The following is a 144,179-nucleotide window of genomic DNA, read 5'->3' as shown; positions in this document are numbered from 1 at the left end:
AAGAGTTCACTCTAATCACCTCCCTACCTTTTGTCCTTTTCCTCTTTCTCCATCTATCCTCTACTCTCAACTTACCTTCCACCAAAAAATGATCTGATATTTACCCACTCTCTCCCCTTAGCAACAAGGAGGATGGTAGGAAATAGAGGGAAGGGTAGTGAGTGGTGGGATGAGGAAGCAAAGAAGGTTGTAGAAGAGAAGAAACGAGCATTCACAGATTGGTTACAAAATATGACGAGAGAATCATATGAGAAGTACAAAGCAAAGAAAAGAGAAGTAAAGCATAAGATAAATGAGGCAAAGAGGAGGGCAGATGTTAAATGGGGTAAGAATATGACAAGACTTTGAAAGTAATAAAACGATTATTTGGAAGGAAAATGAGAAAGAGGAGGCAAATCAAGTAGAGAAGAAAAGGTAAAAGGTGCAGATAGAGAGATGATAATGGAAGAGAAGGCGGTAAGAGGAAGATGGACAGAGTATTCTGGGGAGTTGCAAAGGAGTATAGGGAGGGAAAGGTAGTTGCATTGGGAAGCGCTAAGAAAATGACAGTGATGAATGAGGAAAATGGAGGAGAAATAAGGAAGGATGAGGTGAAAGCAGTTATTAAAATGATGAGAGCAGGTAAGGCTCCTGGATTGGATGGGTGTCATGTGGAGTGTCTAAAAAAGGGAGGTACAGTGATGGTGGACTGGCTAGTGATGTTGTTTAATGTTTATGTAAAAGAGGATAGAGTGTCTTTACAAGGGAAAAGGGGACAAGTGTGACTTCAGTAGTTTCAGAGGGACCAGTTTGTTGAGTGTAGTTGGGAAGGCTTATTGGAGGGTTTTGATTGAGAGGATTAGGAGAGGAACAGAGAGAGTAATTGATGAGGAACAGTGTGGGTTTAGGAAAGGTAGGGGTTGTGTGGATCAGATTTTTGTGGTAAGGCAGATATGTGAGAAGACTTTAGGAAAAGGTAAGGATGTTTTTTGGGCCTTTATGCATTTGGAAAAGGCTTATGACATGGTAGACAGGAAATCACTGAGGGAGGTATAGCAGATATATGGGATAAGAGGAAAGCTTTTAAAAGCAATCAAGATTTTTTTACGAGAGTAGTAGAGCCTGTGTTAGAATTAGAAATGGAAAGGGATGTTATGTCGCCCTGGGTGTTCAATATATACATGGATGGGGAGGTGCGAAAGGTAAACGCAAGGGAAATGAGACGGGAATTGAAGATTGTCACTTATGATTATGTTAATTCCCTTCAGAATCTTAAAGGCGTGTATCAAGTCACCTCTGAGTCTACGCTTTTTAAGGGAAAGCAGATTCATATGATTTAGCCTGTTTTCATATAATTCATTTTTTTATAATTGGAATCAGTTTTGTGGCTCGCCGTTGTACTTTTTCCAGTCTGTCAATGTCTTTAATGAGATTTGGTGACCATGCGGAAACAGCATATTCACAATGTGGACGAACTAACGATTTGTATAGCTTGTTAATGAGAGATGGACTTTTGAAGTCAAAAGATCGCACAATCAGTCCTAGAATTTTATTTGCTTTCTCAGAGGATGAAATACACTGCTTAGATTATTTGAGATCGTTACTGATAATTACGCCGAGATCCTTTTCACTATCCACTTTTGTTAAGAAATGTCCATATAACTTGTAATTGTATTTACTGTTATTTTTACCTATGTGCATAACCTTGCGTTTACTTGTGTTAAATTTCAATAGTCACTTTTCAGACCATTGCTGTAGAGTATCTGAATATTCTTGAATATCTCATTTGGTTTTAGTTATCATTTGCCATTCCGCACAGTTTTGTATCATCAGTAATTTTGGAGACACTAGATTTCAGTCCGTGATCTATATTATTCATATATACTACGAATGGTAGTGACCAAAGAACGGAACCCTGAGGAACTCCACTCGTAACATTTTTCCATCTAGAAATTTTGCCATTGGAACAACTGTTTTCGATCGTTTAGCTAATTACTAGTCCAATTTAATAGGCTACCACTTATTCCGTGTGAAGTTAATTTATCAAGTAGTCTTTTGTGGGGGTTATCAAAAGCTCTTGCAAGGTCTAGATATATTAAATTTATATTGTTTAATTTATTCATTTATGTCTGATTTATCTATTTATTTATTTATTTGTTTATTTATGTATTTATCTGTTTATTTGTTTATTTATTTATTTATCTGTTTACCCATTTATCTATATAGTTATCTATCGATTTATCGATTTGCTGAGACATTCTGACAGGTTGACGGAAGCGGAGTAGGAAACACAGGAGTCTTAGTCTTGAGTTTATTACTGACTAGTTTCGCAGGTATGCTTTTTCCACGTCATTTGTCGATTTATTTATTCATTTAATTTATTTATTTATTCTCGTTTTTAATGAGTAGATAGTTATGTTGGGTGGGTATTTAAAAGTGGTTAAAAGTTTTTCTATAAAAACAGTTATTACAGTTTGTAATCTTCGGAGATCGTTTATCCTGTACAGTCTTCTGCTGGTTGTCTCATATCACGGTGATCGGTGTAGTGGGTGAAAAAAAAATCCTCCATTGTAACGATGATTTTTTTTTTTTTTCTAGTGACTCCAGTGTGAGTATTATGAAGTGATACACAATTCCCTGTCTGATATTTGTGTTTATACAATACGCTAATATTACCTTGCTCTCTGTGGTTAGTTTTGTTGTACCTTTGTCAGGAAAAATACCATGTGAGGACAAGTCCATATTAGAACAACGTTTCGCTCGTTAGAGTTTTATCAATACTTCGTCTCTTTCGTGTTGTGCTCCATAATGAGGGACGTAGTTTTACTTAAGTCTTGCAAAAACAAACTGGATTGATCTTAACAATGAGTGTGGGAGTTACTCCCTTATTGACTATTCTACAAATAGCCTTGTCCTCATCTGTGTCGTCCTTTTATAGAACATCTTATAAGAGATGTCTATAATTCAATGTTGTCACTATTTATCAACGTTCCTTCACATGTAATGAATATTTCCTTTGTCCCACGAATACCGCGTTCGTTGAGTGCATCAGGGAAACTATTGTTGGCTAAAAGTGGTCTAATGCGACCAAGCTCATAATGGATATCTTGCCCACAGCAGCACCACCATTTTTTTTTTTTTTTTTTTTTTTCAAAGAACCAAACAACAAATCAGAAAGTCAGACAAAAAGAACAACCTAAAATTTCCTTAATGAAATTCCCGATCTTAAAAAACAACAAGTAACCTTCAAATATGATAAAAAAAATACAGTTCCCCAACAATTCAAGTGTGGTATAAAAGGCTACTTGTAAAACCTGTGACATGTTCTGCATCAACTAGTCAGGTAAAGAAATTAAAACCAAGATATCTCAACACAAATACAACGTAAAAGTAGCTCAGTTAAGCAATGGTATTTTTCAGTACAAAGCCAATCACGACCATCACACTGACTGGGAGGATTCCAAGATTGGCAAAAACTATGAATTTTTTAAAAAGAAATTTTATTGAATAATGCCTAATTTCTGGTACATATAACAAAAATATGAATTTGAGCTACGGACATATTAAATGAGACTAACTGTTACCAGGTCTAATCATGAGACTATTCTTCCCAGATTGGTTGTCCGAGAAAGCGGGACACTAATCGGAGAGGGTGATGTTGTTGGCTTTCCTGGTCATAACTTCCCACGTCCCTTCTTTTCTCTTGGTATAGTGTGTAAATATATATATGTGTGTGTGTGTGTGTGTGTGTGTGTGTGTGTGTGTGTGTGTGTGTGTGTGTGTGTGTGTGTGTGTGTGTGTGTGTGTGTGTGTGTGTGTGTGTGTGTGTGTGTGTGTGTGTGTGTGTGTGTGTGTGTGTGTGTGTGTGTGTGTGGGCGCGTTGTCTTTATATCTCCTCTGTGACCTTGATCACAGTTTATCCTTTTTCTTCTTTTTTTCACATCATTCATCTTCTTCCCCCAAAATAATGATTCTCATTAAAATTCTCAGATACCTCCTATCTCATTGTCTCACCACATTTCGCTTGTTTGCGAAAACGTCGTCATAACTCAAAAAAATGAATTTTTGAGTTATCTATACAGACATATTCATCTTCAAACACGGATTTTTTTGGTAACAGTGTCATATCTGTAGCTCAAAAATTGACCGCTAGGGAGTGCTAAATGTCCCAAGGACATAACCTTACATGTTCCAACTTGTTCCAACAAATATTTTAGACTTAGTAAAGATTATGATTGTTTCAACTTCTATAAACTTTAGAGGCGTATTTGATGCTCCAAAAAATGTTCCACCTATGGTGTTTGAGGGCTTTTTATAATATTGAGAGCGTTTTGAAACTTTAAAATGCCTCTCCTGAAAAATTCGATATTTTGAGTTATGACGACGTTTTCGCAAACAAGCGATTTGCGCTGTCACTGAGCCACTTGTTTAATTGCATCCCTCCATCTGACAAATCCCTCTCTACTCTCTCCTGTTTTACTCTTCGACCATTTATATTTCCTTATTTCAGCCTTCTACATTCTTTCCAGTTCTTCAGCCAAGCCACACTCATTTCCTTTCCTCCTTCGTTCAACACTCATTTTCTTCCCTCCCTCGTTCAACACTCATTTCCTTTCCTCCCTCGTTCAACCACTAATACCGAATAAGTCACTTCTTTCATTGCCATTCTCACTTTCTCCCACTCTCCTTCTAATTTTCTGTAACTTTCAACCCTGAAATTAAAAGATTTCAAATTCAACTTAGAACAAATTAACTAGATTGAAATGTGTGAATGTTAATTTCAACCAGTTGAACTTGCATGTGAAATACTTGAATGGCAGATAGGTCTGAAGACCAAATTAAAACAACTGACCTATGTGAATGTCTACTTGGGACAATTGAACTTACATTTGAATCAATCGAATATAAATTTAGAATACATTAGATTAATATTAGATTGACATACATTTAATTCAAAATTTCACTGACGAATAACAATATCTTTGTTTTAAAATTGAGGGTATTTTGAAAATTCGGGATTTCTAGAATGCAAAACCTCTATGATATGAACCTTCTAGAATTCTGAATATTTAACATTTGTAATTTCTAACATTTGAAATTTCTAAATTTTGAAGTTATGAATTTTCTCCCCCAGGCCTCAGGGATAATGGCTGTCACCTCATAGGTTCATAGGTATTTTAAGATATTCACTGTATTTGAACAACTTGTGTGTATTTTGCGTGTATGAGTGTATATATGAGTGTGTGTGTGTGTGTGTATGGGGTCAGGACTCGAACCTACAATGGTGCTGTGCACGGTTCAAACCCTAGCCCACTGCGCCACAGAGCAGTGTGTGTTTGTGTGTGAGTTTGTTTGTATGTGTCTGTTTGTTTGCTTGTTTACTAGCAATGTTCCTCCTTTGTAGTTACTGCAGTTATTCTATTTCCTCTGCAGAAGTTCCGAAATCTAATATATTATAATCTTAGACATTTCAATTTTTCAGTGCTTCTACTCATTTTATCCTAAAAAGAAGCCATATTACTCTGTCAGTGAAGCTTTAAATTTCTTATATTCTAAGTTGGTATTTATCTATTTCAAAAATAATTTCAACTATTTTAAATCTATATTCACATTTTCAATTTGTCACTTTATAATTTGGACTTTGGACTTTTCAGTTTCATATTGAATTATATTAAATGTATGTTAAACTTTTTTTAATTAATATTCACATATTATTTGTTATAGTTTAGTTGTTTTCATCTTATTTCTATTCATATGTTTTTTTCTTTCAGATGTAGTTTCTGCATCATTCCATTCATTCACATTCCCCTCATTTGTCTTTCTTTTTCTCTTACATCCTCATTTTTCCCTTTTCCTTGTTCGTTCTTGAAGTTGTATGAACCTATTTCTCTAAAACTACTTTCACTTTCGTTTATGGAAGGTAGGTCTCAAGAAAGAAGCACCAAGAGGACCAGACGACGCACCTTCGATGACCTTACCGAGAGTCTCCGTAGTAAGCTCAAATTGTTATCATTTTCGTTTAGTTTTCATTTAGCTCCCTGTTTGTTTGTTTGTTTGTTTGTTTTCCGAACAGGTAGAGTAGCATACCGGACGACATCCCATATCCTTTTACGGCAAAGCCAATGAAACAGAAACAAACCCAGTTACCTACACATGCCAAAAATACTCCAGACTGATTACACTACTACACACACTAAGGCACTACAACTGTCACTCATGCGTTACAGTCTATATAGCCGAAGCCACACGAGGCGACTTTACTCACCGCTACTGCAGTAGCAGTGACTGGTAGCCGTCTAGTCGCCAAGTGTGACCACCTAGTCGTCACTAGCAGATCCAACTGGCGAGTAAAAATAGTCGCAGCTACTAAAGTTACACATATTCAACTTTACTGGCCAGTAGCGCGCGGTTACATGATCACATGACCTAGTCGCGGCTACTATTAGGTCCATAGTTGTTTCATGTGACGCAGTCGTGTAGCGACCATCGCCAAGTCGGTTTTTGAGTTTGTTTTTCCACGTGTGAAATATGACAGACACACAAGTTTTGAATTGGTCATGGGATGAAATCATTAGATTTTTAGAGATTTATAGGAAACATGAAAGCTTGTGAGATACAATGAAACTACATGTAGAGAAATGCGAGGGAACACAGTTTTTAATTTTTTATTAACGAACTGATTAAGGCTGGCGTTGAGATTCCTGATGAAAAGACTGCGCAAGAAAATGAAGAATTTGAAGGATGGATATAGGAATGAAGTGAACAAAGTGAAGATATCTATGAAAGTGGAGCCAGAATGACTATGTTCATAAACCAGAGCTTGTTTGGTTTGAGAAAGCAGGCGCCTTCTGGAGAAACGTTTCATCTGGAAGGTAATCATCCTCAAATTAGATTTTATAATAATTTGTGGTACTCAAAATCAAAGGGGCTTTTGGCATTATCTTATTTGCATTCTTTCGGACTCGTTTTATCCCCTCCTCCTCGGTTCATACTTATTTTCTTTAAGACTCAAGTTCGTCCAACAGTTCTTGTCCCACTTCACCGCTCTGCGCAAGAGACACGAGACTACTAGACTGCTAAATGGGCGGGTATTCGAGACGACACTACAAGTAGCGGCGAGTAAAGTCGTTTCGTGTGACTGGCTATGTGGCGGGTAGTCGCCGCCACTTCTAGTGACGAGTAGTGTCGCCTCGTGTGACTGCGGCTTAGCTGTCTGAATTCTGAATTCTGAATTCCTAGGAAAGACCACCCGCTTGGGCGGGATCGGTTTCTGTGGGAGGGGAAGAATGTCTGTAAGAAAATGAAAAGATAGTAGCGTATAAAAGAGGGCTATTGCCACCAGGCGAATTAGGGAGCGATTTGGGGCAGTTGGTGGTCGTGGCTCGGGAGAAATGGACTAGGAGCTTGGACGGGGGCGCCGATGCCGGGAGTAGGATTAGGATCACCAACGAAAGTTTAGAAAATGGTAGGAGGCGTAGTAGTAGAGAAAGGTGGAAAACGGAAAAATCTTTAGTGGGAGGTAAACTGAAATGAGAAGATGTAGTAGAAGAGAAAGTTAGAAAGAAAGCGAATTTTAGTCGAAGAAAAAGTAAGTAAGCTTAGCTGTTGTTCGCGCTCGCTCAAACTCACAGAGGAAAAACACTTCCCAACTCAACACCCCTCCCACGTTCAAAAATAACAGATTTTCTACCCACAGTATCTTCTCTCTATACCGTCCCCATTCAGAAATACCTTACCCTTACAAAGAATTAAATCCCTTTGGGGAGGCACTTTCATAGTTCCATGAAGTAACCTCCTTACCTCTTATCTCCTATATTTTCTGAACACCGACCGATCCACAACGTTTTACCTTCAGATTCTCATCCATTAACCCATAGATTACACACATACTGTACATTTATCCAATGCAAGACACTCAACTTGTAGGTCCATCTTGCGTATACTCACACACCCACACACACTAGGTGGCACGGTTGGTAAAGTCCCCGACTGTCACTACGGCGGTCCGGGTTCGAATCCTACCCAGGGCTGAAATAATTTTAGTATTGCTGCGCTTCGAGTCGTTACTCGAAGAAATGCCAACTAGGATATACCTGGACAAAAAAAAAAACACCTAAAAGGGCCACCGTCTATCACGGTGGCCTCTACAGGCGCAACGGGCCTCTACATCAACGACAAGACCTCTAAACGTTATTTCCTTGTCGACACTGGCGCTTGCAGGTCCATATTTTCTGCATCTGCTGCAGAACACCGGGTCCCCAAGGACGTTGGCCGTTAGGCTCGTCGCCGCTAATGGCACCACCCAAGATCTATATATACCAGCTCTAACCACTTCCGACATAATTTCGAGGGTGTTGGCGCAGCGGGCCCGTGAACGTCACCTGGCTGTTCAAAGTGGGGTTCGCGCGTCCTATCGCTGTCAGTTGTAACTGGTGCGTCGCTCGGGTATGTTGCTGCCTCCGCTCGCACCGCTCCACGCAATTAGTTTTATTCTGACAATGAAGATCTATATATACCGTTATATATAGATCTTGACAATATGGCTTATTGTGACATTAAGGGTTGTGGCTCAAACCAAAGAGGAAGTAAGCCAAATGTTAATTTTCATAATTTCCTTGCAAACACACACACACAAATGTGAACGTATACACATATAAGCACACACGACGATATCTCCCCTTCCCGTAAAATACAAGTATATAAACACACATACACACACACACACATACACGTGAACGTGTACACATACTGTATAAGCACACACGACAATATCTCCCCTTCTCGTAAAATACAAGTATATAAATACACACACACGCACATATATACAGTATAAGTGACTCGGTGGTACGGTTGGTAGGGATTCAGATTTCTGGGACAATAATAACAGCATTACCTAGTTCGTATCCCGCCCAAATATGAAAATTGTCATTGTTTCCCTGCAAATAAACACACACACACAAGTGTACACATACTGTATAAGTACACACACACACACACGTGTACACATACTGTATAAGCACACACGACGATATTTCCCCTTCCCGTAAAATACAAGTATATAAATACACACACACGGTCAATTGAGTAAGAGACTCGGTGGAGCGGTTGGTAGAGACTCAGACGGCAAAGACGCAATTATCGGTGATACCTGGTTCGAATCCTGCTTAAGCTTGATTTTTTTTAAAGTATTGCTGCGCTTCGAATCGTTACTCCAACTCTCGTGGGCGGGGAGTTTGGGATGTGTGTGCGTGTAAGTTTATAGATCGGACATACGAGCTCTGAGCTCTCTTTTGGGAGGGAAATAGCTGTCGATCACGAGTCCAACACGTGATCCAAAAGACCAAGGTGAATCACACACACACACACACATGTGAACGTGTACACATATAAGCACACACGACGATATCTCCCCTTCCCGTAAAATACAAGTATATAAATACACACATACACACACACACACACAAACACACACACACACACATACACACACATATGTGAACGTATACACATATAAGCACACACGACGATATCTCCCCTTCCCGTAAAATACAAGTATATAAATACACACACACGCACACACACGCACACACACATACACACACACATGTGAACGTGTACACATATAAGTACACACGACGATATCTCCCCTTCCCGTAAAATACAAGTATATAAATACACACACACATACATACGCACACACACACATGTGAACGTGTACACATATAAGCACACACGACGATATGTCCCCTTCCTGTAAAATACAAGTATATGAATACACACACACACACATACACACACACATACACACACACGCACACACACACACACACACACACACACACACACACACACACACACACACTGATAATAGCAATGAGCTAGAGAGAGAGATAACGGGGGGGAAATATAATAGTTCCAGTCTTCCTTGGCGTTTCACAGTTTTCTTCAGTGTTTCACAAAGAGAAAACGGAACCATCCAGATGACGTCAGAAGCTGCGCAGAACGGCTCAAACGGTTAGACCTGGTGTATATAGATCTTGGATCTTGGCACTGCCATTGCCACCTACGAGTGGAAACGCCTGCAGCTCACCTTCGGGAGTCGCCACTACTCCTGGAACTTCATCCTGGCAGTCGTCAAGACGCCCCTCCTTGATGCTAATTTTCTCGCTCATTACAGGTTGGTCGACGTCGCCAATAGCCGCCTAGTCTGAGTAACCGCATCCGCCTCGACGCCCTTGCAAATCGCGCCACAGCCAACCACAGTCGCCGCCATCGACGCGAGAATGTCCTGCGCCCACCTGCTCACAGAATTCCCCGACGTCTTCAAGCCTGAGCTGCGACAGGCACCACAGACGCTAGCTAAACACGGCGTGTACCACTACATCAAGACGTCTGGGCCCCCGGTATTTGCCAAATACCGCCGCCTACCGCTCGAGAATCTCGCCGTCGCCAAGAAAACCTTCCAAGAGATGGAGAGACTAGGCCTCTGCCAAAAGGCCTCCAGCCCTTGGTCCTCCCCTCTCTACCTCGTCAAAAAGAACGATGATTCCTGTGCTCCTTTGGAGACTACCGGCGGCTGTACATGCTACAACTGTCAACGGATATCAGCAATGTCGACATAGGGGGTGTGCTCGAACAAATCCTCCGTGGCAGATCTACACCCCTCGGTTTCTTCAGTAGGAAACTCTCCAAGGCCGAGCTCAAGTACAGCACCTTCGATAAAGAACTCCTCGCCATCCACCACGCCGCCCGCCACTTTCGCCATTTCCTTGAAGACGCCTCTTTTATCATCAACACCGACCATCAACTTCTGATGCACGCCTTCATGAAACAACAGGACGCTTGGTCTGCCAGACAGCACCGCCACCTCTCCGCCATCGCCGAGTTCAATTGCACCATCAGGCACGTCCCCGGTACAAAGAACCCCGTCGGAGACGCCCTCTCCCAAATAACCATCGACGCAGTTCAACTCGGCCTCGACAACGCAGCTATCGCCAGAGAGCAACGGAGGAATCCTGAAACACTTGCCTACAGGACATCCATCACATCCCAGTGGTAAGATATTTTTTTCCACGACAACCACACCATCCTCTGCGACATCAGTACCGGCCGCCCACGACCCCTCATCCTAGCCGCCTTCTGATGTCAAGTGTTCAGTTTAATACACGGCCTGTCTCACCCTTCATGGCGCGTCACTGCGAAGCTCCTGAAGCAGAAATTCATCTGGCACAACATCTCCAAGGACGCAAAGGAGTGGGCCAGATCCTGCATCGCCTGCCAGCAAAGCAAAATTCATTGCCACACTAAATCAGGCATCGGATCATTCCATCAGCCCCGACGACAATTCGCACATATTCATGTCGACGTCGTCGGCCCACTCCCCCCGTCGGAAGCCCATAGTTACCTCTTCATTATCTCTAATATCAATGTTTTCCCAGATAATATGCTGTTAGTGTCACTTTGTCTGATGACATATTAGATATGGTTAGTAGCTGCCAGAGAGATCTATGTATCGCATATCTCAGAATCCTGGGGGACTGACTTTAAACCCAGCTAAGTGTATGGCCGTAAGAGTTTCCAAAAATAGATTCAGCTCCGGATTTGTGTGTTCTTGTAGATATCAAATTGAAGTTTCGTCAGCATGTGTCTACTGAAAATAGGGATGCATCTTTCACACTCACCTTTTTTATTACATGTGTTTGACCTATTTTAGGGTATTACTTTTTTGTTTGGAATTTAGGATATGTGGGGGACCTTATGCAGCAAGAATCACTGCAGATGTGGACTTGGGAAATTAATAGCCTGACAGATATGGATTACTCTCAAAAGCTGAGGATCAAATATTATTTATTACTGGAAGATTATTGCATGGCTACTTGTTCGACCATTCGACCAACGGTGTCACATAGGGTCATGGCTATAACATTGCTCTCAGGCAATTTGACTTTGATGTCGGGCGCCGATTTTTTGGCATGAGATAGAACTTATGGAATTCTTTGCTAGCCGGTGTGGTATCTTGTGTATTGATTCTTTCGGGCATGTTCTTTAACATCAGTTGGGGGAATTAGTGTTTACCGTTTACCGTTGATGAAGTTCCAGGCCCCGCTCCACTGGCTACGACGTGATCCGCTGGGCCGTCATAGATATCAACATCGATAATTATCCTTAATGCACATATCAATAACGTCATATGCTTTCGTGAATAAGTGGGTCTTCAGTGTTTTCTTAAAAGTTATCAGGGTATCACAGTTCTTGACATTTCCAGGTAGCTCATTATATAATCGTGGAGCAATCTTTTCAAATGCTCTAAAACCCATTTCCAAGTTAACTCGGGGCTCAAAGAGCCTGTGCTACTCAACAGTGCGTCTAAGAGCCATAGCGGTATCAAGATGCAAGTCCAACAGAAAATTTCTTATATATCTAGGTTTACGAAATCACACTACTTGATGAGTCAGGACACAAATTTTGTAGATCACGCGTGCTTTGATTGGCAGCCAATGCAAGTCAATGAGTACTGGTGCTATTCTTTATGAGTCTAGCAGCTCTGTTCATATCTAGTTGTAGCTTCTTCAATAGATAATTAGGAAGTCCATAATAAAGCGAATTACAATAGTCCAATTTGCTAATTACATGATTGTGAACAAGCATTTTCATTGTATTTCCATCCAAATATTTCTTGAGAAATTAAATATTCCGTAGATGATATCCTGTTGTTTTTACCACTTGATTGATTTGATCCTTGAAAGATAGACTACAGTCTATGATCACACCTAAGTCTTTGACTGCTTTTTCTACAGTCATTAAGGTTCCATTAATCTGAAAAGTAATGTCTAACTTTCTAAGATTATTACTCTTTCCAACAATTAGACATTTTGTTTTATCTTCGTTTAACTTCAATTGCTTGGAGTTCATCCATTTCCCCACATCTTTCATTATCATACCTATTCACTACTTTATCCAGTGTCAAATAAAACTGTGTATCATCGGCATATAGTTTAAAGTCAACTCCATGTTTACTAAGTATACGTGAGAGTTCACTTGTGTACACACAGAAGAGAATGGGGCCCAGTACACTCCCCTGAGGGACTCCTCTTTGTAAATGTCTAGTGTCAGAAAATGATGTTCCTATTTGTACACAATAAGATCTGTTTTCAAGATAACTCCTCAAATACTTAAGTGTATCACCTTCAATTCCGATGTTCTTACAGTCTTGAAGTAATACGTTGTACACCACAGTATCAAATGCAGCATTCAGGTCTAGTAAAATCAGAACACTACACTTGCCTTCATCCATGTGTACAAGCAGATTGTTTACAACAGAACAAAGAGTAGTCTCTGTTGAATAAAGACGTCTATAGGCCGACTGATTATCAGGTAATACATTCACTAACTGTAGATGTTTCATTAACTTTCTCACCTTTCTCACCATACACCAGGTAGGGCGATGCCCTGTCAGCGATGATGCCTCACGAAGTCCCTCCACAAGTCCCTATCAGCATACAGCTGCACACTCTCCACCTCTTCCATAGTTGTTTCATTAACTAATCAAGAATTACTTTTTCAAGAATCTTTGACAGAAACATCAAATCAGGTACTGGTTTACGTGTACGGGAAATTCACCGCCATCAATTCACCTCGGGAAATTTCACCGCCATCAGTTCACCGTATGGAAATTCCCCCATGGTGAAAATTGACCGTCAGGAAAGTTCACCGTGAGGAAAGTTCAACGCAAAGCGTTTTGTAAAAAAGGATATGGTAATACAAGAAAAACTAATTGACGAAATATAATAAGTATTTTCAAAACAATAATGGCAACCTTTCATTCATTCAGTGCTTATTCCTATGTTATATATATATCTGTATATATATATATACAGATAGATATATATATATTTATACATATATTTATATATATATATATATATAGATATATATATATATATATATCACACAGGAAACCCACAGTCGGAGAAAATAAACTTCGAATAATGTGTGTTATTTACAAATGTGCTACTACATTTCTGTTATATATATATATATATATATATATATATATATATATATTTATATATATATATATGTAAGGTAGACCACGAAGAAAAAACTATTAAAGCAGAGCGCTTTCGTGTATTCACATCTTCAGTGCAAATAATACATAGTGACAGATACAAAGGTGCAGAATATATAGGTGGGAAACAAAGGGAACGTGGAGACATCCTGGTGAGAGAGGAGAGGTAGTACCCATGGACTAACTGTCCGTCCTTGTTTATAGTGGGTGTGGAAATGTCCCACATGTTTACAATTTATACATTTTTTATCAATTTTTCTTATATAAAGTTGTTAAGTTTATATTATTATAATTTTTCTTACGAATAACAAATAGTGGAAGGTGCACAGGTACAGACAATATAGTGTGGTCCAACTGTCCGTCTATGCTTACAATGGGTATAAAATGTCTTATATGGTTATAACATACATCTTAGAAATTTCTTAACAAATTAAGTTATCCTACATGGTTACAATTTATTCACTTTATAATTTCCTTTTACAAATTGGTGAATACACGAAAGCGCTCTGCTTTAATAGTTTTTTCTTCGTGGTCTACCTTGTATTTTCAAGAACACACGCTCCCAGTGTTTTTCCTGCATATATATATATATATATATATATATATATATATATATATATATACTGTATATATATATATATATTTATGCATAACTATATGTATATATATATATATATATTCTGTTGAAAACGACAGCAAATTCATTAGATATTAATTTCTTTCTTAAGCTTTCTAGCTTTCGGATGCGGATCAAAAGGAACTTCTCGAACTGGGACTGAATTGTCATGTCCTATCTAAGCCTAAACCTCACCAAAAGAGGGTAGAGATAGAAGTCCTTATTGACAGCATACTCAAACTTGCTGATGAAGGTAAAATTGAAATGAGCCAACGCCTACAGCCAGAACTTATTGCTGAAGCAGGTAAGCAACGTGGCACATTTACCAGCTCTGTGTTACAGAAAAAACACATTAAAGCAGCTCAACGTTTAAGAAATAATCTGGATGTGACGGTAAGACGTGCCGATAAAGCCTCGGTATTCGTCCTTATCCCCACCTCAGAATATCTTGAAAAGATTGATAATATTCTAGAGGATAGATCCAAATTCCAACCCATCCAGAAAAATCCTATCCCTGAAATAGTCACTAGAGTCAATAAGATTATTGACGCTATCAACGCTGTCAATGGAGGTACTAAGCTGTGTAAATTGTTTGGTGAATACAAACCAGGATACTGTGATGGCAATGTAAAAATCCATAATCCTAATAACCCGCTCCGACCCATAATTAGTCAAACACCTACACCTTCGTATAAGTTAACCAAAAAATTAAATAATCTCTTAACACCATTTATCCCAAACAGATTCAGCTTGTCATCGTCTCACGAATTCCTGGACCTGGTAAAAGATGCTCCCAGCCGAGGAATAATAGCATCGCTGGATGCCACTTCGTTATTCACTAACATTTCCGTGGATAGAACTATAAACTTTATCTGTGACAAAATATACAGAAGTGGACCTGCCCCCGGACTAGACATACCTGAAAAACATCTACGCTCCCTACTCGAGACTTGTACTAAAATGTCTCCTTTCCGCTGCCCAAGCGGGAAGCTTTACCAACAAACGGATGGAGTTGCTATGGGTTCCCCTTTAGGGGTTCTCTTTGCCAATTTTTTCATGGGCTCGGTAGAGGAAATAGTCTTCAGTGAAATTAGCAAACCCAATATTTACTGTAGATATATTGATGATATTTTTATCCAAATTGATTCACACCAAGACCTTGAAATCTTGAGGAGGAAACTCATGGAGGTGTCGGGGATTGATTTCACTGTCGAACATAGTGAAAATGGTTCCCTCCCCTTCCTGGACGTCCTCCTTAAACAGACTAACAGTTCCTTTTCTTCCAGCGTGTATGTTAAGGACACCAACCCCGGACTATGTATGAGCGGAGAAAGTGAGTGCCCCAAAAAGTACAGAGACTCCACTATCAGCACCCTTTTTAGAAGAGCCCTTAGCCATTGTTCTTCTTGGTCAGACACCCAGAAGGAGATAGACAGAGTCCACCAACTTCTAATTAATAATGGTTACTCCAACAACGAAGTACAATCTACACTCAGAAGAGTTATTGACACCTGGTACCAAGAACCTCATCGCACTACCACAGAACATGAAGGAACTACACACCGCATATTCTACAAGTCCCAGATGTCCAATAAATATAAAGAGGATGAGAAAATATTAAAAGACATTATTAAAAGAAATGTGACCCCCACGAAAGAACGTGACAAAATATCACTCACCATTTACTACAGGAACAAGAAAACATCTTCCCTGATCTTAAGAAATCACACCACCCCAAAACCTCATGGTATACGTCAATCCCACGTAGTATATAAATTCACCTGCCCAGAGGAGGACTGTACGCCCCTATCTACCTACGTGGGAAGGACAACTACCACCCTGTCCAGAAGAATCACCCTTCACCTACAACAAGGAGGACCGAAACAACACCTTTGGACCCACCACAGACGCCATCTAGACAGGGAAACCATGGTACACAACACAGAAATCGTCGCAGAGGAGAAGGACCTCCAACGTTTGACCATTTTGGAGGCTGTAATCATAAAAGATTTACAACCTATTATTAATGTACAAACAAATGATTTCTCCCTCCTCCCCAGCATGAAACCTACACGCAGGAGACATTTGCTCACCAAAATACAACCACCAGATCAGAGAACACCCATAAAGGTCCAAAATATCCCCGCAGAGGATAAAATGTCATGCCTTAGGCGATCGGCTAGGCTTAGGAACCAACCAAATAGCGCCAGCCAAACAGAGGAGAGTCATTAAGTGACCTCTCTAAGTTTTTTCCTTTATACATATTTATACTCGTCTTGGTCACACTTCCCTTCACTCCAACTGAAGATGCAGAACGATCTGCGAAACGTCTTGGGTTTATTATACTGTGTTTTGTTTATTTTCATTTATTTTGTATATAACATAGACTTCTGTGTTAATATAAATTACCAATGTCAATTGGAAATTTGCTTCTTCCCCTCTCATTCCCCCAGAAATCTACTTTCCGAAAGCTAGAAAGCTTAAGAAAGAAATTAATTTCTAATGAATTTGCTGTCGTTTTCAACAGAATATGCTTAAAAGAGAATCTCCTGCCACGCTTCACGAATATATATATATATATATATATATATATATATATATATATATATATATATATATATATGTATATATGTACTGTATATTTCAAACCCATGAATGTATATATACGCAGTATCATTATAAAAACTATTATTTAGTCATACGTTTTAAAACCATGAAAAATAAGAGAAATAAAGAAATTTCCTAAGAATGTATCTAATAATACATAATAAAAAAGTGCAAATTATAAGACCGACAATGTTAGCATTTAAATTTTGTGCTAACTAGTTTCATCTAAAGTTTAAATACTAAAATTATGAACTAGTCTTCTCAAGTACTCAATGATGCAATCATCTTCGTTGTAATTTAAACAAGTTTTCGAATTCACTCAGTACAAGTAATATAAGCTTACGAATGTTGGGTGCATTGACATTTGAGCCGGTGTAAAGAGTAGTCGACGCATTCAAAGCTGTGTTTCAACGAATTTTTCCTATCAGAATTTCAAGATTACTTGAAGATACATGGATAGGGGCACCAGACAGAAGTGATCATCCCTGCCTCCCTAAACTCCCTCGTGAAATGTGGAATATCTACAATTCTGCCTTGAATAACACACCAAAAACTAATACTAATGTAGAAGGAAGGCATAGTGCCTTTGAGGAGAAAAAGGTGTCTTTTCATCCCAATATTTGGACATTTTTGGAATGTATAAAGAATTAGCAGTGGTTAACAGAGGTCAAGATTGAGCAGTATGTCACTGGACATGCACCTAAAAAGGGAAGGAAAGATTATATTACTTGATCATAGTTAATACAAATTTAAATGCTTACATTGTAGGTATTATACTTCGCATTTTTATATCATGTGTTATTAGTTAAATCATTATGAAATTTCCTTATATCTCTTATTTTTCATAGTTTTAAAATGCATGACTAGAATAGTTTCTGTATAATGATTCTACATACACACACACACACACACACACACATATATATATATATATATATATATATATATATATATATATATATATACATATATATATATATATATATATATATATATATATATATATATATATATAAAACAAGAATAATCACGAAGAATATTTATATTTCGTTGTTGTTGTTGTTGTTGTTTTTCTTGTAATACCATATATTTCTTTGCAAAACGCTTTGCGTTGAACTTTTCTCACGATGAACTTTCCTGACGGTCAATTTCCACCACGGGGGGGAGGGCGGGGGAACTTTCCATACGGTGAACAGATGGAGGTGAATTTTCCCCGAGGTGAACTGATGGCGGTGAACCTTTCTGTAATAATTGGTCTAAAAAAAATTACTGTAAACACCGAAAATCTATTTTTCACTAAACAATAGGTTTCACAATTGCCCTTTTTTCGCTCTCAGGAAAAATATTTTTATCAGTGCTTTATTAACCATATCAGTCAGTCTTTGATAAATCACAAAAATTCCCACTTCTCTTGATATCACTCATCGGTAATGGGTCATTAGCACAGTATGTGAATTTCATTCTTTGTGTGATAGGTTTTACTACATTCACATCTAAAACGTGATAACTTGATCACAGGAACTGTATACTTCACTTCAGGTTTCTGACCCTCAGTATTAGAATTCCTAATAACGCCTTCAGTTTTCTTTTCAAATAAATCAAGAAACATATTTGCCAATGCAGCATCAGCAAATCCATCAGGCAACCTCATGACCTTTTTATTTCCAGTTAGACTATCCACCACGGTATACAATTTGTTAACGTTTAACAAATGATTACAAAGGCGGAGCATGCCGACAGGAGACCTTTTGCTCCATATCTAGGTCGGATGCGAAAAAAAATCATAATAATGAATTAATAAATAAAAACTATAATAATGTAAATAACAAATAAGATACATAAGCAAATGCAGAGGTATAGTTAGATAATAAACAAACAGGTAAATAGTAGATAATAATGAATTGACATATAACTAATAATAAATGAAAATCAAAACAAACAAATGATAACAAAACAAAAACAAATAATATCAAATAAATTGTAATCATTACAGCATCTTGCTTAGGTGTTTATCTAAATGATTTCTAAAGCTTCGAACTGAACTACATTGCACTACCTGTGCAGGAAGTTTATTCCATTCATTAACTACACGGTTGGCGAAGTCGTTTCTACCTACTTCCAAATTGAATCTATTTCCGGACAGTTTGAGACCATTGTTTCTTGTCTGATTCTCATTCTCATTCCTGTCTCCAACACCGTATTTCTATTGTATTCCCTTTTTCTCTTCATCACCATACTGTTTCTGTTCTTTGCTACTTGACATGCTCTCCTCGCCTCCTCATTTTTATATCAACGCCATAGTTTCTTTTTCCCCTTTTTTCTTTCTTTGCCCTGAGTATTTCAGCATTAAGCCAAGGTGCATGATCCTTTACCACTATTTCCTTCTCAGCTAAAGGGCACATAGTATATCGATCTTCTCTTGTAATATTGTTATATAACATAAAATAACATAAGAGGTTATAACATATAATCATAACATTGTCCAAATTCCACTAACCCGTGGTCACATATTTTACTTTTTTCTTCAGAAATTCTCCTGTGACAGAATTCACTAATAGTTCTGGTTGAAAATTCCTCTTAAGTCGAAACGTCATCCCTTTTTTTTTTTTTTAGATACTGGTTCTTTCAACTATGTAATTTCAAAAGCTATAAGTTTATGCACAGGGGATATACAACATATTTTTTCAACACACATCTTCTGAACAAGATCATAATTACAGTCACTAAAAACAAGATTTAATAAATGACCGCCTTCAGAAGTCACCTCATTCACTTTGTTGTTAAGGTTAAATGAGTACACCTTCTCCGTAAAAGCTGACTGAAGAATCTTTAACATATTCAAATCATATATCAAAGTCTCCACGGATAAACACATTACCACTTATCATATCAACAGACCCAAGATATAAGCGAAACTCCTTTAATAAACTTTAGAATGCGGAGGACGATATACAACAATAAAAACACTTTTCCTCCCAGCAATTTCTCAGTAAATCTCTATTAACTCAAAAGTTTTCCATTTTGCTGGCTTTTTCTTCATAATTTTCTTGAATGATTTAGATAGAAAAATTCCAACTCCACCGCCTCTTTTATTCTCTCTACCCACGTGTAAGAATGTACGAGTCTGGTGTCATTACGTGAATCTTTGCTCTATCATAATCATTCAGCCATGTTTCAGTTAATGCTAAGACGTCAAGATCACTTTCTCTTATGAGATCATGAATATCGAAAATATCATTTCCCACAGATTGAGCATTTAAAAGACCACACTTAACATATGAATGGTTAGTGTTAGTACCCATGATGAGTCATATTACGGACCCTTTCAAGTTTAGACTCTCATAGGTGACACAACAGCTATAGTTTGCTGGGTGATCAGAATCAGGCTTTTTATACCTCATGCAATTGATACACTTTTTCTCATTCCTAGTGCACTCGTTGGATTTGTGATTTCCTGCACATTCATAGCAGTGAGGTTCCTCTCCATTTCTGTTGTCAATACAATTCGCATCAAGATGGCCATATCTCTCACATAACACTAGGCAACAAATTTCAACTTTTTTTCTGTTATAGACACGTGATCTACTGAGTCCTGCTAAATTGATGATGCTGATTTCAAATCCGATGTCTAAATTTCTCTATCACGTTCTGATTTCTGTAACTGACAACCCCTATTTTTCATTTTTCCCACTCGCTTAGTAGTCTAAGCTACTTTTCCATGTGAAGTTTTATTTAGGCATACTTAAATAATTATGTTAACATGGGTGTCTTTCCTCCTTTTTTCTGGCTTAAGACAGACAGTGGATTTCCACTGGCGGAGTTACCACCCCTGCACCCAATCATCCACCCACAGCGCATTGGGATTTAGTTGTTATGGCAAAAGGACATTCCTGTTCTTAAGTGAAACTGCTGTTTTCTCTTCATTCGTCGTTTATAGGATGACGAGCTCTCCTTCTGCAGGAACCAACATTAATCTCCCATCATATCTGGATTAAAATTACCTTGGTGCCTGGCTGGAGAAGATTCCATTCTTGAAGTCTGGAACCAAGCAACTCTGCTTTTTCTTTTGGTAATTCCAATCACTCACCAAGTCATTTAGTTCCTCTTGACTTAACAGATATGGGGAACTATCTGCATCTGGAATAGATATGTCATCTCTCTTTGTTGCTATATCACTAGTATTATAGTAGAATCTTCAGAAAAACTGTTGTCTGTCATCGTTGCTGGTGGAAGTGGTGGTAGGTTTGCTTCATCATGTGGAACTGGTTTCATTTTTGATTCACATTTTGGGTACGTGATCTTTGATTCATTTTTCTTTGAGAAACCAGCAGTCTTTGTCTAATAGAAACAATAATCATTGACGTGATTTTTGGCTCACGCCGAACCATGGGAACTGAGAACGGCATTTTTTTTTTTTTTTTTTTTTTTTCTTTCTACCCAAGCTACTAACATTGCACTGCACGGTGCACAGCAAATATGTGGTGTCCAGTCCTTGTCTTGGTTTCCTAATTTACAATCAAAATAGTACTTATAGGCAAATTTAAGCTTTGTTGTTATATTTCTACGTTGTTGCCTAGGTGTATATCATCCACAGACATAGCAGAAGTTGTTCGGGTGATTTACACAAGCACGTCTATTTAATGCCATTTGAAGTACCATACAATATCTGAAAAATAAAGCAATTGTTTGAATGCAAAATAGGATAGAAATACACTTTGGTACAAAATAAATGCTATAAGAATACAACAACTATCCCAGCCTGATTACTTGCTTAACAGCAGAGAGTTTCAACAAACGCCCTACTTGCCTGTCAGATAGCGACAAGCTAGCGAATGACCAGTGGTCCGTTAGTACATAAGAACATAAGAATGAAGGAGACTGCAAGAGACCATAAGGCCTACACTAGGCAGCTCCGTATCCACCACCACCTATCATCCCCATCCATAAAGATCTCTAATCGTTTCTTAAAACAACTGATAGTTTCAGCGCTTACTACATGGTTACTAAGTCTATATTCGTCGACCACCCTATTAGTAAACCAATTTCTGCCTATTCCCTTCTTAAATCTGAATTTGTTCAGTTTAAAACCATTATTGCGAGTCCTGCCATGTTTTAATATGATGACCTTGTTTGTATTACCCTTGTTAAAGCCTTTAATCCACTTGAACACCTCTATTAGATCACCACGCACTCTGTGTCTTTCCAGAGAGTGTAAGTTAAGGTGCCTAAGCCTCTCTTCGTAAGGCAAATTTCTGAGTTCATGTATCATTTTGGTTATTCTTCTCTGTACTGATTCTAGTGAATTGATGTCCATTCTGTAGGACGGAGACCAAAACTGTACCGCATAGTCAAGAATGGGTCTAACTATCGCTAGTTTGATAATTACCTCTGCACTTATATTCGTTACCGTCCTAGCAATGAAACCTGATGCTCTGTTTGGTTTATTCCTGGCGCTAATGCACCGTTTCCTGGTTTTAAGGTCCGGACTCACTAGAATTCCCAAGTCTCTCTCGCACTCAGTTTTCTCTAAAAGCGTGTTATCTAAGCTATATCTATTTTCGGGATTGGGTAGCCTTATGTTTAACACGCTACATTTAGAGATATTGAAGTTCATTTACCATTTCACCGACCATGTGAACAATTTGTTAAGATCATCCTGCAGAATCTCTGCGTCGTCTCCTGATCTTATTTGGCATCCTATTTTAGTGTCATCCGCAAACTTACTAACATCACTATTTATCCCATCGTCTAAATAGTTTATGTACATAATGAACAACAACGGATCCAAAACCGAGCCCTGGGGGACCCCACTAGTAACATTGCCCCACCTAGATTTTACTCCATTTAATGTGATCCCGCTGTTTTCTGTTACCAATCTAAGCTCTAATCCATCCTAACACTTTTCCTCCTATGCCATGCGCTTTGATTTTATTTAGTAGCCTCTAGTGTGGCACCTTGTCGAACGCTTTGCTAAAGTCAAGGTAAATAACATCGTAATTATCATTGTTATCTTACGCCTTATATACTTTAGTGTAAAAGGATAGAATATTAGTCACACATGACTTAACCTTGGAGAAACCATGCTGTGAATCGCGAATCAAATTATGTCTTTCGATGTGTTCTCTGAGTCTATTTACTATTACTGATTCAAGCATTTTCCTATAACTGATGTCAAACTGATTGGCCTGTAGTTACATATAGACGATCTATCTCATTCTTAAAAACAAGAACAACGTTTGCCTGCCTCCAAGCAATAGGCACAAAACCAGTGTCTACCGATTTATATTTCAGTTAACTGGTCGCAGATTTCAAATTTACACTCCTTAAGCATTCTCGGAAAAAAAATTCGCCTGGTCCAAGGGATTTTGTAGCTTTAAGTCTTTCAATTTGCTTGACTACTTATTCTTTATTAATGCTGATATTAGATAGACTACTTTCTTCATCCCCTCTGAAAATCGGATCGCAGTCAGGTACTTTGTGTAACCTCTCATTAGTAAACACCGAAAGAAAATAATTGTTAAACTCCTCACTCATTTTTCCTCCGATTCTATCATGACATTTTCATCGTTTTTAATTGGTTCTATTCTTTCTTTATTCTTTGTTCTATAGAGATGAAAGAAACCCTTTGGGTTGGATCTTGCTTGACTGACGACCTTAATTTCATAATTACGTTTCCCTGTACGTGTATTTTTTAACCAGCTTTGCCATTTCGTTAGATCTTGATATAAGGTGTGTTTCCTCTGTTCTTGACTCAATGTTGCCAACTAGGAGTAAATCTAATTTTTCAAATTCGTTAGATCTGGATGGGGAAATGTTTTTTTACATAAAATCTAGATATAATTTGCATATTACACAAAATCTAGACGTGATAGAGCAAATTCAATTATAGATATGAATTTACCATACCAAAATCACCTAGAAACACTTATTTCCTCTTCTGTAACAAAATCTTTGTTGCCTCGTGTAATAAACACCCCATTCCAATTTTATTTTATTTTGGGTTTTTATGAATAAATTCTCCAATAGATGGTTCACACTTCAGTACATAATATATTGTACCACCAGCAGTAGGCTTGGTGAAGAGTAATTCAATCTTAGTCTCAACATCCTCAATAGCCTGCAAATAGTCATTCCTGTCAATCATAGTTTTAATAATGTTTTCCTTGTTCTCTTCTTTATGGACATTGCATTAGCTTCTTCACACTCTTTGTGGTGAAATTTTCAACTCTTCCTAATTCTTGAGCTGCTTCTTCCCTTGTATTCTCGTTCTCGAAATTCATGACAACATTACCTCCATTTGTGAACCCTGAGTCAGTAATTTGAATACCTTTCAGTGCTTGACACACCTCTTTCTTCATATCAACAATATTCTTGTCTTGCTCAGAAGCCTGCACAACAATTAAGGAGATTTTTCTTTTTCTTCCTTCCCTTCTTCACAACTTCAGACCAGCCAACACTAGCATCATCATCTTGCTCAGCTCTTCAGGAAACAGCTACAGCAGCAAGTTCCCTCTGCACCTCCCCAGTGCAAACCTTCACCCCATCTTTCACTAACTTAACTTCATTCTTCAATTCATTCACTTTTTCCTGCAGTGTATTAATTTTTTTCATCATTTCCTCTTTCAAACCATCCACCTTAAAACTTTCATTGCAATCTTAGGGTGCTGTAGTCATGGCATGCAGATCCAATTAATAATTTGAACATTATCAGACTTGATACCACTGGGAGAAGCACATTTAATATGACTCCATCTATCACATAAACTGCAGCCTATCCACCTTGAAGGATCACCAGTACTCTCGTCATATGTGACAATGGTTCATTGTGCATTCCCCACAAGTACATTATACTACTTCCGATCACAATACAGCATTAACACACTTTTACGTTTGTCTTTTTTTCTTCGAAGTGTTTGGGTACCCAGTTATTACTTGAATATAATAACTGGGTATACTTTGTTGATTGTTCATTAACGTATACAAATATTGATCTTTCTTAGAAACGAATATCTAGTACATAGTCAGTGGCGATTCTAGGACTATGAAAATGGAGGGGCCAGTTCAGGGCCAACATAGATGTGAGGGGGCATAGAAGGTTAATTGCAAGCAAAATGAACCTTCACGGGTGGGGGAGTTCAGGAATATATAAATTATATATATATATATATATACATATATATATATATTATATATATATATATATTTCTAGAAGCTCCGCCATGGGATACGAACCCTGACCCGTGCGTCGAAAATCACGAGGCCAAGACGTTAGCAACCATGCTACGGTGATGGTTCAAAAGGACTGTACTAGTCCCCGACCACGATTCACGTAACAATGGAAGAACTAAACTCAATTTCATCAAAACCCGTATTATTCAAGCCCTCCGACCAGATTTGAATGTTTCTTAAGACAGATTGAACATTTCTAGAAGCTCCGCCATGGGATACGAACCCTAACCCGTGCGTCGAAAATCACGAGGCCAAGACGTTAGCAACCATGTTACGGTGATGGTTCAAAAGGACTGTACTAGTCCCCGACCACGCTTCTCGTAACAGTGGAATTACAACTCGAAATATCATCTAATCACGTATTAGGCGAGCCTTCCGACAAGTTGTGTATGTTTCTTAAGACAGATTGAACATTTCTAGAAGCTCCGCCATGGGATACGAACCCTGACCCGTGCGTCGAAAATCACGAGGCCAAGACGTTAGCAACCATGCTACGGTGATGGTTCAAAAGGACTGTACAAAAGGACTGTACAAAAGGACTAGTACAGTCCTTTTGAACCATCACCGTAGCATAGTTGCTAACGTCATGGCCTCGTGATTTTAGACCCACGGGTCAGGGTTCGTATCCCATGGCGGAGCTTCTAAAAATGTTCAATCTGTCTTAAGAAACATACACAACTTGTCGGAAGGCTCGCCTAATACGGGATTAGATGAAATTGAGATTAGTTCTTCCAATGTTACGTGAAGCGTGGTCGGGGACTAGTACAGTCCTTTTGAACCATCACCGTAGCATGGTTGCTAACGTCTTGGCCTCGTGATTTTCGACGCACGGGTCAGGGTTCGTATCCCATGGCGGAGCTTCTAAAAATGTTCAATCTGTCTTAAGAAACATACACAACTTGTCGGAAGGCTCGCCTAATACGGGATTAGATGAAATTGAGATTAGTTCTTCCAATGTTACGTGAAGCGTGGTCGGGGACTAGTACAGTCCTTTTGAACCATCACCGTAGCATGGTTGCTAACGTCTTGGCCTCGTGATTTTCGACGCACGGGTCAGGGTTCGTATCCCATGGCGGAGCTTCTAAAAAGGTTCAAACTGTCTTAAGAAACATACACAACATGTCGTAATGATCGCCTAATACGGGATTAGATGAAATTGAGTTTAGTTCTTCCTATGTTACGTGAAGCGTGGTCGGGGACTAGTACAGTCCTTTTGAACCATCACCGTAGCATGGTTGCTAACGTCTTGGCCTCGTGATTTTCGACGCACGGGTCAGGGTTCGTATCCCATGGCGGAGCTTCTAGAAATGTTCAAACTGTCTTATGAAACATACACATATATATATATATGTATGTATATATATATATATATATATATATATATATATATATATATATATGCATGTATGTATACACACACACACGTCGGTCGAAGTGACAACGAAGTTTGGAACTCCAGAGAAGACTGCAAATTTTGAGAATCACAACAAGGAAGTACCTGTGTTGTATTAATAGGGAAGGGGAAAGCTCGTGGTGTAGTGGGAAGGTGAAGAAAAAGGAGAAGGGGAGGGATTACTGAGGAAAATGGAAGGAAATGAGGAAGGGGACGAATGGGCCCAGGATCTTAGGAGAGGCGTAAACAAACGGGGGGCAGAATATACAGACGAACAACAAGGAAGCAGAGGTGTGAAGAGCAGAAATATAGATAATAGCAGCACAATGGAAAGAGATGATAACTGCTTTTATGGATTTAAAGAGGGAGGAGGGGACAACCTCCCCCGACTAGTAAATCTAGAGGAGAAACTAAAAAAAATGAACGAAGAATGGAAGGTTAGGTTTGACCAATTAACTCTAGTTGCCGAGAAAGTTGATAAACTGGAACAAATAAGAAAAGAGAATCAAAATCTAACTAAAGAAGTAGAAGAATGAAAAAGACAGTTAAGAGAAGTAAAGGAAAATAATGAGGAATTAAAGAGGAATAATAAAGAAAATAAAGAGTCCACAACAAAAGAAGTAAGTGGTTGGAAAAAGGTTCAGGAGAATAACAAAATTGAATTTAGAGATATAGTGAAACAACAGATGAAGGAACAAACTGAAGGCACAGTTATTAAAGTGATGAGAGAGAAGGATAATATAGTAAGAGACTTAGTAGATAAAAAGAAATGCATAATTATATTAGGGATGGAAGAGAAGTATAATCTAAATAGGACTACAAGAATAAAGGAGGAAAAGGAAAAAGTAAATAGTATATTAGAAGTAGTTCAAGAAGATGAACCAGAAATAGGGAAACAAATAGAAGAAATGTATAGGATCGGGAAATAGAATACTGATAAGACCAGACCAATTAAGGTTAAATTCAGGTCACAAACGACAGCAGAGAATATCTTAGCAAAGCCAGGAAAACAAGCAGATAGTGAGCAATTTAAACAGGTATGGATAAAAAGAGAAATGAATAAAGAGGAAAGAGAAGATGAGAAAGCAAAAAGACTTGAAGCTAAGGAAAAAAACTAGAAAAGAACAGAGACAGAAAAAAAGAAATTCTATTGCAGAGTAGTGAATATGAAAGTGAGGAAATGGTTCATAACAGAGAAAAACGGAAAGGAAACAGAAAACACGATGGAAGTAACAGAAAATTAAAAGTGTCTTACACAAATATAGATGGATTGATAACAGGCTTGAACGAACTGAATGATTACCTGAAGGAAAAAGAACCGGACATAATGGGAATTGTAGAGACAAAATTGAAAGGTCCACTACCACCCAACAGTGTAGGACATGGTGCATGTAATTGTTGGATTAGAAACAGAGAGGTAAAACAAGGGGGTGGAGTTATGTTCCTAACTAAGAAGGATATAAATGTGAGGAATGCCACATATGGAAAGAATAGTGTAGAGATGATTACGATGGAAGTGGAGGACAAGGATGAGAAGAGCAGAAAGTTTGTAGTAAATTATGTGCTTCCTAAAACTGCTTTATGGGAAGAGAAAGAACACAAAAATATGTTAGAAGACACCAGGATATCACTAAGTAAGATAATGGAAGATGGAGGACGAATAATTATAATGGGTGACTTTAATTGTAAAGAAATCTGCTGGGAAGAGATGACAGTGAAGGGTGGAGATGACCTATGGGGAAATGTATTACTTGATATGATTATTGAACATACAATGACGCAATGGATACAAGAGAATACTAGGTATAGAAATGAGGAAGAACCATCGAGACTGGACCTAATAATCACATCAGAACCCGAAATAGTGGACAAGATCGAATATAAAACACCAATAAGTAAAAGTGACCACATATTGGTTGAACTGGAACTAAACGAGGAAAAATACATGAAAAAAACGAACAATATAGAAAGGGAAGATTGATGTATGAAAAAACAAACTTTGACAAAATGAAAGAATTCTTTCAAAAAGCTGACTGGGAAAGAATACACAAGGAGGAAACAACAGTAGAAGAGAAATGGAGTATTTTGACAAAAAATTATAAAGGAGTGGAAAAGTATGTGCCAAGACAAAAGCAAGAAAAAGGATATGTAAAGTGCTGGTACAACAAAAGATGTAGGGAGTTAAAAGACAAAAGGGATAAAGCTTGGATAAAATGGAAAAAATACAAAAAACCTGAAAAATGGAAAATATATACTAGTTATAGAAATGAATATGTACAAGTGCGCAGAGAAGAAAAGATAAAATACGAAAAAGATGTCATAGAAAAATGTAAAGATCAACCAAAATTATTTTACAGATTTGTAAACAACAAACTGAAAAACAAACAAGAATTAGAGAAACTACGACAAGGAGGAGTCGAATACACAGAGGAAATAGAAATGGCAGAAATTATGAATAAGCATTTTAAATCGGTGTTTACAAGGGAGAACATACAACCTAGAGATATCGAATGGGAGGAGAGAGTTCCCCCTATGAAAGAGATAGAAGTATCAAGAAATGAAATAATGAAACACTTGAGTAATCTTGATGTCAGAAAATCGCATGGACCGTATGAAATGGCAAACTGGATTTTGAAAGAATGCAGGAATGAACTAACAGGCAAAATACATAGCCTAATAAACAGTTCATTGAAAGAGGGAAAAGTTCCAGAAGATTGGAAAAGAGCAAATATAGTACCTATATATAAAGGGGGAAACAAGGAAGACCCTACTAACTATAGACTGGTCTCTCTTATAAGTACGATAGCTAAAATCTGTGAAAGAATTATCAAAACTAGATGGGTAAAGCATTTGGAAAAAACAACGTACTAAATCCAAGACAATGTGGATTTAGACAAGGACGATCATGCGTCACAAACTTAACGCGTTTCTATTCAAGGCATGTAATACAAGAAAGGGATGGATGGGCTGATTGTGCATTTCTAGACCTGAAAAAAAAGCTTTTGATAAGGTGCCACATAAGAAGTTGCTTAAGAAATTAGAAACTGCAGGAGGAATACAGGACAAACTACTGAAGTGGGTGGAAGACTTCTTGCATGAAAGAAAAATGAGAGTGGTGATAAGAGACAAACACATTAATTGGGATGAAGTGATAAGTGGTGTTCCACAAGGAACAGTTTTGGCCCCAATAATGTTTGCTATATACATATTAATTATATGGATAAAGGAATTGAAAGTTATATGAGCTTTTTTGCGGATGATGCAAAATTGTTGAAAAAGTGAACACTGAAGAAGATTGTGAGTCGCTACAGAGTGATCTCAATAAAGTATGGGAATGGAGTAGGAAATGGGAGATTGAATTCAATATCAAGAAGTGTAGTATAATGGAATTTGGAAGAAGCAAAAAAAGAATAGTGGGATCATATAAATTGGGAGAAGAAGAAATAAAAAAGTTGAAAATGAGAAGGACCTGGGAGTCATTATTATGAATGATATGTCCCCATAGAAGCGTATAGACAAGATTTTTGGAGAAACTTATAATTTAATAAGAGCAATAAAAGTAGCTTTTACATACCTGGACGAAGAAATGGTGAAGAAAATACTAGTTACCTTGATAAGACCAAGACTGGAATATGCAGCAACGATGTGGTCACCAAGTACAAAAAGATGTATAACAAAACTTGAAAGAATACAAAGAGCAATTACAAAACTAGTAGCAACACTCTCAGAACTATCATATGAAGAGAGACTAACAAAACTTGAACTACAGACATTAGAACAAAGAAGAGAGGAGACTTGATAACTATTTATAGAATCATGAAAGGCATAGAAACTATTGATAGAGAGGATCTAATAAAATGGGATAGTAGAAATACAAGAGGACACGGAAAGAAAATCAAGAAAGACAGTTACAGAAGAGACCTGAAAAAGAACAGCTTTCCCCACAGAGTAATAGACATCTGGAACAAGTTTGACGAAAAAGTGGTGTGTGCAAAAACAATTCATGAATTTAAAAACAGTTTAGATAAAATGAGATATGAAGATGGGACACCACGAGCATAGCTCCCCTTCCCGTAAAATATAACTAGGTAAACACACACACACACACACACACACACACACACACACACACACACACACACACACATATATATATATATATATATATATATATATATATATATATATATATATATATATATATATATATATATATATATATATATATGCAAAATAACCACAGGAGAAAGGAAACTTGTAGACAGTAAGTACTTTCGTATATTACATCTTCAGACTAAATGGCAGAGATACAGAGTAGGGTTTAAATATAAGTATCAGGTGGCAACCATAGGGGTGGGGGGGAAGGGGGGAGACAATACAATGTGAGGAGGGGGGGTGACCTTAACCCTATCGACCTGACCAACAAGATCGCGGTGACCATTTGGGTTATCAATTTATCACATTTAAAATGACCATAGCTTAAGTTTATATTTTTCTCGAACGTGCCTGATATTAAGCAAGATTCTATTATATTTCTTTCTTGCAAGCTTTTTCCTTTAGCTGAAATTGTTGCCTTAGACCAATCAATATGATGGTTGTATAATGATTTATGTTGGAATAACGCTTTGTTTTCCTGGGCAGATCTCACACTATATTTATGTTGGGAAATCCTTGTTTCCAAGTTTTTCCCAGTTTGTCCAATATAAAGTTTATTGCAATCTTGGACAAACTGGGAAAAACTTGGAAACATATATAGAGATATGAAGGCAGGTTAAGATGGCGCATTTTCGACTGACAATAAATTTAAGAAAGATAGGGGTACAGGGAAGATTGTAAGACATCTAGTTTTCCAAACAGAGGTGTGGATGAATAAATTAATGACGAAGTCACCTGGGTAAAGATGGAATGTGTGCAAGAAAAGAAAGTCACATCAAAAAGACTAAATAGTCCTAGCTTCAAAACGGAACAGAACCAAACACGGATGCATAAATGATTTCAATCTTTTTTTTTCCACAATCACTCTTAATTTTTTTTTGGACAAGATAAAAATAGAATAATAAAAATGGGGGGCCAACCTGGGGGGCCAGCTGAAAAACTGGGGGGATAGCCCCCCAGGCCCCCCTAGAATCGTCACTGTACACAGTAAATGGCTAAAACCTTAGCAAATAGCTGAGACCACGCTGCACGTATCGGATCGACGGAGCTCGAGTTATTTAACATTTTGTCGGCAATGGGCCCTTCACAGTGAGCAAATTGATACCAGACACCGCCAGATTTTGTAATTCTTGCCGGAAAATAAATACTTTTTTGGGCAAGTTTTATAAGCTTACAGAGGTATATCGTTGTACATTATTGTGTCTGAAATTTAAGTCAATTAATTTGATGATTGCAAAGGGCATATAGCATTGTTTGAGCCTCTATAATCACAGATGATATTCGTAAAACAGCCTATAATTGTATCAAGCCAAGGAATTTGTCATTTTCTACCGACTTCAATGGACGTATACTGATATATACTTTCATTTGAATGCACCAAGCAATAGGCAAATCCATTTCATGTATCGAAAATATAATTTTGCATCGAAGACTTAATTTTTTCGGTACGATAAACTTTGTCTTAAGTTATATATTTTTTTAATCTGACGTGCAGTTTGCAACGGCACACGTAAAATTAGTCATATTTGTTTGAAAATAGCTCCCAGCAGATCTAAGAGGCTATTCTTTACAAAAATTTCGTTAACTTCGTACGTCCGCCACCACTGTTGTTATTTTTTATCTCACTGATTATCTTCATTTTCAGGACGTGACAGTGATATCCATTATTTTTCAACACTCAGATAAAATGCACAAACCGAAATCAACATCCTCTTATTTTTATTGCTCATAGTTACTTCAGTAAAAATAATTACCTATTTTTAGTTTTACCTTATAATTAAATTAGCAAAGCCTTATCACACACCAGTAAGTAAAAATTATAACATTATGAGTCATGTTTTTAATTTTAAATACATTTATGCAGCAATTTATGGCGTATCTTTTTTTAAATATCGGTTTCCAAATTAGCTAAGTCACCCCTTTGCCTCGTGAAATCCGAGACAATTGAAAATTCTAGCGCTAATAGGAATCTACGAGCCTGGCTGCGAAAGGTCCCATTACCTGCTGCACGTGATGCACTCTACAGTTAAGTCTTAATTGTTATGTTCAGTCATTCTAATTCACAAAACTGGCACATCAGTTAAGTGCGGCTTCCCGTTACATGGTGTTTTGAGGTGAGGCCCACCAGGTAAAAATAGTAAAATGTTCCTCAAACCTCGATGCACTTTCTCGTAGGTTTTGCAAACGTCGACGAAGTCACGATGTTATTGTATCCCCGTACCTTGATATGCTAGATGTTTGATAATATAAATGTGATTTTTTGTACTAAACCCTGTCTACATCCTGTCTTGTTGTCACGAACAATTTTTCCTACAATAGAATATAGCCTCAGATAAAAATGTGTAGATCACATGATCAGCAGATCAGATAACCTTCCAAATTTATTGCAGTCCGTTTCATCACCTTTCAGATGGGGAAAATTATTGCCTTTTTTTTTTCTTCTTCTTCTTCCCTACATTGAAAATTTAAGTTGGTGTATTTGTAGGCAATTTGGAAATACACAAATAGTTATTCACTATAATGTAAATTAATTTAATGCAATCATTCATATACGGTAGGTACTGTAACTGTACATATATATATATATATATATATATATATATATATATATATATATAATATATATATATATATATATATATATATATATATATGTGTGTGTGTATAAATAGGTTGATTTATGGATTTTTTGGCTTGAAGGCCAAGCGCCGTAGCCGGTAACATATATATAAGGAGGATATAGAAGTTCATTCCCATGTAATCAAACAATTGCACTGTTATTCCTAGTCATTAGAACTACATCAAACCAACCTCTGACTACTTATCTGCACAATATGAATTATTCTCAATGCCAGAAATTTCGAGCATAAATGTTGTAAAGTATATCATACAATACATGCTAGCTAGTAATAGATCTACGGACCTTCAGCGAAATTAATATTGTTGTTTGTTTTGTGTTTTCTCTCTTATTGACTCATAGTTAGATTTATATATGCTTTTTCATTCAGTCAAAACACTATATATAACATGCCATTCAATCAATTTCAGATAATATGCCCTATTCTATGAGTCATACTGCTGTAGTTCACGAAGCTTCGAGAATGTCTTCGAATAGTAGTGAATTTCGCCAACAGATGTCGTTCGTCCCAGTCCCGGTAGGCGAGAACAGAGTGGGACGGGCGGGAGCTCCAGTGTACTTTATATCTGTTAATATTTCTTGAATCGGCGTGGAAAACTGAATAAAATTGTGCAAGATGGCTGCTATGGGGCAGTTGGTATTTGATGAATATGGGAAACCCATGATCATCCTCAAAGACCAGGACCAACAGAAGAGATTGACAGGAATCGATGCACTGAAGGTAAGGATACGGACTCGCGGAAATTGTAAACAATGCGGGTGACACATGCATTTCGTTATGGAAATATAAATGAAACTGTAGGCCTAATTATCTCCTTTAGTATATATTTCGATGAAACAACTGGGTAATGTTGGCACTGTAAGTTGTTAAGTATTTCCATTAAGTACTTTCATAGTTTCTAACTGAATCACGGGTGTTGCAGACGATCGATTTCCTTGATGTGCTCGTCCACAAGAATATTTGGATAACCAAGTATCGTAGATAACAATTATTGATTAAAGGGGAATCTTCTTGTGATAAATTTATCTTTCCTGGGGAAATAATTGTGGACGTACCATAATAATAACTTGGAAGTCGTGGGCACGCCCAGTGTGAATCATTGTCGCTTGTGTTTTGCCATGGTTTATGTAATGATATAATGTCGATTAAAAGTAGTTTACTTTCCAAAATATTTAATAACAGTAATGTGAAATCACGGGATTATCATTATTTTGGAGTATTGTATATGAAAATTTACACCTGGCCCTTTCGTACCATATAAGGAGGTTAGCAGTCAAAGCTCACACCCACATGCACAATTACTAATTAGATTTACATTTTAGCATGCAGTATGTACAATTAATGCAGATGCTATGCTATAAGTCAGCAAATGAGTGAAACTAAATATTGTGGGTAGGACAGTAATCACACTAGGGATATTTTTAGTATTTTAGTTGTGCACACCTACACAAAATAGCATTAGAAAATTGAATATTAATTTTGTAAACTATAGTACATGAATGAAATTTGCGACTTTCTTGGTGTAAATAGGAAATAAAAAGCCATGCTACGATAGCTAGGTCAACATGAAAATGGAATTCCTGATATTTGAGCTGAAGTAGTTCTCATGGGTAGGTAGGTCAAACACCACCAGAGGCGCCACCGTCGATGACGATCACAATAGCGCGTCATTTTATGCGCACGCCATTCAAACGGCCAAATTTATATACCGCGGGAAAGTTAATTAATAAAAATGTTGTGCGAGTGTATTTACTACGATCGTAGTAAATTTCAAACATTCACATCATCAGTTACATGTCGGTACATAAAAACATAAGATAAACATGGCGGCCTGCATTCAGCAGTAAATCGAAAATTGGCATATGTTTCAACGTAAAAGATGAGCTAACATATTTACGGTTGTGGCAACTGACCATAATAAAGAAAAACTACTAGTATCGCGGATTATTTTAATACCAAAATAAAGGCAGCGTGTTACGGTAGAGCTGAGAAATCGGAGGTATTAATTAGTTTTTTTTTTATCGGGTCGGATTATCGGATAACAACATCAACATCAACCCGCCATCTTATCAAACTTCACTCTATTAAGTTTCTTACTATTATGTTATTAGCGTAATAGACTTATAGTTGAATTATTTGAACTATTTTCTTTAAAATGTGTGATTTTCATGTAATTTGATCAAAGAGAAGTTACGTTTTTATCCTCCGTAATATTACGGACCACAGCTACGATTCGTCCTGCCCGCTATCTATGATCACTGGTGGTATGGATCAAACTACACTATTAAGTTTGTTACTATTGTGTTATTAGTGTAATAGCTTGCATATAGTTGAATTATTCAAACTATTTTCTTTAAAATGTGTGATTTTCATGTAATTTGAAGGTATTCGTAGCTGTGGTGGGTAATTTTGCAGAGGATAAAAACGTAATTCTATGATCAAGTTACATGGAAATCACACATCTTAAAGAAAATATGTCAAATAATGCAACCATATGCTAAATTTTTATATAAAATTGTGCCTGTCAGCAAAAACCGTCATTGTTTACGTTCGATCGGCGATTCGTCAGACCGCACGTTTCGGCCCGATTTCCGGGGACAAAATAGGCCCGATTTAATTCCATTCAAAATGCAATATCTCGAGAACAAGGACAGCTAGATGGATAATTCAAATTGCATTATACTCATAGCGACTTTTTGCATCCCATGAGAACTACTTCAGCTCAAATATCAGGAATTCCATTTTCATGTTGACCTAGCTATCATGGGATGTAGAAAGTCACCATGAGTACAATGCAATTTGAATTATCCATCTAGCTGTCCTAGTTCTCAAGATATTGCATTTTGAAGGGAATTAAATCGGGCCTATTTTGTCTCGGGAAATCGGTCCGAAATATGCGGTCTGACTAATCACTGATGGTTTTTACTGACATGCACAATTTTATATAAAATTTTAGCATATGGTTGCATTATTTGACCTATTTTCTTTGTGTGATTTCCATGTAATTTGATCAAAGAATTACGTTTTTATCCTCTGCAAAATTACCCAACCACAGCTACGAATACCGTCAAACTACATGAAAATCACACATTTTAAAGAAAGTATTTTAAACAATTCAACTATATGCAATCTATTACACTAACACAATAGTAATAAACTTAATAGTGTAGTTTGATCCATACCACCAGTGATCGTAGGTAGCGGGCAGGACGTATCGTAGCTGTGGTCCGTAATATTACGGAGGATAAAAACGTAACTTATCTTTGATCAAATTACATGAAAATCACACATTTTAAAGAAAATAGTTCAAATAATTCAACTATTAAGTCTATTGCACTAATAACATAATAGTAAGATACTTAATAGTGAAGTTTGATCCATACCACCAGTGATCATAGATAAGATGGATGTTGATGTTATCCGATAATCCGACCTGATAGAAGAAAAAAAACTAATTAGTACCACCGATTTCTCAGCTCTTCCGTAACACGCTACCTTTATTTTGGTATTAGAATAATCCGCGAGACTAGTAGTTTTCGTTCATTTTGGTCAGTTACCAATACACTGAATTTATTTAGCTCATTTTTTACGCTGAAACATAAACCAATTTTCGATTTACTGCTGAATGCAAGCCACCATGTTTATATTATGTTTTTATGTACCGACATGTAACTGATGATGTAATTGTTTGGAATTTACTACGACCGTAGTAAATATACTCGCATAACATTTGTATGAATGAAATTTCCCTCAGTATGTAAATTTGGCCGTTTGCATGGCGTGCGCATAAAATGGCGCGCTATTGTGTTCGTCATTGACGGTTGCGCCTCTGGTGGTGTTTGACCTACCTAGATGAACAAAGCTGCTAGGATACGGTCCAGACGCTTGTCAGTCCAGTCACTATCAGAGATGATAGCTTTCACGTTATGGAACGGGTGTTCTCCAATGTTAATAAGCGCTGTTACAAAGACACTAGGGCTTCCTTGAATTTAGTAATGTGATACCTATGAATCTATAGGTCATCAGGGTTATCAGAGATGTTGACAGTCAGTTTTGTCATCCGATTGGACTGCAGGGTGTACATGGGTTGCATATCTAAGAAATGCATGAATTTCAGCTCTGTAGCAGTTTTAAAAATATGTACCATGTGAGGTACTGACAGAAGTACTGAGAGTATATTCCAGATCTTATGGTCACAGGACACAGCTTCATATGGTAGTGTATTTGCTTTTAGTGGAATCAAGAAACTAGTGGATAGTGACATTCTACAGAGCCTCTTTTTCTGCTCTTTCCCATGGATTTAGGCCTACTGGGGAAACACTGTATAAAAAAAAAATGCATCCCTAACCCTACCTGTATGGATGGCGTGGAAATGGATCTCTCAACATAGGCTAGGCCAAAGCTACTCTCCCTATTAAATTAAATCCTATCAAAACTTAAGTTCACTATCTGATCATTTGTTAGTCGATCTGATTTTCAGGAATGTAACCCAATAATATAGTGGGGGGAAACCTTGTTATTATTGGCGGAAATCGATAGAAATAAAAGTTGTTGAAAGCAACGCACTAGTGACATCATGGATATCAGGAAGCTTCATGATGCCATGTAGGATTTTGTTTGTTGATGAAGACAAACTAATGGAAGTCTAATAAACTGGTCTAATCGAACCTAACCTAACTTTCTATGGGGTATGCCTTTAGCTGTATGGGGCAGAAATGTGGAACATAGAGAGGAGGAGTGTAAATGTGCTTGAGATGAGGTACCTGAGAAGAATGATAGGGGTTACTAGGCAGGATAGAGTGAGAAACAAGGTGGTGAAGAGAGAAGCTGGGGTGGAAAGGGAGATAGGGTTGATGAAAGAGTTTTGGGATGGTTTGGACACATGAAAATGAGTGAAGAAAAATTAGTGGAAGGCAGAGGTGGAAGCAGTGAACATGAGGGGGTGACCAAAAATGAGATGGCTGGATGGGGTAAAAGGGGCATTGGGGAAGAGGGGAATATGTTGAGGAAGGACTGGAGAAGACCGAAGATAGGGGTGAATGGAGAATGGTTGTCTGTGGATAATGCTGTGATGCAAGGGAGTAGGGGGGGAAAGGGTGAAGGAGCATGTTTGAATGATATTTTGATGCAGCCCAAAGAGATTTCTCCATCTTCTCTTTTTCTGCATGAAAGGACAGAGGGGGGTTGCCAATTAAATGAAGCAGCCTTGCTGTGGATGTGCTGTGTCTTCCTTCTTGCCACGCTGCTTCCAACCCAAGGCAGTGGGTGAGATTCAATGATGACCCATCCAATTGGAGGAACCAAGATAAGAGGGAGGGGGTGAATGGGAGTGGAATATGTGGAGATGGAATGGATGGGAGCAGATTATATAATATATATACACCTTGTAAGGAGGAAATAGCCATTGGTATATGTATATATGCATTTAGCATCACTAGAGGTCATTAGACTGGACTAGACCAGACCAATTTATTAGATTTCTACTAATTTGGGTGTTTACTGATTACTTAAAATTCACCTCCATTGTTCAGAATTTTGTCTTTTTATATATATATATATATATTATGTGAGAGAGAGATAGAGAGAATTTAGAGCTTGTTAGGATTAGAAATGGAGTGAGTGAGTGGTTTGAGGTAAAGATGGGACTTCATCAGGGATGTGTTATGTCGCCCTGGCTGTTCAATTTATACATGGATGGGGTGGTGCGAGAGGTGAGTGCAAGGGTAGTTGGTCAGGGATTGGAGATGAGGAAAATGGGAGATAAGCCAGTTGTTGTTTGCTGACGAAACTACACTTGTGGCAGGATCAGAGGAGAGGTTGAGGAAGTTTTTGAGTTTGGGGAGGGTGTAAAAGAAGGAATTTGAAGATAAATGTGGGTAAAAGTAAGGTGATGAGATATACAAGGGGAGAAAGTGGCAGCAGACTGGAAGTAAATATTAAGGGAGACAGACTGGAGGAAGTGGATAGTTTAAGATACTTGGATGCAAATGTGGCAGGAAAGGGAGGAGTGGAGATGGAGGTAGAGTGTAGATTGAGAGAAGCGAGTAGATGCCCTGGTAGATTAAAAAGTGTAATGAAAATAGATGCTAAGAGGAGATTGTATGAAGTAGTGATTGTGCCAGCAGCATTGTACAGGGCAGAAACATGGAACATAAGAGAGAAAGCAGTCCAATGTGTTTGAGATGAAATGCCTGAGAAGTATGATGGGGTTACTAGGCTAGATAGAGTGAGAAACAAGGCGGTGAGGAGGAGAACACAGAAAGGGAGACGAGAGATAGGGTTGATGAAAGAGTATTGGGATGGTTTGGACACATGGAAAGAATGAGTGAAGAAAGACTAGTAAAAGGTGTGGAAAGAGTGAACATGAGGAAGTGACATAGGATGAGATGGATGGGGTAAAAGGGGCATCAGGAAAGGGGAATGTCTGTTGAGGAAGGTCGGGAGAAGACAGAAGATAGGGATGAATGGAGAATGGTTGTGTATGGATGATGCTGTGATGCACGAGGGGGAGTGGGTGAGGGAATATGTATGAAATAAATTGACGCAGCCCAAAGGGATTTCTCCCCGTTTTCTGCATGAGGGGACAGGAAGTAGCCAATTTAATGAAGTGGCCTTGCTGTGTCTTGCGACACTGCTTCTGACCGAGGGCAGTGGACAAGATGCAGGGATGACCCGTCATCCAGGAGGTGCCAAGATAAGAGGGAAGGAAATGGGTAGAGGGGATGGAATGGGTGGGAGTGGTTTCTATGCCTTTGTTTTATGGCTACCTCCTTTGTAAGGGAGAAAAAGCCTTTGGTATGCATATATATATATATATATATTTTATTTATTTATTTATTTTTTATTTTTTTTAGTCCCACATCCTAGCTGCAAGGAGTGTGGCCTCCATACTCTCCACTTCTCTGGGCCCTAAGGGGCTTGACAAGATGATGGTGAACCCAGATGGCGATGTTACTGTAACCAATGATGGAGCTACAATTCTCAAGATGATGGATGTGGAACATCAAGTTGCCAAGCTAATGGTGCAGCTGTCACAATCCCAGGATGATGAAATTGGAGATGGAACCACAGGAGTTGTAGGTGAGTGAGGTAGAGAGTGGTTTAAGTAATAATTACACTCTTCAACAAAGAATTTCTCCCAAGGAAAACCATACCAGTATCTTGTAAGATTTGCATGCAGAATCCAAAAAAATAATGTCCAATTTTTTCCGTCGCAGTTTTTGTGTTCCATGATATGTTGTTACTTTGGGTAAATTTCAATCAAGCAGTTGGCAACACTGTGAAATTGTTGTGCACTTTCACCCAATCTGTACAAGTGAACCACATTTATAATAATGTGTGGCCGAAACAATATCTGACCCCAGGAGAGAAGAGTGTTGCCAATATCTTGTTGATTCAGAGAAAATTTATCTGCCTCCTTTGCATGTTAATCTAGGGTTGATGAAATTTTTTTAAAATATGGATAAAGCTGGCATGGTATTGACGTAGTTGAAAAATAAGTTAAATAAAAAAAATTCTATCAAGTTCACCTTATGCTTGTGAAATGCATATTTTAATCAATTTTGTTGACCAGTGTTATAGTTTTTACCCACTATTTCTTTTATAGCTAGCTATTGAGTCCTCCCATAGATCTGGGACAAAACCTATTCCCATTTCATTTTTCACAATGAATTCAAATTTTTATAGCCAGCAATCTGGTCTTCCTTTAGATCTGGGACAAATACCCCCATTTCACTTTTTGTAGTTGATTAAAATTGTCATGTGGAAGTCAGTATAATACAAATATACCTACTCTCTGAAAAACAAATTATCTTTGTTCAGATGTTCATTTCTTGATATTGTATACTGTATCCTTTCAGTGCTTGCTGGTGCCTTGTTGGAGAAAGCTGAAGAGTTGTTGGACAAAGGCATTCACCCAATTCGTATTGCTGACGGTTATGAATTGGCAGCCAAGAAAGCCATTGAAAACTTGAACAGAATTGCTGAGGAGTTCCCCGTAGATATGATCAATTTAGAACCTCTAATTCTCACTGCCATGACTACCTTAGGCTCTAAAATTATCAACCGTTGCCATCGGCATATGGCTGAAATTGCTGTTAATGCTGTCATGACTGTTGCTGACCTAGAATCAAGAGATGTTAATTTTGAGCTCATTAAGGTGGAAGGAAAGGTTGGAGGTAAACTAGAAGATACAATGCTCGTAAAGGGAGTTATTGTGGATAAGGACTTCTCGCACCCTCAAATGCCCAAAGAGCTTAAGGATGTTAAACTTGCCATCCTCACCTGCCCATTTGAGCCCCCAAAGCCCAAGACCAAACATAAGCTTGAAGTGACCAGCGTAGAGGAATACCATGCTCTTCATAAATATGAACAGGAACAATTTGTCAAGATGGTGGACCAGGTAAGTTAGCACATGTTTACATCCTATATGGGAATTGAATGCATAAAAGTGGTGTTACATAGTATATGATGTTCGCAAATTTATTATAACTGGCCAGTGCAATTGTAAAGAAAGTGTTGTACTGTGAAAATTGTGTAATTTTCCCCAAATTTCCTAGGTCAAGGATGCTGGTGCAACCCTTGCCATCTGTCAATGGGGTTTTGATGATGAGGCCAACCATCTGTTGCTTCAAAAAGAGTTGCCTGCTGTCCGATGGGTAGGCGGCCCTGAGATTGAATTGATTGCCATTGCAACAAAAGGCCGCATTGTTCCACGGTTTGAGGAGCTTTCACCAGAGAAGTTGGGCAAGTGTGGTTTAGTGCGTGAATTGTCTTTTGGTACCACCAAGGATAAAATGCTGGTGAGTGGTGTAGCAACAGTTATATGGATATAGTGTTTTGGATAAGTGAGTTTTGAGGTTTTGTTGACAAAGATGGATGTGGAAGCATTAAGTGAATTAAACAAAGGGAAAAGTTCAAATTTAGGAACTTGGTAGATGAGGTGATAGGAGTGGTGAGAATGTGAGGGAGGGTAGGAGTGGCATTGTTGGTAAGGAAAGAGAGGTGCATGTTGGGTTGAAGAGAAGTTTCATCAAGGAAAATGTAGACAAGAACATAAGAATAGAGGAGACTGCAAGAGGCATGAGCCCTACATGCCCCTCAACACCCGTTATCCTTTTCCATAAAGTGAACCTCTTCAAACAACCCATTGTTTCAGTGCTTACTACTTGGTTACAAAGTCTGTTCCATTTGTTAACCACTGTTGGTAAGCCAGTTCTTGCCTATTTCCCTTTTAAACCTAAATTTGTCAATTGAAATGCATTACTATGAGCCTTGTCCTGATGTCTAAATATGATGACATTTCATATACCACCCTTGCTAAAGCCCTTTATCCATTTAATTACCTCTATTAGATCACCCCCCACTTTCATCTTTCCAGAGGGTGCAAGTTAAGGTGCCTCAGCCTGTTGTTGTAGGGTAAATTTCTAAACTCGTGTATAATTTTGGTCATTCTCCTCTGTACTGATTATAGTAAATTAATGTCCAGTCTGTAGGATGTAGACCAAAATTTTACTGCGTAGTTGAGAATGGGTATAACTACCTCATGATAGTTTAATTATTACCTCTGCAGTTTTGTAATTGCCCGAGCAATTCCTAATGGCCTATTAGCCCTATTCCTGGCATTAATCCATTTCCTGGACTTAAAGTCTGGACTGATTAATACTCCCAAGGTGAGATTGGAATGGGAGAGGCATTAGTGAATGTGTATGGCCCTGGTAGTTAGAAACTTGGGGAGAGGGAGATGTTCTGGAGTAATTAAATGAAGTGGCTGATTAAATCAGCTCCAGCTGTTGAGCCCTGCTCTGTCTTGCTGTATTGGCTCAGACCCAACCAATGTGGTAGGGGAATTTTTTTTAAAAGAATGAAATGCTTGTTTGGAAGGAAGTGGGGAAAAGAATGCTGGTAAAAGAGGCAAGAGTAAAGGGGTTAATGCTTCTAGAAATTAGAACTCTGTTTACTGAATGCCTATCTGTTTCTGAGGCATGTTTTTTATTTCAGGTAATTGAGGAGTGCCCTAACAGCAAAGCTGTTACAATCTTCATCCGAGGTGGCAATCACATGATTATTGAGGAGGCAAAGAGGAGCATTCATGATGCCCTCTGTGTTGTCCGTAATCTTGTTCGTGACAATAAAATTGTTTATGGTGGAGCTGCTGCTGAAATATCTTGTGCATTAGCTGTTCAGGAAGAAGCTGATAAGGTTTGTATCTAGATTACTTGTTATCCATCATGGGAAAGGCAACAAATGTGAATTGAATGGGTGTAGGGTGATTTGACATGGCCACGTCCATTACAAGGATTGTAGTGGGGTAGATGTATGTATGTGTAGCTGAAATACTACATAGTAACATGACATTTAACATGGTGTAAGGGCTGAGAACTACTGAATTAATTATTGTAACACTGTTGATTAATTATGGTCTAGTCTTGGTCAAGATGTTTGATTTTTGTTCTAAATGTGGTTCTTTTTTCAGATCAAAACAATTGAGCAGTATGCTTTCCGAGCCTTTGCTGATGCTCTTGAGAAGATTCCTTTGGCTTTAGCAGAAAATTCTGGTCTCTCGCCAATTCATACTCTTACTGAACTCAAGTCAAGGCAAGCAAGTGAAAAGAAACCTCACCTTGGAGTTGACTGTGTAAACAAGGGAACCTTTGGTAGGTTGTTAAGTAGTTCTGCATCCCTTTAAGAGACCATATCACAACCCCATAAGGTAGACTGATGACCTTTCTAAGTTGTTCTCCATATCTCTCCTTAACCCCGAACAACTCTCATCTTTCCACCTTCAGCCCATACCTTCATACCTATCTATGCAACCTGACCTTGAGTTTAAATGATTGGTAACACCAGATGTACAATAGTGATGACTTTCCACTTCTTAACTCCTCATAAGGTCCTCTGCTCCAACAACCTTAACCACTTCAGTACAATGACACCTACATAGGTGTCATGGGGCACAAGTGGTGTGATGCATCGTTCATATGGCAGCCGATGCTGTGCGCAAGAACTTGACTCATGCTGAAGTGGTTAATGGGCCCTCTCCTGGAAAACCTTGAAATTGACATTAGACATTTCCCCTGAAGCAACTGGACAGTCAACACAATTATCACGTCACATATTGTTAGGAGCTCGACATGTCTACTATCCAGAACTCTACATACACTTTTGTGGTGGAGAATCTATTTTGCCACATTCTATTGAGCAATAAAGATGGCCTTTTGCTGCCTTTAAAGATGTTCTGAGAAATCCCATCTATGTCAGCCAGCTCGTCTTCTTGGCAAAACTAGGTATCAGTCACTTCTCAGACCCTCAATTAAAGTATGGAAAAGAATGAAAGATTTCCAGGCATGATATTCTTCTGATTTAAATCGAAATTCTGTTTTTTTCTTTAACTGACAATGATCTCGATTTTTTGTCATTAATTCCTGATTGTAATAAACGATCCTGTTAAAAAATATATATATATTTTGCTGTGGTCAAATAATTTTTGGTTGATGTGAAGTTTTGGGCAATTCGTATGTCAGCTGTAACTATATGTAAGTGGTTTATTTTGTGCTGGCCTGCAAGTGATTCGTTTTGTGTAGCATTGTGTGGTGTGGTGTGCACGTGTATGTATAGCGAGGTGATTACAAAGGCGGAGCATGCTGATAGGAGACCTTTTGGTTCATATCTAGGTCGGATGCAAAAAAAATCATAATAAAAAATAATAAATAAAAACTATAATGTAAATAACAAAATACATAAATGCATAGGTATAGTTAAATAATAAACAAACGGGTAAATAGTCGTCGTCGTCGTAAATAGTAAATAATAATGAATTGACAACTAATAATAAATGAAAAACGGACAAATGATAACAAAACAAAAACAAATAAATTATAATCATTACATCATCTTGCTTAGGTGTTTATCGAAACGATTCTTAAAGCTTCGAACTGAACTACATTACACTACCTGTGCAGGAAGTTTATTCCATTCATTAACTACACGGTTAGCAAAGTTGATTCTACCTACTTCCAAATAGAATCTATTTCCGGACAGTTTGAGACCATTGTTTCTTGTCTGATGACTGGGGTAATTTTATTTTGGCAGGATTATATCGATAGCAACATTAGTGGAACAGCTTGCATGCGTTTGTTTACTAGCGATTCAGCCCAGGGACTTTGGCCTAGGTTTGCAGACAGAAAAAAAAAATGAATAGGATGCTTCTTGCTGAACTCTCCTTTACTGCTTCTGACCCAGGGCAGTGGACAAGGTACAGGGATGACCTGTCATCCAGGAGGTGCTAAGATGAGAGGGAGGGTGCAGGGATGTGGAGTGTATTCAGGGATGGAATGGGTGGGAATGATTTTATGCCTTTTCCTTTTTGGCTACCTCCCTTGTAAGGGGGAAAAAGCTTTGGTATATGTATGTATGCTTTTCAAAACATGTCAGGAAAGGGGATGAAGGGATCCAAGTCATCCAACCCAGTCTTTTGCCTTTTACCCACTATCATGCCTGGATTTCAAACAAAGTGCTGTTGCACTCTCATTTCAAATGGCAGAGACCCTGTCAGAAGCACTTAATTGTTGACTTGAGATCAGTGTTAAACCTGCAGCCCAGCAGTTGGCAGTAATCCTTGACCACTCCCTATCCCAGATCTTTCTGGGGAGAAATTCTTAACTGTTGTCTGTGTTGTATTAGTGTGGAGCAGTTTTTGTCACCAGTTGAAAGTAGGGTAGGAGTGGCAGTTGATGGAAAGAGATCATGGGCCTAGTCCAGAGAGCTTATAGGTGTATGTGTATAGACACATGCGCACATACATTTGTTATTTACTGATGATGTAACAACAATAAAGGTTTTGAATTTGAAAAATTCAGGTGTAATAAAATTGTGTACCATGTTAAGGGATCAGATTGACAAGTTTTTAATTTTGAGGCTATCCAAGGCTTCTTTTAGCTCAAGTCTTACAGTATATTCAGAACATGCATATGCATTTGACTCATTTTGATCATTATAATTTTCTTTACAGATATGAAGGAGCAACATGTGATTGAGACCTTACATAGCAAGAAGCAGCAAATACTTTTGGCCACACAGCTTGTGAAGATGATTCTCAAAATTGACGACATAAGGACGCCTGGGGAAATGTATAATGCCTAGTAATTTTGTCCTAACAATTTGGCTGTGAACAAAACAAGTCCATTGATAACATTTTGCACATTATCCTTTAGGATATTAATGCTAAGAACTAATTTATGTTTGAATATTTGACACTGTAAAACCAATCTTGAGTTTTTTACTTGCAATTATTGCTCGTGCTTATAAAAATTTATGAAACCCCTACAGCTGTATTTTTGTCCTTAGTTTTAGTTTGAAAATTAAAAATAGTAATGAAATTGTGATCAAAACAATAAGTGTGGGGGAAAAATATGGAACACAGGTTATTGTGCAGATTTCAAGGAGTTGGGACTAATGGTTTGGACATGGGGAAAGAATGAGTGAAGAAAGATTGGTAAAAGTGTGGAATTCAGAGGTGAATTGAGCAAACTTGAGGAGACAAGAGATTGGGGTGGATAGATGGGCTGAAAGTTGTTTCAAGCAAGAGGATATCTTTGAGCAAGGTAGGAGATGGGGGCAATAGGAGAATGGCTGTGCATAGATGAGTTGCTGATTAAGTGAAGCAGTCTTGCTGCATTGCTTCTAATCCAGAACAGTGGGCAGTATACACAGATGACCCATCATCCATGTGGAGCTCAAGTGAAAGGGTGGTGGGTGGGAGTAGGTATGTGCCTTCTGACTTGGTTACCTCCCTAATAAGGGGAACATAGCCCCTGGTATATGGATAAACTAATGATAGTAGCAGGGATGGGGAAAAAGTGTGGATGAAGTGAACATGTGGGGTAGGCCAAGAATGAGTTGGGATGAATGGGGGTTTGAGTAAAAGGGGGAATGTCAGTCGAGCAGGGAAAGGAGACAGCAAGAGATGTGTGGAGAATGGTGAGGGCTGGGGAATAAATTGATGGGGCTCCCATAAATTTTTGTATGAGGGGAGGTTGCTGTGTAAATTAAACAGCTGGCCCTGCTTTGTTTCAGACCCAAGGAAGGTATAAAGATGCTCTTCATCCACAAAGATTAAAGGGAAATGGGTGGGAGAAGCTTATTGGTACATGGAGAATTGCTACCATTTCCTGGTTATCGAGTTTGTGGGGGGAGGGGATTTTATGGTTTTTACTGTTCTCCACATTTTCCATACATTTTGATTACACGTTTTTTCCAATTTATTAGATTTGTATGCAAAATTAATGTGGACATTCTGTTGAACTGTTCTCTATATTCTTTCTGGCTAGTTTTCAAAATTATTTGCTCTTACCATCCACTCATCCATCATCCAGGAGGTGCTCAGATGAGAGGGAGGGGTGTGGAGTGTATTAGGGATGAAATGGGTGGGAGTGTTTTTATGCCTTTCCCTTTTTGGCTACCTCCCTTGAAAGGGGGAAAAAGCCTTGGTATATGTATGTATGTATCCACTGTCCATCAGGCATAAGGGGTTTGCCCATTTACAGGCATAAGGGGTTTGCCCATTTACAGGCATAAGGGGTTTGCCCATTTACAGGCAAACCATCAAACTGCCTGTTCCCAGCACTATTAGAGGGCAGTGAGCAGAAGTTTGATGTCATTACCAAATGCACAAGGTAAGGTGCGGGCAGACCCACTCGGTATAGAGTTAGGACATGATGTCCACACAAAGTGCATACTGGTCTCGACTTGGTAACATTAATTGACCTGTATAGAGCACATGAATGTTTATGGAATGCAAGATGAGACACCATGGTGATTGTGCTGCACTAGACCACCCATTCACAACCCCCGCTAGCAGACAAACCACCAAACACCATGGTCAGCCATGTGACCTTCACAGGCATAATCTAGACTTTGCTAGGTGAGGCCACAACTTGACCTTGTGGATGTGGCATTACAAAGGCAGTAACAAAATTAATTGGTGAGGAACAGTGTGGGTTTAGGACATGTAGGGGTTGCATGCATCCGATTTTTGTGGTAAGGCAGATATGATGAAGCTTTGGGAAAAGTTATGGTTTTTTTAGCCTTTATGGATTTGGAAAAGGCTTATGACAAGGTAGACAGGAAGGCATTGTGGCAAGTATTGCAGATATATGGGATAGGAAAACTGTTAAGAGCAGTAGTTTTTTCACGAGTAAGAGCCTGTGTTAAAATTAGAAATGGAGAGTGGCTCAAGGTAAAGGTGGAACTTCGCCAGGGATGTGTTTTGCCTTAGCTGTTCAACTTTTACATGGATGGGGTGGTGTGGGAGGTAAATGCAAGGGATGAGAGAGGATTAAAGAAATTGGAGATGAGCCAGTTGTTTGCTGACGACACTGCACTTGTAGCAGGATCAGAGGAGGGATTAAGGAAGTTAGTGACAGAGTTGGGAAGGTGTGTGAAAGAAGGAAGTTGAAGATAAATGTGAGTAAAAGGTGACGAGATGTACAATGTGCAGCAAATTGGAAGTGATTATTAGGGAAGTGGCTAGCTTTAGATACTTGGGTGCAAATGAGGTGGGAGAGGGAGTGGAGGTAGGATGTAGACAGAGAAGCAAGTAAATGCCTTGAGGGATTAAAAAGTAATGAGAAACATTTCGGAATGGATGCTAAGAAGAGATTGTATTAAGTGATTGTGCCAACAGCACTGTATGGGGCAGGAACATGGAACTTAAGTGAGGATGAGTTTAACATGTTTGAAATGAAATACCTGAGAAGTATGGTAGGGGTTACCAGGCTGGATAGAGTGGGAAACGAGGTGAGGAGGAGAGCTGGGGTGGAAAGGGAATTGGGATGGTTTGGATACATGGAGAGAATAAGTGAAGAAAAATTAGAGTTTAGGAGTGAACATGAGGGGATAACCAAGGATGAGATGGATGGGATAAAATGGGCATTGGGAAAGGTGAATGTCTGTTGGGGAAGAAGATAGAATATATGGAAGAGTGGAGAATAGTTGTGTATGGATGATGCTGTGATGCATGGAGTGACTGTGTGTGTGAGGAAGTATGTGTTACTATTTTGACAGAGCACTAAGGGATTTCTCCCCATCTCTTTCTGCATGAAGGGGTGGGTGCCAATTAAATGAAGTGGCCTTCCTGCGGATGTGCTGTGTTTTGCTACATTGCTTCTGACCCAGGGCAGTAGGCAAAAAGCAGGGATGACCAGTCATCCAGAAGCAGCCAAGAAAAGAGGGAGGGAAGGGTGGTGAATGGGAATGGAGTATGCGGGGATGAAATGGGTGGGAGCGGACTTATGCCTTAGGATACCTCCCTTGTAAGGGGGGAAAAGATGTCAGTATATGTACAATAATCTCAATGTTAAGAAAACTAACATGAATTTGTAGATTTTAATTTCTTTAGAAAACCACAATAGACTTCTCTCAATACACACTTCAAAAGCAAATAAACATCTAAATAAACACTTGCACAAGCCTTACAGATGCTCAGCAAGAACATACGACAAAACCAACAGTATGTTTGCTGGGCAAGGCAGATGTGACATTTGCAAAACTTGCACACAGATACATCCATAAACAAAACTACATTTCCACTTATAAACATTAAACCTTCACTTTTAACCCATTCTTGGATTTCTCAAGACTCCTCTTCAGAGTTGGAATGAAACTTTAATTCTTATTGTGATCCTGTTGAGAACAGGGCAATGATGCCAGCAGCTCCAAGAGTGCTTAGGGTGTAGTTATAAGCTGGTGCAAAGGAGCGGAAGATCAGGAAAGAACCCAGGATAACCAACATCAAGAAGAGGGCATTGTTGTAGAAAAGAGAAAAAGTCGTGGCCTCGGAGTCGGCCACCTCATTCTTTTTCCAAAGTACTCTGAAAAAAAAAAAAGACCATATAAACACAGAAAGCTCAGAGTAAAGTTAATTACAACTGGAATTCAAATAAAATTATACAAGTCCAAGTTAGCAGGCACTCCCACAGGTGAACAAGATTAATTATAAAAAATCAAAAGGAATTGGTAAACTCATACGATGGGTAGCCAAGTAAAAATCTGTACCCACTCTACACCTATCCAAACTATATTCACTGATCCTCCCACTTCAGCACTTTGTGGATCAAGTAAACTTTTACTATCCAATTTAGAAATAACCCATCCAATGAGCAACTACCTGCAAAGCAAGATGGTTAGCATGATAAAGTATTATTTCTGAAAGCAGGCAGTGACTGAGGCAAGGATGGCCTTTCATCCACATGGGACTAAAATGAGGCAGACAACAAATGGGTATACGATGGGTGTATGGTTGCATGCCTTGGATGGCCATTTCCCTTACATGGAAGAAAAAGCCTTTCTGTATATGTATGTATACAACTCTCTACCATCCATTTGTATTTCAGCACATTTTTTTTATCATAGTCAACACTTTCACTGTGTAATTAAATTTCATGGTCATTCCCATTATTTCCCCAAAAAACAAATTTTATATTTTCTTCTGCAACATATTTTCACTGATTCCTATAGGTTAGGTTTTCATATTTATCACTAAAATTATTTTATTCTTGCTCTGTAAATACAATTTTAGATATATTTGGGTTAGGTTATATATGAATCAATGGCACTTGGTCCCACAGGGACTGGAAGTACTGACAGTGGCATGAAACCCATCGTTTCCCTCAACAATGAGATCATCATCACAATTTGTGTATAATATCAAGCAGATACATCTATGACAAGTGTCACAATAAAGCATTGGGCAGTCGGCAGGCAGTGGAAAGTTGGCTACAAAGGTGATCTAAAATCTCTTCATATATTGACAGCACCAACACCTTCATCTGATACTTCTGAGACAGATGCCTCTATATAATAAAGGTTGGTTTCTCTCTTATCTTTATCGTCTCTCCACCTTCTCTGGTTTCCATTCAGTAACACACTTCTTCCATCACTCCTCATTTGTTTGTGCTAACTTACCTGCCCAATTCCACTTCCTCTCTTTAACTGCCTCCACAATATATTTCACTCTAGTCTGCTCTCTCATCCAATTTGCTCTCTTTAGGTTTCTCAGCATTATTCCCATCATTGATCTCTCCACTCTCCTCTGTGCGCTCCATAGCTTTGTCTCCATTGCCTTCAAAGTCTCACATCCATAGATTATTGCTGGCAGTAGGTATTGTAAGCTTTCAGTTTCAAATATAAAGATAGATTGTCTCTCATGATCTTGTTATATTTACCATACATTTTCCAACCAATTGTAACAAGTTTTTTTTTTCCATTATCATGATCTTTGGTCACCTTCACCATCTGGCCTAAACAATTATACTCTTCAACTTCAAGACTCATCATCGCTTGTAATCTCTACTTTGAACTTTTGTGTTGAACATTATTTTGGTTTTACTCGTTCATTTTTAAACCTACTTTCAGACTTTCCTTGTTCAAATAATTCTGCATTTCTTGCACATCTTCTGCTCCTTCTGAAATAACAAGTCATCTGCATATCTAAGGTTATCAAAATGATGATGATTTGGTTTAATATCATTGGAAGGCTAGAAGTGCCCCTTACAGTGAACCTTATAGCATGGAATTTAATGAACCATGCCCTTAGTTCAACTCACCCTGAGCATGATTCAACTTGTCATCATCTTAACCTTAGCCGCAAGTAATGACACCCTAACCCACTCAGCCACCAATCATCCAAAATATTCAAAATCAAAATATTTGCCATTAATCTTCAAACTTTTTTCTTCCCAACTCAACCTTCAGAAAATCTCTTCAAAGCAAGTTATAAGTCAATTGGTTTAAATCAGTCTTGCTATACTCCTTTCTCGATCTTTATGTAGTCACATTACAGCACTACCTTTCCCATAAATCTTTCCTACAACTTTCACAATCTGCTCAGTTTGTGCCCTGTTTGAGAGTCAAAGGCCTTCTTGTAATCTACAAAAGCTTTTGTAGACAGATACTATATCTATATATCAAAGGCTTCTTTCCCTTCATAAGGGAGATAGCCAGCCAAGGTATGCACCCACTCCCATATGTTTCCCTTTCACCTTGGCTCCTCATGGATCACGGGTCATAAGCAATTCAGCAAGACACATCAGATATACAAAAAGAATAAATCATATTTATATAAAATACTATGGTTATGATGTGCAAATTCATTATACAATGCCTCTAAAAAGACATTATATGAAGTAACAATTCTTCATCCATACCTTTCATCTTTCTCTTTCTTGCTCATTTTCTTGTCATCTGCAAGATGTTTCAAGACTTCACGAGTTACAGCTTCCTCTACCTTCTGTGCAACCTAAAGGAAAGAAAAAAAAAAGCTTATTAAAGTTATGAATTAAGCATTAATGCCCTGTAATATATTTAAGGGTCAAACTTTTCCATAAATTGGCTGGAAAAAAATTAATAACATGTAGATAAATTAAATGTTTATTCTATTTTCAACCCTGTCCTTATTATGCAGTCCTACAATGTCAGCACCCTGTGAAATGCATTTCAAATTTTGTGCCATTTTAAAACTTGATGATATCAATCTTTGAATGACTATCAGGGAACACAGTTAAATAAATTAAGATATTTTTTTCATGATGCTCTGTAATAAAATGCAAAAAAATAAACTATCTTTTTTTTATAAACTAGGCTGGAAACGTTTAATAATATAAATTCAATGCCTATTTTCTCTTCAACCCTGCCCTTATTATTCAGTCCCACAAAAGTCAGCACCACTTGAAACTAGTTTCAAATTTTATGCCATATAAAACTTGGGTGATGACATCAGTACTTGATTGATCTTTGGGGTGTGTAAGATTTTTTCTTTATACTTTGTAATACAATGTGAATAAATCAACTACAATTTTTTTCTACAAATAATATTGTCTGGTTTGATAATTAATACATATGATCAATGCAACTGAACGGTACAAAGTTTTACCATCAAGACTGGAGGAAGTGGATAGTTTTAGATACTTGGGTGCAAGTGTAGCAGGAAAAGGTGGAGTGAAGGTGGAGGTAGAATGTAGATTGAGAGAAGCGAGTAAATGCCTTGGTGGTTTAAAGAGTGTAATGAGAAATAGACATTTAGGAATGGATGCGAAGAGGAGACTGTATGAAGGAGTGATTGTGCCAACAGCACTGTATGGGGCAGAAACGTGGAACATAAGAGAAGAAGAGAGAAGGAGTTTGAATGTGTTTGAGATGAGGTGTCTGAGAAGTATGGTGGGGGTTACTAGGCTAGATAGAGTGAGAAATGAGGAGGTGAGGAGGAGAACAGGGGTGAAAAAGGATTTGGGAGAGAGGGTTGATGAAAGAATATTAGGATGGTTTGGACACATGGAAAGAATGAGTGAAGAATGACTAGTAAAAGAGGTATGGAAGGCAGATGTGGAGGGAGTGAACATGAGGGGACGTCCTAGGATGAGGTGGATGGATGGGGTGAAGGGGGCTTTGGGGAAGAGGGGAATGTCTGTTGAGGAGGAAGGGAGAGGACGGAAGACAGAGGTGAGTGGAGAATGGTTGTATATGGATGATGTTGTGACTGCATGAGGAGGACTGGGCGGGGGGGTGGGGGGGTAGTATGTGAGAGTAAATTTTGACGCAGCCCGAAGGGATTTCTCCCCGTCCTCCCTTTATATGCAAAGGGGGACGGAGAGGGGGGGTCGCCGATTAAATGAAGCGGCCTTGCTGTGGATGTACTGTGTCTTGCGACACTGCTTCTGACCCAGGGCGGTGGGCAGGGTTCAGGGATGACCCGTCATCCAGATGGTGCTCAGATGAGAGGAAGGGTGGGAGGGGTGTGGAGTGTATTTAGGGATGAAATGGGTGGGAGTGTTTTTATGCCTTTCCCTTTGTGGCTACCTCCCTTGGAAGGGGGAAAAAGCCTTGGTATATGTATGTATGTATCAGTTCCTTAGTTGAAAATTGTAGGACTTTAATTTTTGAGGGTGAGAAATTCAAGTTTTGAGATAGACTTTTAAGGGATTCATAAACTTTTAACTCCAATAAGAGTTCATTATGAAAAATGCCCCTATTCTTTAGATTCCATATAATAAAGGATATTTCTTCAAATCAATCTTGATTCAATTTTTCATACCAAACTCTCCTTTGCAAAGAGGGTTAGGATGCCTTCTTATGAACAACTTTTTAGAGCTAAGAATAAATGTCATCCCTTACTACACTTGCTCTGCCTTGTACAGCTCAAACTGCCTCCACTCCTGATCTGCACCCCAATGGCAATACTCTAACCTCTGCACCCAACAAGCATCCCAACATCTTGATGTACAAACATAAAATCTGTTTCCAGGCTATCTACTTCTCCCTAAAGGTGGGCATCATCTCTCTGAGAGGGTTTCATAGCTGCCATCACTACTCATTGAGACCAGTTTTTATCAAAACTCCCCAGTGGCAGTCATATGGTTTTTTTTTCTTAAACATTTTCCCTGTTCTTTGTGTGTTCCTCAGAGATGTGTCACAGACAATTTTATGTGACAAGGCTTTAATGCTCACTGATATCCTGTCTACAGTAGGTGAGGGGTAAGCATGTTTGGGTATGGAAAGTTGCCAGGGAAAATAAATAAACAAATAAATAAAAAATGTGAGTATATACATGTATGTATGTATGTATATATAAATATATATATATATATATATATATATATATATATATATATATATATATATATATTTATATATATAAGAGGGAGGGAAGAGGGTGGAGGGGTTGAGTGTGATAGGGATGGAATGGATGGGAGTGGTTTTATGCCTTTGTTTTGTGGCTACATCCCTTATAAGAGAAAAAACCTTTGGTACATGTTTGTGCTCAGATGAGAGGGAGGGTGGGAGGGGTGTGGAGTGTATTTAGGGATGAAATGGGTGGGAGTGTTTTTATGCCTTTCCCTTTTTGGCTACCTCCCTTGTAAGGGGGAAAAAGCCTTGGTATATGTATGTATGTATGTATGTACATGTGTGTGTGTGTGTGTGTGTGTGTGTGTGTGTGTATATATATATATATATATATGCAAGGTAACCACTTTAGAAAATAAACAAACTGAGCAGAGCACTTTCGTATATTACATCTTCAGAGTAAATTACACATAATTTACATTGAAGATGTAATATACGTAAGTGCTCTGCTCCATTTGTTTATTTTCTAAAGTGGTTACCTTGCATTTATAAAACACACATTCCCAGTGTTTTTATTGCATATCTATCTATATCTATCTATATATATATATATATATATAAATATGTAAGGCAACTAAAATGGGATGGAGGATGGGACTAGGCATCCTGCTCTCTGTAGCCCCAAAGGATAAATTCATACAAGAAGTCAAGGCATAAGAAGGTCTGGGAGGAGTTTTCCAACCAAAACCCTAAGTTATAGGTCTTCTAATGTGCATAGGTACAGATGAGAGTAAAGGGGAAGAGGTAGGGAGTATATTTGTGAAAAGGAAGATGGATGTGTTGGCAATGAGTGAAACTATGTTGAGAGGGAGAGGCAAGTCTAAGCTTGGGAGTGAGGAGAGGATGAGGGAGGGAAGGAGTGGCTATACTAATAAGTGAAGAGATAGTCAAGTATGTGGTGGCAAGGAAGGAGGTTGCTTCAAGGTTAATGTGGACGAATGTGAAACTGGGGAGATGTGGGTCTTTGCATGCATATGGGCCTGTTAGTGAGTGTAGAGAAAAGGGAGTCTTTTTGGATAGATTTAAATGAGTGCATGGAGAGTTTGGGGAGAAATATAAATGTAGTGGTATTGGGAGATCTCAATGTTAAAGTAGGGAAGGAACCCATAGACAGAGTGGATGGGAGGTGTAGAGTGCCGGGTAAAAATTGTAGTGGAGAGTTGATGGTGGAGATGTGTTTGTAGAGTTGATGATAGCAAAGTGTTTAAGAAAAAAGTTAAGCATAAGTACACATGGGAGAGGATGGTTGATAAGGCTTTAATGGACAATGTAGTGATATCCAGGAGAAAAGTAGGAAGAGTTTTGGATGACCATATTCTTAGGGGAGTGAGTTGGGGAATATTAGGTAACTTTTTTGGTAGAAGGTATGTTGTGAGTGGAGGTTAGATAAAGAGGAAATAGACAGAAGGTAAGGAGGTGCTTGAGTAAATTGTTTAAATGTGAAAGAAAAGGAGGAGTACAAAGAGAAGTCGAGAGCAGTGTAGGTGGTGAAGGATTGAGTAGAAGTAGGAATGGGGGTTTCAAGGAGGGAGTAACAAGATGTGCTAAGATAGTGTGTGAAACAAGGAGGATGGGAGGGAATAGAAGGGCAGTGAGTGGTAGGATGATGAAGTGAAGAAGTACACATACAGGGACTGCTTACAAAGTAGAGCATGTGTGCATGTGTGTGTACACATACATACACACCAGTATATATTCTTTACAGTACTATCTAGGGACTGTCAGAAGCCTTGCTTATACTTAACCACCATTACCATTCTGTGAGAAGACCAATATTTGTAGGGCTTTAACATCTTTAAGCCAATATTTGTAGGGCAAGGTTTGCAAGTGTTGATTTAGTAGGGTACATGAGTGTATTCTGATTCCAAGATCAATCTTTCCATAAGTCAAAGTTTCTTGCTTGAAGAGATCTATAGGTGAGTCTGAGAACAGTTTCCGGCCAACAGGGGCCTGCAGGTTTTCACTCAGTGACTCTTGAGGCAATAATTAACAAGAAAACTGGGCTAAGATTACTCCTGATAACCTTACAAACCTTGCCACATCCCTTGCATAACATCTGGCAGAGGTGAATGGATGCTGAGGGCACCCTACAAAGTTTCAGAAGCAAGCAGATTTAACAAAATATTTTAGAAAAATGGGCAATATGTTTTGGGTTGTGGCTGCATTTTTAATGGATACTTTAAATGTACACAATATGTACTACACATTCTTCTATATACAGTATCTATTTGGTAAAGACTGATAACCAAATCTCCTACATATGCAATAAACCTGATGACAAAATGGGTTTATGTGAATATATAATTTTTTCCTTTCAAATATATGTTGTCCCTACCTTGTGTTTGAGGACAAACTTGGTGTTCTTATATGCACGGGCCACCAGGTAAGTAGCAACAGCTGTAACCACAGCAAACAGAACAGCAGATGACACTGGGTCCATCATGTGTATACGCCAGTACAGCCCTGTAATGAATACGTACCTTTATGATATCTTTAGCAAACAAAAATCATTTACAAATATACTTTCTCACCAACAGCTAAGATCTGGAAAATCAAATCACTTGAATGATAAACCAATACTTCATGAACTATTGATAAACATAGTAATGGGACAAGGATAAGACTCAAGTGGATATTTTCCTTTAAGATATATTAAGAACCAAAAACTCAATTGCATATGAATTATGAGAAGCCTATTATTGCCTTGCACAATCCCAAAAACCTAGATATAACAGAATGCTGGTTTAATACAAAATTGATGGATATAAGGAAAATGAATTAACTACAGTGGGGGTATGGAAGATTGCTAATGTATATTACAGAAAACTGAATTTAGTAAAATCATTGTAGATAAACAGTTGTGCACGTAACAAGGGGAGAATTAGAGCGAGACCATTATATAGAAGCTAAATAGGGATGAGATGGAGAATAATCAGCTATGAAGACAAAACTATATTGAGAAACTAGTCTCCCCAATATGAATTGAAAAAATTACACAATAACGTCAGGAAGACAGCATGGATTTCAATTTCTTTCAAACTGAGGGATGGCTACCTGACAACATATTGCAGAAATTATGAGATCAATACATGAAAAGTGTTCAGACCTCATATTTAGTAAGAAAAATTTTGAAGGAACATAAAAATTGACAGATCAGGTAAAGCAATCAAGCCCGTACAACTTTCACACACAATGTTTAAGCTGAGACCTATAACACGAATATATTTATGTATGAGAGAGCAGGCTTTGACCAATTAAGAGATAGTCTGGAAAGAACTTTTGAGGAAAACAGATACTGAGGAAACATGGAAACAATTTAGAGCTTAAATAAGAGATGTGATAATGGAATGTGTTCTAGTAGAAGAATTAAGTATAAATTAATGATGAGGACTAACAAGGAAATGTGTATCAATTGGGCAGTACACTCTAAAAATTAAAAAATGATTTTGTGGACAAGGCTACAGCAATTAGCTTATGGGAATGCCAATAAAAACTATGAAAGGTAGAGAGATAATATTGGAAAACCAATCATCAAGTAGGCATTGTGACAAGGATGGCAATAAAAATGCAGAGGTAAACTGAAAGTTGTGGAGATACCTACAAGTATTTAGGAAATATGTACAGGAAAAATTTACAAGAGCACATATACCAGACTTGTACAAAAAAAATCGTAACAGCATAAAGACGAAAATAGACAAGGAAACAGCAAAGGTTCATGCTAAAGATTTCAGAGAAAAAAAAATATATATATATATATTGTAAACAGTCACTCCCAAATCTATAAATGAAACAGTGAATGGGATAAATACATGGATGACTTTATTATTCTAGTTGTGCACACCTACGATATAGCACTAGAAAATTAAATACTAATTTTGTAAATTATAATACATGAACGTAATATGTGATTTTCTTGGAGGAAATAAATAAAAAAAACCTTGTTACAAGCAAATCTACTAACAAACAAAGCTGCTAGGATACAGTCCAGATGCCATGTTGTCATCTGTCCAGTCCAATCACTATCAGACGATGGCTTTTGTGTTGCGGACCTGGTGTTCTCCAACTCCAGGTGCTGATAATAAATGCTGTTAGAAAGATGATAGGGCTTCCTTGTACTTTTTGAAAGAACACGGGGTTCTGCTGTCGCCTGTTAATTGCCCAAGGTACAATAATAATCAGGCCATCAGCATCTGTGACGACCCAGATGATCTTTAGAATTTGAGGCATCAAATTACTACACATAGGTTAGGTTACATAGGCTAGGTTAGAATATACGAATTTATCATCCTTTCATTTCTTCAACCTTGGCATCTATCATAACAAGCACGGCATATCATTCAATTGCCACAACTTCGTTTGTTAATAAATCAGTTTTAGCAACTTTTTTGTTATTAATTTCTGCCAAGAAAATCGCATATTACATTGATGTAATATAATTTACAAAATTAATAATTTTCTATTGCTATACTGCATAGGTGAGCACGTCTAAAAATGTACCAATGCCTCTGTAGTATATGTTCTGTCACAGTTCAAAACATTCTGTTTCTAAATGATATTAATGGGTATTTTTTTAGTTTTGACCATGGGCGCAATATAGCAATAGAAAATTAATCATTAATTTTGTAAATCAAAATATATCAACGTAATATGCAATTTTATGGATGGAAATGAAAATAAAAAACACTATGCTACAAGCAAATATGCTAATGAACGAAGTCGGTAGAATAGGATCAGGACGCCATCTTGTCGTCTGTCAATTGACGGCTTCGGTACCTCCGACAGTACCTCACCAGGTACATTTTCTTGAAGGAATGTTATGGAGCGGAGATACATGCATTCCTTCAAGCTGCAAGAACTTTGTATACCCCGCAAGCTGAGAGTGGTTGAAAAGCCCGCCAACGTCTCTCACGACGACGACAACGAGGACGAGCCAGATGACATTTAATTGGCAGGTAATGATTTATTAAACAAAGGTTAGGTTAGGTTAGTTTAGGTTAGACGAATTCATCATCCTTTCATTTCTTCGACATCAGCATCTATCATAAACATGGCATACCATTCGTCCGACACAACTTCGTTACTTACAAAATCTGTTTTAGCACCTTTTTTGTTTTTTATTTCTGCTCACAAAATTGCATATTACGTTGATACATTATAATTTACAAAATTAATAATTAATTTTCTGTTGCTATATTGCGCCCATGGTCGAAACTAAAAATTTACCTATTAAAGTGACACAGGATGGACTAGGTGCAAGCCCCAAGACACGGGCACTTGAAAGAGTAACCTTTGGCAGTAGCTGTACTCTGTACCTCTTTCGTACTTGCTTCAATGCTAATATTTACCTTAAGATCATCAAAAATATTGGGAGGCATGAGAGTTGAAAGTTTAACCAAATTTATGTAACATAAATAATGTATGGGAGCCAAAATAGACCCCTGAGGTTATCTGGTATAGTGAACTTAAAACATGTGCCACCACAACATTCATGGCATGACCAAATAACATTTTTCATGGATGATGGGACTATCAGTGATCCCCAAGTTTGGCTATTTATCCAGAATTATAGCAAGGTTTGCAAAATCAATAGCATTAATACAGTAAAATATGTTCAGCGGTCTTTCACTACCCTATGACGAAATATACATCGACAGCATACGTCTGTACTAGAACTATCGCGACAAAACCAGAAAGTTCCGCGATTGCAAATAATAATCTTAAATGTAGTCATAAAACAACAATTGTTCTCTTAGTACTGTAACTATGCTTGACTATACCTTTTTGCCCAATTAACTTGGTAGGCACAAATTACATGGCTTCATGCCTAATTATCTAATCGATATTTTAATTTATGGCTAATATAAATATTCTACGTGTAAAAGGATATCCAATGCCTGACAATGATTTACACAATTATTTACTTTGCAAGTACAAACTTATAGTCTACAAGAAAAGTTGACAAGTCAACCAGGGACAGAGGTTACTTACAAATTGGAATAGCAGAAACGATGAAAGCATTGAAATAGAATATAACCGAGCTCTTCTTTGAGACATTTCTACTGAAGTCCTGGAGTAGTAACTCCTCCTCTCTTGTAAGTTTTCCCTTGTTCACCATTTTGAGAGAATAATATCTTCCTTCCCTACCGTCCCCGCTTACTTTCACCATGCACCAGTTTTAGAGTGACGTCCACCGGTACACAGCTGGATTTCCAGTACTAATTTTATTTTGTAATATATAAATAAAATTATTAATCTAGCATAGTGATAACAAAATAACATTAATGAATGAAAATAAATATTATTCTTTGTATTTTACTCAATATGAAACATATATAGACTACAATACATTATTTTACAATACTTTATGGTTTTAGTAAAAAATTAAGGCTCCCCGCTGGAACGTATAGTATACCAGGGCTGCCAACATTAACCGGGTGACGTGGGACGCGTTGCTAGAATCATTTTAGATTGTTGTCAGCCCTGTGTAAACATTTGACAAACTTATGAAAAGTTGTCATACAAAATATATCCGACTGAGATAACAATAGTTAAATTAAAAATACATAGATCTTTATATTTAAAATTATAAAATTATCTTTGCACTTATTGAAAAATCTATTTGTTAAAAATAAAGAATTTTAACATCATGAATTTCATTATACCAGCGGAGGAAACTCCTAACAATAGAAACAATGGGAACCATACATTTATTGGATGATGTATTTGATTGTGTTCGATATTTCATAAGAAAGGTTTGTCATTGTGGTCAGATTTATTTATTTATTACTATCAAATGCTGTAGGTGTATCCAACATGTTAAATGTATTCCTCCTCTAAAACAAGAACATTAACTTCTCTTCCCCCCGTCTAAGACTCTGTTCTGGAAGTGTCAGCTGTAAATAAGGATGGCAAAGGAGAAGGGGGAAGGAATGTGAAATTATTGAAATGGTACCTGTGATTTTTTTTAAATGTCTGTTTATCCCAAAGAAAACAATAACAAGAGTTATGCAATCTGAAATATGTAATGGTGTCTGCAACAAATTGGAAGACAAATATGTTGCATATCTTGTATTTATCCATATCCAGTGTCACTGTCACTGACACTGGGAAATTCACTACCAGAACACCAGTTGACATAATGTAGAACTGACTCATAAATTTATTTTATAACCCTCATTATGGCTAACAAACGTAACCAGATTGACTTGCTGTGTTTGTGTGGGCCAGTTTTAGTTTAGGCTAAACCCAAAGGCATATCTATATTCCATATGACATATGGATTATCATTATGATTATGGAATATCTTACTATTTAATTTTAGTTTTATGCAGTCAATACATTATGAACTTAAATGACGCCCCCTTATAAACCAATTATGAAGCCTTCTTTTATGATTGGAGATTAATCTCTCTTCAAGAATCTTGATCACTTTTAACTTTTACTACCCAAAACTAAACTCTTTTGTGTTACACTCTTTAAAATCATAAAAATGTCCCAAAACATAAGTTTTAATTATTGGCAACAAGGTAGAGATAGACCTAAACCAGAGGTTTAAAGCTGTCTTCCATCAGATTAAATTTACCATTGATGAAGTTCTAGGCTCAGCTCTGCTATTAAATCAGCACTTCACAGGGCTGTCAAACTTTTTAACTTGTAATGAAGTTAGCACTGAAAATGCACATATTTTCGATATAAGATAGCAAATAAGTGCATCATCAATAGTTTATTAAAATCGTCCAAGTTGGCACAATTCCTAACACTCACTGGTAAATAATTGTAGATTCGTGGTACACTCTTTTCAAAAGCTCTTAAGCTAAATTCCAAGTTAACTCTAGGCTCATGAAGTCTAAGCATTTCTTCATTAAGTTTCAATATCGTATTTGTGTCCAATTGGAAGTCATGCAATAAATTCCTTAGATAACCTGGTTTCCTAAATTGTACAGCTTGATGAATCAGGATGTATATTTTATAGACTGTGTCTGGGATATTGGGTGCTTGTTATTGTGGCAAAGTAGCATGCAGTTGATACTTTAGGGTCTATATGGGGCGCCCCTATGGACCAGAGCCACACATCATTTTGTCTATGATAGAGGAAAACTCTTCATGGAGAAATGATGACACTTTTATACTATGAATGTCCCTCCGTTATGCTGTCCCCCAACCCCTTGCTACTGTCCTGTACCATTTCTCTGAGTATTCATTTTCTGCTGTGGGGGAATTCCCTATGGTGGGGGAAAAGAATACTGCCACCAAGTATTTCCACTTGAATCGTAAGAGGCGAGAAGAAAGGGACGGGGAGTGGGGCTAGGCATCCTTCTCCTTGTAGCCCCACAGGGGACATTCCTAAGCGAAAAAGTAAAGGCATAAGAGGGTCTGGGAGTTTTCCGACCAGCATCCTAAGGTTTGGGTCTTTTAATGTGTGTGGATGTGGTACAGATGAGAGTAAAAGGGAAGAGATAGGTAGTATGTTTATGAGAAGAAAGATGGATGTGTTGGCTTTGAGTGAAACTAAGTTGAAAGGGAAGGGTGAGTGTAAGTTTGGGAGTGTAAGTGGGAGGTTATCAGGAGTGAAGAGAGGGCGAGGGAGGGAAGGGGTGGCTATTCTAGTAAGTGAAGAGATAGGTAAACATGTAGTGGAGTGGAAGGAGGTTTCCTCAAGGATAATGTGGATGAAGGTGAAACTGGGAAAGGAGATGTGGGTCTTTGTAAGTGTGTATGGGCCTGGCAGTGAGAAGAGTGTAGAAGAAAGGGAGGCCTTTTGGATAGATTTAAATGAGTGCATAGAGGATTTAGGGAGAAATGTCAATGTAATAGTACTGGGAGACCTTAATGCTAGGGTAGGAAATGGTCCAATTGATGGAGTGGTTGGGAAATGTGAAAATCCAGGAAAGAATCTTAGTGGAGAGTTGATGGTGGAAATGTGTCTAGAAAGAGAGTTGATGATAGCAAATACAGTGTTTCGGAAGAAAGTCAGCATAAATACACATGGGAGAGGGTGGTGGATGGAAGGGTGGTAGATAGAGCATTGATGGATTATGTAGTAGTAAATAGGACTGATAGGAAGAGTTAAGGATGTACATGTGCTAAGGGGAGAGGGTGGGTGAATATCAGATCATTTTTTGGTGGAAGGTAAGTTGAGAGTGGAGGATATATGGAGAAAGAGGAAAGGGACAAAAGGTAGGAAGGTTCTTAGAGTGAACTCTTTAAATGAAAAGGAGAAGGAGTACAAGAGGAGGCTGAGGGAGGAGTGGGAGGGAGTGAAGGATAGAGTAGAGCTGGGTGTGGAGGAGGAATGGGGATGGTTCAAGGAGAGAGTCACAAAGTGTGCAAGGATGGTGTGTGGAGCAAGAAGGACAAGAGGAAATAGAAGGAAGGGTAGTGTATGGTGGGATGAGGAAACAAAGAAGGTTGTAGAAGAGAAGATGCAAGCTTTCACAGATTGGTTACAAAATAGGACGAGGGAGTCATATGAGAGGTACAAAGAAAAGAAAAGAGAAGTAAAGCAAAAGGTAAAGGAGGCAAAGAGGAGAGCAGATGTGAAATGGGGTAAGAGTATGACAGACAATTTTGAAAGTAATAAAAAGATGTTTTGGAAAGAAATTAAGAGAGGACGAGGAGACGAATCAAGTAGAGAAGAAAAGGTAAAAGGTGCAGATGGAGAGATGATAATGGAAGAGAAGGCAGTAAGGGGAAGATGGCCAGAATATTTTAGGGAGTTGCTAAATGTGAAGGAGGATAGGGAGGGAAAGATAGCTGCAGTGGGAAATGCTAAGAAAATGAGATTGATGAGTGAGGAAAATGGAGGAGAAATAAGGAAGGATGAAGTGAAGGCAGTTGTTAAGATGATGAAAGCAGGTAAGGCACCTGGTGTGGATGGATGCCATGCAGAATGTCTAAAAAAAGGAGGCACAGTGATGGTGGACTGGCTGGTGAGGTTATTTAATGTTTGCTGGAGAGAGGGTAGAGTGCCGGAGGACTGGAGGAGCGCCTGTATAGTTCCACTTTACAAGGGAAAAGGGGACAAGTGTGAATGTAGTAGTTTCAGAGGGATTAGCTTGTTAAGTGTAGTTGGGAAGGCTTATGGGAGGATCTTGATTGAGAGGATTAGGAGAGGAACAGAAGGAGTAATTGGTGAGGAATAGTGTGGATTTAGGACGGGTAGAGGTTGTGTAGATCAGATCTTTGTGGTAAGACAGATATGTGAGAAAGCTATAGGAAAGGGGAAGGATGTTTTATGGGCTTTTATGGATCTGGAAAAGGCTTATGATAGGGTAGACAGAAAGGCACTGTGGGAGGTTATGCAGATATATGGGATAGGAGGAAAGCTTCTAGGAGCTGTCAAGAGTTTTTATGAGAGTAATAGAGCTTGTGTCAGGATTAGAAATGGAGAGAGTGAGTGGTTTGAGGTAAAGGTGGGACTTCGTCAAGGATGCGTTATGTCACCCTGGCTGTTCAACTTATACATGGATGGGGGTAGTGCAAGGGTAGTGGGTCAGGGATTGGAGATGGTTAAAGAAAATGGAGAAAAATGGGAGGTGAGTCAGCTGTTGTTTGCTGATGACACTGCGCTTGTGGCAGGATCGGAGGAGGGATTGAGGAAGCTGGTGACAGAGTTTGGGAGAGTATGTGATAGAAGAAAGCTAAAGATAAATGTGGGTAAAAGTAAGGTGATGAGATGTACAAGGGGTGAAAGTGGCAGTAGACTGGAAGTGAGCATAAAGGGAGAGCGACTGGAGGAAGTGGATAGTTTTAGATACTTGGGTGCAAATGTGGCAGGAAAAGGTGGAGGTAGAATGTAGATTGCGAGAAGCGAGTAAATGCCTTGGTGGATTGAAGAGTGTAATGAGGAATATACATTTGGGAATGGATGCTAAGAGGGGACTGTATGAAGGAGTGATTGTGCCAACAACACTGTATGAGGCAGAAACATGGAACATAAGAGAGAAGGAGTTTGAATGTGTTTGAGATGAGGTGTCTGAGAAGTATGATGGGGGTTACTAGACTAGATAGAGTGAGAAATGAGGAGGTGAGGAGGAGAACGTGGATGGAACGTGGTGCAGCTTGCGTTTTATATGGGGGGTCGGATTCATTTTGGACTCAGTCGCGGTGACCCGTCGCCTCGGTGCTTTGACGTGCTGGGGTGTTTTGTAAATCCCACACCCAAAATACCTCCATGCATATTGTGCTGTTTGTACTGCTTAGAAGGTTATAATCTTAAATTATTAAGTTTATCTGAATAATTATAATTTGCGGAATGAAGATTTAGATAAATTACAGCAATATTCTGGAAAGTGACTATTGAAATTTAACACTAGTAAATGCAAGATAAGGCACATAGGTAAAAATAACAGTACGATTACAAGTTATTTGGAAATTCGTTAACAAAAGTGAGTAGAGAAAAAGACTTCGGCCTAATTATCAGTAACGATCTCAAATCATCCATGCAAATGATAGGTGTTGTGATGGGGACATTTGGGAGTGGTATTGTAAACAATGAAATGCAAGGTAATGCACATAGGTAGAAATAACAGTAAGTACGATTACAAGTTATTTGGAAATTCGTTAACAAAAGTGGATAGTGAAAAGGATCTCGGCGTAATTATCAGTAACGACCTCAAATCATCCAAGCAGTGTATTTCAGCCTCTGAGAAAGCAAATAAGATTCTAGGACTGATTGCGTGATCTTTTGATTTCAAAAGTCCATCACTCATTAACAAGCTATATAAATCGTTAGTTCGTCCACATTTGGAATATGCTGTTTCCGTATAGTCACCGAATCTCGTTAAAGACATTGTCATTCATTTGTCTGTCTGATTTTCAGATTGCTGTGGATGTACTGTGTCTTGCGACACTGCTTCTGACCCAGGGCGGTGGGCAGGGTTCAGGGATGACCCGTCATCCAGGAGGTGCTCAGATGAGAGGAAGGGTGGGAGGGGTGTGGAGTGTAATTAGGGATGAAATGGGTGGGAGTGTTTTTATGCCTTTCCCTTTGTGGCTACCTCCCTTGGAAGGGGGAAAAAGCCCTGGTATATGTATGTATGTATTAGTTATATGTCAATTTATTATTATTTACCTGTTTGTTGATTATTTAACTATACCTATGCATTTATTTATGTATTTTATTTGTTATTTACATTATTATAGTTTTTATTTATTATTTTATTATGTTTTTTTCTTCACATCCGACCTAGATATGGACCAAAAGGTCTCCTGTCGGCATGCTCCGCCTTTGTAATCCTTTGTAAAGGGAGCTGGGAGATAGGGTTGATGAAAGAGTATGAGGATGGTTTGGACACATGGAAAGAATGAGTGAAGAAAGACTAGTAAAAGATGATGTCACCTTCAAGAAGGTGTGTGGGTACATTGCTCAACTCTCACACATAGTAACCCATGCTCAAACCCAATCATATATATATAAACTGCAAGTGAGATAATTTTGTATTATCCCCAAACTACATAGACTACCAACTTGAAGAAGAAGTCCTTTGCCACAGAGACCTTGAACACATAAGTTTCAGAGAAACTTAAAATTTAGTATGATCCAAGATGGTCAGACCAGGAATCACATATGCAGAAGCACTACAGTCTGTCAGATAAACTCATCCTCCCCACTCCAATAGTTCTATTCAAACAACTTTACAAAGAGAGACCACTAACATGATACAAGGACAACCCCTACACAAATCCTTACATCCCCCTTACCTGTGTCACTAGAATCTGCAACTTAACCCCTCACCCTCACTCCATCTGACATGCAAGATCCTTTTATACAATCTTGTATCCCATACAGTCCACCAAAACACTCATCAACAAATGCATTCATACCCACCCCTCACCCACCCCAACACCTACAACCCTTCCACCCCAAGAAAAGAGCACAAGAACCTCCTATACAACCTCTTTTATACTTCCACACCACAGTCTACATTGGTAACACAGGAACAATTGCTTATCCTCTCTATAGGTGATAATAATTGTCACCATTGGTATCATCAATAGACCCAAGCACCAGTCAATAACTATCATAAATATTTGTGTACTGTATAGGTCATACCAGTGGATAGGTCATACCAATGAATAGATCACATCCTTAGTTTTGAGTTGTTAAAGTGGGTATTTGCGGTTAACTCATTGGATAGGTCACACTAATCTGGGGAATGACATGGTCCTTTTTGTTATATATATTTTCAAATATTCACCTTTATTTCAAAATTTTGCTTACAAATATTAAAACACTTTTGCTATTGATCATCATGCATAACACCAACATAAAATAATAGCTTCTTTTCTGAAAACTATGATTGTGTATGAGCTTGGATAAAAAAGTTTACAGTAATAGTCAACTTGACAAAAAAATAAATAACTATCTACTCAACAATTATAAACAGTGCAGAAGAAAATGTCACATATGAACATTTTTTATTAATGTAGATATATTTATTAAACATCATCTCTACTGAATCCCAAAGTTCTTCTTCATGATCATCACTGTCAAACAATCTTTTATTTTGTTCATCGATTAATGTGCAGTTGTTGCTGGCCATGTCCTAGGAGTCATTCAGCTCATCAATACTTTTGATAATCTCATCTTCATCCTCATTGTTATGTCTGTTTTTACTTTATTTGAAGCAACCGAATTCTCATACAACTTATCATCTTCAGTACTATCCAGGCTTTTTTCATCCATTCTATACCTAAGTTCAATCCAGGTCTTTTTCTTTTCAATAACTGATTAAATTCCTTTTCACCAATTATCATCTTAGATGTCCACAATTTCCAAGTGTAAGTCTTGAAAGGCTTGTTTATTGAAACATCAAGTTGCTGCAAAACAGAGGAGCAGCCACTAGGAATGACTGCTTGCTTTGTAATTCATTTAACTTAGCCGTGACAGACTCAGCAACGTGACTTAGAAATGTCCCATACTAGAGCAAGGCCCCTGCTCTTCTCATCTACACTTCATCCAACTAAACATTTGTTAAATTTTCGTCCATCCATCTCTTAGGATGTACTTTCACAATAACATCTGGTGGAAAGGACACCTTCAGCATATTCTTCCTTTTGAAGGTAACCATTCAATGAAGCCTTTTTCCATCAGCTAGACATACTAGCACAACAGTAAAATGTTGTTTCTCATGCCCTGTGCTTTTTATTGCAACAGTTTTATTTCCCACTGCATATAGTAGTGTTTTCCAGCATATCAAAGTATGTGGGAGTTTCATCCATGTTTCCAGTGGACAGAGCATCTTTCCATCAGCTTGACACACTAGCACAACAATAAAATGTTGTTTTTACTTTAACATTTTTAATTCTCACTCTGTCTATAGTAATGTTTCCTTGCATATCAAATTACATGGGAGTGTCATCCATGTTTCCATTATTTTCAAGGAAGAACTCCAACATTTTGCACTCCTTCAGAACAAACTTTGCAAAATTATGAATTTTTTCATCAGTGTCTTTTGGCAGCTTTTGAGCAGTGTGAGTTTTTTGGTGTAGTATGAATCCACATCTATTCATAAACCTTGTGCACCACCCTGCTGAAGATTTAAATTGCACAAGATGGTATTTTGATGCTAGCTGAAGAGCTTTGGTTCTTATTGAAAGAGTCACAATAAGACCTTTATTTTTTAGGTATACAACCCAATCACACAATTTTTTTTTCAAAACTTTGGTATGGAGATACTGCAAACCTTGCTGCTCTCTTTGATTTTGGCTTTTCTTTAAGTTGATCTTTCTGCTTCCTCCATCGTCTTACAACCTTTTCTGGAACTCCATCATTTTCAACGACTTGCTTTATAGCTCTTTCTAGTACTCATGGTCATTATGGACCAGACGTGCAATATGATTACATATAATTGGTGTGGATAAAAAAAAGTAAGGAAAGATGTAATTAATTTTCTTAAACCAAGCAATAAACCTTTAGATAAATTTCTGACAGAAAATAAAGAATCTTTTACAAATAAGTCATTTTGAGAAATATGTACCCTCTATAGAAATACGCGGGACAAGGCTGCTATTTCTCTAAATAGTTTTAAAAATATGAGACAGTTTCAAAAGGAAGAATTGTACATTTTTATTTGTAATAGATATGTGAATTTCTATCAGTATGTCAGTTTAAAACAATGAGTCAATGGAACCCTTGACACACACACACACACACTTTCAACGAACGGACGGCTTGACGAACGCTCTGAAGAAAAGTGCAGATTGTGGATACCAACGCAAAGAGAAGTGCCTTTTTGTATTTGCAGGGGGGGGGGGGAATTGCTCGTGAGGTAGTGGGAAAGTAAGGAAAGAGGAGAGGGGGAGGGATTACTGGGGAAATGGAAGGTAATGAGGAGGTGGAGGAAATGGCCCTGACGGGCCGCCGGGTAGACAAAAGACCCAAGACGAGTTGGATGATAACATGTCTAATAGGAATGTGAAGATTAGAGGTATAGATAGGAGCAATATAGCAGAAAGTGATGAGAATATTTTCAAGGGATTTAAAGAGAGTGGGGGGGACTCAAACCCCCCCCGACTGACAAGACTAGAGATGAAGGTTGATAAGGTGATCGAGGACTTGGAGAGTAGGTTAGGTCATATGAACACCATTTTAAAAAGGGTTGAAAGATTGGAAGAACTGGAAAAGGCGAATAAAAACTTAACTGATGAAATAGAAGAACTAAAAAGACAGTTAAGAGAGGTAAAGGGGGAGAATGAGGAATTGAAGAAGAATAGTAAAGAAAACAGAGAAACAATAGCTAAAGAAAGTAAAAATTGGAAGCAAACCCAAGAAGGAAATAAGATTTCATTCACTGACATAGTCAAACAGCAATTGAAAGAACATACTGAAGACTCAGTTATTAAAGTGATGAGACAAAAGGAGAATATAGTAAGGGATTTAGCAGACAAGAAGAAATGTATAATTATATTAGGAATGGAAGAGAAACACAACACAGATAGAACCACAAGAATCAAAGAGGAAAATGAAAAAGTAAGCCAATTACTAGAATCAGTTCAGGAAGATGAACCAGGAATTATGAAACAAATCGAAGAGAAATTTAGACTCGGAAAGTATAGCACAGACAAGACCAGACCAATTAAGATTAAATTCAAGTCACAAACAACGGCAGAGAATATCTTATCCAAAACAGGGAAACTAGCAACAAGTGAACAACACAAAAAGATATGGATAAAAAGAGAAATGAATAAAGAGGAAAGAGAGGAAGAAAAGCAGAAAAGACTGGAAGCTAAGACAAAAAACGAGAACAGAACGGAGTCAGAGAAAGAGAGATTCTATTGGAGAGTAGTGAACATGAAACTAAGGAAGTTCGACATACAAAAGAAAAACATAAGGGAAACAGAGAACACAATGGAAGTGGCAGAAAACTAAGAGTGTCTTACACAAATATAGATGGATTAATAACAGGATTGAATGAGCTGAATGATTATTTGAAAGAAAAAGAACCGGACATAATGGGAATTGTAGAAACAAAATTAAAAGGCCCACTACCACCCAACAGTGTAGGACATGATGCATACAATTATTGGATTAGAAACAGAGAGAAAAAGCAAGGGGGTGGAGTTATGTTCCTGACTAAGAAGGATATAAACGTGAAAGGTGTCATATATGGAAAGAATACAGTAGAGATGATTATGATAGAAGTGGAAGACAGAGATAAGAAGAGCAGAAAATTTGTGATCAATTATGTGCCTCCGAAAACAGCCTCATGGGAGGAGAGTGAATATAAAAGTATGTTAGAGGACACAAAGATAGCATTAACTAAAATAATGGAAGACGGAGGAAGAATAGTTATGATGGGCGACTTTAATTGCAAAGAAATCTGCTGGGAAGAAATGACAGCAAAGAGTGGTGATGACTCATGGGGAAATGCTCTACTTGAGATGATTACTGACCATTCAATGACACAATGGATACAAGAGAACACTAGGTATAGAAATGAAGAAGAACCATCGAGGCTAGACTTAATAATTACATCTGAACCTAGAATAGTGGACAAGATTGAATATAAAACACCAATAGGTAAAAGTGACCACATATTGATTGAACTGGAACTTAATGAAGAAAAATATATGAAAAGAAATGAACAATATAGAAAAGGAAGAATGATGTATGAAAAAACAAACTTTGATAAAATAAGAGAATTCTTCCAACAAGAAAACTGGGAAGAAATATACAAAGAAGAAACATCAGTGGAAGAGAAATGGAATATTTTGACAAAAATTTACAAAAAAGGAGTGGAAAAGTATGTCCCAAGACAAAAACAAGAAAAAGAATATGTAAAATGCTGGTACAACAAAAGTTGTAGGGAGTTAAAAGACAAAAGAGACAAAGCCTGGACCAGATGGAAAAAAGACAGAAGACCTGAAAAATGGAAAATATATACTGGTTATAGAAATGAATATGTACAAAAGTGCAGAGAGAAAAAAAGAAAATATGAAAAAGATGTTATAGAAAAGTGTAAAGATCAACCAAAACTATTCTACAGATTTGTAAACAATAAACTGAAAAACAAACAAGACTTGGAGAAATTGAGACAAGGAGGAGTTGAATACACTGAGGAAATGGAAATGGCAGAAATTATGAACAAACATTTTAAATCAGTGTTTACAAGGGAAAATATACAACCTGAAGAGATTGAGTGGAAAGAAAAAGTCCCCCCTATGGAAGAAATAGAAGTAACAAAGAATGAAATATTGACACACTTGGGTAATTTTGATGTCAGAAAATCGCATGGGCCAGATGAAATAGCAAACTGGATTCTGAAAGAATGCAGGAATGAACTGGCAGACAAAATACATAGCATAATAAGCAGTTCCTTAAAAGAAGGAAAAGTTCCAGAAGATTGGAAAAAAGCAAATATAGTACCTATATATAAAGGAGGAAATAAAGAAGAACCTACCAATTATAGACCAGTCTCTCTAACAAGTACAATAGCAAAAATTTGTGAAAGAATTATCAAAAGTAGATGGGTAAAATACTTGGAAAAAAACAACGTACTAAATCCAAGGCAATTTGGATTCAGACAAGGACGGTCATGCGTCACCAATTTAATATGTTTCTATTCAAGGCTAATAGATATAATACAAGAAAGAGATGGATGGGCTGATTGTGCATTTCTAGACCTAAAAAAAAGCTTTTGACAAAGTACCACATAAGAAGTTGCTTAAGAAATTAGAATATGAAGGAGGAATACAAGGTAAATTGCTAAATTGGATGGAAGACTTTTTGCAAGAAAGAAAAATGAGAGTAGTGATAAGAGATCAGCACTCAAAATGGAATGAAGTAATAAGCGGTGTCCCGCAGGGAACAGTTCTGGCCCCAATAATGTTTGCTATATATATTAATGATATGGATGAAGGAATTGAAAGCTATATGAGCTTCTTTGCAGATGATGCAAAACTACTGAAAAGAGTGAAAACTGAAGAAGATTGTGAATCACTACAGAGGGATCTAAATAAAGTACAAGAATGGAGTAGGAAGTGGGAGATGGAGTTCAATACAAAAAAGTGTAGTATAATGGAATTTGGAAAAAGCAAAAACAGAATAGCAGGATCATATAATTTGGGAGAAGAAGGAATAAAAAAAGTAGAAAATGAGAAGGACCTGGGAGTCATTGTTATGAATAATATGTCACCTGAGAAACATATAAATAAGATTTTTGGAGAAACTTATAATTTAATAAGAACAATCAAAGTGGCATTTACATACCTGGATGAAGAAATGGTGAGGAAAATCCTAATCACCCTGATAAGACCAAGATTGGAATATGCAGCAACGATATGGTCACCAAGTACAAAAAAATGTATAAAAAAACTTGAAAGGATACAAAGAGCAATTACAAAACTGGCACCAACACTCTCAAAACTATCATATGAAGAGAGACTACAAAAACTTAAACTACAGACACTAGAGCAAAGAAGAGAGAGAGGAGATTTGATAGCTATTTACAGAATCATGAAAGGCATAGAAATTACTGATAGAGAGAATCTGATAAAATGGGATGACAGAAATACAAGAGGACACGGAAAGAAAATAAAAAAAGACAGCTATAGAAGAGATTTTAAAAAGAACAGCTTTCCTCACAGAGCAATAGACAGTTGGAACAAGTTAGATGAGAAAGTGGTGTGTGCAAAAACAATACATGAATTTAAAAATAGTTTAGATAAAATGAGATATGAAGACGGGACCCCACGAGCATAGCTCCCCTTCCCGTAAAATACAACTAGGTAAATACAACTAGGTAAATATATATATATATATATATATCATGCATACCAAAGCTTTCCAATGCATAATGTATGCATATCACGGTAATTCCATGACATTGCAATCACTGATTGTTGCCATTAGTGGCAAGGTAATACTATTTTACATTTATGATGAGAGGATAGGTTGCACCCCTGAGTTTTGTTAGAATATTTGGTAAAAAGAGTGCAACCTATACATGAGCATATACAATACAATCCTGATCCTAGCCTTGCCAGCCACCAACTTTACTATACCCATACTGAGACAAAGTAGGCCCTGATTTGGACTATCTAAAGCCTAGTCCACACTGAGCCTCATGCAGTGCTGCATGAGGCAGTTGGTAGTGTTGAATGTAGCACCAAGTGTCCACACTGTCTGTCACCCCCCAGAGTGCTGCAGCACATCAGTCACCTCTGAACATGGTCAAGGGAAGGATGCATGTCCTCATTATCCAGTTCACAGTTTATAATTAATGCAAGACATTTTTGTTTTACTTACTTCCAAACTTGCACTCCTTAAGTCTCTCCACTTGTACTTCTTGCACTTCATGTTCCAAGGGCAAGTACTATTAGGGAACACCACTCTCAGTGGTAGGTACAACAGACCCATTTTCTGTGCGTGATCCTCGACAATAGACTCACCTGGATCTTCTACCTCAAACAAAAAACATCCTGCCACCAAGCTTGTGATCTTATAAAACTACTGTCTCACACAAGATGGGGAACAGAGACATTTGCTCTGGAATTTATATCAGGTCCTCATACAGAGCAGACTTAACTTTGGATCTCAAGCACACTTTGCTACATCCATGACTCTTTGAATGCTAGAACCAATATGTTCCCTTGAGTAATACCTAAGTACGAGTGCCTTTCATAGTCCTCCACTAAAATCTTTGTGTTTAGAGTGGATACCCGCTCACAAGTGTTGCTCCTCTCCTGTATACTACAGTTAGGCAAATACAGCAATGTCCTCAACTAAAACAAAATCTAGATCTCGATCTCTCCCCATACCCACCCACCCACCCATTATTTCACTCTTCACTGAAGAACTCCTTGCCATCCTCACTACCCTATATTTCACTCACAACTCTCCTCTGTATTCTACATAATTATACCAGAAAGTGTCCTTCAAGCAATTTGCACCCTCAAGTTCTGCCACCCATTGGTCCACAAAATCAACCAAATCTCCACCTGCCATTTCATGTAGGCATCCCTGGCAATGAACAAGCAGACAAGGCAGCTCTAAAGGTGGCATCCACCCTTTTCACTACCTCTGCTCTACTGCCAGTAATGGATTCTTACCCAGTCCTCTGATCAGCAATGCTAAACATGGCAAAGATGTTGGGAACAACACCCAACCATCTGAAAACAATCAAGCCCCATATACATCCATGGCTGTCTTCATATCAACATGACTGACATTTTGAAACAACACTACTACACCTAAGAACAAGACATTTCTGCCTCACACATGGCCACCTCTTGATATAAAATGATCCTCTCACTTGTCAGTGTAAAGCTTCCCTCACAATACTACACATATTAATGGAATATCCATTTACACAACACCTACTCTACAATAAATCTTGGGTAACTAAACACCAATAGCTTTTAGCATCTCTTTACAGCTTCCTTAAAAAAAGAAAAAAAAAAGACTTTTAACCAAACTGTAAATACTCATGATATAGGATAGCATATGACAGCAGTGCAATATTGTCCACAATATTTTAACAACCCTCAGACATGAGCCTCACAGGAAAATACATTTTACACCTGATAAAAACCACACTAGACCTGCACTCAGGACATCATCCAGCATTAAAAAGAGTACCAACACAAAATAGGCATAGCCACAGATTTAAACTGCCCCCAGATGCAATCACTACACAGAGGACACAGAAACTTCTTACTACAGTAGCCCACAGTAATAATCCCTGGACAACAACACAATTTATCTTCCAAGTGATTTGTGTACTCACCAGGAGGCTCCTGCTGGTTACTTGAAGGCCACAGGTTTTCAACAAGAGAGACCAGGAGCAATGGTACGATTGGTTGATTCTTGACATATTTATTCATATTCAAGCTGTAAGGAGATATAAAGATTTCTTATTTCATCCTGGTGATATTGATGAATTACCCTTAGCTTCGCAAACCTGATAAGTCTGTATTCTCAAAATTGAGTCTGCCTTGCCTGTATGATTCATTTCTTACACCCCATCCTCCAATTGGAATTTATAGCTTTTATCCTGTATACAAGAACTAGGTAAATACATACTGTATATTTCAAAATCCCAGTTTGGAAGTTCTGAGTGGGCCCTTCAGAACAAAATAGATGCAGAATTTGAAACATCAATATGTTTACAATACTGTATAGCCTTATGCCTGTAGTAGTGAACCTGTTATTATTTTAGATGATTCAGTCTATTAATATAGGAACATTTCTAAATCAAGTTTGCAGGTGTTTATATAGAATTAATATTAATAATTTTGTGTAACTTTGGAACTTTTATCTTTTACAGGTTGAAAGTATTGGGTTATTGGAAGAAGGAACTCTTCATGTAAAATATAAAAATCATCTTGGGAAGGAGGCTTCAGAATTACATATAGAAAATGATGTTCACACATTGTTATCAGCTCTTAAGGTATTCAGCATCATATACCTATATCAAGACTGAATGAATATAGTGCTTATTCAATTATCTGAAAATTTATAATATATTAATGAGATAATTAGAAAGGTAAAACTCAGTAGTAGGGTGGCTAATAAAAGTATCTTAACAATGTAAAATAGTGTCTTAAATTACAGTTCAATAAAGCATTACAATAGATAAATGTGTGTGTACACTTCAGAGATTGAGTTACAACTGATGCCATTCCTTGTTTTGGCACCAAACATACAGGAGCTCACTTGATTCTCCCTCCAGACTCGTATACAAAGTTACACTCTTTACAATAAATACATACATACATAAATATACCAAGGCTTTTTCCCCCTTACAAGGGGGGTAGCCAAAAAGAAAAAGGCATAAAATCATTCCCACCCATTCTATCCCTGAATACACTCCACACCCCTCCACCCTCCCTCCTATCTTAGCACCTCCTGAACAACGGGTCATCCCTGCACCTTGCCCACTGCCCTGGGCCAGAAGCAGTGTCGCAAGACACAGCACATCCACAGCAATAAATAGATAATATAATCAATGATGAAATTAATGTCCAACAAAACCTATGACAATTAATAATACAGTGGGAAAAACATGCAACTCCTAATTGAGCAATACATAAGTATAACACACAACATAACTGTATGATGCTATAATGTACTATACAGGTAAACGTCGACTTACGATGGCATTAGGTTTCGATAGAGCCATCGTAAGACGATCTCATCGTAAGTCGATCCCCACTCTGTTCCGTGGTCACTGTACCTAGCCTACCTGTATATTAACCACCAGAGATACTGAATATAGCCTATTAAACATGTACAGTAGTTCATTTAATTATTTTTATCCTTTTTACCATATTCAAACACTATAATATGTATTTTCAGTACGGAACTTAAATCTCGCGGGCAGCAGCCAATGCCAGCCGTACGACGTGACGTAATAATACTCGCATCATAAAATATAGTCACCGCTTATATCGATCGTTCTCTCTTTCACCCGCGAATTTTGAAAACCACAGAGAATGGGATTTAGGGCACATTTGAGAGAATGTAAAAACACAGGGGTGACTACAATAAATATAATCAAGACGCCGATATGGCAGCGTCGCGAATCCACTTGCTCCTCATGACGCCTACGTGTGCGGCACCGTATGGAAGGGGTTAAATTATCATATCGTCGTCGTCGTCATCGTAAAGTCGAACAATCGTAAGTCGCGGCCATCGTAAGTCGACGTTTACCTGTACCATCATATCCATAAATAATGGAAGTTGTTATTACACATTCCCAGCCATAGGTCAGAGGGTTTCCATTCATTAGCCTATAAGATAAATAGTATTATCATGCATGTGTTCCTATGAAGTCTTTATGTTCCCATGAAAGAAAGAGGATCAGGATGAAAGTATGAAGAAGAAGAAAGTGGATCAGAAATGGCAAAGAAGAGGCTGAGGTTTCATTCTTCTTTTTAGTTTATCCATTTAAGATGGGTGAGCATGGTGGGTAAGGTGTATGCATTTGTGTTGATTGTGAGGATTCAGAGGGGAATAAGTGGAATCATTGGGGAAAAGCAGGTTTAGGGGGAGGAGGGTGTACAAATCAAATTTTTGCATTGAGACAGGTGTGTGAGAAGTATTTAGCAAAAGGTAAAGATGTTTTTCGGGGTATTCATGGACTTGGTGAAGGTATATTTACCTAGTTGTATTTACCTAGTTGTATTTTGCGGGAAGGGGAGCTATGCTCGTGTTGTCCCGCCTTTGTATCTTGCAGTGTCTAGTTTGTTTTTAAACTCATGAATGGTTTTTGCGCATACTATTTCATTGTCCAGTTTGTTCCAAGTGTCCAAAACTCTATGAGGAAAACTGTTTTTCTTCAGTTCTCTTCTATAGCTATGTTTTTTTATTTTCTTTCCATGTCCTCTTGTGTTTCTTTTGTCCCAGTTAAGTAAGTTCTCACTATCGAGTACCTCTGTGCCTTTCATGATTCTGTAGATGGTCAATAGGTCACCTCTCTCTCTTCTTTGCTCCAGTGTCGGTAACTCCAGTTTAGCCAATCTCTCTTCGTATGATAGGTTTGCAAGTGCAGGTGCCATTTTTGTAGCTGCTCTTTGGATTCTTTCTATTTTCTTTATATTCTTTTTGGTACTGGGGGACCACAATGTCACTGCATACTCTAATCTAGGCCTTATCAATGTAACCAATATTTTTTTCATCATGTCTTCGTCCAAGTATGTAAACGCCACTTTTATTGATCTTAGCAAGTTGTAAGTCTCCCCGACAATTTTGTTAATCTGTATATCATAGGACAAGTCGTTCGTGATAATTACTCCCAAATCTTTTTCGGATCCTACTTTCTTTACTTCTTTGGTTCCAATTTTATATTTTCCTGATATTCTGTTTTTGCTTTTTCCAAACTCCATTATGCTACACTTCTTAGTATTAAAGTCCACTTCCCATTTCTGACTCCAGTTCCATACCCTATTTAGGTCTTCTTGCAGTGCTTCACAGTCCTCATCAGTTTCTATTTTCCTTAGCAGTTTGGCGTCATCGGCAAAGAAGCTCATGTAGCAGTTCACGTCCTCATCCATGTCATTCATATAGATAGCAAACATTATTGGTGCCAGCACAGATCCTTGCGGTACTCCACTGATCACCTCTTTCCAGTCTGAATATTTTTCTCTGAGCACTACTCTCATCTTTCTACCAGTCAGAAAGTCCTCTATCCATTTTAGTAGGTTTCCCTGTATTCCTCCTATGTGTTCCAGTTTTTTTAGTAGTTTTCTGTGTGGTACTTTGTCAAAGGCTTTTTGCAAGTCTAGGAATGCACAATCAGCCCATCCATTTCTTTCTTGCACTATGTCTATTAGTCTTGAGTAAAAGCATATTAAGTTTGTGGAGCATGATCTTCCTTGTCTGAATCCGAATTGTCTTGGGTTTAATATGTCATTGTCTTCCAGATGTTTTACCCATCTATTCTTGATTATTTTCTCACAAATTTTGGCAATGGTGCTTGTTAGTGATACTGGCCTATAGTTGGTGGGTTCTTCTTTGTTTCCTCCTTTGTGTATTGGTACAATGTTAGCGTTTTTCCAGTCCTCGGGTATCTTTCCTTCTTTGAGTGAGCTGTTTATTAAGATGTGTATTTTGTCTGTTAGTTCTTCTTTGCACTCCTTTAGAATCCAATTTGCAATACCGTCCGGGCCATGTGATTTTCTGACATCCAGCCTTGATAAATGTTCTGATATTTCCTTTAGTGATGCTGTAAACTCATTCATGAGGGGAGATTTCTTGTTTTTGTCTATGTCACAATTCGGTATTTTCTCTCTGGTGAAAACAGATTTAAAGTGATTGTTCATGACTTCGGCCATCTCTAAATCTTCTGTGTATTCTATGTTTCCTTGGCATAGTTTCACCAATTCCTGTTTGTTTTTAAGTTTACCATTCACATACCGATAGAATAGTTTGGGTTGCTCTTTGCATTTGTCTATAATATCCTTCTCATGGTTCCTTTTCTCCTCTCTTCTCACATTAACATACTCATTTCTATAGTTAACATAAATTTGCCATTTGCTTTGTTTTTTGTCTTTTCTCCACTTTTTCCAAGCTTTGTCCCTTCTGTCTTTTGCCTCACTGCATCTTTTGTTGAACCAACATTTAATGTACTCTCTCTCTCGCTTTTGTCTTGGTACATGCCTGTTTACCCCTTCATTGTAGTTTTCCATCAATATATTCCATTTCTCTTCCACTGCTGTTTCTTCCCTGTAAAATATTTCCCAGTTTGCATTCCGGAAGAATGTCTTTAGTTTTGTAAAGTCTGTTTTGTTGTACCTCAGTCTTCCTTTCCTATGCTTTTCGTTCCTCTCTATGTCTATTTCTTCCTTTAGTATAGTTTCGATAAGTACATGGTCACTCTTTCCAATTGGTGTCTCATACTGGACTTTATGCACTATTTCAGGCTCTGTTGTAAATATTAGATCTAGTTTCGATGGCTCTTCATTATTTCTGTACCTTGTGTTTTCACGGACCCATTGGGTCATTGTGTACTCCATGGTCATATCTAGCAGTACATTGCCCCACGAGTCATCTCCTCCTTGCACTGTCATGCTGTCCCAACAAATTTCTTTGCAATTGAAGTCCCCCATAACTACCAGCTTACCCTTACCCATTAGTATCTCATTGAGTGATTTTCTTGTGTCATCTAGCATTTTTGTATGTTCAATTTCTTTCCAAGCGCTTGTTTTTGGAGGCACATAAGTCACCACAAACTTTCTACTTTTCATATTCTTGCCTTCGACTTTTATCATGATCAATTCAGCATTACCTTTGCCCTCTGCAATTTTTGTCACCTTTAGGTCTTTCTTGGCCAAGAACATGATTCCCCCTCCCTGTTTCTTGTCCCTGTTTTTTATCCAGTAGTTGTATAAACCTTGTCCGATAACAGTGGATGGTATTTCACCTCTTAGTTTAGTCTCTACAATTCCCATTATGTCTGGTTTTGCTTCTAACAGATAATCATTGAGTTCGTTCAGTCCCGAAATTAGTCCGTCAATGTTGGTATAGGCCACTTTTAATTTTCTTCCTTCTCCCTGGTTTCTTCTTCCCTTGTTTTGTTCGTTTTGAAGCGCCATTGTCTTAATCTCAAGTCTATTACTCTCCACTGGAATTCTTTGCATTCTGTCTCCGATCTTTTCAAGTTTTTTTCCTTTGCTTCTTCTCTTAGCGCCCTTTCTTTTTCTAATTCCTCGGTACTCATTTCTCTTTTTATCCATATCTTATTGTATTTTTCACTCTTTGCCAAGTTACCTACTTTTTCAAATATGTTCTTCTACTACCACTTGTGACCTTAGTTTTATCTTTAGAGGTCGATTCCTATCCTTAGTATAGCGACCAATTCTGTAAGTCTCTTCTAAGTCTGTGCCTGAATCACTATCTCCCCCCTGAATTTCATTAAGGATTTCTACTGCTGTCTCTTTTTCTTCTTTTTCTCTCATGTACCTCGCCAATCCTTGTTTTTCTTTAAGCCCATAAACCACAATACATTTCTTCCTATCTACTGTGTCCCTGACCCAATTTGCTTTTTCGTTAATCACTTGAATGATTGTCTTTTGCATTATCTTGCATTTGCTGCTTGACTATTTCTTTGAAAGCAATTTCTTTATTTTCAATATTTTCTTTCCACTTCTTAATTTCCTGGATACTGTCCCCACCTAAGTTTTCTTCGATCTTTTGTGTCAATTCTTGTAATTTGTTGTTCACTTCCTGCTTTAGATTTTCGCTATTATTATCATTAGTTTTCTTCTTTTCATTATCATTCTTCAGTTCATTTATGTCTCTTTTCATTTCTTTAATTTCGTTTGTAAGATCCAAGTTAGCTTTTTTCAGGTCAGAAATTTCATGGTTAGTCTTAGATAAACAATCAATTAAACCAATGACCTCTTTTCTTAAGTCCATGATTTCATTTTCCCACCGAGTCCTATTTTTGCTCATCTCTCTCTCTATCTCTAATAATCTACTTAAGTTCTTTCTTTCGTACTTACCAAACCCTAAGAAATCATTGTCATAACACGTGTTTTTTTGATTGTTTACATCGCGGTTCAGTGGATTGCCGCCAGATGGCTCTGATTCGCAACTGGCTTTCGAGTCGTTTTCATTCATTTTTGCTAATTTCGAGTTAACACAATTAACTAGCACTGCATAGATACCATTTCGGGCACTCACGTTCACTCCCCACCCCTACAGTACAAACCAGGTTTTCCTTTTTCGTCGTAAATCCTCTTCTTCTTGGTCGCGCGACGACAGCGACGACGAGCGGTGTTGCTTCGATGAGTGTGTGTGTGTGTGTGGGTTGATATGAAGACTTTCTGGAGCATCTTACAAATACAGGGATTTCTCGATTTATGTGAGGGATATGTTCCTGAAGGGATCGCGTAATATAGAAATCGGATAAAGTGAAAATGATTACTGAACTAAACTATATAGTACATACCAAGCCTGAAGTATTGCATTCAGGTGACATTAAGTTGAAGGATATGAGTTGTGGGATATCAAACAAACTTATAAAGAAGAAGTTAAGTTTTACTATAGCTTGCTTGTACATGTTTATGTTAAGCTGTACCATTACGTAGCTTCATATTGTATCAGTCAGTGGGTAGCTCTGCCTTTAACTCCACCTCGGCCTCTCGCTTACTGGACTGTCCTGCCTCTGACTCCACCTCTGTCTCACACTCATGCAAGAATGCTGTTACAGATTGTTTGTTATTTCTTTTTTTGCTGCTTTTCCTTCGGCAACATTCATAGCAGGCTATTTTGCCCATCACTCCTCTGGTAACTGCAGTGCTTCTCTCCACATGGTAAAAACTGCAGTAAGGTACTGAGAGAGGAGAGTGGAGAGAGACGGTAACACTAATGGTGCGCAGGTAACAATGAGTTTGAAGCACCACGCGAAGGGACAGCGTGTTGACAGTACACATGGGGACACCAGGTGATATCTGGTGGCTGCATCATGGAGTTAAACCAGCTGTGCAACTTTTTTTTTAACATCACGTTATTCTAAAAAATCTGTGTAATGTGAAAAAATTACTAGGTTTTTTACCTCATTTTATTCCAAAATCACATATTCTAAACATGCATAAATCGAGAAATCCCTGTACAGTATATCAAATTGAGGAAAGTTACGAAGCATTTTAAAGTTCTCATGTGAGTAGTAGGGCATATCTGATGATTGAGTAAGTTTATTTGGCATTGCATCAATATACATGAAGTGTAGATAATAAAAAGAACACATAGTTTGAAATAACAATTACAATTGCCGAGGATAACACAAAAAAGCATGTAAGCTTATTTCCATTGTGGTCCTTATTAGACTGATTTTCTACGCTAAGTTACACAGACAACATACATAGGGGCTAAGGGGACCAGAGACAGTCATGAGTAATACCAATCAGTACATATATGACACATAAACATTATTATAGATTTGCTAGTACTACTAAAATGTTCATAACATGTAGGATATTGAAACCAAAACTTGAGCACTATCACAAGGTACCAAAACACACCAGAGACAGTCATGGCAGTTGTGGATTTGGAGAAAGCTTTTGACAAGGTACCACATGAAAAATTAATAAGTAAAATTGAAAAAATAGGAGGAATTCAAGGTAAACTATTGGAATGGGTGAAGGACTTCTTAACTGGGAGAAGAATGAGAGTGGTACTTAGAGACAAAAGTTCAAAATGGGAGGATGTAAAAAGTGGTGTCCCACAAGGCTCTGTTTTGGCTCCTTTAATGTTTGCCATATACATAAGTGATATGGACGAAGGAGTAAATTGTTACATAAATTTTTTTGCCAACGATGCCAAAGTACTCAAGAGTGAAAACAGAAGAAGATTGCAGAGTCGCTACAATTTACAAGGAGTAAATTGTTACATAAATTTTTTTGCCAACGATGCCAAAGTACTCGAGAGTGAAAACAGAAGAAGATTGCAGATCGCTAAACAGTGAATGCCAGAACTATACACGAGTTCAAGAATAAACTGGATGTGGAGAGATACGAAAACGGGTCACAACAAGCATAGCTCCCGTCCCATAAAATACAACTAGGTAAATACAACTAGGTAACATATGACACATAAACATTATTATAGATTAGCTAATACTGCTAAAATGTTCATAACACCTAGGATGTTGAGACCAAAACTTGAGCACCATCACAATAATGAACATTGCATTATACATCAGGAACAACAAAATATTGCTAAAAAGGTACCAAAACAGTATGAGTGAGTACCAGATCAGTGTAGTACCATTAATGATATACTACATTATTCTACAGCTGTAGCAGCAAGTGTAGGACAATAAAGGGGGGTCCATCCCAGGCTAAGAGTAAATATCAAGTACTGAAATGAATGTAAAGCTGGATCAGGGGATGTAACCATGATTGTTCCATGTATACACTATTCCATCCATATTTAGTATGAAAAGGATGTAACTACCTAATTGTAGTATATATTAAGAGTATGTGTGTGGACACCATACTACTGCTGCATATTGTAGTTTTGGACATCAGGGTTTCTATGGGTGTATTTATCTAATTTACCTAGCCCACAAAGGAGGGTACAGTAGGCAGTTTTGTAGTTTTTGTCAGATGCTTCAAGCTGTGTAGCAACAGTGTCAGTGCTCACAGAGTGAATGAGCCAATGGACTGAAGCTGGAAGGGAGTCACAATTCCCCCAGATTGAGTAGGAGAAAGACTGTGAAGAATAATCTGATAATCTGTGACAGTGTGGTGATATTTTATAATTGTGCTATGTTGGGTGAATATCAGCTGTCTATGAGAGTGGTGTGGTCTTGGGTGTAAGTGTTGATAGTTAACCCAGCTACCAAGTGATAGCACAGGTGGGTGACTTAGTCGCAGTAACATTGTGGTGATGTTACACATAAAAGTAAGAAACTTCCAGCAGCTTCATTATCCTCCTCTGCCATGTTGCATGTCCATTCTGCTTGTCTGTGAGAGGCTTTCCATCCCCCACTGAATGTTGCAGATCCTTACCTTCCCTCCTTCCCCCTTCACCCTTCCAAGGCTGAGTATGGGAGTGGTTGAATGGCAATACAGGAGCATAGTAATTTCGTTATATTTTGAATTACATGTATTATTGTATAATAACATTTTTATACTTGGATTTATTATGACCATTTTATATCCATGCTTCAGGCTATCATAGAAAAACATTCAGAGTTTACAAGCAAGGTCAGTACTCTCCACCATCATGAATCAGGTAAGTTTCTAAACAATTTAATATTATTATATAAACCAGTACTGTTGAGAATTCTAATATGTTATAGGAAAGAATTTGTTTTATAATAATTTTTTTCTGATTTCAGAAGAAGAACTATCTCAAGAGTCATCGGGTTTGGCATTTGGGAATTCTGAAAATGTTGATCTTAAAATGGAAATTACTGCTGTGCAATACTCCCAAGACAATCCTAGTTTTACTTCAATGCCTCCTCTTCCAGTAATTCCCATTGAAGTGCCACAGGAAAAGCCATGTCTTAATAATGAAACAGATGAGACTTATGTTTATACTTCAACAGGAGCAGGAGTCAATATCAAAACCAAAGATACCTTAGAATTGACTACTTGCACTCAGGTGGGTTTTGACTTCCTCTTTGTTGTATACTTGAAATAGAATTCATCATGGATTCCTAATTATGTACTTTCATTTTTCCCCAATTAGTGTGGTAATGAGTTTCATCCAGAATCTGAGGAGGCAATATTATCACAGAAAGAAAATGTCTCAGGTGATGGCTTATGTCCACATTGTCAGAAAAGGTATGTAAAACTAATTCAGATAGTTTTGATCTTATAGAATTAGATTGTAAAATTTTATGAATATCTAATGATTCATTAATGAATAACCCATTTGGGGTATTGGCTGCATGTTATTGTGGAGTTAAAATTGCTCAATAGCATGCAGCTGATACTTTAGGGTCTATATGGGGCACCCTATGGACCAAAGCTACACATCATTTTGTCTGTGATAGAGGAAATCTATATTTGTAGAGAAATTATGGTACTTTATTATACTGCAACTGTCCCTCTGTTATGCTGTCCCCCCACTCTTGTTACTGTCCTGTACCACAACTCTGAATATTCATTTCCTTTTTTCACCAAACCCTGTGGTGGAGAGAAGAATACTGCCACTGAGTGTTCCCACTTGAGTAGTAAAAGGCTACAAAAACAGGACAGGGATAGGACTAGGCATCCTACTCTCTGTAGCCCCAAATGGGACATTCCTAAAAAAAGCAAAGGCATAAGAGGGTCTGGCAGGAATTTTCCAATCAGATCCCTAAGGTTTGGGTGTTTTAATGTGTGTGGATGTGGTACAGATGAGAGTAAAAGGGAAGAGATAAGCATTATGTTTGTGAGAAGAAAAATGGTTGTGTTGGCATTGAGATAAACTAAATTCAAAGGGAGGGGCGAGTTTGAGTTTGGGAGTGTAGTTGGGAGGGTGTCAGGAGTAAAGAGAGGATGAGGGAGAGAAGGGGTGGCTATACTAGTAAGTGAAAAGATAGGTAAATGTGTGGTGGAATGGAAGGAGGTTTCTTCAAAGTAAATGTGGATGAAGATGAAACTGGGAAGGGAGATGTGGGTTTTGTAAATATATATGGGACTGGTAGTGAGAAGAGTGTAGAGGAAAGTGAGGCTTTTTGGATAGATTTAAATAAGTGCATAGAGGGTTTAGGGAAAAATGTCAGTGTAGTAGTATTGGGAGATCTTAATGCTAGGGTAAGAAATGAACCAATAGGTGGAGTGTTCGGTAAGTGTGGAGTTCCAGGAAGAAATCGAAGTAGAGTTGATGATGGAGATGTCTAGAGAGTTGATGATAGCAAATACAATGTTTAGGAAGAAAGTCTAGCATAAGTACACATGGGAGAGGGTGGTGGATAGAAGGGTGGTAGATAGGGCTTTAATGGACTACATAGTGGTAACCAGGAGAAGAGTAGGAAGAGTTTTGGATATGGATGTTCTAAGGGGAGAGAGTTGGGAGATATCAGATAATTTTTTGTTGGAAGGTAACTTGAGAGTGGAGGATAGATGGAGAAAGAGGAAAAGGACAGAAGGTAGGGAGGTACTTAGAGTAAACAGCTTAAATGAGAAAGAAAATGAGGAGTACAAGAAGAAGCTGAGAGAGGAATGGGAGGGAGTAGAGGAGGAATAGGGATGGTTCATGGAGGGAGCCACAAAGTATGCAAAGTTAGTGTGTGGAACAAGGAGGACGGGAGGAAATAGAAGGAAGGGTAATGAGTGGTGGGATGAGGAAGCAAAGAAGCTTGTACAAGAGAAGAATCAAGCATTCACAGTTTAGCTGCAAAATATGATGAGGGAATCATGTAAAAGGTACAAAAAAAGAGAAGAGAAGTAAGGCATAAGATAAAGGAGGCAAAGAGGAGAGCAAATGTGAAATGGGGTAAGAGTATGACAGAAAATTTTGAAAGTAATAAAAATATGTTTTGGAAGGAAATTAAGAGAGGAAGAGGAGGCAAATCAAGTAGAGAAGAAAAGGTAAAAGGTCTAGATGGAGAAATGATAATGGAAGAGAGGGCAGTAAGAGGAAGATGGGAGATGCTAAATGTGAAGGAGGATAGGGAGGGAAAGGTAGTTGCAGTGGGAAGCGCTAAGAAAATGACAGTGATGAATGAGGAAAATGGAGGAGAAATAAGGAAAGATGAGGTGAAAGCAGTTATTAAAATGATGAGAGCAGGTAAGGCACCTGGATTAGATGGATGTCATGTGGAGTGTCTAAGAAGTGAGGTACATTGATGGTGGACTGGCTGGTGATGTTATTTAATGTTTTTCTAAAAGAGGGTAGAGTGCTGGAGGAATGGAGGACTGCATGTATAGTTCCACTTTATAAGGGAAAAGGGGACAAATGTGAGTGTAGCAGTTCCAGAGGGGTCAGTTTGTTGAATGTAGTTAGAAAGGCTTATGGGTAGGTTTTTATTGAGAGAATTAGGAGAGAAACAGAGGGAGTAATAGATGAGGATTAGTGTGGTTTTAGGATAGGGGTTGCATGGATTAGGTTTTTGTGCTAAGGCAAACATATGAGAAAGCTGTAGGAAAAGGTAAGGATGTTTTTTGGGCCTTAATGGACTTGGAAAAGGCTTATGACAGGATAGACAGGGAGGCACTGTGGGAGTTATTGCAGATACATGGGATAGGAGGAAAACTGTTAAGAGGATTCAAGAGTTTTTATGAGAGTAGTAGAGCTTTTGTTAGAATTAGAAATGGAGAGAGTGAATGGTTTGAGGTAAAGGTGGGACTTTGCCAGAGATGCATTAAGTCACCTTGACTGTTCAATTTATATATGGATGGGGTGGTGCAAGAGGTAAATGCAAGGGTAATAGGCCAGGGATTGGAGATGGTAAAGGAAAATGGAGAAAAGTAGGAGATAAGACAGTTGTTTTTTGCTGATATCCCTGCACTTGTGACAGGATCAGAGGAGGGATTAAAGAAGTTAGTGAGAGTTTGGGAAGGTGTGTGAAAAAAAGAAGTTGAATACAAGGGGAGAATGTGGCAGCAAATTGGAAGTGATCATTAAGGGAGAGAGACCGGAGGAAGTAGATAGCTTTAGATACATGGGTGCAAATGTGGCAGGAAAGGGAGGAGTGGGGGTGGAGGTAGAATGTAGATTGAAAGAAGCAAGTACATGCCTTGGGTGATTAAAAAGTGTAATGAGAAATAAACATTTGGGAATGGATGCTAAGAGGAGGTTGTATGAAGGAGTGATTGTGCCAACAGCACTGTATGGGGCAGAAACATGGAAAATAAGAGAGGACGAGTTTGAATGTGTTTGAGATCAAATGTCTGAGAAGTATGGTAGAGGTTACTAGGCTGGATAGAGTGAGGAATGAAAAGTGAGGAGGAGAGCAGGGATAGAAAGGGAGTTGGGAGATTGGGTTGATGAAAGATTATTGGGATGGTTTGGACACATGAAAAGAATGAGTGAAGAAAGGTTAGTAATAGAGGTGTAGAATGTAGAGATGGAAGGAATGGATGTGAGGGGGCAACCAAGGATGAGATGGATGGACCGGGTAAAAGGGGCATTGGGAAAGAAGGGAATGTCTGTTGAGGAAGGGAGAAGACAAGATAGGGGTAAGTAGAGAATGATTGTGTATGGATGATGCTGTGATGCATGGAAGGGAGTTGGGGTAGGGGATGGGTATGGGGGGTGAGGGAGTATGTGTGAATGATATTTTGATGGAGCCAGAAGGGATTTCTTCCTGTCTTCTTTTTTTGTGCATGAGGTGACAGAGAGGGGGGGGAACACCAATTAAATTAAGCATCATTGTTGTGGATGTGCTGTGTCTTGCTCTACATTGCTTCTGACCCAGGGCAGTGGGCAAAATGCAGGGATGACCCATCATCCAGGAGGAACCAAGATAAAAGGGAGGGAGGAGTGGAGTATGTGGTGATGGAATAGGTGGAAGTGGATTTTATTCCTTTTTTTTCTACCCCCCTTGTAAAGGGAAAAAAGCCTTTGGTATATGTATGTATGTGTAAGGTATGTTATTTCACTGATCTTTTTCATTATCTTATTTTAGGGCTACATCTAAACCACAAAGAAGGTCCAGTAGAATAAGTAGAAATAAAGGAAATGCATGTTCTAATAAGAAGACTAGCACAGGGGGTGCTGTAAGCAAGAAATATTCATGTGACAAATGTGATAGAGTCTTTACAAAACTCAAATACCTTGCCATACATTACAGCAAGGTAGGAAAACATTCGTACAGTTTAGTTTATGTATGCAAAAGATCCTTTTCCCCTTATAAGTGGGTAGTTAAATGAAAGCACTCAAACAAAGTTTAGTCTACTTTTTAATCTAGTGAAGAGTAAATTTAGTGGAGAGGAAGTCTTCTCTTCTTGTCCATATTGATTTGTTGAAGTACTAATGCAAATGTATTGGTGTGAATATTAATTATAAGACTTTCTTATTTGGTACAGGAACATGAAGAAGAGGAGAACTCAGATCAAATTGGGAGTGATGTAGCAAGTGATGGTGTAATAAATAGTTTGCCAGTATACTGTTGTAAAATATGTAATGTCACATGCTCTACTCTTCAACATTTCAAAGCCCATGGTTGCAGGCTTCCCTCTGAAGATGGTGGTCCGGTAAGATAGACATTTATTTTTCTATTTACTACAAATCAGTTATAGCAAATATGGTGAAGGTATAAAATACAATAAAATTAAATGCTATAGAGCCAATAGTTTATTTTTTTAAGTAAAGTTAACTCTTGAGTTACATGAATTTTACTTACATATTTTTATCTTAATGTGGGCTGCAATTAAAGGATGTTTATTTGAGATACACATTTCACAACTTACTGCAGGTTAGACTAGTGATATGACTCATAGCAGTGATTTCAAAACCCATGTCATCCAACAGTCCGTTCTCTAACCATCCTGGGCTGTGTTTGAACATGGCAATTGTGAATAGTTTTGGCATAGTAAACACTATTTGAACACAAATCCTTTATTAAATGCACAACATTTTGCATACTGGAGCTTTTTCAAGTACAAAGAGTACAAAGACAAAGAATACAAATTGTAAAAGTTCCAGAATGGGGAGGGATGTGTGGGTAAGATGGGGAAGGATGCAGGAAGAGTCGCAGAAGGTCACATAGCCAGGGCAAGTCATGGATGCTCTTGTAAGATCTTTCTCTCCACAGGAAATAAACTAATTTTTATGGGTGCAGTGCTGGACTTTCCCTTATTCTGTTTTATAGTATTTGACCATACACTTTAGTATTTTGACACCCCACTGGGATCAATGAGCTGTCAAAATTGAATGTCTTGGTCTTACTGTGAATCTTACATTAACTCTTGGTTTTATTAATTACAGTCATCTTGTAGCAACCTTTTCACCAATGTATTGAAGCTGCATAAACTACGGAAATTTGTTTGTGAGCTCTGCCATGAAGAGTACCGGACCTTTAAGCGGATCACTTACCATTTACCCAGGTGTTTGCCAGGCCCATACCCATGCCAAGTTTGTTCTCAGGTTTTCAATTCAAAAAAGGACCTGAATTATCATAAAAAGAAGGTGCACAGGCAAGTCATTATTTCTTTGGTTTTATGCGTTGCCTATGAACTTGATTATTTTTTGTGTATATTTGTAGAGTGTAGTCTGAGGTTACAGTTATTTGTTTCAGGGATGAAAAGAGCTTCGTATGTGAGGAGTGTGGAAAATGTTTCAAGTTAAGAACATCCCTTCAGAAACATGCAATAAATTGGCATGAGTCTGGAACTGCACAAGGACCTTTTAAATGTGATGTTTGTCCAAAAAAATTTATCAGAAGAATTTATCTTACAAATCACAAGATCAGAATGCACGGGCTTGATAAAAAGTTTGTTTGTCAGGTAAGCAAATTGGTTGCTTATATTATTTAATTTTTCTTCCGTTTTTTCTTCCCCATCTTCTTTTTCTTCTTCTTTTTCATCTTCTTCATTGTCCTCCTCTTCTTCTTCTTCTTCTTCTTCTTCTTCTTCTTCTTCTTCTTCTTCTTCTTCTTCTTCTTCTTCTTCTTCTTCTTCTTCTTCTTCTTCTTCTTCTTCTTCTTCTTCTTCTTCTTCTTCTTCTTCTTCTTCTTCTTCTTCTTCTTCTTCTTCATCTTCTTCTTCTTCTTCATCTCCTTCCTTTTCTTTTACATTTGGCCCTTAACATATCCACTGGATATGTTCCCGTACCCCATTTATGTACTGTTGCAAAAATATGCTGTAGATAAATGTAAAGAAGGTAATGTACAAGTAGTTATATATATATATACAGTATATATATATATATATATTTTTTTTTTATCAGATATCACTAAGCAGTCTATCTTGATATTACCATTAGAGCTGGATTTTAGCCCTTATGTATAGACCAGGCTATATTTGTTTATGATAGTACCCTGTAGGGGCCTTTTAAGTTCACTGCACTTTTATAGGAGAGTTGCCCCATGCTGCCATATGACAACTACTCTTTAATATTACAAGAGAGAAATATAGTGCATATATTTATTCTTTATACTTACATTTCATCTTTTCTTCCTAAGATGTGTGGCAACAAATTCATGACTCAGAATAGTCTAACAACTCACATGGAAATTCATAGTGATGTTAAAAAATTCAAGTGTGGCTTCTGTGATAAGAAGTTTAAGAGGAAAGAAAAACTGAAGTACCATGAAAGAATTCACACTGGTAAATATTACAAACATATAAATTGATTTGGTGGTTCACATGCATAATTACACATTGATATCATAGATATTTACCGAGTTGTAAGATTATATTAATTTAACTAAGAAAAGTTTGAATACCAGTATGACTACTTTTGTGACAGGTGAACGACCATACCTCTGTCAATTATGTGGGAGAGGTTTTGTTAGTAAAAGTAAATTGGATGAGCATGTGAGTAGACATCGAGGTGACAGAAGGTATCGATGTCAGTTTTGTCCTAAGACATATGCAGGTTCATGGGACCTTAAGCAGCATGTCAAGTAAGTGTTTTATTTCAATCAGTTTTGTGGATGAGAGAATAATTTCATGCCTTTCATGCATTTCATTGAAATATCAAAGTAAAGCAGTCTGGTATGCTGTGATATGTGGGTACAGATTGAATATGGATCAGATGTGTGCAAAATTTATAGTAGTTTTACTAATGAAAGGACACATTATTGTGTTTTATCTTGTGCTCTGTTGAGGTATTAAAGCAGAGCAGCAAGATATTTTGATTTGTAGATGTAAACTGAAAATCAATCAAGTGTATGAAAGGAAGTGGGTAGGGGATGGGGGTGAGGGAGTATGTGGGGAAAATAAATTGATGCAGCCTGAAAGAATTTCTCCCTGTCTTCCTCCATTTCTGCATGAGGGGACGGAGAGGGGGGGTCACTGATTTAATGAAGTAGTCTTGCTATTGATATGCTGTGTCTTGCGACATTGCTTCTGACAGTGGGCGAGTTGCAGGGATGACCCATCATCCAGGAGGTGCCAAGATAAGAGGAAGGGACAGGGGTGTATGGGAGTGGAGTATGTGGAGATGGAATGGGTGGGAGTATATTTTATGCCTTTGTTTTTTGGCTACCTTCCTTGTAAGGGGGAAAAAGCCTTTGGTATATGTATGTATGTATAAAAGGGGAAAGCTCTTGGTATATGGATGAATGCAATTCAAAATATTTCTTGTGGTTTCAGAAAAGCCCATGATAAAGTATGTGATAAAGTTGCAGTGACAGTTGTAGCACCTGTAACATCATCAGTTGACTCAGGAAATACAGGGAATCTTACTCAGGTTAGTTAATCCTATTAGTCATTATGGGAAGACTTGGAGAAATAGATTTGTTGATGCCCAATTTTTCTGTTACCCTTCATAAATTTCTTCTTTTTTAACCCTATGACTTTACTTCTTCACTCCAATGTTATCCACAAGGATATAAGTGTACACATGGGAAATACTAAATGATTATCTCTTCATTGCAAGCATTCCTCATGTACAAATATATTTACTGCCACTTCTGCACTCACCTCTTCATTTACTGATTCACTACCCTTCCTTGTGTTTTCATCCATCATCCTCACCCCACACACTGTTTTTGCAGTATAATTCCTCTGTGAACTACTTTTTTTTTTCTTTTTTTATCTCAATCTAAACACAGATAAAGAAATCTCTCTCTTTCACTTCTTCTCTTTACTATATTTCATATATATATATATATATATATATATATATATATATATATATATATATATATATATATATATATATATATATATATATATATATATATATATATATATATATCAGTTTGGATTGGAAAATGATAGTATTGTATTCCTCCTATCACAATACATACATACCAATGCCTTTTTTCCCCTTACAAGGGAGGTAGCTAAAGTCAAAGGCATGAATCCACTCCCACCCATTTCATCCCCACATACTCTACTCCCATTCACCACCCCTCCCTCCCTCCCTCTTGGCTCCTCCTGGATGATGGGTCATTCCTGTATTTTGTCCATTGCCCTGGGTCAGCAAGACACAGCACATCCACAGCAAGGTTGCTTCATTTAATTGGTGACCCCCCACTCTCCATCCTCTTATGCAGAAAGAGAAGACAGGGAAATATCCGTTTGGTCTGCATCAGAATATCATTCACACATTCTCTCTCACCCCCCATCCCCCACCCACTCCCTTCCATGCATCACAGCATCATCCATACACAATCATTCTCCACTCACCCCTATCTTCTGTCTTCTCCTTTCTTTCCTCAATAAACATTCCCCTCTTTCTCAGTGCCCCTTTTACCCTGTCCATCCATCTCATCCTTGGTCACTTTCTCATGTTCACTCCATCCACCTCTGCCTTCCACATATCTTTTACTAATCTTTCTTAACTCATTCTTTCCATGTGTCCAAACCATCCCAACACTCTTCATCCACCCTAACTCCCAACTCCCTTTCTATCCCCATTCTCCTCCTCACCTCCTTCTTTCTCACTCTATCCAACCTAGTAACCCCTACCATACTTCTCAGGCATCTCATCTTGAACACATTAAAACTCTTCCTCTCTTCCTCACTTATGTTCCATGTTTCTGGCCCATACAGTGCTGTTGGCACAATCACCCCTTCATACAATCTCCTCTTAACATCACTACCCAAATGTCTATTTTTCATTAGACTTTTTGATCTCTCAAGGCATTTACATGCTTTTCTCAATCTACATTCTACCTCCACCTCCACTCCTCCCTTTCCTGCCACACTCACACCCAAGTATCTAAAACTATCCACTTCCTCCAGTCTCTCTCCTTTAATATTCACTTCCAATTTTCTACCATCCTCTTCCCTTGTACATCTCATCACCTTACTTTTACTCATATTTATCTTCAACTTCCTTCTTTCACACACCTTCCCAAACTCTGTCACTGACTTCCTTAATCCCTCCTCTGAATCTACCACAAGTGCAGTGTCATCAGTAAACAACTGGCTTATCTTCCACTCTTCTCCATTTTCTTTAACCATCTCCAATCCCTGACCCATTACCCTTGTATTTACCTCTAGTACCACCCCATCCATATATAAATTGAACAGCCAAGGCAACATAATGCTTCCCTGGTGAAGTCCCATCTTTACCTCAAACCACTCCCTCTCTCCATTTCTAATTCTAAGACAGGCTGTATTATTCTCATAAAAACTCTTGACTGCTTTTAACAGCTTTCCTCCTATCCCATATATCTGCAATACCTCCCACAGTGCCTTCCTGTCTACCCTGTCATAAGCCTTTTCCAAAACCATAAAGGCCCAAAAACCATCCTTGCCTTTCCTTAAAACTTTCTCATGTATCTGTCTTACCACAAAAATCTGATCCATGCAACCCCTACCTGTCCCAAACCCACACTGTTCTTTACCAATTACTCCCTCTGTTCCTCTCTTAATCCTCTCAATTGAACCCCTCCCATAAGCCTTCCCAACCACACTCAACAAACTGATCCCTATGAAATTATTGCACTCACACTTGTCCCTTTTTCCATTGTAAAGCAGAAATATACACACACTCTTATAGTCCCTTGGCACTCTACCCTCTTTTAGGCAAACATTAAACAACCTTACCAGCCAGCCCACCATCGCTGTACCTCCCTTTTTTAGACACTCCACATGACACCCATCTAACCCAGGTGCCTTACCTGCTCTCATCATTTTAATAACTGCTTTCACCTCATCTTTCCTTATTTCTCCTCCATTTTCCTCATTCATCACTGTCATTTTCTTAGCACTTCCCACTGCAACTACCTTTCCCTCCCTATCCTCCTTCACATTTAGCAACTCCCTAAAATAATCTGCCCATCTTCCTCTTACTGCTGTCTCTTCCATTATCATCTCTCCATCTACTTGATTCGTCTCCACTTCCTTTTTTAATGTCCTTCCAAAACATATTTTTATTACTTTCAAAATCTTTTGTCATACTCTTATCCCATTTCACATCTGCTCACTCCTTTGCCTTCTTTATCTAATGCTATACTTCTCCTCTCTTTTCTTTGTACCTCCCATATGATTCATCCTATTGTGTAACCAATCTGTGAGAGCTCGCTTCTTTTCTTCTACAGCCTTCTTTGCTTCATAATCCCACCACTCACTATCCTTCCTTCTATTTCCTCCTGTCCTCCTTGTTCCACACACCAGCTTTGCACACTTTGTGACTCCTTCCTTGAAACATCCCCATTCCTCCTCCACTCCTAGTTTTACTCTTTCCTTCACTCCCTCCCACTCTTCTCTCAGCTTCTTGTACTCCTTCTCCTTTTCTTTCTCATTGAAACAGTTTACTCTAAACACCTCCCTACCTTCTGTCCTTTTCCTCTTTCTCCATTTATCCTCCACTCTCAACTTACCTTCCACCAGAAAAGGATCTGATATTCCCCCTTCTCTCCCCTTAGAACATTGACATCCAAAACTCTTCCTACTCTTATCTTGGTTACCACTACATAGTCCATTAAAGGCCTATCTACCACCCTTCCATCCACCACTTTCTTCTATGTGTATTTATCACAATAACATGTAAATATACATATATTAATTACCTTATCCTTCTGGAAAGATGCCTGGAATATCCTAGTGTTCTTTCATAAAAGTCTTTAAAAATGTTAAAGTGAAACCAAATTCTATTTCATAAAACTTCAAGTGAATATAATCTTATATAAACAGGTACAGCTTTTAGATCCACTAGCTATTGCAACAGCAGCATCAGGACTGGAGGAGGATGTAATAGGTGTGGCTGGTACTGGAGGTGCTGTGACTCTTTCACAACAGCAGGAAGCCCCACAGCACACCACTACGTTAGAAGAGGTAAGAATGTATTTACTCACCAGTAATTATGATTAGCAGGTATGTGGAAGAATGGCTATATGTGATTTTGAGGAGTGGAGCAAGAGATTAGTCATTCAATCAGTCCATTGCCCCAGGCCTTTTTGCAGGAGACCCATAACTCACATGTAACCAGCAATGGCTACCAGACTGATCCATAAGTCACTCAAGGAAGAAATATTGGGCTGTTGTCTGGGAATAGCTATTGTGGGACGGTGTAAGAGATGTTCAGTGTCCTTTGTGTGCTGGTTTCATGTGGGGCAGTTTGATTCTTTGGCTAGGTGCTGATACACTCATAGTGCTGATGGTGACCTGAATTTAAGCATGCCAATGTGGTTCTTGCTTCTTTTGGATGTCATTTTTTGATGGGGTTGATGTCAGTGGGGAAAGGGTTGATGGTCTGTCTTCAAGAACTACTCCAATTCCTACATAAATACAACATGCACATGGCTCTAATTCAAGAAACAAAAGTAACACCACAATCTGTACTACCTACATTCTATGGTTATACTACATTAAGGGAAGGTAACACTTAACACAAAGGTGGACTCATAACACTAATACACAGCAGCATACCCTTTCCCAACAAAAGAAACCAAACAAATACTTGCAGACATCACAACAGAAATAATCTCAATCTAAATACAAAGGGGGACGGAGAGGGGGGTCGCCGATTAAATGAAGCGGCCTTGCTGTGGATGTGCTGTGTCTTGCGACACTGCTTCTGACCCAGGGCGGTGGGCAGGGTGCAGGGATGACCCGTCATCCAGGAGGTGCTCAGATGAGAGGGAGGGTGGGAGGGGTGTGGAATGTATGTAGGGATGAAATGGGTGGGAGTGTTTTTATGCCTTTCCCTTTTTGGCTACCTCCCTTGTAAGGGGGAAAAAGCCTTGGTATATGTATGTATGTATGTAAATACAAATAAAGAAAACAAAACATTACAAATATTTACATACTACCCCCTACATCAGCCTCCTGAAGCTACATCCCTCAACTCCAACCATTCACTGACAAACCATGTACATTGAAGCGATGTGCCAAACCAGCAAGAACCCTGTCTGGGGTATTGGCTGCATGTTATTGTAGGGTTAAAAGCTGCTAAGTGGCATGCAGCTGATACTTTACGGTCTATATGGGGTGCCCCCTACAGACCAGAGCCACACATAATTTTGTCTGTGGTTGAGGAAATCTCTATTCATAGAGAAATTATGATACTTTATTCAACTGCAACTGTCCCTCTGTTATGCTGTTTCCCCACTCTTATTACTGTCCTGCACCATTTCTCTAAATATTCATTTTCTCATTTTGCTGAACCCTGTGGTGGGGGAAAAGAATACTGGCACCAAGTCATTTGAGTTGTATAAAGTGACAAAAATGGGACGAGGATAGGACTAGGCATCCTTCTCCCTGTAGCCCCAAAGAGGACATCCCTAAAAAAAAAAAGTAAAGGCATAAGAGGATCTGGGAGGAGTTTTTCAACCAGTACCCTAAGGTTTGTGTCTTTCAATGTGTGTGGATGAGAGTAAAATGGAGTAAAAGGGAAGAGATAGCCAGTATGTTTGTGAAAAGAAAGATGGATGTGTTGGCATTGAGTGAAACTAATTTGAAAGGGAGGGGCAAGTTTGAGTTTGGGAGTGTAGTTGGGAGGATTTCAGGAGTGAAGAGAGGGTGAGGGAGAGAAGGTAAGTGTGTGGTGGAGTGGAAGGAGGTTTGGACACATAGAAAGAATGGGTGAAAAAAAATATTACTAAAAGAGCTGTGGGAGGCAGAGGTGGAGGGAGCAAAATTGAGGGGACAACCGAGGATGAGATAGATGGATGGGGTGAAAGGGGTGTTGAGCAAGAGGGGAATGTCTGGTGAGTAAGGAAGGGAGAAGACAAAAGACCGAGGTGAGTGGAGAATAGCTTTGTATAGATGATACTGTGATTCAAGGAAGAGAGGGGGTGGGGGATGGGGGGTAGAGAGTGGTTATGTATGAATGATATTTTGAAGTAGCCCAAAGGGACTTCTCCCTGTCTTCTATTTTTCTGGATAAGAGGATGGAAAGGGGGGAATCGTTGATTAAGTGAAGCAGCCTTGCTGTAGATGTGCTGTCTTGCTGCATTGCTTCTGACCCAGGGCAATGGGCGTGACACAGGGATGATCCATCATCTAGGAGGAGCTAAGATTAGAGGGAAGAAAGAGAGGTGGGTTGTGAAATGGATGGGAGTGAGTACTTGCTTTTTGACTTGGCTACCTCCCTTGTGAGGGGGAAAAAGCCCTTGGTATGTAGATATAGATAGTATTCTTTATCTCTGTACTGGAAAAACTCCAACAAACAAATTATTATACATTCAATGAAGGGTTTATTCTCAAATGGTATTTACTCTGCTAAAGCTGTTGGCAGTAGCCATCTTCAAATAATGCCTGAGATGATTAACACACGGACTGGGTCAGAAGCAATATAGTAAGACACAGTACATCTGCAGCAAGACTGTTTTATTTAATTGGTAACCCCCAACCCCCCATCCCCTCATGCAGAAAAAGAGAAGGGGGGGGGAAATCCCTTTGGGGTGTGTCAAAAGCTTTTGATACCGTCCCACACAAAAGACTACTTACTAAATTAGCTTTACACAGAATAAATGGTAGCCTATTAAGTTGGACTAGTAATTGGTTGAATGGTCGAAAACAGAGAGTTGTTTTAAATGGAAAAATTTCTAGATGGAAAAATATTACTAGTGGAGTTCCTCAGGGTTCCGTTCTTGGGCTGCTTCTATTCATAGTATAAATGATATAGACCATGGACTAAAATCTACTGTTTCCAAATTTGCTGATGATACAAAACTGTGCGGAATGGCATATGATCACTTAAACCAATTACATATTCAAGAAGATTTAGATATATTACAGCAATGGTCTGAAAAGTGGCTAATGAAATTTAACACAAGTAAATGCAAGGTAATGCACATAGGTAAAAATAACAGTAAGTATGATTATTTGGAAATTCGTTAACAAAAGTGGATAGTGAAAAAGATCTCGGCGTAATTATCAGTAACGATCTCAAATCATCCAAGCAGTGTATTTCAACCTCTGAGAAACCAAATAAGATTCTAGGACTGATTGCGCGATCTTTTGATTTCAAAAGTCCATCACTCATTAACAAGAAGCTATATAAATCATTAGTTCGTCCACATTTGGAATATGCTGTTTCCGTATGGTCACCGAATCTCATTAAAGACATTGACAGACTGGAAAAAGTACAACGGCAAGCCACAAAACTGATTCCAAATATCAAAAATAAATCATACGAAAATCGACTAAAACATATGAATCTGTTTTCCCTAAAAAAGCGTAGACTCAGAGGTGACTTGATACAGGTCTTTAAAATTCTAAAGGGAATTGACAACATCAAAAGTGACAAAATTTTCACATTGAATGAGAATCAGACAAGAAACCATGGTCTCAAACTGTCCGGAAATAGATTCAATTTGGAAGTGGATAGAAACAACTTTGCCAACCGTGTAGTTAATGAATGGAATAAACTTCCTGCACAGGTAGTGCAATGTAGTTCAGTTCGAAGCTTTAAGAATCATTTAGATAAACACCTAAGCAAGATGGTGTAATGATTATAGTTTATATTATATTATTTGTTTTTGTTTTGTTATCATTTGTCTGTTTGATATTCATTTATTATTAGTTATATGTCAATTTATCATTATTTACTATTTACCTGTTTGTTTATTATCTAACTATACCTATGCATTTATTTAAGTATTTTATTTGTTATTTACATTATTATAGTTTTTATTTGTTATTATTATTATGATTTTTTTTTTTTTTTTTTATCCGACCTAGATATGGACCAAAAGGTCTCCTGTCGGCATGCTCCGCCTTTGTAATCCTTTATAATATTCACACATAACCACTCCCTACCCCCATCCCCCACCCCTCCCTTCTTTGCATCAGAGTATTATCCATAAACAGCCATTCTCCACTCACCCCTATCTCCTGCCTTATCCCTTCTTTGCTCAACAGACATTCCCATCTTGCTCAGTGCCCCTTTCACTCCATCCATCCACCTCATCTTCAGTCACCCCTTCAAGTTCACTTCCTCCACCTCTGCCTTCCACACCTCATTTACTAATCTTTCTTTACTCATTCTTTCCACATGTCCAAACCATCCCAATAATCTTTCATCAATCCTATTTGTCATCTCCTTTTCCACCCCTGCTTTCTTCCTCACTTCCTTGTTTCTCATTTTATCCAACCTTGTAATCCCTACCATACTTCTTAGACATTTCATCTCAAACACATCTAAATTTTTCCTCTCTGCCTCTTAGATTTCAAGAGTGGGGCTGTACAGTGCTCTCTGCACAATCACCCCTTCATATAATCTCTTCTTTGCATTGATTCCCAAATGCCTATTTATCATGACAATTTTCAATCCCCAAAGGCATTTACTTGCTTCTCTCAGTCCATAATTTACATCCATGAGTACCATGGACATAAAACTGAAGGCAAGTTATTACCATTAGTATGAGATAATGTCTGAAATACTTTTAACAGAATTCATGGTTGTAGCTCATCATTTATGATCATCCCCACAGGTTAGTGGAACTATAGTTGGTGGTGCACAGTATATAACCTTGAATGGCCAGCCAACAGTAACAATTCCTGTTGTGCAAGGTCAAGTCCAAGGTCATGTCTCTTCTCTCAGCCAATTAGTTCAGGTATGTAGATAGATAGATCTTTCTTATTGTTTATTAGCTTTGTGATGTTCTTGTTTAGGTATTGTAGTTATAGGTTATGTTGTAAGGGTTAACCAGCTGTGGCTGTCAGATTTTTCAGTGGGTAAGATATGCCTTACTGCGCTGCATTTGACCCACATAGTGTGGTTGAAAGGTTGTTTAAATGAATCTTTTGATATAGATGTCTACTTTGACTCAGCCACTGCCATATAATAAAGCAAAGGCTTTTGTGTATGTATGAAATTGCCATGCTTATTCCTCAGATGAAAGCTAGTGAATAAAAACAATTCAGAAGAATTATGTTACAAGGGATTGATGTGGTCATCATTCAATCAGTCCCACTGTTAGGCCAAGGGCAGATGAGCAACTCTGTGGCATCACATCACCCCACAAGTTTCTATAGTATAGAAGCAAAGCTATGCACACAAGTGCCATGGATGCTTGTGTGCTTGCCTTCACTTCTAAACAGTGGAAACCTATGAGAAGCCACATCCCAGCCACACTCCAACACAGTGATGTGACACTACAGAGTAGCTCATCAGCTCTCGGCTTTATGCATGGATGGTAGATCATATGTCACAGCTACAGCCTGATAATTCACTGATTTTTTTTTCCATACCCCTTTCCACTTTATCTGTACACACATTGAACAATCATGGTGACATCACACAATCTTGACACAGTCATGCATTTTCCCCAAACTGCTCACTCTCCCCTCTTCTGACTCTTAGAATACTAATCCACAATGCATTTTTCTTTGTTGATAAAGGTCTCAGGATCATCAGTTCCCTTGGCAAGCATTGGGGCACATACTCTGACTGCAGGCAATCCTTCAGTACAAGCAGTGCAGACACTGGCAGGTGTAACTACAACTGAGTACCCAGTGCATTCATTACAGCCCCAGGCAGTACACACAGCTCAAGGATACATTTTTACCCAAGGATTTGATGTGGTCAACAATACAATTCAATACTAAGAATACTTCATGTTTACAAAGCTTATTGTGAAACTATTATTTGTAAATACTCTCTTAACCTTTCCGTTGGTTATTGTACAGACTTTGTTGAGGCAAATAACAGACAATTTTATTTAGTTAAGTAACAAAATCTGTCCTTAATGGTGGTTTTGTCAGTTATGACTGGGATCCACCTCTTTAACTGATGAAATATAGTCATTTGCCACAAGAAAATGTATAAATTGCTATGCAATTTTGAAGGGTTATACAGAGATTATAATATTTTCATTTTAATAGAATGTGTTATAAATTCATAACAATTGTGATACATATTAATGTAATTTCTCTTAAGATTGCCCCAGAAGCAGGTGTGTTTTACATGAGGGTGGGTAAATCAAATAACATCTGTCACTGCTTATGTCAAAAGAATTGATATTTCATACTCTGCATTCCAACACCTGCCTGATTCTTAGCAATAGTGTATTGAAATATTATAATGTTTTTATATTCAGAGGTTTTTATATATAAAAGAAATGTGCTCTTCTATTGGATGTGATGTTTCATTATTGCCATACTGGCTAGAGAACATAGCACTCTCTTTCTCTCTCTTGCATTATCTTTCTCTTCCTCTCTCTCTCTATCTGTGGAACCAGTGACAGGTATCTCCTGCATGTGGTGGCCCTGCAAGATGGACAGCATAATTGCTGTTTTCAAAACCCATCAACCCCCTTACCTCCATCAGGAGGTGCATCTCTGTCAACTTCAGCTGCATTTCTTACACTTTTCCACATGTAGAGAGCTGACAAGTGACTGCTGTCCTCTCCCTGCCACTTTCAGCCAGTGACAGAAAAATAGTCCCATACTAATGCAGCATAGACAGTACTCCAATGTTTCTTCCCAAACAGACCTGTAGGAGGGCATGAAGACCATTGCTCAAGGCAACATTAAAGAATATCTCTCTCTCTCTCTTGCTCTCTCTCTCTCTCTCTCTCTCTCTCTCTCTCTCTCTCTCTCTCTCTCTCTCTCTCTCTCTCTCTCTCTCTCTCTCTCTCTCTCATAGCCGCCTCACTTTGCTTATAACAGTTGGTTTAGTGAAAAAAAGAGGCCCACCTCTAAAATTTTAGGAGACAACTTATGATGTGTTGTAAAAGGTTTGTACATTGGAATTATATTTATATATGTCCAGGAGTACAATTTACAGGAATAACTTGCAGACAAGCTGTATGGTAGATCTGTGAACTCCTTTAGTATCATAACCCTCCTGGTGGGAAGGCATCTGCTCAGGCAGTTAGCAGTTTGAATTATGTGACTTAAAATCTTTTGCATCAAGTTTCACTGGTTGGAAGCCTGCAGTTCTGCAGTAGCTGACAATGGTCCTTGGGCATTTCTATATCTCTGGGAAGAAATTTTAGGCCTTTTGGATAGATTTAAATGAGTGCATAGAGGGTTTAAGGAGAAATGTCAATGTATTATTACTGGGAGACCTTAATGCTAGGGTAGGAAATGGTCCAATTGATGGAGTGGTTGGGAAATGTGGAGTTCCAGGAAAGAATTGTAGTGGAGAGTTGATGGTGGAAATGTGTCTAGAAAAAGAGTTGATGATAGCAAATACAGTGTTTCGGAAGAAAGTCAAGCATAAGTACACATGGGAGAGGGTGGTGGATGGAAGGGTGGTAGATAGAGCATTAATGGATTATGTAGTGGTAAATAGGATTATGATAGGAAGAGTTAAGGATGTACATGTGCTAAGGGGAGAGGGTGGGTGAATATCAGATCATTTTTTGGTGGAAGGTAAGTTGAGAGTGGAGGATAGATGGAGAAAGAGGAAAGGGACAAAAGGTAGGGAGGTTCTTAGAGTGAACTCTTTGAATGAAAAGGAGAAGGAGTACAAAAAGAAGCTGAAGGAGGAGTGGGAGGGAGTGAAGGATAGAGTAGAGCTAGGTGTGGAGGAGGAATGGGGATGGTTCAAGGAGAGAGTCACAAAGTGTGCAAGGATGGTGTGTGGAACAAGAAGGACAGGAGGAAATAGAAGGAAGGGTAGTGAATGGTGGGATGAGGAAACAAAGAAGGTTGTAGAAGAGAAGAAGCGAGCTTTCACAGATTGGTTACAAAATAGGACGAGGGAGTCATATGAGAGGTACAAAGAAAAGAAAAGAGAAGTAAAGCAAAAGGTAAAGGAGGCAAAGAGGAGAGCAGATGTGAAATGGGGTAAGAGTATGACAGAAAATTTTGAAAGTAATAAAAAGATGTTTTGGAAGGAAATTAAGAGAGGAAAAGGAGGTGAATCAAGTAGAGAAGAAAAGGTAAAAGGTGCAGATGGAGAGATGATAATGGAAGAGAAGGCAGTAAGGGGAAGATGGGCAGAATATTTTAGGGAGTTTCTAAATGTGAAGGAGGATAGGGAGGGAAAGATAGCTGCAGTCGGAAATGCGAAGAAAATGACCGTGATGAGTGAGGAAAATGGAGGAGAAATAAGGAAGGATGAAGTGAAGGCAGTTGTTAAGATGATGAAAGCAGGTAAGGCACCTGGTCTGGATGGATGCCATGCAGAATGTCTAAAAAAAAAGGTACAGTGATGGTGGACTGGCTGGTGAGGTTATTTAATGTTTGCTGGAGAGAGGGTAGAGTGCCGGAGGACTGGAGGAGTGCCTGTATAGTTCCTCTTTACAAGGGAAAAGGGGACAAGTGTGAATGTAGTAGTTTCAGAGGAATTAGCTTGTTAAGTGTAGTTGGGAAGGCTTATAGGAGGATCTTGATTGAGAGGATTAGGAGAGGAAGAGAGGGAGTAATTGGTGAGGAACAGTGTGGATTTAGGATGGGTAGAGGTTGTGTAGATCAGATCTTTGTGGTAAGACAGATATGTGAGAAAGCTACAGGAAAGGGGAAGGATGTTTTTTGGGCTTTTATGGATCTGGAAAAGGCTTACGATAGGGTAGACAGAAAGGTACTGTGGGAGGTTATGCTGATATACGGGATAGGAGGAAAGCTTCTAGGAGCTGTCAAGAGTTTTTATGAGAGTAGTAGAGCTTGTGTCAGGATTAGAAAGGGAGAGAGTGAGTGGTTCGAGGTAAAGATGGGACTTCGTCAAGGATGCGTTATGTCACCCTGGCTGTTCAACTTATACATGGATGGGGTAGTGCGAGAGGTAAATGCAAGGGCAGTGGGTCAGGGATTGGAGATGGTTAAAGAAAATGGAGAAAAGTGGGAGGTGAGCCAGCTGTTGTTTGCGGACGACACTGCTCTTGTGGCAGGATCGGAGGAGGGATTGAGGAAGTTGGTAACAGAGTTTGGGAGAGTATGTGATAGAAGAAAGCTAAAGATAAATGTGAGTAAAAGTAAGGTGATGAGATGTACAAGGGGTGAAAGTGGCAGTAGACTGGAAGTGAACATTAAGGGAGAGCGACTGGAGGAAGTGGATAGTTTTAGATACTTGGGTGCAAATGTGGCAGGAAAAGGTGGAGTGAAGGTGGAGGTAGAATGTAGATTGAGAGAAGCGAGTAAATGCCTTGGTGGATTAAAGAGTGTAATGAAGAATAGACATTTGGGAATGGATGCTAAGAGGAGACTGTATGAAGGAGTGATTGTGCCAACAGCACTGTATGGGGCAGAAACATGAAACATAAGAGAGGAAGAGAGAAGGAGTTTGAATGTGTTTGAGATGAGGTGTCTGAGAAGTATGAAGGGGTTGGATAGTGAGAAATAAGGAGGTGAGGAGGAGAACAGGGGTGGAAAGGGAGTTTGGAGATAGGGTTGATGAAAGAGTATTAGGATGGTTTGGACACATGGAAAGGATGAGTGAAGAAAGACTAGTAAAAGAGGTATGGAAGGCAGATGTGGAGGGAGTGAACATGAGGGGACGTCCTAGGATGAGGCGGATGGATGGGGTGAAGGGGGCTTTTGGGAAGAGGGGAATGTCTGTTGAGGAAGGATGGGAGAGGACAGAAGACAGGGGTGAATGGAGAATGGTTGTATATGGATGATGTTGTGATGCATGAGGTGGAATGGGGGGGGGGGTGAGGTAGTATGTGTGAGCAAAATTTGACGCAGCCCGAAGGGATTTCTCCCCGTCTTCTCCTTTTATGCAATGGGGGGACGGAGAGGGGGGTCACCGATTTAATGAAGCGGCCTTGCTGTGGATGTGCTGTGTCTTGCGACACTGCTTCTGACCCAGGGCAGTGGACAAGGTGCAGGGATGACCTGTCATCCAGGAGGTGCTAAGATAAGAGGGAAGAGAGAGGGTGGAGGGGTGTGGAGTGTATTTAGGGATGGAATGGGTGGGAATGATTTTATGCCCTTTCCTTTTTGGCTACCTCCCTTGTAAGGGGGAAAAAGCCTTGGTATATGTATGTATGTCTAAGTGGTATTAGTGTTTCTGTGTCATCCTTTAACAAGAGGAGGGGAGCAGTTGCCAGTTTCCAGCTCTTCTCATGTGAAAAGGTGAAGTGATGATGATTCAGATTATCATGAAATGGTAAAGTTGACAGAAAGGAAATTTGAACTCAGTCCAGAGACTTAATGTTACTGTTATCTCCAGAAAGTGGAGGCTTGCTAGCTGAGTAGGTTTGGGAGATGTTACTTGATGGAGGTGGTGATGGCAGTTCAAACATTGCCACTGGTGAGTTGGACCAAGGGCATGGATTATTTAATGCCATGCTACAAAGTCCTCTGTAAGGGGCACCATCCTAGCCTCCTGATAGGGGGCAGTTTTCAATGTTAAACCTAATCATCATCAACATTATCATCATCTCCAGAAAGTGAGGGTGTTGGTAGGTTTTGAAGATAAATGGCAAGATGATTCTTTTTGATGCCCATCTGATAAAACTACCGATGGCACCTACCCATTACTGGTTCTCTATATATGAATAGATCATGAATATCAGTCATCTCTGGAGCAATTTTTTTCATTCAACAGATTCTTCATAACACCTTGGCTTTAGGGGGGTTTAAAAAATTTCTTGCATTTTGTAAAGTTGGCCCCATCTGTTATACTCTTAGACATGTATGCATACAATTTCAGGGGATAAACATATTACTTGGGACTCCTTTCTATCTGTCCCTATATACACTGCTCTTTCCAGTACAATAGTTTATATTGTATGATAGTAGTGTATTTATATATTTTTGCCTGTGATGATAATTTAATAAATATTATTGTATTACATTTGCTTTTGTGTTTTTTCTAAATAGAAGAATGTTTTGTATAATGTATATATGTATACATATATATATATGTATATATATATATATATACATATATATATATATATATATATATGTGTGTGTGTATATATATATATGTATATATATATATATATATATATATATATATATGTGTGTGTGTGTACATATATGTTTATATATATATACATACAATATATATATATATATATATACATACATATATATATATATTATATATACATATACATATATATATATATATATATATATATATACATATATATATATATATATATATATATATATATATATATATACATACATAAATATACCAAAGGCTTTTTCCCCCGTACAAGGGAGGTAGCCAAAAACCAAATGCATAGAAACCCCTCCTACCCATTCCATCCCCCACATACTCCACTCCCCTCTACCCTCTTCCCTCCCTCTTATCTTGGCACCTCCTCAATAACGGGTCATCCCTGCATCTTGTCCACTGCCCTGGGTCAGAAGCAGTGTCACAAGACACAGCACATCCAAAGCAAGGCCACTTCATTAAATTGGCAACCCCCCTCTCTGTCCCCTCATGCAGAAAAGGAGAAGATGGGGAGAAATCCCTTCGGGCTGTGTCAATTTATTTCTCATACATACTTCCTCACCCCCCACCCACTCCCCCTCATGCATCACAGTATCCATATACAACCATTCTCCATTCACCCCTATCTTCTGTCCTCTCCCATCCTTCCTCAACAGACATGCCCCTCTTTCCTAATCCCCTTTTACCCCATCCATCCATTTCATCCTAGGTCGACCCCTCATGTTCACTCCTTCCACCTCAGCCTTCCACACCTCTTTTGCTAGTCTTTCTTCGCTCATTCTTTCCATGTGTCCAAACCATCCCAATACTCTTTCATCAACCCTATCTCCCAACTCCCTTTCCACCCCCGTTCTCCTCCTCATTTCTCACTCTATCCAGCCTAGTAACGCCTATCATACCTCTCAGGCACCTGATCTCAAATACATTCTAACTCCTCCTCTCTTCCTCTCTTATGTTCCATGTTTCTGCCCCATACAGTGCTGCCGGCAAATCACTCCTTCATACAATCTCCTCTTACCATCCATCCCCAAATGTCTATTTCTCATTACACTTTTTAATCCTGCAAGGCATTTACTTGCTTCTCTCAATCTACATTCTACCTCCACCGCATTCCTCCTTTTCATGCCACATTCATACCCAAGTATCTAAAAGTATCCACTTCCTCCAGTCTCCCTTAATACTCACTTCCAGTCTGCTGCCACTCTCTCCCCTTGTACATCTCATCACCTTACTTTTACTCACATTTCACACCTTCCCAAACTCTGTCACTAACTTCCTCAATCCCTTCTCTGATCCTGCCACAAGCGCAGTGTCATCAACAAACAACAGCTGGCTTATCTCCCACTTTTCTCCATTTTCTTTAACCATCTCCAACCCCCTACCCACTGCCCTTGCATTTACCTCTTGCACCACCCCATCCATGCATAAATTGAACCTGATGAAGTCCCACCTTTACCTCAAACCACTCACTCTCTCCATTTCTAATCTTAACACAAGCTCTACTACTCTCATCAAAACTCTTAACTACCCTTAACAACTTCCCTCATATCCCATATATCTGCAATATATATATGTACATATATAATATATATATATTGTTACGGATCTCTGCAATTAACTCACCTTTTCTATGCTTGTGAGTCATGATCATGGAATCATGAGCAATGGACAAATCTTTCATGGAATTGTCCGGGGCAGGGAAAGGGCAGTAATGTCACTTTCTTCACTTTATTCTAACTAACGAATATGAGGATTTTACACGTGTGTTCAACACCGGGTCTAGGCTTACTCTGCTGCTATCCGGGGTATGGCGGGCGACGCTGGGACCCCCCTGGCGTTCCCCATGCATACCCTCGCTACATACCCCTTGCTTCCTCTCCGAATCATGCATCAATCACACGTCACAAATCACATCACGTCCATACTAACCATCCAGGCACACTATGCAACATTCATTCATGCTCTTTTGCCACAATATATATATATATATATAGCTTGAGAGAAACAAGTAAATGCCATGGGGGATTAAAAAGTGTAATGAGAAATAGACATTTGGGAATGAATGCAAAGAGGAGATTGTATGAAGGAGTGATTATGCCATCAGCACGGTAAGGAGTAGAAACATGGAACATAAGAGAGGAGGAGTTTGAATGTGTTTGAGATGAGGTGCCTGAGAAGTATGATAGGAATTACTAGGCTGGATAGAGTGAGAACGGTGATGGAAAGGGAATTGGGAGGTAGGGTTGTTGAAAGAGTATTGGGATGGTTTGGACATACGGAAAGAATGAATGAGCTCGTGACCTCAGCTCAGTAGAGTCTGCTCGTGACCTCAGCTCAGTCAGTCTGCTCGTGACCTCAGCTCAGTCTGCTCGTGACCTCAGCTAGAGAGCTTGTTATTCTGCACAGACACCAGCTAGCGAATACCTGTGAAATTTATATCTCCAAATAGTGTTAAGTGATTGTGTTGTGTTTTTGTAATTGTATACGTATAGCGTTATACAGTTATGGATATAAGATAAAGTGTAGTGTTCTATTTAAATTCAAAACAGTATTCTGTTACTGTACTCCAAAGGTAGGAGAAATAGTATAAGGTAAGTAGAGTAAGCTTCGTGTATTTAGTTTATTAGAGACCGCTCTGTTTTTGTTGTTGTTGATTTTTTTCTCTTTGCCATTTGTATTGCTAAAGGAGGAGCGAAATGGCTTGTGAAGGTTGTGTGAACCTGGAGGACTGTCTCAGGATGTGTAAGGAGGAAATTCGTCTTCTCAGGAGTACGCTCGATGAGAAGAGTGAACCCTCCCCACAACCCAAAGAGCGTTCCACTTCTTCCCCCTCTGTCACTGCCGTGAGCGAGTGGCGCTCCGCGGGGTCCCGTTTGTCGAGCCCGCGTTCGGTAGACGTGTGACCTGTGGAGCAACCGCTGGCTCTAGCCAATCGTTTTGCTCTACTGGAGGATGAAGTGGCTGAAAACCAGGAGTTCTTGGTGGTGGGGGACTCCATGGTGCGAGGCTATGACGACATCCTGCAGCGGAAGACTAAGCGACGTTGCAAGCTTGTATGTCAATCGGGCCGTGGGATCGCCGATTGTACCCAGTCCATCAGGGAGCAAGGACGGACGAACACGGTTACGATTGTTCATACGGGAAATAACGATGTAGTTAGGGTGAGATCAGAGGAGCTTGTTCGGAATTACAAGCTCCTCCTTCAGGAGATGAAGGAACGTGGGAGCCGTCACGTAGTCTGTGGGATCCTCCCGAGGATCTACGCAGGCTCGTGTTGGAACAGTAGAGCCATAAGGATCAATGATAGGATATCGCAGTTGTGCACACAATTGGGATACCACTCTCTTGATCCTTGGTATCTCTTTTCAAGGCGCCATGATGGGATCCACCTTACCCGCAGAGGCAAAGATGTTCTTACAAACCTCATTGTGGGAGTTTGTAATAAACTAGCTCCTTTTTTGGGGTAGAAGCCCAAAGGGAAGGGGAAATAGAGTGTACTTGGAAAAACAGTGTAGAGTATAGCATTAATGTAGAACAATATGCCAGTATAGGACAAAATATAATTTTAGGATATAATGTCGGTAGAGGACGAAATGTTACAGTAGGATGTAATGTCAAAGGACAAAATGTCACGATGGGATGTAATGACAGTGGAGGACAAAAGATCACAATGGGATGTAATGATAGTGGAGGACAAAATATCACGATAGGATGTAATGATGCTGGAGGAGAAAATATCACGATAGGATATAATGTCAGTGGAGGACAAAATATAATTTTAGGAAGGGATGCCGGACAGAATATCAATGAAGGCCAAAATATCACGATGGGATGTAATGACAGTGGAAGACAAAAGATCACGATGGGATGTAATTATAGTGGAGGAAAAAATATCACAGTAGGATATAATGTCACTGGAGGACAAAATATAATGTTAGGAAGGGATGCCGGACATAATGTCAATGAACGACGGGAGGCCGATGTGAATCACGGTGACGTAGGGGGGACAAAGTGTACAAAAAACTCGGATGACCGTGATCGACCAGATGTCCGTGATGGGGGAAATGTCAATTTTGATGGGAGAAATGTTAATGAGGCATTGAATGTCAATGAAGGAACAAATAATAATATAGAGCAAGGTATAAATAAAAAACAAAATGATAATGTAAGACATGATATTGAAACTCAAAATGTGTCAAAAAGAAATAATCACGAGTTTCTTAAAACCATGTACTTTAATGCTCGTAGTATTAGGAACAAATTTCAAGAAATACAGGCGTATGTCAAAAGCGAAAATCTCGATATGATAGGAATAACCGAGACATGGTTTAATGGTAAAGAGTTCGTAGCTGAATTTAATATTGCGGGATTTAAACACTTTCATCAGGATAGAAACCACAAGAAAGGTGAAGCTGTTCTGTTATACGTTAAAAACAATGTTCATGCTTGTGTTTTAGAGAAAGTGAAACAGGATGCATATGATAGTTTGTGGGTTGAGTTAACCAAAACAAATGGACAAAAAATGAATGTAGGTGTAATATATAGGCTAAAGACATTATCATTAGTAGACGACAAACTGCTATTTCAAGAACTGTCTAGTTTCTGCAACCGGGATTTATTGATAATGGGTGGTTTCAATTTTACTGACATTGATTGGATGACCCTTGAACATGGCCATATAGGTGGTCGCTTGGTTGATTTTCTTGGTGGCAATTACGTAATTCAGCATGTAAAAGAGCCCACAAGATATGGAAACTTACTCGATCTATTGATCACTAGCCGCAAAAGCATGGTAACTGATGTAGAAGTCGGTGAGACTGTTGCAAATGGCGATCACAACTTAGATTCAAACTCCTAAACAATTTTAGAATAGATACTTGTGTTTCTAAAATACCCGATTTCAGTAAAGCTCAGTTCATGGGACTGCGTCAGGAGCTTCAGCTTACAGATTGGGAGGCAAAATTAAGTGAAAGACCTGTAGATCAGATGTGGGAAATATTTCAAAATGCGCTCACTATGATGATTCATACTTACATTCCTTTTAAGCGCTGTAGCGACGGAATGTTGCAGGTTAGGGTTAAAGATCTCCCCTACAAAATCGAAGGCCATGGCATTGAGACTCTGGAAAGAAGGGAAGCACCTCACCATCCAGGACCTTAGGCTGGACTGGGTTCACCAGTTTCAGTACCTGGGGGTCTGGATTGATGAGAGGCTCACCTTTCAGAAGGAACTAGCCTATCTCAAGGAGAGACTGAAGGCAAGAACCACAGTTATGAGAGCAATGACGGGGAAGGCACTTGGTGCCACGCATCAGGTCCTTCGCACATTTTATGAGCAAGCTGTCCGCAGTTTGGTGGACTACGCTGCCCCAGCTCTCACAAATGTGGCGACTGCCAAGCTTGAAGACCTGGAGCCTTGCCAAAATGCCGCAGCAAGGATTATCCTGGGAGCTCAACCTTGGACCAAGATTGGACCTACAGATGGAGGCTTCATTGCCTTCATTAACGTCACGGGTCAGAAGGCTGGAGGTTGACTTTCTTGCCAAGATTGTCCAGAGCCCCAGGATAACTGAGCTAAGTCAGAGCCTTGTGATAGCTCTGGGACGGGTGGGTACTCATATCCACTCCGATACCTGGCTATCACAGGCGGCTGGACTTCTGGACTCCTTCAGGCTCACCAGCGTTCTCCTTGAGAAGGGTAGGGACTCTCCACACCCAGAGTTCAAGCCCCCACCACCATGGCTGTCGATACCTGCAACCTTCGTTGTCACAAAGCTTCCCAGTAAGAAGAAGTTATGTGACCAGGAAAGAGTACGAGCGCAGGCCCTACAAGGCATCCGCGCACTGTCGGAACCTGGAATTGCGGTCTATTATACGGATGGTTCCGTAGACCTCAACAGGCCCCGTAGTGCGGGGGCTGCCTTCGTGACGGATGGTTTGACCTTCGGCAGGAGAGTATCTGATTATACGTCCACTCTCCAAGCTGAGGCCATAGCGGTCCAAGGAGCGTTAGAGCATGCTCTAATATCTCGAGCTGGTCCTGTGGTAATCCACACGGATTCACAGTCTCTGCTAGGCAGCTTAGAATCAATACAGCCCAGCGACAATGTACGCCTACTGACCTCCATCCTAGCACTCCTGCTGAAGCTGCATCAGCAAGGCAGGTGTGTTACGCTCAACTGGGTGCCGAGCCATGTGGGCGTCCCAGGTAACGAACTAGCTGACGCCGCAGCAGAAGTGGCGCGCCAAAGACCCGAAATCGATGTTGTCGTCCCTCTTAGCAGAAATCAGTTGCGTATACGCACCAGGGCTCTTAATCAGGTACAACGGTTCCTTCAGCACAGACTGGAGGCAGAGGTGTCAGAGAGAGCGAGGTGGTACAGGGCAGTCACAGACTACGAGCCCCTTGTACTTCCTCGCTCCACACCTAGAAAAGTGGAAACTCTGCTCTTCCGTCTGCGGCTGGAGGACCGTTGTTTCTGGCAGATTAAGACCATCCCGACAGCAGGAGAGAAGAAATGCCAACATTGCCGCCACCCAGAAGCCACCTTAGAACACTACCTCAAGAATTGCCCCGCAACTGCTTTTCTGAGGAGAGGGCCTCCGACAACATCTGAGGGTCTTGTGCGTCGCCTATGCCGCCACTTAAGTAATTATGAACTGCGTCGGCTGGTGGAGTGTCAGCCCCCCCTTTAATTCTTTTGCTTATATTATTGTGTACTCCGTTCATGTCAGGAAGGGTGAATTCACCGAGATGTGCATACATATTAAACATAGGTATGCACATCCGGTAAATATATGAGTGGGCGTGGCCAAGCCACACACTCTCATATATTGAATCACCCCCACTTTTTCCAATATTACACCACTTGCTACATTAACCACCATCACTGAACACACAGTTAATGTTAGGAAGGTTGCATTCACCGAGATGTGTATACGTATTTCATATACGCATGCTCATCTTGTGAATGTATGAGTGTGTGTGGCTGGGCCCACACACACTCATAAGTCAAATCATCCTCCAAACGGGCTCACACTCAAAGCCCGTGGGGATATTCTTCCTAAATTTTACAGAACAGAACTGTGTGACGGCAGAGATAAGATAGATTCTGAACTGAAAGGACATCCACGCTGGATTACTTCGCCACCAGAATTACGCCTTATAGCCGTCTTTCACCCTAGTCGCTAGCTCTGATTGACCTGCTACGACCATTTTACCATCGAAACGTACTGCTACCCGAGACAATTCCCCTTTCTCTGTGGAATCTCGCTCTGGCAGGATTATGCCCTGCATAACTCTCCCTGCACGATCGGCGTAGCCCTTGCGGTTCTTTTAAAAATCACCGTTATGGCGGGAGAGGAGGGAACCCTTCATCAAGAAAAACCCGGTGTCGCACGCTCTAGGTGCACTCGGGCCTCGTATTCGATCGATTGCTGCTAGGTAGACAGGTCTCGTAAAGCGAATCAGCACCAACCTGTTAGTAAACGCCCGCGCCCCCCTGCCCCTTAGATTTCCGCCTTTTTTTCACGAACATTGATTTTACGTTACTCCGTTACCTTAAGTACTCAGTGCCGCCATGGCGGCCACTGATAGTGTCACTGGCGTGTCGAAACGGCGTCGATGCGCTCCGGGATCAGCGCCTCCATCAGATGATGAAGCTGCTGTCGTGGTAGCCCCTGTTAGTGGCAAGGGTGGCAAGCTCCGCACCTTTAAGTTCGTACCCTCGGCGGGGTATGACACGGCCTTCGAGGTGGTCAGAGCTCTGAAGAAGGGCCCCCTACGTGGTAAGCTTCTGTCCCTCCGGCCCCTTGGCGATGGTAACGTGCCATTGTTACCAAGCACCTATGACCTTGTCGAGGAGCTGGATGGGATCAAGTCGCTTGATGGCAAGCCTGTGATCCTGGAGCGGCTTAACCCGGAGGACAAAACGCATCGACTCGTGGTACACAATTACCCGACCGGCTACTTGACTGAGGCCATCGAAGATCACAGTCAGGTAACTGCGGCCACGAGGATGCGCCGATGGGACAAGACGCCCACACGCCAAGTGCTAATCATGATCAAAGGTGAACCTTTTGACTCGATTGACCTGGGATGGTATGGCAGGTATGATATACGAACGTACATCCCTGATCCTCTCCGTTGCTTCAGGTGTCAGCGCTATGGTCATCACCAGGCGAGGTGCACTTCGAAGCAGACCAAGTGCGGCATTTCCAGCATGCCTCATGCCACTGAGACTTGTCTTAACAAGTTCAAGGCTGGCACTGAGACTGTTGCCAAGTGCCCCAACTGCAGCAAGAAGCACCACGCCTGGAATACCTCATGCGCAGTGCGTAAAGTTCAGGCCATTGCCTGTAGGGAGAGGACAGAGAAGCGACAGGACTTCATACCTGCCCCCCGCCCCAGGAACATTTGTATGGGGCAGCAGGAAACACTCTCCTACCACAGCACCACCACCACCTACACACAGTGCTCCTGATCTGAACAATCAGGAGCAATTACCAACACTGAACTCAGCTCCAACACAGAAAAACACGAAAACACAACCAGCTCCCAAACAAGCCACGCCCACCTCTAAACCCGTGACCGCTTCCAAACCCGCGCCCACCTCCAAATCCACGCCTGTCTCCAATCCCACCCCCAAACCTAAAGCCAAACCCACGCCCCCAGTACCAACCCCACGAGCACAGGACCGACGGTCCCCTCCACCTCAATATCCGTCTGATGTCATCCCCCTTAGGGAGGATGATATCGACCTGATTGTGACTGGTGTCGTCTCTGCAGTCGCTACTACCCTCGGGGAGAGCGACCCAGACAAGATGCTAGTCATGGTAGACAGGGCCGTCAAGAACGTGCTCAAACTCCTAAAAGAGAAGAGGAACCCTAGGCGAAAGGAGAGGACTCCCTCCCCATCTACCTCCTGCCTCCTCCCCTGCCTCTTCCACTACCTCTTCCTCTTCCTCAACCTCTTCCCCCAAGCCCGCCACACCCACCTTTACCATTGGGAAAGCTACACCCACATCTTCAAAGACTAGGAGAGTGTCTTCTGCTAAGCCCCAACGTCATTTTGCATTGAGGCTTGAAGACTCCTCTTCTGATGAGGAGGGAAACGCTCCCACTGTTACAAAGTCGCAACCCATCTTGTCGTCTGACCGGGGAGGACAAGATGAGACTGTAATGGAAACCGACAGGGAAGAACATCGCCCTGTTCAATAATCACTTAAGGTTGCTACAGTGGAACGTAAACGGGTTCCGCAGCAAAAGCTCGTATCTCCTTGCGCTTGCGCAAGAGCATGATTACGATATCATACTTCTCCAGGAGACATTGGTGAGCGATGAGGTGCGATTTCCGGGATATCGCATCTTCTCCCTCCCTCGCTTACCCACTACTAGGGGCTGCATGATCTTAGTCAAATCATCCATCCCCTGTAGTGAGATCATGGACCCTGGATCATGTGGGGATGGTGTAGAAGTTCTTGCGATTTGACTTCATCGGGCCCACGAAACGTACACCATCTACAACATATACAGGGGCCAGAGAGCGAAACTGGACATTGGAGAAGTGTGTGCTCTTGCTGCGACAGGCTCCTCATCATAGGAGGGGACTTCAACGCCCATCATGATATTTTGATGTCGCCCCAAGGGCCCAATGTCGTTGGGCGCCACTTAAGTTACGTACTAGATGAATGCCCTGACATTGCGTTGTTGAATGATGCTAATCCGACGCACGTGCAAGGTGGACGACTTGATCTGAGCTTGGCGACGGCCACTCTCCTCCCTAGGGTAACCTGGGAGGTGCATCCTATTGTCACTAGCGATCACTTCGGTGTCTCTGTGCACATACGGGATGCACCACCCATACCAGCTGTATTACCTGTTCCCAGGTGGAAGACAGCTTTGGCAAACTGGCCAGTGTTTGAGAGGTCTGTTGAAGAATGGGCAGCATCCTACGTTTCACCACAGGACGTGGAGACGTTAGAAGCTGACTTTTCTGCAGCCATTCAGGTGGCTGCCAACAGAGCCATCCCAAAGACTCGCCAGTCCTCCAGAGAACATAAGAACAGCTAGTACTATACCCCCGAGGTGAGAGAGGCCAACCATCGGGTAAACATGCTTAGGCGTGTTTTCCGACGGCGCCGAACTCAGACCAATTTGGCCAACTTGCGCGCTGCAGTTCATGACGCTCACGTCATAGCTGCAGATGCCAGAAGAGCTAAATTCCTTGAATGGTGTGAGGGTGTTTAACGCTCACACCTCCCTAGCAGAGCTGTGGTCTAAGCTCCGTAAGGCTACTGGCAGGACTCAACCACGACGCACTCATCATGCCCCTGATGCTGAGGCACAGCGGCTGGTGCAGGAGTTTGTCTCTCGCTCCAGCAGCACCTCACTCCCGCAGTGTGTTCAAGACACACTGCAGGACCTCCAAGGAGTGAGGCGCCATAGCGTTGAGGACATGATGAGTCAATCGGATGATACTGACGCTAGCTTTACGCTTCAGGAGCTACGGGTCACACACAAGACCAGCTCAGACACGGCACCTGGAGAGGACCTCGTCACCTATTCCATGCTGACCCATCTTGGGCCAGCGGGCGATGAGGCACTTCTAAGGGTGATAAACGAGTCTTGGAGGACTGGGAAGCTACCAACAGCCTGGAAGACGGCAATCATAACGCCAATTCCAAAGCCAAAGGAACCTAGTGCCTATCGCCCCATCAGCCTGACAAGCTGCATGGGGAAGACAGCGGAGAGGATGGTGCTAAACAGGCTGCTGTGGAAACTGGGCCCAATGCATGAGCATATCCATGCTTACTGCAAGGGCACTGGCACAGCAAACAGTATAGCAACACTCCTCAATGCTGTCAGTGGCACACCGTCCATCGTGGTCTTTTTGGACTTGGAAAAGGCGTTTGAGCTGGCCAGTCCACTTGTGATATTAGACACCCTTGCTCGCAAGGGCGTAAAAGGCAAGCTGCTTTCTTGGATTGCTGACTATCTCAGTCACCGGTCTGCGAAAGTACGCTTTCAGGGTCATATATCAGAGGCCAGAATGCTGGAAAATGGCACTCCACAGGGGGGTCCTCAGTCCCACTCTGTTCAATGTGCTCGTCTCCAACATTCTGGAACTACCTCTACCACATGGGTGCAAGGTCATCTGCTATGCAGATGACATTGCGCTCATAATTACTGGGAAACGGCAGTGCTTCAACAGGGCTCAACGCTGTTTAAGCGCTGTAGCGACTGAATGTTGCAGGTTAGGGTTAAAGATCTCCCCTACAAAATCGAAGGCCATGGCATTGAGACTCTGGAAGGAAGGGAAGCACCTCACCATCCAGGACCTCAGGCTGGACTGGGTTCACCAGTATCAGTACCTGGGGGTCTGGATTGATGAGAGGCTCACCTTTCAGAAGGAACTAGCCTATCTCAAGGAGAGACTGAAGGCAAGAACCACAGTTATGAGAGCAATGACGGGGAAGGCACTTGGTGCCACGCATCAGGTCCTTCGCACATTCTATGTGCACGCAGTCCGCAGCTTGGTGGACTACGCTGCCCCAGCTCTCACAAATGTGGCGACTGCCAAGCTTGAAGACCTGGAGCCTTGCCAAAATGCCGCAGCAAGGATTATCCTGGGAGCTCAACCTTGGACCAAGATTGTTAACCTCCAGATGGAGGTTTCATTGCCTTCATTAACGTCACGGGTCAGAAGGCTGGAGGTTGACTTTCTTGCCAAGATTGTCCAGAGCCCCAGGATAACTGAGCTAAGTCAGAGCCTTGTGATAGCTCTGGGACGGGTGGGTACTCATATCCACTCCGATACCTGGCTATCACAGGCGGCTGGACTTCTGGACTCCTTCAGGCTCACCAGCGTTCTCCTTGAGAAGGGTAGGGACTCTCCACACCCAGAGTTCAAGCCCCCACCACCATGGCTGTCGATACCTGCAACCTTCGTTGTCACAAAGCTTCCCAGTAAGAAGAAGTTATGTGACCAGGAAAGAGTACGAGCGCAGGCCCTACAAGGCATCCGCGCACTGTCGGAACCTGGAATTGCGGTCTATTATACGGATGGTTCCGTAGACCTCAACAGGCCCCCGTAGTGCGGGGGCTGCCTTCGTGACGGATGGTTTGACCTTCGGCAGGAGAGTATCTGATTATACGTCCACTCTCCAAGCTGAGGCCATAGCGGTCCAAGGAGCGTTAGAGCATGCTCTAATATCTCGAGCTGGTCCTGTGGTAATCCACACAGATTCACAGTCTCTGCTAGGCAGCTTAGAATCGACACAGCCCAGCGACAATGTACGCCTACTGACCTCCATCCTAGCACTTCTGCTGAAGCTACATCAGCAAGGCAGGAGTGTTACGCTCAACTGGGTGCCAAGCCACGTAGGTGTCCCAGGTAACGAAGTCGATGTTGTCGTCCCTCTCAGCAGATATCAGTTGCGCATACGCACCAGGGCTCTTAATCAGGTACAACGGTTCCTTCAGCACAGACTGGAGGCAGAGGTGTCAGAGAGGGCGAGGTGGTACAGGGCAGTCACAGACTATGAGCCCCTTGTACTTCCTCGCTCCACACCTAGAAAAGTGGAAACTCTGCTCTTCCGTCTGCGGCTGGAAGACCGTTTTTTCTGGAAAATCAAGAGAGATTTGACACCTGAAGAAAGAAGAGTGCCACCATTGTAGCCACCCTGAAGCCACCCTGAAGCACTACCTCAAGCATTGCCCCGCAACTGCTTTTCTGAGGAGAGGGCCTCCGACAACATCTGAGGGTCTTGTGCGTCGCCTATGCCGCCACCTAAGCGATTATGAACTGCGTCGGCTGGTGGAGTGTCAGCCCCCCCCTTTAATTATTTTATGTTATTGCACTTGTACTCCGTTCATGTCAGGAAGGGTGAATTCACCGAGCTGTGCATGCGTATTTCACATAGGCATGCACATCCGGTAAATGTGGGTGGACGTGGCCAAACCACGACCACTCATACATTGAATCACCCCCCCCTTTTTTTTTCTTAAAATTTATTACAACATTGGTACTCATTACTAAACAACGAATACAGTTCACGTTGGGAAGGGTGCATTCACCGAGATGTGCATACGTATTTCATATACGTATGCACATCTTGTGCATGTATGAGTGTGTGTGGTTGGGCCTACACACACTCATAAGTCCAATCACCCACCAAACGGGCTCAAAACCAAAGCCCGTGGGAGCTTAAAAGTTCCCAAATTTAACACACACACACTTGTGTGACGGCCAGTCTGGTTTTGACCAGCGGCGCGTCATTACACTAGACTGGAGTATGCTGCGATATTATGGTCACCCAGTACCAAAAAGGATATAAAGAAAATTGAAATAATCCAGAGAGCAACCACGAAAATGGCCCCAGCATTTCCAAACTTGTCATATGAAGAGAGACAGGCTAAATTGAAGTTATCGACTTTAGAACAAAGAAAAGAGAGAGGCGACCTACTGACCATCTATAGAATCATGAAAGGCACGGAAATACTTGATAGAGAGGACTTACTAAATTGGGACAAGAGAAACACAAGAGGACATGGAAAGGAACTCAAAAAGGATAATTATAGAAGAGATTTGAAGAAAAACGGATTTCCACACAGAATGGTGGACACTTGGACATAAGTGTCCTCCGTGCACCAATAATTTCTTTCCTCCACCCTTTTCTCCAATCAGAAAGGCTGTTATACTGTCTCAAGCAATACTGTTTACGCAAGCACTTCTGTCACAAGCGGAAAGTGGCTTAGTGTTTACATTTCGTCACATCAGCACCTCGGTAAGCGAGAATATGCAACTCTGCAACTTCCTCTCAAAACATCCAGGTCATAAAATTGAATTCCCTTCCACCTACCCCTCTATCTACCTAAATGTCTGCCTCAGTCTACCGGCCTCTTACGTAGGGGACAGTCCGAGTGGGTTACGACTGAGTTGGCCTGAGGTGTTGTACCTTATTTTCTGTAATTGTGTTGATCTTACTCTTTTGGAGAGGCGAAATTATAAACTTTCAATGGAAGCCGTTTTTTACTTATTTGTCCTAGAGTCTTGAACACGAACCGAAAGTTCCGAAGCAGGCAATGGTGGTCCACACCTACTTCGGAATTATTGTACCTGGATCCTTATAGGGGGTTTCAGGGGGATCAATTTGTGTATAGTTGGGAAGGCTTATGGGAGGGTTTTGATTGAAAGGATTGGAAAGGGAACAGAGGGAGTAATTGGTGGGGAACAGTGTGGGTTTAGGAAAGGTAGAGGTTGTGTGGATCAGATTTTTGTTATAAGGCAGGTATGTGAGAAAGATTTGAGGAAAGGTAATGATTTTTTGGAGGCCTTTGTGGATTTGTAAAAGGCTTATGACAGAGTAGACAGGAAGACACTGTTTTTTTTTTTTTTTTTTTTTGCAGATATATGGGATTAGGAGAAAGCTGTTAAAGGCAGTCAAGAGATTTTACGAGAGCATGTGTTAGAATGGGAAATGGAGAGAGCGAGTGGTTTGAGGTAAAGGTGGGACTACGTCGGTGCTGTCATGTCGCCATGGCTTTTCAATGTATATATGGATGGGGTGGTCCAGGAGGTAAATGCGAGGGTAATGGGCAGGGGACTGGAAATAGTTAAAGAGCATGGAGAGAACTAGGTGAGCCAGTTCTTGTTTGCTGAAGGCAGTGCGCTTGTGGTAGGGTCAAAGGGAGGATTAAGAGAGCTAGTGACGGAGCTTGAGAGGGTATGCGATATGAGAAAGTTGAGGGCAAATATTGGTAAAAGCAAGGTGCTGAGATGTACAAGGGTAGAGGATGGCAGTGGGTTGTAAGCAAGTCTAAAAGGAGAAAGGCTGGAGGAAGTGGATAGTTTTAGGTATTTGGGGTCGCATGGGGGAGGAAAGGGAAAAGTGGAGGTAGAGGTAAATTGTATGTTGAGAGAAGCAAGTAAATGCCTTGGGGAATTAAGAAGTGTTATGAGAAATAGGCATCTAGGAATGAATGCAAAGAAGAGGTATGAAGGGGTGATTATGCCAACGGCATTCTATGAGGCAGACTTGGAACTTAAGGGGGGTAGAGAGAAAAAGTTTGAATGCGTTTGAGATGAAATGTCTGAGAAGTATGGCAGGGGTTACAAGGTTGGATGAAATGAGGAAGGAGGAGAGCAGGAGTGGAAAGGGATATGGCAGATAGGGCTGATGAAAGAATATTGGGGTGGTTTAGACACATGGGAAGAATGAATAATGAAAGGTTTGTAAAAGAGGTATGAGAGGCAGAGGTGGGGGGGGGCTGAACTTGAAGGGATTACCGAGGATGAGATACATGGATGGGGTGAAGGGGGCATTGAACAAGAGGGGAATGTCTGTTAAGCAAGGAAGGGAGAAGGCAGGAGATAGGGATGAGTGAATAATGTCTGTGAATAGATGATGCTGTTATGCAAGGAAGGGAAGGGCGGGGCATTAAGGGATAGAGGGTGCTTATGTGTGAATTATATTTTGACACAGCCCGAGGAGATTTCTCCCCGTCTTCTCTTTATCTGTATAAAGGGACGGAGAGGGTGGTTTCCGATTAAATGGAGCGGCCTTGTTGTGGATGTACTGTGCCTTGCTGTATCGTTTCTAACCCAGAGCAGTGGGCGGGATAAAGGGATGATCGTCATCCATGAGGAGCTAAGATGAGAGGGGGGGGATAAGGGTGGTGGATGGGAAGGGAATGGGTGGGAATAGGTACATACCTTTAACCTGGCTATCTCCTTTATTAGGTGGAAAAAGCTCATGGTGTATTAGGTTAAGATTGGTCGTTTTAGGCTGGTATTAAGAAAATATACAAGAATAACATAAAAAAAAAAATGTGCTGCGCATTTGTCCGCCTTTTAATTTTTCCAGCTGAACAACTGTCCGCTGAAACAGCCGTCCAACAATTATCGATTAATATTAATTTCAACATAATTAAGATACTTTAAACATTTCCTTTTGTGCTTATTGTGGCATGAATGTGGTGCGAGTATGTGTGTGCAGTTGGCATCCCCGGCACGGGGTCATAGGCCACCGTGTAGAACGGGTCGAACGGGTGTTTGCTGATGTGTATGGGCAGTGTGTATGTGGAGAAAACGAGGGGAAGAACGAGTGAGAGAAGTACAGTGGAAGAAAAATGTACAGAATGATTAGCTAAAGTAGGATATACGAGTGAAAGAAAAACTTAGCTAGAAGTCTTTGTCATTGGGTTCAAAGAAGCAGGAAATAACGTGGATAAGGTAAATGATACGTAGGCACTCGGCCACACAAATATTATCTTCAATATTTTTTTCTCTCGTGAACTTGTAAAACTTAGCGAAATAAATTCCTGGTAAGTTTAAAAAAAATGTCCCTCTGTAGATAAAACTAAAGTTGAAAAGTCTGGATTTTGAATGTTTCATAATTCACTATTCTTATTGAAATATATTTTTTATAATCTCAGATATTGATATTCCAATCTGATATGTGAGATAAGTATATAGTTTTATGTAGATTGTAAAGCTTGCTCAACCAGAATAGTACAATAACAATAATACAAAGGTGCAATGTTCTATGTTGTCCTTTCTTAAACGACTCGAAACCGGGTGGGCAAGTACTACAATCCATCAAGATATAAAGGGGATATTTGGATAAAGTATTCGCATCATGGGAAGCCACGAATTGTCCATTAGTTCAGCTACTCTTGGTGTATCTTTAGGAGTGACGTTTGTTGTAGGATTATTCTGTGGATATCAGTTTAAAACTTGGCGAATCGAGTGGTTGAAAAGGAGGAGGGACAGGCTTCAAAGAAAGATGCTTCAAACTCAAGCAGAAATTGATAGTCTTCAAAAAGGACACTAGTTGCATAAATTTGTGATAATTTTATATTGTACATAAAATATACAAGTACTGTACCATCTTAGTAAATACAGAATCTAGTAAGTGGTTGTGATAAAAAAAAATTAGCTGTGTGACTTCAGTTCTGTTTTTTTGTTGAAGCTTTTTATGTGGGTGTTAGACCAGTTATGCTAATTAATAAGTACATTTTATAGTACACCAACCTCAGCTTGTAAATGGGAAATTTGGGGTGCATTATTTCAAGATTAGTTAAGTTGATGAGTATTTGAGAACAACTCTTGCCTCTTGGCCTTGGGAATGCAATGAAGGGGTCGGGGAGGGCTAATCCAGTTGTGGTTGTACATGGAGGAGCATGGGCCATCCCTGAAAAACTATGGAAGAGAAGCATTGCTGGTGTTAAAGCTGCTGCAATCCAAGGCTATCAGGTATGTAGACTTGTATATTATAATTGTTAGTAAATTTTTAGAAGTGCACACCTATGTGATAGAAAATTAGGTCAATTTACAGTTTCGCTTAACCAACAAATTTCTGCTGCACCTTCCGCTTTAAACTTTTCTAGTGATTTAAGTAGTGAACTGATTGATTTTACTATTCGTTTCCATCGCAAATATATCATTTCCACAATTTATGCCTACCTCTCATCCCCATCGATCTTGGGAGACCTGTGGAAATTGTTTTTTTTTTTGGGTGGGAAGTATTAAATCAAGTAATGGGCATTGCAAAACAGGTCTAAAATCAACAAGAACATAAAGAATATATGAAAATACATAAGTTACACCTTTGACGGCAGCATTGGCGGCAGCTGATGCAAGCATTGCTCTGTTATTGTTGAGGAGTGTTACCAACGATTCGCAAAACTTCTCACTCTATCCGCTACATTTAGCGAAGCCCATTCTGCCCATGCAAGAGTTGCTAACCCTAAATTAGGCTAACCTAACCTAACCCAATCCTGGGGAGGAGATGTAGGCCTAAGTTGAAAAATTCATTACTTGAAAACTACGCATTTGTGATGGCATTAATGTACACCAAAGCAAAGGTGGCGTCTCAAGCAACAGCATTGTTTGTTTGTTTATAGCTTTTAGCAACCTTTTCTATTATTTTCCACAAGCATAATGTATATTACATTTGTGTATTATAATTTACAAGATTATTATTTATTTTTAATTGCTATATCACATAGCTGTGAACTTCTAAAAATTTACCTAAACTAGCTTAAGCTGTCAGGCCTTGCTGTAGAGTTGTGTTGTGCTGCATTGCTTCTGACCCTGGCAGTGGGGAGGGGACATAATGGGCCTTCCATCCTTAAGAAACTCAGACAAAGAATAATTAATGAGTGTGGGATATGTGAAGTGTGAATGCATGCCTTGCTGGTCATCTATATAATGTGGAAAAGGCCTATTGGTATGGATATATATGCTTGATGCAGTATTTTTTTTTTTAGAAGTGTACACCTATGTGATGTAGCATTAGAAAATTAAATATTAATTTTGTGAATTATGATACATCAGTGTGATATGTTTTTCTTGGTGGAAATCAATAACAGAAAACATTGCTAAAAGTTATACACAGACAAATGAAGTTGCATCAACTTCTTTAGACGCCATCTGTTTTGATAGATTCAGGGGTCAAAGATGACAACGTCAACCCTGATGACCTCTAGAATTACAGATACCACATTACTAAATGCAGGCTAGGTAGGTTGGTTAGGTTAGAATAGACAAATTGATCTTATTTTAATTTCTTTCTACCTCCATATCTAGCAAAACAAAGGTGGCATCTCAAGCAGTTGAAGCAGCTGCATTTGTTTATGTATTGCTTGTAGCAACTTTTTCTTTTATTGATTTCTGCCTAGAAAAATATATATTACGTTGATGTATTATAATTTACAAATTTAACTTTTAATTTTCTTTTGCTTTATTGCGTAGGTGTGCACTTGTAAAAATTTATCTTTAATACAAACTAGAGAGAGAAATACCTTTGGGCTTAGACAAAATATCATTCACACATAAGCACAACTCACTCCCTATTCCCTGCCTCTCCCTTCCTTGCATAACAGTATCATCTATGCACAGCCACTCTCCATTCATCCCTATCTCTTACCTTCCCCATTCTTTGCTCAACAGACATTTCCTTCTTGCTCAATGCCCCCTTTGCCCTGTCCATCCATCTCGTCCTTGGTCATCTCCTCAAAATCACTCCCTGCACCTCTACGTTCCACACCTCTTTTACTCTTTCTTCACTCATTCTTTCCATGTGTCAAAACCATCCCAGTGCTCTTTCATCAGCCCTATCTGTCATCTCCTTTTCCACTCCAGCTCTCCTCCTCACTTCCTCGTTTCTTACTCTATCAAACCTTATAACCCTTACCATACTTCTCAGACATTTCATCTCAAACAGATTTAAAATTTTCCTCTCTGCCTCTCTTAAATTACAAGTCTCTGCCCTATATGAAGTTGTTGGCACAATCACCCCTTCATACAATCTCCTCATAGCATCAATTCCAAGATACCTATTTCTCATGACACTTTTTAAACCTTAAAGGCATTTACATGCTTCTCAATCTATAGTTTACCTCCACCCCTCCCTTTCCTGCCACATGTGACCCCAAATACATAAAGCTGTCCACTTCCTCCAGCCTTTCTCTTTTAAGCCTTACTTCCAACTCTCTGCCATCCTCTATCCTTGTACATCTCATCACCTTGCTTTTACCCACGTTTACCTTCAACTTTCTCCTATTGCATACCTTCCTAAACTGTCACAAACTCCCCTAATCTCTCATCTGACTCTGCCACAAGCACAGTGTGGTCAGCAAACAAGAACTGGCTCACCTATTTTTCTCCATTTTCTATAACCATCTCCAATCCCCTGCCCATTACCCTTGTCTTTACCTCCTGCACCACCCCATCCATGTATGCATTGAACAGCCACAGCAACATGATACATTCCTGATGCAGTCCCACCTTTACCTCAAAGCACTCTCACCATCTCCAATTCTAACACAGGCTCTATTACTCTTGTAAAAACTCTTGACTGCCCTGAACAGCTTTCCCCCAATCCCATATATATATATGCAGAACCTCCCAGAGTGCCTTCCTGTCTACCTTGTCATAAGCCTTTTCCAAATCATTAAAGGCCCAAAAAACATCCTTACCTTTTCCCATAGCTTTCCCACATGTCTGTCTTGCTATAACAATCTGATCCACACAACCCATGCCTTTCTTAAACCCCCACTATTTCTCATCTCACCAATTACTTCCTCTGTTCCTCTCCTAATCCTCTCAAAACCATCCCATAAGTCTTCCCAACTACACTCAAACTGGTCCCTCTAAAAATACTAATCTCACATTTTCCCCTTTTTTGTATAGCAGAACTGTACTGGCATCATTCCTTCAGCACTAACTTTTCTTGGACACACATCAAACAACCTCACTAGCCGGTCCATTGTTACTGTACCTCCCTTCTTCAGACACTCCACATGACACTCATCAAACCCAGGTGCCTTACCTGCTCTCATAATTTTATTAAGTATATGCACTTCATCTTTTCTTATTTCTTCTCCATTTTCCTCACCATCTGTCATTTTCTTAGCTCCTCCCACTGCTACCACCACTCCCTCCTTATCCTCTTCCACATTTAGCAGCTTCCCTTTACTGCCTCCTCTTCCATTATCATCTCTCCATCTGCACCTTTTACCTTTTCTTCTCTACTACTTGATTTGCCTCCACTTCCTTCCAAAATATCTTTTCATTACTTTTAAAATTTTCTGTCATACTCCTCCCTCATTTTACATCTCTCTTTTTTTTTTTTTTACTTTTGTATGTTTCATCTTACTTTGCAAGCAGTCCATGAATACTCACTTCTCTCTTCAACAAACTTCTTCATTTCATCATCCCACCACTAACTACCCTTTCTATTACCTCCCATCCTTTTTGTTCCACACATTATCTTTGCACACCTTGTTACTCTTTCCTTGAAACACCCCCATTCCTCCCCTGCTCCTACTTCTACTCTATCCTTCATCACCTCCCACACTTCTCTCGGCTTCCTCTTGTACTCCTTTTCCTCCTCATTTAAACAGGGATTTCTCCGTCTTCTCTTTTTCAAGCATGAGGGAATGGAAGGGAGGTGGGTCACTGATTAAGTGAAGTGGCCTTGCTGTAGATGTACTGTGTCTTGCTGCATTGCTTGTGACCCAGAACAGAGAGTGGGATACAGGGATGACACATCATCCATGAGGAGCTAAGATGAGAGCGAGGAAAGGGTGGTGGAGGGGAGTGGAATGGGTGGAAGTAGGTATGTGCCTTTGAATTGGCTACCTTCCTTATAAGGGGGAAAAAGGTCTTGGTATAAACAAACTAGAGATTCACCTAGGTCTCTTAATCCAACGCTCACCGACTGCCACTTGTGCAGACGTTTGGTCTTAGGACATAAACCCACTTCATTAATTGGCCCAAGTCATATAACCCCACCCATGCCCCAAGTGGGTTTATTTCCTGGGCCCAAATGTCCACACAAGTGGCAATTGGTGAGTGCTGGATGAAGGGACCTAGGTGTAATGTACTGTAGGATAGGAAATGGGTCTGTGGAATTTCATACATTTACTTTATCCAGGTGTTGGAGAATGGAGGATCTGTTGTGGATGCAGTAGAGGCAGGATTGGTATCTTTGGAGGATTGTCCAGTTTTTGATGCAGGTATTTCTAAGTTTTTTGTATGGGCTTTGCACATTATGATTAATTCATTTGGAAGGTTGGAAATTGGGTGTGATTTTGAAAATTTGAAAAAAATGGAATACAGTCAAAAGAATAAGAGTACTAAAGTGTATGTAACTTGATCCATATTTTAATCTGTATAAGAATCCTACGATAGCATACTGTTGCAGAGGTTTACATGACAAGCTTTATTGCTGTTTCCATTTCATTTAACATCCCCCAAAGGCACTGGGTCAGTTTTAACTTATGATGGCCAAGTGGAAATGGATGCAATTGTTATGGAGGGAGATACAATGAAAGCAGGTGCTGTTGGAGCTGTAAAGAACTTAAGAAACCCAGTCAAACTGGCAAGACTTGTCATGGAACGAACTCCACATGTCTTACTTGTGGGTAAGTGTTCAATGATTATTACTGTGTTGAATGATATATATATGTATATATATATATATATATATATATATATATATATATATATATATATATATATATATATATATATATATGTATATATATAAGTATTTTAATGCCCATTTTTAGCTCTTATTTAACCACAAGATTACAAATTCCAAGTATGAAAATTTTACATATTTATAAACAACCAAATACCCTTATAAATGTACAGTATGAACCCTTGGTATACATAATAGCACTGCCTCATTTCACATGTCATGATAATGCCCACACCTTTTAACATGAACATTATAGTGGTAGTGCAGTAAATTATTATGTGGAACAAGCTTAAAAGTTGTGCTCCATGCAGACATAAAACTTGTTCCTGGTACTTTGGCCTTTATGGTAAGAAGAGTTTAGAATAATGAGAGATAAATTCTAATATGGTTCTGGTAGTGAGAAAAGTGAAAAGAATTTTTATAGATTTCCATATTTGGCAACAAGGAAATGAATTTTTGACATCATACTCAAAGGACTACCACTTGCAGCTACCTATCATTAGTTCTTGGACATACACTGTTCAGTGATGTGGAGCATTTAGGGAGGGGGGGAGAGGAATAAATAGTTCCACACATGCATTCCTTTGGGACTATTTAAGTATTTGGAAATTTTTTCAAGTAAAGGTTTAGATATACTGTGAGACCTCTCATTAACGGACGTTAATTAGCTGTGTTTGTGGTGTTTTTGCTGTGTTTTCGGTGTTTTTGGTGCCGTTGTTTAGTGCATGCAATCACTGTGCCACCCAAAAACCACTCCAAATTAACAGATTATTCACATCAACGGACACCGTTACCCCCCTTTTAGTCTGTTAATGAGAGGTAGTACTGTATGTTCAACATGTATGTATTCATTGCTTGATCAATGTAAAGTCTGAGTTTTTATGGAGCTTTTTTAGATATGACTTCAATCACATGTGTAAAATGGTGTGTGAAACATGGAATATGTAAACTATAATTATATATCTATTACCAAGGGCTTCTTTCCCCTTATACAGGAGGTAGCCAAGTCAAAGGCATGCATCCACTCCCATTTCATTCCCATCAATCACCCTTTTTCCCCCTTATATCTTAAGTTCTTGTGGGTGAAAGGTCATAACCATAACTGAAAAAAAGTATGATTGGGAATGCATATTTTTTATTCTTTGACAGGAGAGGGAGCTAATAAATTTGGTGAAGAGCACAATATCCATCAAGTTGACCCAGATGAACTTGTCACTGAATACGCAAAGGAGGAGCTGGAGAAATACAAAAAATATAGCAAAACTGTGTTCTCCCTATTCAACAAAAAAGAGTAAGTGACAAATTGAAATTTTGTATGATATAAAAAGTAATTGCATGTATTATAGCTTCACCTCCCCTTCTTCCCAAATCCAGCATAGGGGAAGAAAATCCTACCCCTTTTCACACCTCCCTCTCCAAGATCATGCAATAATTGCATCTTATTACTTTCTTAACAATATTGTCATTTTATCTCTATTGAGTCTCTATTATGGAGGTTATTGCCTTAGTCCAAGGGTGTCAAACTCAATGAATGCAAAAACTATACAAGAATTTAAGAACAAACTTGATGTTGAAAGATACAAAGACAGGTCACTGTGAGCATAGCTCTCTTCCCGTATAATACTACTAGGTAAATACATACACCTGATAAGACTCACACTGTTATGCCTGCACTCAGGACACCATCCAACATTAAAATAGTGCAGACACAGAATAGACATGGCCATAGATTCAAATTATTCCAGATACAACCACCACATAGAACAGCACATGTGATGCCCCACATTAACAATACCCAGACAACAACAGTATGTATCTTCCCTGAGTGACTTACAGTCTTGCCAGGAGGCTGATACCAGTTACCTGAAGGCAACTGGTCTTCATCAAGAGAGACCATGGGCAATGGACTGACAGAATGACTGCATTGAATCGGTTTTCTATTGGTGACATTTTAATTCTAATGACCACTCGCATTACATTCACTTTTCTTAAGTTTGTTATGTTATTCTTGCCTATTTCCTTTTTAAATCTAAATTTGTCTAGTTTATAACCATTACTGTGAGTCCTGCCCTGTTGTTTTAATATGATGACCTTGTGTTCTTCACCCTTGTTAATGCCTTTGATCCACTTGAACACCTATATTAGATCACCCTGCACTCTGTGTCTTTCCAGAGAGTGTAAGTTAAGGTGCCTAAGCCTCTCTTCGTAAGGTAAATTTCTGAGTCCATGTATCATTTTGGTCATTCTTCTCTGTACTGATTCTAGTGAATTGATGACCATTCTGTAGGATGGAGCTCAAAACTGGACCGCATAGTCAAGGATGGGTCTAACTATCGCTAGATAGAGTTTAATAATTACCTCTGCACTTCTATTCATTACTGTCCTAGCAATGAAACCTAATGCTCTGTTAGCTTTATTCCTGGCACTAATGCACTGTTTCCTGGTTTTAATGTCCGGACCTACTAGAACTCCCAAGTCTCTCTCGCACTCAGTTTTCTCAAAAAGCGTGTTATCTAAGCTGTATCTATTTTCGAGGTTGTGTAGCCCTATGTTTAACATGCTACACTTAGAGATATTGAAGTTCATTTGCCATTTCACGGACAATGTGAACAATTTGTTAAGATCATCCTGCAGAATCTCTGCGTCGTCTCCTGACCTAATTAGGCATCCTATTTTAGTGTCGTCCGCAAACTTACTAACATCACTATTTATCCCATCGTCTAAGTCATTTATGTACATAATAAACAGCAAGGGACCCAAAACCAAGCCCTGTGGGACTCCACTAGTAACATTGCCCCACCTAGATTTTACTCCATTGATGGTGACCCATTGTTTTCTGTTACTAATCCAAGCTCTAATCCATTCTAACACTTTTCCTCCTATGCCATGGGCTTTGATTTTATTTAGTAGTCTCTGGTGTGGCACCTTGTCGAACGCTTTGCTAAAGTCAAGGTAAATAACATTGTAATTATCATTGTTATCTGACGCCTTATATTCTTTAGTGTAAAAGGATAGAAGATTAGTTATACATGACTTACCCTTGGAGAAACCATGCTGTGAATCACGAATTAAATTATGTCTTTCGATGTGTTCTCAGAGTCTAATTACTATAACTGATTCCATCATTTTTCCTATAACCAATGTCAAACTGATTGGCCTGTAGTTGCATATAGACAATCTATCTCCCTTCTTAAAAATAGGAACAATGTTTCCTTGCCTCCAAGCAGTAGGCACAAAACCATTGTTTACTGATTTATTAAATATTTCAGTTAACTGGTTGCAGATTTCAAATTTACACTCCTTTAGCATTCTCAGAAATTTTTTGTCTGGACCTGGGGATTTTGTAGTTTTAAGCCTTTCAATCTGCTTGACTACTACTTTACCAATGCTGATATTAGATAGATTACGTTCTACATCCCCTCTGAAAATCGGATTGCAGTCAGGTACTTATCTAACCTCTCATTAGTAAACACCGATAGAAAATAATTGTTAAACTCTTCACTCATTTTTTCCTCCGATTCAATTATGACATTTTCATAATTTTGAATTGGTCCTATTCTTTCTTTATTTTTTGTTCTATAGAGATGAAAGAAACCCTTTGGGTTGAATCTGACTAGCAACCTTAATTTCATAATTACATTTCACTGTACATGTATTCTTTTTAAACAGCTTTGCCATTTCGTTATATCTTGATCTAAGGTGTGTTTCCCCATTTTTTATTTTTACATAAAGTTCTCTTTTCATTCTGATCTCATGTTTCAATCTATCCGTCATCCATTTGGGAGTATTACAATTTTTCAGTATTGACTTCAGTAGGATAAATGTATTTTGTGCATTAATAATTAAATCAGATTGCTATACATTTCATCCAAATTGCTGACCTGTCTGTTGAGGCCTCACCCCCAAACACATGGAACATAAGAGAGAAGGAGTTTGAATGTGTTTGAGATGAGGTGTCTGAGAAGTATGATAGGGGTTACTAGGCTGGATAGAGTGAGGAATGAGGAGGAGAATGGGGGTGGAAAGGGAGTTGGGAGATAGGGTGGATGAAAGAGTTTTGGGATGGTTTGGTCATATGGAAAGAATGAGTGAAGAAAGACTAGTAAAAGAGGTGTGGAAGGAGTGAACATGAGGGGTCGATCTAGGATGAGATGGATGGATGGGGGTTAAAAGGGGCTTTGGGAAAGAGGGGAATGTCTGTTGAGGAAGAACGGGAGAGGACAGAAGATGGGTGAATGGAGAATGGTTGTATATGGATGATGATGTGATGCATGAGGTGGAATGGATGGGGGGTGAGGGAGTATGTGTAAGAAAAATTTGATGCAGCCCGAAGGGAATTCTCCCCATCTTTTCTGCATGAGGGGACGGAGAGGGGGTGGGTCACCGATTTAATGAAGTGGCCTTGCTGTGGATGTGCTTTGTCTTGCAACACTGCTTCTGACCCAGGGCAGTGGACAAGATGCCGGGATGACTCCGTCATCCAGGAGTTGCCAAGGTAAGAGGGAGGAAAGTGGAGTGTGATAGGGATGGAATGGGTGATAGTGGTTTTTATGCCTTTGTTTTTTGGCTACCTCCCATATAAGGGAGAAAAAGCCTTTGGTATATGTATATATATATGTATGTTATGTTTCTCCTTCCAGCTTCCATAAAGGTCATGAAACAGTTGGCTGTGCTGCTGTTGATGTTAATGGTAAAGTGGCCTGTGGTACTTCAACTGGAGGTATTACTGGAAAGATGCCAGGTCGAGTTGGGGACACACCTTGTGTTGGTGCAGGGGCATATGCTGATGGCCACGTTGGTGCTGTATCTACAACTGGGCATGGTGAAGCTATCATGAAGGCATGTTTAGCAATGCAAGTTATCTCTCATATGGAAATAGGTATGTTGACAAGAACAGTTTGTTTTATTGGAGATCAGATTGTTTACTTTTTTTTTTTGTGCTATGTCTTGCAACACTGCTTCTGACCCAGGGCAGTTGGCGAGATGCAGGGATGACCCATCATTCAGGAAGAGCCAAGATTAAAGGGACGGAAGGTGGGGGATAGGAGTGGAGTGTGATGGGGATGGAATGGTTGGGAGTGGATTTTATGCCTTTATTTTTTGGCTACCTCCCTAATAAGGGGAAAAGAGCCTTTGGTATATGTATGTGTATGTCTGATACATAGTGCAGATAAAGTTTTACCTGAATGACTATATGTAATTGGTAAGTGTAAAACCTGGCATATACATAGATATATGCCAGGGAGGTAGCCAAATTTAAAAGGCATAATTCCACTCCCACCCATTTCATCCCCACCCATTCCATTTATATCCAACACCCTCCCTCACATCTTGGCTCCTCATGGATGATGGGCCATCCCTGCATCTCATCCATTGCCCTGGGCTAGAAACAATTCAGCAAGACACAGCACATCCACAGCAATGCCACTTCATTTAATTGGGAAAAAAACACTTTTCCCCTCATACAGAAACATTGATGATGGGGAGAAATCCCTTTGGGCTGCATCAAAACATCATTCACCCATAACCACACTCTTCCATTCATCTCAGTATCATCCATACACATTCATTCTCCACTCACCCCTATCTTCTGCCTTCTCCCTTCCTTCCTCAACAGACATTCTCCTCTTATTCAATGTTTCTTTCACCCCATCCATCCATCTCATCTTTGGTAGCCCCCTCATCTTCATTCCATCCACCTCAGTCTTCCACACTTCTTTTACTGATCTTTCTTCACTCATTCTGTCCATGTGTCCAAACCATCCCAAATAATCTTTAATCAACACTATCTGCCATCTCCTTTTCCACCCAGCTCTCCTCTTCACCTCCTCATTTCTCACACTGTCCAACCTAATAACCCCTACCATACTTCTTAAGACATTTCATCTCAAACATATTTATACTCTTCCTCTCTTCCTGTTATGTTCCATGTCTCTGCCCCAAACAGTGCTGTCTGCACAATCACCCCTTCATACAATCACCTCTTAGCATCCATTCCCAAATGTCTACTTCTCATTTCACTTTTTAATCCCCTAGAGCATGTACTTGTTTCTCTTGGTTTACTGTCTACCTTGACCTCCATTCCCTTTCCTGCCACATTCGACCCCAAGTACCTAAAGCTATCCACTTCCTCCAGCCTCTCTCCTTTAATACTCACTTCCAAATTGCTGCAATCCTCTCCCATTGTACATTGTGTCACTTTACTTTTACCTACATTTACCTTCAACTTTCTCCTCTTGCATATCTTTCTAAACACCATCACAAACTCCCTTAATTCCCCCTATGGTCCTCCTACAAGCAGTGTCTCCTAATCTCAGTGAGACACACCACAACACCCTTCAAATCATACAAAACAAAGCCCTAAAAACAATTACAGGCTGCACAAATACAACACCTACAGACCATTTACACCATGAAACAAAAGTCCTCAAAGTCAAGGACCACCTCGACATGAGAGGCACACAAACACTTGCCGCAGCCACCACAAACACATTACACCCGCAACACTACATAGCAGAACACCCACACACACCAAGAAACATTAAAACAACACCCAAAAACCTTTATCACGCACAGATACTCTCTTCTCTTCCTCCACAACCACCAAATACCAGCCTCCAGAAACATATTCATAATCATATCACTCACCGCTCCATTAACACACTGAAAGACAACACACTGCTGCATGCCAGACCCCCTGATATCCACCCTTCTGAATCCTCTCTCCCATGAAAGGACAGAGTCCACTTGGCCAGACTGCGGTGCGGTCACCACCCAGCACTTCTAAGCTACCAGAAGAGGCTGGATGACCGCATTGTGAACAGCTGCCCAGGATGTAACACTTCACCCCATACCATACAACACATAATGGAAGACTGCATTATACACAATCATGCACACAAACAACACAACATACGCTCTATAAAGGATTTGTGGGAAAACCCAATTTCGGCTATGGCATTCCTTGGGGAGACGGGACTGCTCGGACAGACAGTCTAGGGAATGACAACAACAACAACAACAAACGCCAACTGGCTTATCTCTCGATCCTCTCCATTTCCTTTAACTCTTTCCAATACCTTTCCCATTACCCTCACATTTACCTCCTGCACCACCCCATCCATACATACATATACATACCACTTTTTCACCCTTACAAGGGAGGTAGCCAAAGTAAAAGGTATAAATCCGCTCCCACCCATTTCATCCCTACATACTCTACTCTCAATCACCACCCCTCCCTCCCTCTTTTTTTGGCTCCTCCTGGATGATAGGTCATCCCTGCATCTTGCTCACCACCATGGGTCAGAAACAATGTAGCAAGACACAGCTCATCCACAACAAGGCCACTTCATTTAATCGGTGACCCCTCCTCTCTCTGTCCCTTCATGCAGAAACAGAGAAGACTGGGAGAAATCCCTTCAGGCTGTGTCAAAATATCATTCACATATACTCCCTCACCCTCCTCCTGTCCCCAACCCACTCCCTTCTATGCATTACAGCAACAACCATACACAACCATTCTCCACTCACCCCTATCTTCTGTCTTCTCCCTTCCTCAACAGACATTCCCCACTTTCTCAATGCTCCTTTGACCCCATCTTTAGTCACCCTCTCATGTTCACTCCCTCCACCTCTACATTCCACACCTCTTTTACTAATCTTTCTTCACTCATTCTTTCCATGTATCCAAACCATCCTAATACTCCTTCATCAACTTTGTTTTTGATGTTTTGTTTTTGATATATTGCTTTTTAAATGACTCAGAACCGATCACTGCACCAAGATGTCTGTCCACCTTTTTAGCTACCTTCACTTCACTATTTTTAAGGAAGTTTTTGGCTTCGTCAAAGTAATCTGGCTTCGCTATGAGGACAGACTTCTTTGCATTTGGGATATAACCCAAGTCTGGATTATGTGTCTGCACCAAATCCCACCACATTTTTACATCTGCTACTTTCCCTGCCCCTGTGATCTGTATATTCTATCTGTTTAACCCTGGTGTCCTCATTTTGTATCCTCTGTTGCAGGTGCATAAGACCAAGTGTGTACATTGCAATGGCCACTGGGTCTCCCTGAGTAATGCCCTCCATTGATTGGATGACCTCCACTATTGTTTCTTTCTTTTCAATTCTGTTGGTGACAAATAGCTTTGCTGATTCTATGTGTTCTCCACATGCTTTGCCAAAACTGGGCACTTGATTTTGATATTGTGTATAGTAGCCTCTCAATTTATGTTGTTGAAGGTGTTGGAAGCATCGACTAATAATACTACTTCAGAGTCTGTTTCCTCAAATATCCTCCTCATGGCATGAATTGCCACCTTGCAACCTGCCTGTTGCCCCACACACATATGAAGGTTCCCAGCCATACACCTCATCCTTTGCGACTTCCATGATAGCTTTCCCTATTATTCTTCTCAGCACCTCACCTGTACCAATTGGATGACAGCCAGGCTTCTTATCCAGCAGGATAAGTCTGCACACTGTATGCCTCAAGGTGCTGACAGTCCTCAGTAGCCATTTTCCTCACCAAACCAGCAATGGCATCCTGCAGTACCCCTGCTGTTGCCCCACATAGGTTGGTGTTAAGGAGACATTTCCATCCAGACGCATTCAAGCTCGATGGACCTGCTGCTCCCTGGGTGTGTAGAGCAAGGCTCCAAATCCTTTCTCTCATGATGTGCTCAAAGATCACTTTGTGGGGTGGGAAGTAGTCACCATTGAATTTAGTGTCTGGATTTGCTGATCTTGCATTTGGATGTTTTTCTTTCAGGATCTTTAGTGTTTCTTCATTTAGGGGTAGAACTCCTGGGTCTTCATCCTCCTTTGTGAGTGACCTCATGGCAGCTTCAACCTTTCCCTGCCTCATCTTGTCTGCAAAATTCCTGGCTCTGTCTTCTGGTATCTTCTTTCTGTTAGTGCCATTGTGGAATCTATCTTGAATGGCCTCTGCCTCCATCATTAGTTGCTCCACTTCTTATCTTTTCCATTGTTCCATCCTCCATTGCAATGCCTGGACATTCTCAGAATGCTTTGATTTTCTGCGAGTCCTCTGACATGTAAGGTGTGGAAGGGTGGCCAACGTTTTGAATACCCACGAAGCATAGGGAGACAAGTTTATATGTACTCTTATTAGACAGGTCATCTCCTCTATTAGGTCTTTGGTTACATTGCATTTAGGCAGGGTGAAGAGGTTTCCTTGGGGAGAAGGCAAGTATCCTGCTGTAGGCATTGTCCAGCCACTCCTCAACCATGGGCTGTTGCCACATCTCCTAGAACCTACCCTCTACCCTCCTGCCTTGCTGTTCTTGATGACATGGGCTTTCATCCTCTGAACTCAATATCGTGGGGTCACTTCCCTCTTCTGAGTCTCTCTCACTCACTAGACTACCACCCACATTCATCTTCATCACATCCCTCCCAGTTGACCACTCCTCGCCTCTGGAAATTGTTGCTCCCTCCAATTTCTGCATTCCTCTCCTCTTCTGCAGTTTGTGGACCCTCTTCCACTTTTGATGCATGCAAATTTTCTGCAATTTTGCTGTGCAGACACAAATGCAGCATGTTTTGCTGACCATCATGGGTGAGACTCCTAGTCCTTGGGTGACTTAAATGGATAATGCTAACACCAGTTCCCACCTGTGCCAGCCCCAGAACACAACCTCTTTGATATTATAATTCCTTCCAAGTGACATTTTCTGTTAGTCCCTTGGCTTGCCAGTACTCAATTCTCACATGATAGTTCACAACTTTCCCTCATGCTTGTCTGAGAGAACACGTGGGAGAGAGAGAGAGATATAAGCATTTGGATAAGAGGGGCGAGAGGGGGATGGGTGCCTGGGAATGCAATTATGCAGATATAATGAGAGGAGCTGCTAGAGAAAGAGAGCCAGGTCGTGGGGAATTTTGAATTTTGAGGGTGAGTATGATGGACACAAATTTAGAGAGAACAGGAGAGAAGCACTATGGAAAGTAATGCAACAAAAAGGAGGAGGACAGGAGTGGGAGAAGGGAGATAGGATCAGGAGGGGAGGAGAAAGTAAGAGAGGGGGGAGGGTTTGGAGAGAGAGAGAAATGAAAGGAGAAAAGTAGATGAAGAGAAAGTGAGAGGAGGAGAAAGATAGAGGGAGAGTGAGAGGGAAGGCAGATAGATGGGGAAAATATATGGAGGGAGAGAGAGAGATGGGGAAAAGAAAGTGAGAGAAGGAGATAGTAAAAGAGTGGGAGAGAAGAAGGGAGAGGTAGAGAGATAGAGAGAGGGAGGGGAGAAAGAGGGTAGGAGGTGGGGACAGGCCAGCGGATGTTATCGCTGTAAAGTTTGTAGGACTGTCCACTATGTGTGTGTGTGTGGTGGGGGGGGATAGCTGATTGACAGGTAGTGGCTAGTGATGGATCTATGGGTTTATGGGGAAAAGGGGGGAGGGAAGGGGAAGAGGGGACCAACCTTTACTGCGGATCATAAAATCCATATGGTGCCATGGGCCTATGTATAGCCACATTGTTTAACCTTGCTTGTTTATGAAAGCAGCAGCAGGTTGAATTGATAGGCACTGCTTATGAATAATAGCGTGCAAGCAAACTACTACTACTACAACATAGTGTTGGATGAGAGTGGAATGGGTGTATGTCTTAGCTGGCTATCCCCCATATATGGGAGAAGAGGCCCTAACTATATAGATAGGTTATTACTACTATTATTATTGTTAAGTTATCAGCACACTGAACTTTTTTATTGTTTGAACAGGTACATCACCAGAGGAATCTATAAAGAAGAGTCTTAATCGCATGGAAGAACGCATTAAAGGTTTTGGAGGTGCAATTGCAGTATCCTATACAGGCCAAGTAGCAGCACTTTTCTCAACAGACCGAATGCCTTGGGCATATGTTAAAGATGGGGAACTGCACTATGGCATCCATCCAGGAGAACATCATGTTGAACCATATGTGACATAGTTGCAGGAAGCATAATTCTCTTATAAACTGGAGACGTATAACATTCCAGACAAATTTGACAACTCATGGGTCAGATAAATATTTTTTTTTTTCTCCAGCACCTGATATGTGAGGTGGCAAGGCATGATAGTCTTTAGTTATGTTGAAAACTAAATTTCTGAGCAGAGAATTAATCAGGACAGAAGCCATAACTGGATGAACAGTGTGAGGATAGTTATAGACTTCTCTGCAAGCTTTTAATTGTGTTGCAGTAGTTTTCAGACAGCAGTGAATTGTACAGTTGGAAAAATAATTTTCTACATTTTGCTATGTATATTTGTATACAATTAAATAAATTGTAAATGATAACTTTGGTAAGAAACAACCAAGACACTTGATTTATGACAAATTACTCTGAATTTTTTTCCCCCACCATAAGGCATTTGAGGAAGTCGGTGAATGATTTCCTTAATTGTACAGTGATATATATATATATATATATATATATATATATATATTATTGTCATAGGAGCTCATGTATTCTGGGTTTTGGAGTAATGTGAAGTGGTTGTATGATTTGACATGGCCATCCCCCCTGTAAGGGGGGGGGGAGGCACATCCTGTACATACATATTAAAACCTATTGAACACCTTTTCTATCTCGGCACCTTGTGGATTATCCATGAAGTAACAAGTTGGGTGGTGGTTTTAAATGTGATCTATTGTGTATATAGTAAGTGAGGAACTTTTGACTTGGCCACCCTCCTACCCAAGTAATGAGATGTTATGGTTATGTATGTGTGTGTGTGTGTCTATATGTATATATATATATATATATATATATTACATATGTGTGTGTGTGTGTATGTATATTATATATATATATATAATATTTACGCTTATGTATGTGGGTGTGAATGTAGATAAATTCTGGGCATAAATTTAAAGTTTTTATTTGCTGTCATACATCAGATGCTCAAATTGTCAGGGGAAGGAACACGAGTAATTAAAGAATTTTTTAAGGATGGTGTGGGAATAACATTTTACATTGCATTCAACAGATAAATAGAACTGTTTGAAGTCTGATATTTTCATTGAGAACTGGTGCTATGGGCTAATAAAGCATAAGAATTGTAATCCTTTATTTATTAAATTCTGAACCTTTTTGAGTCTTGTTGCATTGCCTCTTACCTCAGTAGTGTGATAGGAGACGGATGACCCTCTATCCACTAGGAATTAAGATAAATCGATCTGTTGCCCCAGTTTTTTCTTGCAGGAGACCCTTGTCTCTTTGGAGCTGGCAACAACCTCTGATTGGGCCCACAGGCTACTGAGAAAAGAAGTATTGTATTGTCTAAAGATTGTTAACTTGTGGCTGTATAGGATAAAGTGTTCAATAAGGAAAGATACATATACCAAAGGCTTTTCCCCCCTTACAGAGGAGGTAGCCAAAAAACAAAAGAATAAAAACCTCTCCCACCCATTCCATCCCCACATACTCCACTCCCATCCACCCCCTTCCCTACCTCTTATCTTGTCTCCCCCTGGATAATGGGTCATCCCTGCATCTCGCCCACTGCCTGGGGTTAGAAGTAGTGTCTAATTATCTTTACTTAAAAAGTAAAAGAAAGATAATTAAAGAATTGTTAGAACCAGAATTTCAATAACTAAAGAAATTAAATATTCACCTTGACCTCTTGAATACGATGATGCCAATGCATGTGTTACAAGACAGAACCATGAGTGGGGTATATGAGGATGCCGGCATTGGCTTCCTGATTATATTTATTTTGTAGTTGTAGCTGAGTGATCCCTGTATTCTGTGAACAGGCTTGATCACATTTTCTGTGACGTCATATTTATTCAGGGTGAAGGAAAATAGGTATAGCAGCAATAACTTTATATTTTGTAATGTGCATATTGTTATGCATAATCGTACGTCAGGCAACCTGATGTGCGTATGAATATTTTACTCGTATTGAAGAGGTTAACCTCTTTGATAAGAGTCAAATTCTCACAGGCAGCATCAGCTGCCTGATGTGTGATGATTCAATGATGCACCACAACTCACATTATATAATGTTACAGCTGTATTACTCGCTCTCTTTCACTCAGAATATTGATAACAATAGAAAATATGATCAAGCGAGTTCACAGAATATGGGAGTCATTCACCTATAACTACAAAATAAATATAATCAAAACGCCAAAGCCAGCATCCTCATATACCCACTCCTGCCTCATGACATCTACGTAGGAAGGGGTTAAAAGTTTAAAAGTTCACAAAATTAATTTTTTATTCTGCTCCTTCATATTCCACTAAAGTTAATGTTTATCACAAGGTTAGCACTAATATGACTTAAATTAGTTTCAGCACTATTTCAAACATCATATCACCTGTGGCAATGTCCACTCAAGGCACAATCTTGACCTCAGCTGCCCAATGCAGGCCTATTGTTCTTTACAGGGGCCAGCATTTCATAGTGTTTGTTTCATCCTGATTGTAGCTACAGTACTTGCTTTTGACTTGAGCAGTGTGTATAGGGACAAAAATGACTATTCATCTAGAAGGTGCAGAGATGGGAGGGAGGTGACAGTGACCAATGGGAAATGGATGCAGCATGGGTGTAGGTTT

The 144,179-nt window shown here is 39.6% G+C and overlaps 4 protein-coding genes across 6 annotated transcripts; 3 read left to right on the top strand and 1 right to left on the bottom strand.

The window, feature by feature from the left end:
* The first annotated feature begins 34,149 nt into the window (after positions 1-34,149).
* On the top strand, positions 34,150-47,007 carry CCT5 (chaperonin containing TCP1 subunit 5). Its single transcript, XM_076193117.1, has 7 exons — positions 34,150-34,406; positions 40,541-40,766; positions 41,546-42,087; positions 42,245-42,487; positions 43,686-43,886; positions 44,161-44,341; positions 46,696-47,007. Exons 1-7 carry the CDS (start codon positions 34,302-34,304, stop codon positions 46,824-46,826), a joined length of 1,629 nt encoding a protein of 542 aa, XP_076049232.1. The 5' UTR covers positions 34,150-34,301; the 3' UTR covers positions 46,827-47,007.
* Positions 47,008-50,055: 3,048 nt separating this feature from the next.
* On the bottom strand, positions 50,056-61,576 carry LOC143029916 (translocon-associated protein subunit gamma). Its single transcript, XM_076193118.1, has 4 exons — positions 61,350-61,576; positions 57,697-57,824; positions 52,889-52,980; positions 50,056-50,554 (listed from the first exon to the last, which is right to left on the bottom strand). Exons 1-4 carry the CDS (start codon positions 61,525-61,527, stop codon positions 50,356-50,358), a joined length of 597 nt encoding a protein of 198 aa, XP_076049233.1. The 5' UTR covers positions 61,528-61,576; the 3' UTR covers positions 50,056-50,355.
* Positions 61,577-62,035: 459 nt separating this feature from the next.
* On the top strand, positions 62,036-103,894 carry LOC143029918 (uncharacterized). 3 transcript variants are annotated; one of them, XM_076193122.1, is made up of 15 exons: positions 62,036-62,113; positions 77,132-77,254; positions 85,983-86,046; positions 86,156-86,418; positions 86,506-86,600; positions 90,374-90,542; positions 90,774-90,941; positions 91,675-91,883; positions 91,985-92,192; positions 92,870-93,014; positions 93,157-93,313; positions 94,005-94,101; positions 97,503-97,643; positions 102,248-102,370; positions 103,158-103,894. In XM_076193122.1, exons 1-15 carry the CDS (start codon positions 62,054-62,056, stop codon positions 103,362-103,364), a joined length of 2,229 nt encoding a protein of 742 aa, XP_076049237.1. In that variant the 5' UTR covers positions 62,036-62,053; the 3' UTR covers positions 103,365-103,894. The 3 variants fall into 3 exon arrangements, with proteins under 3 accessions (XP_076049237.1, XP_076049236.1, XP_076049238.1); XM_076193121.1 differs by having other exon boundaries at positions 86,153-86,418; XM_076193123.1 differs by lacking the exon at positions 62,036-62,113 and adding an exon at positions 62,198-62,309 and having other exon boundaries at positions 86,153-86,418.
* Positions 103,895-124,699: 20,805 nt separating this feature from the next.
* On the top strand, positions 124,700-141,644 carry LOC143030089 (isoaspartyl peptidase/L-asparaginase). Its single transcript, XM_076193291.1, has 8 exons — positions 124,700-125,875; positions 130,062-130,143; positions 130,387-130,551; positions 131,760-131,901; positions 132,410-132,509; positions 134,927-135,105; positions 135,251-135,489; positions 141,357-141,644. Exons 1-8 carry the CDS (start codon positions 125,753-125,755, stop codon positions 141,563-141,565), a joined length of 1,239 nt encoding a protein of 412 aa, XP_076049406.1. The 5' UTR covers positions 124,700-125,752; the 3' UTR covers positions 141,566-141,644.
* The last annotated feature ends 2,535 nt before the right edge of the window (positions 141,645-144,179 follow it).

Source organism: Oratosquilla oratoria, chromosome 11, assembly GCF_046742065.1.
Source record: "Oratosquilla oratoria isolate Oo_2021 chromosome 11, ASM4674206v1, whole genome shotgun sequence".
Classification (NCBI taxonomy): domain Eukaryota; kingdom Metazoa; phylum Arthropoda; class Malacostraca; order Stomatopoda; family Squillidae; genus Oratosquilla; species Oratosquilla oratoria.
The sequence above is the reverse complement of the archived record's forward strand: the minus strand, read 5'-3'. Positions and strand labels throughout refer to the sequence as shown.

Excerpts from the sequence above, each read along its gene's own strand:
- CCT5 (XM_076193117.1), top strand. The coding sequence starts at position 34,302 with ATGGCTGCTATGGGGCAGTTGGTATTTGATGAATATGGGAAACCCATG. Across the intron at positions 34,407-40,540 it reads CAGGAATCGATGCACTGAAG|TCCCACATCCTAGCTGCAAG; the intron begins GTAAGGATACGG and ends TATTTTTTTTAG. Across the intron at positions 44,342-46,695 it reads TGTAAACAAGGGAACCTTTG|ATATGAAGGAGCAACATGTG; the intron begins GTAGGTTGTTAA and ends TTTTCTTTACAG.
- LOC143029916 (XM_076193118.1), bottom strand. The coding sequence starts at position 61,527 with ATGGTGAAAGTAAGCGGGGACGGTAGGGAAGGAAGATATTATTCTCTC. Across the intron at positions 57,825-61,349 it reads CGTTTCTGCTATTCCAATTT|GGCTGTACTGGCGTATACAC; the intron begins GTAAGTAACCTC and ends TATTCATTACAG. Across the intron at positions 52,981-57,696 it reads AGTTTGTCCTCAAACACAAG|GTTGCACAGAAGGTAGAGGA; the intron begins GTAGGGACAACA and ends TCTTTCCTTTAG.
- LOC143029918 (XM_076193121.1), top strand. The coding sequence starts at position 62,054 with ATGGGAACCATACATTTATTGGATGATGTATTTGATTGTGTTCGATAT. Across the intron at positions 77,255-85,982 it reads CATTGTTATCAGCTCTTAAG|GCTATCATAGAAAAACATTC; the intron begins GTATTCAGCATC and ends TCCATGCTTCAG. Across the intron at positions 90,942-91,674 it reads CCTCTGAAGATGGTGGTCCG|TCATCTTGTAGCAACCTTTT; the intron begins GTAAGATAGACA and ends TATTAATTACAG.
- LOC143030089 (XM_076193291.1), top strand. The coding sequence starts at position 125,753 with ATGAAGGGGTCGGGGAGGGCTAATCCAGTTGTGGTTGTACATGGAGGA. Across the intron at positions 125,876-130,061 it reads CTGCAATCCAAGGCTATCAG|GTGTTGGAGAATGGAGGATC; the intron begins GTATGTAGACTT and ends TACTTTATCCAG. Across the intron at positions 132,510-134,926 it reads TTCATCAAGAGAGACCATGG|TTTGATGCAGCCCGAAGGGA; the intron begins GCAATGGACTGA and ends GTGTAAGAAAAA.